The sequence below is a fragment of the Mustela erminea genome, chromosome 4 (assembly GCF_009829155.1).
Source record: "Mustela erminea isolate mMusErm1 chromosome 4, mMusErm1.Pri, whole genome shotgun sequence".
Taxonomy (NCBI): domain Eukaryota; kingdom Metazoa; phylum Chordata; class Mammalia; order Carnivora; family Mustelidae; genus Mustela; species Mustela erminea.
In genome coordinates, this window is record NC_045617.1 from 140,839,621 (window position 1) to 140,947,615 (window position 107,995).

The window sequence follows — 107,995 nt, forward strand, 5'->3', positions numbered from 1 at the left end:
AATTTGCATTTCTAGCACATTCCCAGGTGCTGCTTCTATTTCTGGTCCAGGAACCAGACCTTGTAAATCACGGCAATGGATTCGGCTTCCGCGGCTCCATGGTCCCGTCCTCTCACGGTCAGCCATGTCCTCTTCAGTTCGGTGCCCTTTCTCCATCTGTCTTCCTTGGCTCTTGTTCTATTTCAGACATTTTCTTTCCTAACCTTCTGCTCTTGTTTGATTCTATAAAAGTTCTTTCCCACTACTATTGTCTTCTTTCGCTGACTCTCCTGTCCCTTGACTGATGTGCACACAACTTGTGTTAGCACTTTTCACCCACAGAAAGTGTACAGCTGCCGCTACATACTACATACTAGGAATATGGAATGTGAAGGCGGAAGACTTTTTTTTTTTTTTTTACTCTAACAACAGAGTGTGCTTTGCTGACACGGAAGCCAGATCCCGGGGATATTATTTGAACCTTCTCTTTTGAATCATGAAGTCAGCCCCCTGCCTTCTTTCTTCTTTTCTTTCTCGTCCACCCTTCCTTCCTTGCCATCAGAGTAATATAGTTGTTTTTTTTTTTTTTTTAATCAAACAGTAGAAGAAAAACAGCAAAATTCTGCCCCACCTTTCCCCACTCTGGGCACCCTGTCCTGCTCCCTGGAAGCAAGCTCACTGGAGTATAGGGTGTGCACTGCACAAACTCACAGATGTGTTCATAACACAGATAGTGTTTATTTTCTTGCAGCGGTTTTTTTTTTTTTTTTTTTTTTTTGCTTTTACAAAATCAGAATATTACATTAACTTCCTAACAGGTTTATGTGTCTTGAAAAAAGGGAGCCTCCACTTAATTTCCATGAAGGTAACCGTGAGTACTTCCAATGCTTTCAGCTGTTTCGTCCGACATTTGCTTCCGTATTTCTAAATACGTTTACTTCAACTTCTTTATAGCTCAGCTTTAGAGGTCATGTCATTTAGGAGTCTGTCAGCTCTTCCGTATAGGAGATCCATGTTTAGCTTCCTCATGCCCTCCCCCACCTCCTCTTTTTCCCCTCCTCTCAAAGTAACATGCCACAGTTTGGGCTAAAACAACAGTACTGCTTTTAGGACTCTTGTAAATATTCCTCAAAGATGAGCCAAGTTGCAATTATGACTGTGTTTCCTTTCCTTTCTTGAGTTTTTTTTTTTTTTTCCTGGTATTTTTTTTTTTAACTGTTCATTTTCCATCACCCTTATTTCCATTTCCTGCTTGGAAGTCTGTAAAAGAACAGCTGGAGACTACTCAGCGATCATTTCTACACATCCGGTAGTGTGCGTAGTGGGAGCCCAGACCAGCATTGCCTGGCAAGCTGAGCGTGCCAGGCCTCAGTAGGGAACAGGTGCGTGGGCAGAGAGGGCCTCCTTGCTCGCCTCTGACCTCAGGCAGAGTGGCAGTAAACTTGGGACATGCAGCAGTCCACTTACGCTGGAATTCCTCCCAGGCCGCAGTCTTCCTGGCAGCAGTGTGACTTTCAAGCTCTCGATCTCTTCAGGATCTCTGGAGTAGAGATGAGGCGTGATCTGCCATGGGAGTTCACAGGAGATGTTACCGTGTGTGCGCAGAACCTCCAGGACCAGCGTCTGCATCAGACCCGCTCAGGGAGCTCCTTGTTGGTGCTGGGATGGCGGCGTCCACACGGCACAGAGAGTCTGTGTTTCACAGAACAATGGAGACAGGTTCCCTGAAGACAGTTCTCTGAGAGGCTCGTGGTCAGCCCTGGGATCAGTATCTTCCAGAAGGAATGACTCCCAGACAGTGACCCAGATCTAGCTGGGGAGGGTTCCAGGAGGGAAGCAGCCAGGAACAGGAGTGGTCCCTGTGGCAGCAGCACCCTTCTGCCCAGCTCGCCGGCCAGGATTCCTAGAGGGTATGACATGACATCAGCTGGGTTTTCAATGGAAACAATGGCCAGAACTGCCGAGCAGAAGCTTCTATCTTGTTCTCTTCAGAATCGTGATGTAATCTCATTTTCTTCTGTAGATGTACTGCTCCATTTGGAAATCAAGGTCAGTGCCATCCAAGTTGTACTTCCACAAGGAATTGAGGACATCTCCTTTTTCTGTAGGTCAGCAAGAGCTCCAGACACTGTAAACATTTCTCTTTAACTTACGACTGGAACTCAGAACACCAGCATACAGACCTCGTTCTGGGTAGCAAGGAGAGGCTTGCTTTTCCTGGTAGTTAAGGTGGCCTTTCTTTTTTAAAACATTTGGTTTTAGGGGCGCCTGGGTGGGTCAATGGGTTAAAATGTTTTGTTTTATAGTATCCAGCTATTTTTTTTAACTGCCAAGTGTTCATCAATATTATTCTCCACAACTCTAACATATTAATAGATTTGTTTTTGGAAAGCTCTTTCCCTAATCTTCTACTTTTATTTTGATCTTCTGGTAGGCTTCAGGATAAAGTAATAAGCTGGCAAACCAAACTTCTTGTTCTTGGACCCGTGAATGGCAACAGAGAGGCTTTCTCTGGGACCATGTCGTTTCTCGAAAGAATATTGCTATATCTAGCTTGGGAGGCATAGGTTTAGCTGACGGGAATTTCAAAAATGGGATGGGGGAAAAACTGGGAATGAGGAGTCACTGATAGACTTTTACTTAATCTCCCTCCTGTCAGCGCTGTGTTCACTTCCACTATGCAAAGTACCTTGTACCTCCTGTTCCAAGCCTTCCTCCTCAAGTCAGTGACCTTTTGCAAAACTACCTCTATCTTGTCAGTTTATAACTTTATTCCTTTGTTTCATTTCAACAGGTGTTCTGGAAAAGAGATGAGTACGTGGGGTTCACCATGCTTAAGATGATTTTTCTCAATCTCATTTAACTCAGCAGAACTGTGCGAGGATCTAAGGTTTTTTTTTTTTTTAAGATTTTATTTATTTATTTGACAGAGAGAGATCACAAGTTGGCAGAGAGGCAGGCAGAGAGAGAGAGAGAGAGGGAAGCAGGCACCCTGCTGAGCAAAGAGCCCAATGCGGGACTCGATCTCAGGACCCGAGATCATGACCTGAGCCGAAGGCAGCGGCTTAACCCACTGAGCCCCCCAGGCGCCCCGGATCTAAGGTTTTTAAAGCCATTTCTTTTTTGCGCTGCCTTCCTTGTTTCTGTGTTACATTTCCTTTTTGCTGAAGTATACCCTTCGGCGTTTAGGTGTGAACGAAAAACATTCCATTTCTACGTGATGGTTTATTAGAAGGGGAACATCCCTGTAATCCCTTCCCAAATCAAGAAACAGAATTTTGAAGCCTGTCTGTGAGCCCCATCCCAATTACCAGCCCCTCCCTCTCCTTTGACTTTGATCACTTTTTCAGTATTTCTTTCAGTGAATCCCCCTAGACATTATATTTTAGTCTTGCTCTTTTCTTTTTTTTTTAAGATTTTATTTATTTATTTGACAGACAGAGACCACAAGTAGGCAGAGAGGCAGGCAGAGAGAGAGATAGGAGGAAGCAGGCTCCCTGCAGAGCAGAGAGCCTGATGCGGGGCTCGATCCCAGGACCCCTGGGATCATGGCCTGAGCCAAAGGCAGAGGCTTAACCCACTGAGCCACCCAGGCGCCCTAGTCTTGCTCTTTTCTTTAATCAGGTGCCTTTTCAGTCTCCTTTAATCTAATGGTTCTTCCCATCCCTTTCTTTTCCTACAATGTATCTCTTGCCGAACTCAGCGGTTTGACTTGTACAGTTCCTCAGTCTGGATTCTGCAGATTGCATACCAAGGGTGTACTTCAACATGCTTTTTTGTCTTTTGATTCCTATAAATTGGCAGTTAGATCCAGACACTTGATCAGACTCTAGTTTAGTTTCTGTATTTAGTTTCTGTATTTAGACATATGTGACGTGTTACTGTTCATTCTAATTATTACCTTTATTGAAACTCAAATTATCCCATCTTTGGCCAAAGGGAACCTCTTCAAGTTGGCTTCTGGGTCCGTTGGACATGACCTTAGAAGACTTTAATAGTTCCTCTGCTCTCTGGTATTACAAGACATATCATGTTCATTCTATGCATTTCCTGCCCCCGATATCGAATCACCCAACCCTCCAATAAGCCCGTTTCTTTTAGTGGAACATGACACTTGAAGACCACCATGCAGGTGATAAGGACAATGACTTCCTGAAAAGAATCAGAAAATCAGACAAGAGATAGGTAAGAGTTCAGACGAATGATAATTACTCATTTTATGCAACATTACACACACATTCTCAAAATACAAACATTACCACCATCATTATACTGAAAAGTTTAAAATTTTTTGCCTGTGTTCTTCCCATACTCCCCTCCAGTTTTATAGAAATTTCGTATCAATATTTCAGAATACATATCCATCTCAGATGACACTCTCTCAACCCTGTATTAGATGTCTGTTTTTGGACTCTGGGCTCCAAATCTTTACTTGCTCTGCAGTAATGGGGCTGAACTCTGTAAATACTCCTTCCATGCCAGTTGGTCAGATGTTAGGTTTGGTTAGTAGAAGGCACTGGAGAGCCACGGGGGAGGAAGAGGCTTCCCCTTCTGGTTTTCATGTGCTAACCTCCCTGGGCTCCCACAGAAGGCAGGGTTCCTTCCGGTACTGCTGGGGGGCCAACACGCAGCAGCTGCCCAGGCCACCCCCTCTCTTGGATGGCTTCAGAGTGGCAAGCTGCTGGCCAAGTGCCTTCCAGAGAAACCACTTACAGGAAGGCGCTCTCTCTGGACCGTGGGAGATTTCTAATAAGTCCCACTGAGGCCACACTTCTGTGAGCTTGTGTCCAGCAGTGAGCCCCAGTCATGCCCTCCCCAACAAGGTCCAGACCTCAGCCCCGGGGTCGGGGTGAGGAGCCCTTCCTCGGGCATTTAGTTTCAGTGCTGGGAGTGGTGGCCGCTCCCCAGATCTACTGCTCCTACGTGGTAGGACTTCTCTTCCTCCAACTTCCCTTCACTCCAATTCCGTTAATAATGCTTTGTAGCAAACATTCTCCATTCCAATTACTCTGCGGTTTCTGTCACTTGAACGCACCCTGACTGAAACGCACCCTCATTTAGTCTTAGAGCTACACGTAATTAAAGATTTAATGTTCATCACTGTCCTTCTGCCTTTGTTTTTATTGCCTGTTTTTATACTTGAAAATCAGTTTTGTTGAATATAAAGTCCTCAGTTCTTGTTTTCTTTCTTTGAATATTTTAAATGCTTTACCATTTTCTCCTCTTATGAAGTGGTAATGTTGAAGTCCTATGATAATCCAGTTTTCTTTCTCTTTCTCTAATAAATGTTGGCCTTAGAGGCACCTGGGTAGCTCAGTTGGTTAAGCGCCTGCCTTCGGGTCAAGTCATGATCCCAGCGTCCTGCGTTGGAATCCCACTTTGGGCTCCCTGCTCAGTGGGGAGCCTGTTCTTCCTCTCCCTCTGCCTGCTGCTCCCCCTGCTTATTCTCTGTCAAATAAATAAATAAAATCTTTAAAAAAATAATGTTGCCCCAAATGACCAAAATGTGAGGTGCGGTCATTTTTACTAGAATACACCTTGCTATTCATTGTTTTCACAGTATGCTTTTTCAGTATGAGGTTTTAGAAAGATGTGTGAATATACATATGAATATATATTACAGGGCATGTGTGAATATATATACATACAAAAATATATTTGTATTTCAGGAAAAGTTCTCTTAAATTACCATGTGTTGTATTTGTTCTGTTAACTGGCTCTGGTGTTCTTTATGGGGGTGGGGGGGGGACTACTTTATCCATATACTGGATCCTCTTTGCCAATCTTCAGTGTCCATCATTTCTTTCTCTATACTTCTTTTGGACTTAAAAAAATCTCATTTTCAAATTCTAGTTCTCTTTGGACACTATCCGTTGTGTTTGTTTACTCCTGTGTTCCTCCTAGTTTAGTACTCTTTTCAGATCTTTTCTCCTTTCAAATTTCTAATTCTTTCCTAAGTTCTATTACTTCATTTCTGAGTTCTTCTTACTCTGATTTATTTTTGCTTTTTATTTCTTTTATCATTTTAACATCTTTACAATTTTGATCTGATTTTTTTGGCATTGACCACTGTGCCTGTTTTGCATTTGTGGTCTGACCTCATCCTCTTACATTCTGGGGCTTGTGGTGTTATCTGTTAGTTAGTTTTGCTGTAAACGTTTCATGCATTTTTTGTTTCACTACCTAGTCTGTTTCTCTGTAGGGGCCTATGGAGATTCAAAACTCATGTACTACCAGTTTTCCAGAAGCCATTTATATTTTTGAGTCATAAATACTTCTCTCTCTACATCCCTGGGATTTCAATCCTTAGCTGAATGACATGGGAAGGGGATAGGGTTGATCAGTATGTTATTTGGATTGGCACAGTGCATTACATCACATCTCCATTCTTGAGCGTTGTTTACTTGGTTCTAACATTCTAGGTTGTCAGTAATTTCTCTTCAGTACTACATATATTCATTCTACTCTCTTCAGCACCTATTTTTACTTTTGAAAACTTGGCTTCCAGTCTAAATGTCATTTTTTGTCAGTAGTTTATGTTTTGATTACTATTGTTAAACTTTTCCCTTTGCTTAAATTCATCATGATGTATGTGTTATTTTCTTAAGACTTGATCTTTCATTCTAAAGCATAATCTTTCTTCAATTCTAGGAAATTTGGGGCTATTACTGCTTTGAATTTTGCCTTTCTTCTCTCTTTTGGGATGCCTATTGGATGTCCTGTTGAATGTTCTCATATTATGTAGAACCCCCCAAACTTGTTGATTTACATAAGCCAAAAATTTCTTTCATTCAAGCTAGTTAGAATTCTGGTTTTGTTTTGTTTTGTTTTAATCACTGAAACAGAAACACTCTTACTTTACTCAAAAGGCAAGTCAGAAAATAAACCAAAAAAATAAGTGATTCCTGAAGTAATCACCTGTAGCCAGATATCCGTGAAACCTGAACTACTCCTGAACTTTTTAGTTATGCAAGTCATGAATTCACTTAGTTTTTCTCTTAAATCAGTTACAAGCCAATTGCAAGCAAGAGTCCTGATTACTATAAATGTCTACTATGCAGGTGGCACTCTGCCATGTGCTCATCAATGATATTGAAAACAAAGTCCATGCCCCTAATAACTGCAATATTTCCCACTCATTCCACATCACCGTCATTTCTTCTTGCTTCTCCTGCCACCCCTAGTCCCAGAACCCTCCAGAGTTGGAATGCTTATTTGCATAAATGCTCCAACTTCCTCACAATTCTTAAAACCAAACATGTTAAGAGTAACCTTGCTAGCTATAGACCACCATGATCCCTCCCTTACTTTGGATTCTTATTATACTTATACTGTCTTAAATAGGTCTTCGAGTGTTTCATGAAAGGTCCTTCCCTTTAATCATATGAGCTATTGAACCTTTTAAGGGCAAAAGTCAACCCTTTTACTATTCTAGTTCCCAGGGCAGTCAAGAATGTTTCTGGACATCACTAGCAACAAGTGTAACCACAGTACTTAGCCCCTAAAGGTCTTCAGAATGGTACCGCGATACAAAAACATTCTCCTATCACTTAGTCAACTTCATGACATTTGGAAGTATATTAAAATATAAAAATATAAGGTGCTATATACAGTTCAGAGGAAGGGGAAATCATGCCTGGGCCCGAGTATTCAGAGAAGGCTCCAAAGCCCTGGGATACGAACGGGTCTTGCCGTAAGAGTATAAAGGAATAGATACACTAAAGGCCGAGACGATGGCTTGAGGAAAGGCAGTGTTGCTAGGCTACAGCAGTGGAAAGTAAGATTTTAGCGACACAGGTTAGCTCCAGCATAAGGACGAGTTTCGATCTTAAATCAACATAATCCCTATAATCCCACTTCCCGTCCTCTGCACTGAAAATCCCTGCAGCCGAGCCATACTGTAGTTTGGTGATTAATTTCTTAACCCTTAACCCCGGGGACAGGTCTTGCGTCACCGTCTTGAGTACACACGGCCAGGGCTGATTCCTGGAAAGAACGCAGGCGGAGTAAGCAACAAGCCCCGTGCCTGGAGACCCGCAGCCGCGGCTCGTCACCGAAACCTGGGACCCCGGACCTCCCTCGGAAATCCTCCTCCTCCCTCCGCAATTTCTCCTGGGACAGCCTGAGTCCACCTCCCAGGGGATGATGTGGGGAAGCCACGGGCCTTAGACTTCATGAAGACCGTGAGAGTTGGCGAGGGAGCGGGCAATCTGGTCCGAACAACCGAGGAGCCAGGAGCTCCGGTCAGCTGAGACGCCCGACGCCGGCCGCCCGCGCTGCTGCACGCTGCCCCTCCTCCACGCCCTCCCTCCCCGGCTCCGCCCAGCGGCCTGCGACGCCGGGGAGAGGCGGGGTTTCCGCTTCCGGTGGCGGATTGTTGACGCCTGCGGCTGCTGCGGTGGCGACCCGGCCGTTGGGGAGGGGCTAGTGGGGGAGGGAGACGGCGCAGTGACAGGACCGCCGAGGGTGCTGCTGAGGCGACGATGGCAGAGGGGCCGGAGGAAGCCCGAGGCCGCCCTCCTGGGCAGGACGACGGCGGAGGAGACCCGGAGCCCGTCTCTTCCCTGAGAGGCTCTCCTGCCGCCGCCGCCCCACGGCCCCGGGACGGGCCGCAGGCCGAACCCCAGGCCCCGGGCAGGCCCCCCGTCCCGGGCCCCGCGCCCGCCGCGGGCACCACTGAGGAGTCGGAGCCGCTGCGCGAGCCCGGGAAGTGCGGGGAGGCGGCCCCGGGCCCTCGCGCGGGGCTGCAGGAGCCGGCTGGCCGCGAGGCTCCCGAGGCCGCCGCGCCGCGAGAGAGGCCGGCGCGGCTGAGCGCCCGCGAGTATTCCCGGCAGGTGCACGAGTGGCTGTGGCAGTCCTACTGCGGTTACCTCACCTGGCACAGCGGCCTGGCCGCCTTCCCCGCCTACTGCAGCCCCCAGCCGCCCCCGCCGAGCTACCCCTCGGGCGGTGGCGCCGCCGCCCCCCAGGCCGCGGCGCTGCCGCCCCTCCAGCTGGGCTATTACAACCCCTTCTACTTCCTGAGCGCCGCGGCCGCCGGGCCTGACCCGAGAGCGGCTACCGGCATCACCGCCGCTGCTCCGGTCGCGGGCCTGGGAGCCCGGGCTCCGCACGGGCAGGGACCCGTCCGGACAGCCCCAGTGACCAGAGTGGGATCCGGCGCCCCTTCGCGAAGCCCGAGCGAGACGGGGCGGCAGGCAGGTGAGAAGCGCGACGGAGAGGCGGGGCGGGGCGGAGCGGGAGGGTCTTAGGGGAGCTCTGCGGGGGGTAGAGCGGCCGCGCTTTCGACTTCCGTAACCGCTGCAGCCGCGCGGGTTGGTGTTTCTCGGCGTCCTGCGGCGGTCGTTCGCCCAGGCTGGAAGTTCCTGAAGTGTGCGGCGAGGCTGTACGGGTTCCTTTTCCTTTAGACCTGGTCCTCCGACCTGATTCCCTTATTCCTGGGACTAGTCGTCTCCACGTGTAAGGAGATGTTTGCTCAGGAGACTAGCCGCTTGATCTCTGTGCTGTGGAGACCGAGCTCAGAGCTTCATTCTCGGGTGGCAAACCCACTCTGAGGGCAGGGGCGGGGTCGGGGTCGGGGGTGCGGGTCGTGCTGGGAATAATCCAGACGTGGACTTATTATGTATGATGCGGTCTGTGATGATAAATGGTAGTATCGGTATCATTGATAGGGGAATTAATGAAGCTGACGGATATGAACGGAGATTGGCATGAATGCAGACGGAGTTACGAACCTTTGAGCCCTACCTGATGTTCTTTGTAATATTGTCTGTTTACTTCTGTATGGGAATTAGAACACTAGTTACACTTTTTAGTTTATTAGACTTTGTTTACTTTGTTCAGCCATATATGAGACAAGATCTAGTTTTCCTGAATTTGATCCCACTCAGAACTTGCGTTGTCAGATTGATAATCATTGGATTTATTACACAGAAAAGCAAGACAGTCTTAATGAAGAGGGGGTAGTATGAGGAACGCAGGTGTTTACTTTGTAATTGTCTATACTTAACCTGGGTTCTTACTAAAAAATGTTTTATTTTGTGTCACAGGCTTGGTGATCACCAGGGTATGCTTTTGAGTCCCTAGTGAAATGTACTGAGTGCCTTAAATAACTTAGTATCTGTGAAATCGTTTTTAAACCGTAAGGTGGTGAAAGCAAACTTTAAGCTGTTCAGTAAATAGTGGAATAAATAGCATGTGGTACTGATAGAGATAGAGTCAATACCATTAACTGTTGTGAGGTTTGAGGTTTTAACTTGTTTTTTTATTAGCTGGTTATACCTTGACTTTGTGTTCTCCATTTATTACCTAGCTTGGGTTCTAAGGCCTTTGTGAAATAATTAGTTTTCCTCTTTTTTTTTTTTTTCCTTTAAATTTACAGGCAGAGAGTATGTTATTCCATCCTTGGCCCACAGATTTATGGCAGAGATGGTGGATTTCTTTATTCTCTTCTTTATAAAAGCAACCATTGTCTTAAGCATTATGCACCTCAGTGGAATAAAGTAAGTTAAGGTTATTTGCAGAAAGGTTTTAATGTCTACTGCATAGAAGTCTTGTTTTCTGTAGTTCTGGTTATGGCCACAGGTGACTGTGTGGACAGTCAGTGTGCCAGTGTCATGATTTCTCCTACAGGGAGCTCCTCCAAGGAGCTTGGTCATATTTGTTTTCTTGCTTTTAAGAAATAAGTACAAAAAAGAAAAAACAATGAGTTCTGAAAGATCCGTGGGAATCTCACTTATCAAAAGAGGGTAAACATTTGATTTTTTTTTTATTCAACCATTTTATTAGACTAGGCATTAATTTCCCTCTTACTATCCCATTCAGAGTAAAAACAAAAACATAAAGAGCTTTGGGTAGATGAAGTGTTGGTAATCAGTTAGACGGCTTTTCCAAATGGGATAGCTTATATATCGGGGGAAGTCCCAAGAGAACTGCAAAGTGAGCCGTTTATTTGAATGATCCTCCTTTCACATTAATAATTACAGAACAGTGACCACTTGCTCAGCCCTTTCTATATATGCTAAGCGCTGAGCTCATTTCATACGAAGTCTTCAGTTGTATCACCAACATGAGATGCAGAGCTTCATACTTCCTTTTTGTAGACTGAAGTTTGGGTTTACTTCAAGAAGTGAAGCCTAGAACTTAAATACAAAGGTAGTAAGTGTGTCAAGATACAAACCCTTTGGTGAAATTTCAGGGTCCTTGCCAGGAACCTGAGTGTTACTTTGATTCCGCTGACTCTTCTCTCCCACCTCCCACACAGCCAACCAGGTACCAGCTCCTTTCTTTTCAGGCTCCCATTCCGCAGCCTCTGGCTCAGACCATTGTCCCTGTACTGTTTCATTGTCACTGCTTCTCCCCAGTCCAGTGGTTGTCATCTCTTATCTGGATCACAGCAAAAACCTCCTGACTGGTATCTCGGTCTGCCATCTCCTGCTCTATCTCAGTCCAGTCTCTGATAGTAAAACCAAGGAGATCGTAAATTCGGATTCTGCCCCTCTCCCACCTTAAAACTCTTCAGCGATTTCTTACTGCCATTAGGATAAAGGCTTGTCTTCCAATCACTTAACAGATGCTCTTATTTCTTAATTGCTGTGACCTGCTGTACTTAATATTTGAGCCACACCGTCCTGCTTACAGCCTCCATCACAGCCTTGTTCTGTTCCTAGGCGCGCTCTCTCCCTAGTCTCTCCCTCCTGAAACTCCCCCCGCCCCCTTCTTCGTCTGGCTAACTTCTCTTCCTACGCAAGATCTCAGCTCAAACTCAAATGTCCTTTCTGGGAAGCCTTCACTCCCTAAGTGAAATGTACCTGGAACATGTCTCCCTACTACCCTGTGGTTCTCCGTCATCACCCCCATCCCACTTCATTGGTACTTTGTTGTGCTTTGTCTGGTAGGTAAGAGTCTCTGTGAGAGCAGAGATCAGGTTGAGTCCCTGAGGCTAGTTCGATGCTGCTTGTTTGTTGAACAAGCTAATGAATGTTTTGTGAAGCTAAAATGTGTGGAAACCTAAAGATTAATTTAGAATTTCAGTTTTAGTTTGTGACACTGCTGGAAAAAATACCAATGCAAATTGCTCTGGTAAATAATTCTTTATAACCCCAAACTATTGTTTTGTGTAGGGATATCTCTAAGTTTGCTATGCATTATATAATAGAAGAAATAGATGAAGACACATCAATGGAAGACTTGCAGAAAATGATGATTGTGGCTCTTATATACAGATTGTTAGTTTGTTTCTATGAGGTAAGCTACTGACTCAACAAATATTCACATTTAACAAGTTATTTTATTTATTTATTTTTTAACAATCTAATTTTAGATGATCAGCCCAACATAAAAAGTAATGGAAATTTATAATTATGCATGTTTCTGTCAAATATCTCTTTAATTTTTTCCACATGTTCTTTAACGTAGTATTCTTCAAGTCAAAAAGCAGAACTTTTGAGTGGAGACAATTTCTTTATAACATATTTGAGCCTTGTGGTCCAAAAATATACTTGTAAGTTGGTTGTGGAACTTGAAATGTATTTTCCATAGAAACAAATTGCTAAACAAAAAAAGAAAATGGGTCACAGAGAAATCTTACAGTAGACCTCTTGTGGTACTGAGGGTATAAAAGACTTGCGGAGAAGCCTTACAGCGTTGACCTCCCAATATTCTGAGATTCTTTCAACTTAAAATTTTAAAACATGAATAACATGGCAAAAAAACTTATCTTTAAAATTGGTGGAGTTGAGCTAGTAAATTATTTTTAAACTCTCCTTCTCTCGGGGTACTTGGGGGTCTCAGCGGGTTAAGCCTCTGCCATAGGCTCAGGTCATGATCCCAGGGTCCTGGGATCAAGCCCCGCATCTGCATCGGGCTCTCTGCTCATCGGGGAGCCTTCTTCCCCCCCGCAACCCCCTGTCTGCCTCCCTGCCTACTTCTGACTTCTCCCTCTGTCAAATAAATAAATAATCTTTAAACTCTCCTTCTTTCCTTAGATAATTTGCATTTGGGGAGCAGGTGGAGCTACCCCAGGGAAGTTCCTGCTCGGCCTTCGCGTGGTGACATGTGACACATCAGTGCTTATTGCACCGAGTCGGGTTTTAGTGATTCCTTCCTCAAATGTTAGCATTACAACGTAAGTTCTTTTCTTGGCTTAATTTCCTACATACATACGAAAATAATTAAGTGTAGAATTCAATGTTAGTCCTAAGTTATACCATTTGATAAGTATTTTTAGGATGTTGGTATTTTTTTCCCATGGCATGTAATGGTATTAACCTGTGTTAAGTTTAAAACGGGAAAGGTGGAGGTTTTCAACTGTTGTGGAATTGTAGACCCCTCTTCAGTGTACAATTTCAAGATAATCATTTTATGGAATAAAAGTTGCGAGGGGGTTTGGGTGGTGGCAGTGTCTGATCAGTGCTCCGTACCTAGTTCAGTTTTTCTCTAAATCAGTGGCTGTTGGGCCAGTTACTAATCTGCCTCGCGCGTTGTGCTCGCTTCGGCAGCACATATACTAATCTGCCTCGCGCCTCCAGTTTCCACATGGTAGTAATCCGTGTCCTCATCCCATCGTGAATGGGCAACAAGGGTTCGGGCAGAAATGCCTGCACACACCCAGCTCCGGCTCTCAAACCACACGAGCACGCTTGTCCCGCTGGCAGGACACAGGGCTAGCTGGCGGCGTCTGGCTCTGTGGGGAGAGGTACACATTGTGCTCATGGGAGTTGTAGAGACTTAAGTAGGTGGCAGTCAGCTGAGCAAAAAACAAGATACAGGCTGGAATTGCTGCCAGAATGATTCAGAGCTGGGGTGTTATGTAAAGGAATAGGAGAGACTCTGGAAGCCTCGATTTTGCAGATATCCTCAAGTTTCCTTACAGTTTTGTGATTATTATAATCCTGGTTGCTACTTTTAATGAGAGTCAGTAATGGCTGTTTATTGAGCACCTCTTACGTAACGGGCCTTGTTTAAAACAATACGTATTAATAAGCCAGGTACCATCCGTAGCGTTATCCCCTTTTTACAGATGTGGAGCGCGAGTGAGTGGTTGAAAATGGATCTGACAGCAGCCAGTCTGTGTTCAGAGCCGCACTCAGCCACGCACTCTCTATAGCCTTGCCGTGCACGGAGAGGCAGAAATCTAACACGGATAGGAGAATTCTCCACTCTGAGCCACACTTGGAAGCTTTGTAAAGCTTTCTTTAATCACAGCATCCCCCAAAGAAAGAATACATAGTAATTTAAGCTGTCAGAGCCTCACAGAAGGTAGAAGAGGGGACTGCAGGAGGCATGAGTATAGAAGGTACTAAACCCACACGAGTGAATATTCAAAAGGTAAGTAAAGGGAACAGCTATTCTTCTAGCCAAATATCCGAGAAAATACTCTAAACCTTTAGTTCGCATTCTGAGAGTACTCATCAGTGCTCTTCATGTGGAAGTTCTGAAGTCTTAGTCTTACTCTTCTGTTGATGTTGTCTTTAGAGCCCAGGTGGTTTGATCAGAATATAATGCTATTTCAAAGTAACTCCGATATCGAAGGTAAAAACGCTCAATACTTTGAATGTATATTTTAAATATATATATTTTAAACTTGGTGTAGGATAGTATTAACCTCTAAGTGGTTGGTATGTAATTTATCTGGTATTCTTTACCTTAATTTTTTAGGTCTACTATACGAGCTTTGATCAAGAATTTTTCTATTGCTTCTTTTTTTCCTGCTTTCATCACACTGCTGTTTTTTCAGCATAATCGAACAGCCTATGACATTGTGGCAGGAACCATTGTGGTAAAAAGAAATGGGGTCAGATGATGCCTCCAAAAGCCCTGAATTCCATACTCTCTGGAGTAACAAGACTAAATTATGTGTCAAGGTCATCGGTATCCCTGAGTTACACTAATTGATGATTTAGAAATTAAAGCAGTCGCTCCAGTGTGATGCAGGTGACTATTCTGAAAGTATTGATTTTACTTGAATGCCAAAGAACTTTTCCAGAAGAAAAACCTGTTAAATTCAAGTGTTAAAAATTTTCAGATCGAAAAGGCGGCAAGTGGTTTTATAATCAACAATGGACAGTATATACTTTCTTAAGATCTAAGGCTTAGAATTTGCTGAAAGCATTTTCAGCTGTGAAATCGCCAGATGAAACTTTCAAAAATTTATTTTGGTTTATCCCAAAATGATGGAAAAAGTCCAGTTGTGTTTTGTAAACACATTAACTCATCTTTAGTTAACAACACTTCTTGGGGTAATTGTGTTTGCTTTTGGGGAGACGGAGTGGAGACACAAATCTGGTAATGCACTTGGCCCCCGGCCTAGGAGGAAGTGAGTTAGCTGCAAGACAAAGGGGCGGACGGGGCAGGCCTAGCAGTTCCCGCACCTGAAGTTTGCAGATCTGGACTGCAGTGTATTGTGGGAATGATGTCACTTTACAAGTACTGTTCCTGTTCAACACGTGTTTGGGGCAAGTTTTGCATGACGATGAAAAGTATTCAGCCCTACTGCTCTATTATCATTGATTATTTTTAAAGAAAAGGTAAGTTAGTGATTGCTTTTAAAGGGGGAGGGGAGGGTCACCTAAATTTTCACCGTAAATTTAAGTTGAAATTCATGTGCAAGTGTTTTTAGTGCCCTAAATCAAACGAGAAGTATGTGGGGGGAAGGACTTCATCAAATTGTTGCATATTTACTGTAAAACAATATTCCCAGTATGTGTGCGGCATGAAGCAGGTGTTAGTGCTGTTCAGTGTCCTGAATGTACCTTCTATTTCTACACCAGGTAGTCACATACTAGCTAGTTTCTTTTTATTATATTTTATATAGTTCCATGACTTCTGAAACATCAAGGAGTTAAATATTAATCTTAGTATTTCATGATAAAATACTAGTAGCCTGTGAAATATTAGCAGTTTTCCCATTATGAACTGTTCTTTCTACAACAAAGACAATTACCATTTCCATACATTTTTCTAAGTTTTGGGGGCCTGCCAGGGATGATGTTTTGAGGGAATTGTTAAGTAACACTTTGTGTATTACATTTTAATTTATTCTTCTACTGAAGCAAAGCTTAGTGTTTTAAATGTGTGTGCATGCTTTTGTTAAATGGCCCAGTTAACAGTGTTGAGATATATCTGAGAAATTTTATTTCTTTGGCATTTTTTCCAATCCTGACATTGTTTTCCCCAAAAACACTAGCCTGTCTTGGATACTTCATAATTAGATTGCTTAAAAGATCAATCTGGACTTTATTTTTGGTCTCAAATAGCAAACACATGACATGTGGGTTTTTTCTTTGACTTTAAAACTGAAAATATTCACATTTGATGTCTATAGAAACCTGAACAGCACCCTTATTAATCTTTATTGTAAAATTTCATAAACCATGTTTTTCAAAATTTTTTATTAAATCAACATCACAGAAAGCCTATTAAGTGTGTCAAAGTACTCAACAGATCACTCACTTGTAGCCCCTGAGAAGATGTTTAAAGTGTTTTGCCCTTCACAGTAGAAAGACACAGTAGGAAAAGTTAAGTAAACTCACTCAGTAGTGTATACGTTAGCATCAGTGGATACCGCTCTCTTGGCCACTGATGGAGAATTCAACTTGAAGTGTCCTTCAGCCATGTAGCTCTGGAATAGATCTTTAATGTAGAATTTCCTCTCAGATAATTAGAAGGTTCACCATCTAGGCTATTTTTGTTTCTATTGCCAAACAAAAGCAAGTAGCCCAGTTTAATTCTTACAATATTGCACATTTGCTATATATGAGTTATTTAGAATCCTAGCTGGATGTAGGTTCATTTAGATCCATCTTGGGATCCAAGTTATATACCCTGATAAAATAAATACAAGTTCTGTTACTGCTGTTCTACCTTTCTAACAAAATGAAGTGTGTTTGTATTTTGAATTCGGCACACAGGAAAAGAGATTTTGATTTCCAAATCATTGGGGGGAAAATGACAAAATAGTGGGGAAGAAGGGAGAGTCACTTTTTTTCTCTTAGGGTTGTGAGGGGTTGAGCCTCTGTCTTTTCAAAAACACTTTATTTTTTTCATTTCTAGAAATGCTGATTTTCTGTGTCCAAGTATAATTCTCAGGCTGAAACTCTAGCCTAAAAAGGCAAAAAGAGTTGTTTTCATAGTACAAACATTATTCATCACTTTTACAAGATAAGTCATAAGGGAACAAATATTGGAAGTCAAGCCAAGTAAGACCACTTGCAGTGAATATGGCCTGAATAAAACCGCAGAACAGGCAGTTAGCGTGGGCATCTAGAAAATCTCCATACCCAGGACTCCGGGTGGCTGGTGCACCTTGAGAAAAGTCTGACGCACTAAGTCCATGCTGGGTTTAGGGAAGTAAATGGGAGGATAGTAAGCCTTGATTTTTAGACCAAGCTACGACTATAAAAATAAAGCCAACAACTTTTTGGACAGTAACGCGTTATAAAGTATTACCCAGCTGCTGCTTGTATCGCACTGGTGCAGAAGTCACTTGTTTCCACCTAAACACTTACTTTCCAGTTTTCCCCCACTATTTAGGATTGGGAAAAAAATATGTATTTGAGGGCCCTCTTATTTAAATAACACTACTAGGTCTTTAGTGATTATTGCTTTACATGACAAGTATAAGTTGTTTTAACTCTGCTTTAAAAGGACTTGTTCCCTTAAGTGACTTGTGTGGGGGTTTTACTCATGCATCAGTATTTCCAGCAACAAGAAGGGAGAAAGGAGTTGAAAATACTTGCGAGTACTGGGCTTTGTGAGAGAGACAGGGATATTAAATATTTTCAGTCCACATTTAGCCCTATTAAAACAGGCTGTTGTTTCTTTTGAAAAATATGCCCAAATAATACCAGTATTCCTAAAATCTGACAAGTACCGTTTCAGGTACTTGCCATTCCCCGTCCCCTGTATCAAAGGCCAAAATCTTCACACTATGTGCTTGCCTGGGTGAAGTTCCTCATTCCAAACTATGTTATTATGTATATATCCTCACAGTTCATTAGAGTAGGGCTTGACCCACAAACAGTATCTGATGGCCTGCCTATAAAAAAAATTCAGCATTCTATTTTTAATAATTTGTATGCCACCTTTGTATTCTTTATCTCAATAAATACTTGATCACCAATGCTTTTGTTTTTTGACTGTTAATTGAAGTTTGCTCTAGAATCTCCTGCTTAAGGGAACCCTTGCTTCCAAATACAAATTTCTAGCATTCGCGGCCTTTAGGAGAATGGCAGTCAGCTAGAGTGCTTTCAGAAATAAGAGGTCTACCCCCCCCCAAAAAGAGTCTACCTTTTGGGGTATATTCTTTAGGCAAGTCACTCAGAAGTTACCCACAGATGACTATGCTTAATGTTCAACTAATTCTGTCCTTAAAATGGTTAACCCCCCCAACTACTAAGCAAGATACTAAGGACCCATGTTACACATGGGGAACCGGAAGTTCAAAGGCTCATAGCTGGTAAATGACTGAGCTGGGCAGTTTAAACCTCATTCTGATCTTACAAGCACTTCCTATTCTAACACATCTAGAGGAGGAGGACAGGATACAAAACAGGTTCCTCAAGAAGAACGCAGATAAACTCCATGTAGCTAAACAATGGCCGGGTCTGAGTTCTACAGACAATGTGCTTTTCGGAGCTGAGGCACAACCTACATTTCTGGAACTACGAACGACAGGGGACGTCGAGGTAAGCTTGTAAGAGTTGCCCCACAGCGCTAGTCCATTCAGTTGCCATGTGTCACTAGACCCAATACACGTATTTTCCCAGTTTTACCACATCAAGTGTCAGTTTCCATTCAACACACAGGCTAACCTTTGTAAACATTTTCATTGAGTTTCAAACTTTAAATAGACCCAGGAAACAAATGAAGTCATGGAGATGAAAGGACAGCACAGGAAGGAGTCAGTAATTCTATAATCACGTATGGTGACCACACTTACGGTGGGGAGCACTAAGTAACGTATAGAACTGCCGAATCCCGCTGTATGCCTGAAACGACTGTAACGTGAGTTACATGAATGAGTACTTGAATAATAAAAATTTTAAAATTTGGATTTTATTATTTGAAATTAAAGTGGTGGACTAATTTATAGCCTGGTTACAAACTTAAAATTAGTCCACCACTTTAATTTCAAATAAAATCCCAAATACACGAACAATTTCGGGAGAGAATTTGTTAACAACTATTAATAAGCAGCTAGCTTGAAGACATTTTTCAATGGTCTAAATTACACTTCTTCTTAATGCCCCAAATCATAAATTACTTGAAACAACCTGGTACCTGAAGTGCCATCCTCAGGCCTGGACCTCAGGCATTCGAAGTCTTCCAGCACTAGAAGTAGCTTCTTTCCATGGTATTTCCCCCCTTCTTCTACGAACTGCCCTCAGTTTTCACTTGTGTAGGGAAGGTAGGACCGAGGCCTATCCAAGACCGCTGTTAGAGTCACAGAGAGTGGCTGCGAAGTACGTCTGCCGGCGGAGCCAGTCCAGGAAGGAGATTCCCTCTGCTGGACCGAGTTGGGAGGGGCAGGGTTGCCGCTGGAGCTGCGTTCACGAATGTCGTCTGGAGCCACATTCGCAGCCTGGGAATAACGACAATGGAGACAGAAAATCCAAGTCCCAAGCCCTGATTACAGCTCTGTAGACTACAGATTTGGTGCCAGATTTCATTTTTAAGCCACCTTGATTTTCAGTCAACTTGTTTTAAAGAATACTAAATAACTATTTCTAGCACACTTCTTATGAAAATTTTTCCCAGAGCAGAAAGCCTAATACTCCCATTCATTATGGGCCCAGAGGATGGCAGATAATGAACAAACCTGCCCCTTAGTTAGGCATTAACATCTCCACATTAAAACCAGGTTTCCGGTATTCACCATCATTTGCCCCCAAACAGGCCTGTGTCAAATGTATATTATTAATAAAGTGAGAATTATAAAATTTCTCTCCCCAAACCAGCACCAGATAATGACCTAAGATGTTTTCAAAACAAAAAATATCTTTGCAAAATTGGAAACACAAAACAGCTCGTAAACATTTTAAAGTTCTGAATTTGGATTTCAACCAGAAGTTAAGCAAAATAAAAGTCCGCACAAAATCACCGTGTGCTCAAATTAAGTCTAAAACCAAGCAAATGCTGTCCCAACAGGTCTTTTATGGACCACGGACGAGATCTAGTTGGGGGGAAAAATTAGTAAAAGAATCTGTAAGAAGGACCACGTAATTTCTTAGGCTGCTTTCAGCATGTGTCTCCAAGGCCTGATCAGTAAACACTGTCTAGTCGCCTCTCAAGGAAGATACAGATACAAGCAAATGGTTACGTGTGTTTATTTTCAACTTTTAAAAAGATATGTCATTTTATATGCAAGGTAGGCGTGATTCCTAGCACCAGAAGAAAAGCAGGGTACCTTCTCTGTGTTTTACCTCCAGACACTTCCCCTTCACGTAGGAGTTGTCCAAATCACTTAAATGTATTCTTTGGAATTTCTCTGACCATGGCGAACCTTTACAAAAAAAGGTTCCCTTCCATTAACACTGGTACCTTCATTATAAGTTAACACTAGAACAAAAAATATTTCATAATTTTTTATTGATGGCATTTATCCCATGGTTTAACATGTTAATTATACTGTAATAAACATGGCTTTAATATTAAACTTTTCCTTATTATCCAAAGTCACCACAGTCCATTTCAGTAAATATAAAAATATATGCTTAATACTTTGTACAATACTGGTTTTTGGTCCAAACAAAACTGGATCAGAAAAGCCAATAAATTCACTTTAAGAATCCCCAATTTTTTTTTTAAAGATTTCTAAATGGATTTAGGCAACTTTGAATAATGGGATTTACATAATAAAATCTGAGACAAGACTAAACAAAGAACAAACAAATTTTCTAACACAAAATTAAAATTTCAAGTTCACAGATTTATGTTATGCCAAAAAAGTACAGAAACAAAATTGTATTTACACCAGTTTCATAATAAAATAATGAAAAAGGCAAGACAGGTGATAGGAGAATGAAAATATAGAAATAGCATATAATTATTAAATGGAGAACGCACTAGATCTAATAAGTCCTTAGCATGGACCATTCTTTAATCAGGCTTCCTCTATCAGAAAATTTTAGTGCACAATACACCCAACTCACTCACTTCACACATACACCAGCACAAACTCAGCATAGAAATCATTCACTTCCACATTCTCTAATCTATACAGAATTCCTCCCATATAATTACAACGTCGACGCGTCCCCCGGCGCGCACCCGCGAGCGCAGCGCAGCGCGGCGCGCATGGAGGCTCCCTACAAAGCCACCCGCCCGGGCGTGCGCGGCGGCGCCCAATCAGGGGTCATGTGCTGGATCCTATTTCTGGGGCAGAATCAGCCGCCGATCTAGCGATTATTGTTTCTTGAACGGGGGAGGAGGAGGGGAGGGCGGGGCTGGGGGGGGCGAACTCAGGAACTCGTCAGGCAGGTCTGACCACAGCCAGCCCCACGCACAGTACGGCCGGGATCTGAGAAGCAGGGCACCAGCAGTTGCCAACGCGGTGTGGGACACACCGCGACCTTTATTTCCTGCGCCTGACAGCAGTCTTTATCTTGCGACCAGGAACCGAAGTTCCGGAAGAAGAGAACATATTTTTCCCGTTTGACCTGTGAAAAAGAGGGACTGCGTTACGTCACCCGGTGCTCCGGGACACTTCAGCATCCAAACAAGGTGACCTGCGACTGGGGGCGGGGGGGGGGGGGGTCACTGAAGGAAACGCGCTCTCTGTCCCCGTCTGTCCCCGCGCACAGCACAGCGGCCGACACTCGTGTCTCGCCGGAACGCAGCGCCCGCCCCGGGGCCGCGCCGAGCACCCCAGCCCCGCTCCGCGCAGGCGCGCACCCGCCACGCCGCAGCCCCGCCCCGCCCCCGCCGCGCGGCCTTACCCCACAGTGAACGCGGCCGAAGACTGGCCGAAGGCGAAGGCCGCGGAGCCGGAGGGCTGCGCCGAGGCGGCGGGGGTGCCGGGGTTCGCCCCGAACGTGAACACGCCCGACGGGTTGTTGTTGGCGAAGTTGAAATTGGTGGTGCTGCTGCTGCCGAACTGGAAAACTGAAGAACCTGCGGCGGTTAAAGCAGAAACACTTCACTAAGGTCAAAATGCTAGTTTTCTGGTAAGGACTCGGACCTTTACATATAACCACACGGGAAGGACTAAGCGGTCTTACCGTCACTCAACAGAAAGTTAAAGTGAGCCGTTCGCTCCACCGACACACCGAACATACTCCGACACCCTCAGACGAGGGACCCAACTTAGCCGTGACCAAGGAGAACAGGGTAGAAGAGACTTCCGGTGAAGGACAGCCGAATCCACACCCACATTTAGCGCTAACTTCTTCAAAAATTATGTTAAAATAAGAGTAAATGTTGTTTTACGAAGATGGGGGACAGAGAGGAGACAACAGCGACAAAATGGAGACACCGGAGGGCTGACTGGAGCCAAGTACTAAGCTGGCAGCTGGGAAAGCACAGGCGCAATTCATTTACTCTAGACATACCCAAAGGCTTGGGTGCCTGGGGCCTCTGGAAGGGAGAATGAGGTGTGACTATAAAAAAAGAAAAAGAAGGAGTTGGAGGAGGATGGGAGAATATCTGTGTGAGAAGCAGGAACCCAGGTCACTCCTCCCCAATACCAAACGAGACTTTTCTCCTCTACCCCAACAGGACAGAACTTCAGTCTCTGGACTAGGCGGCCACACACAAAGGCCAGAACATCCTACTGAACACAGAAGGATCAAAAGTAAGCTGAAGTTAGGACTACGGAGAGCTGCAGCCTTCCTCCCTGACTCGGCTCCCAGAGCACGGGCCATGGGGAGTTTTTGCACACTGGCAGGACACTGGGAGTAACCTCCGGGGAGTCTGACCTTCTGAAGGAAAGACCTACTGATACCAAGATCCAGGTCTTCCTAAGGAAGCAGGCCCATCAGATGAACCTACAGTGAGATTCAAGATCTATGAGCTTCTCCATGCATGAAGAATTATCAAGTGGTACTGAGGTATCCCACACTCCTAAAATTAAGAGTTGGACAGGAAAAGATGTTTGCAAACCATGTATCTGATGAAGAGCTGATATCCAAAATACATAACTTCTACAACTTGGTAGTCAAAAAGCCCAAATAACCGGATTTTAAAAATGGACCAAGGATGTGAGCAGACATTTCTCCAAAGATGACACAAACAGCCAAGAGACACGTGCAAAGATGCTCAACATCACTCATCATCAGGGACGTGCGCATCAGAACCACAGTGAGGTGCCACCTCACACCTGTCAGAAGGGCTAAAATCAGCAACACAAGAAACAACAGGTGCTGGTGAGCGCGTGAAGGAAAACAACCCCGTGCTCTGCTGGTGGGGATGCAAACTGGGGCAGCCACCGTGGAGAACAGTGCGGAGGCGCCTCAGAAAATAACTAAAAACAGAAATTACCCTATGATCCAGCAACCCTGTTCTGGGTATTTCTCCCAAACATTTAAAATCAGGGCCTCAAGGAGACATCCAAACTCCCAAGTTCACCGCACCATTATTTACTAGAGCCAAGATGTGGACGCAACCTAAATGTCCGGCAACCGAGGAGATGAAATAGGCGGTTCGTACGCAGGAACACTGTTCAGCCTTTAAACAATATGCAAGCGCCTGGCTGAAGCGGGAGGAAGTCATGCTAAGTGGAATAAGCCGGACCCACGACGGGTACTGCATGACTTCTCTTACATGAGGAATCCAAACTGCCAAACCACAGAAGCAGAGAGAAGGGTGGTTGCGGGGTGGAGGGTGGTTGAGGGGTGGGGGGTGGGGGGGTGGGTTTGGGGTATGTGAGAGAGAGAGAGAGAGAGGAACTGAAGGAATGGAGAGGGGCTCGCCAACGGGTACGGAGCGCAGTTACACCAGAGGCGGGGTGCAGCCGTTAGCAGTACGACAGGGGCCTGTAGTTAACAACACTGCATCGTGCACTTAATTTGCTGAAACGATGGATCTCATGTTAATTATTCCTACTACCATTTAAAAAAACAACTGTTGAGTGGATAGCTAAGAAGCCCCAGACAGTTGAGGAAAGTATTTCCTAAGAAACACCAAGAGCCAAAGAATAAGAGAAAAACAATTTGTAGAAAATGGATTGAACCACAATGTAAAGGGGAGAAAAGAAAACCCCACATCTCATCATTAATATCCTAAAGAGATAACAGGTAACAATTCTGAAATAAGAACATTAAGAATATAAAAAGGACACACCCACAGAACAAAAAAGAACATCTGAAATTAGCAAAAGTAAAATCCTGACCAAAGGGGAAATAAAAGATAAATGGAAGAAATCTATCCAGAAAGGACAGAAGGGACAAAAAGGAAAAAAGAACAGAAGTAAAAGAATGAGGCACAAAAATCTTCAAAGAAGTAATTCCAGAAAGTTCCCAACAATGGACATTCACAAAAAGACAAACTAAATTCTTCACACAGTCAACGGATAAAAATGGATCCAGATTAAGGAACATCCTCCTGGTTAAGTCAGAACACCGGAGCCAAAGAAAAGATCCAGTGAGATTCAGAAAGAAGAAATGGGTCCAAAAGCAAAGATCAAGTGCTTACTTCAGCAGCACACATACAAAAGCAAACATCAAGAAAGACTTCCATAGCAACTCTGAGAGATCCAGAAAGTCCAGCATGGAGAAATCCTTTCACAACTATGAAAATTATTTCCAAATGAAACCTGCATTCAACCAAAATCTTACCAAACACAGGCAAAGAATAAAGATACTTCCAGAAATGTAAGGTCTCAAAATTCTCTTCCCTGAGGACTTAAGAAATCACTGGAAGATCTGCTCTCTCAAAACAGAGGAATAAGAAAGAACAAGACACTGACATCCTCCAGCAAAGAGAGGAAGCGAAGGGCCATCTCCAGAACAGTGAACAGCAAGCCTAGAAAGCCTGGTAGAAGGAACGGGTGAGAAGATTCTGTGAAAAATTTCCTTCCAATACTTTAGTATTGTTATTTATAACAAGCAGCCAACGTATAAGGAAAGATTGAGAAGCAATCTGTATGACTGGGAGAAGAGCTAAAGTTATAACTAATGACAGGTACAAAGAAATTCCTAACACAGACCGGCATCACTGGTGCTGGAGAAAACAAAATTTTGTATAGAAAAGCAAAGCGCACTGTACCATACGGCACCTGCATACTCAGAACTGATCTAAGCACACCGCGGTCCCTGGCGGAGGAGGACTGCGGGGAAGGGCGCCTGCGTGGAGGGAGGCTGCACTGCGCCACCCCATGTGCTGAGAAGAACCCATACGTCCTGATTAAAATGGCTAACACAGGGGCGCCTGGGTGGCTCAGTGGGTTAAGCCACTGCCTTTGGCTCAGGTCATGATCTCAGGGTCCTGGGATCCAGCCTCGCATGGGGCTCTCTGCTCAGCAGGGAGCCTGCTTCCTCCTCTCTCTGCCTGCCTCTCTGCCTACTTGTGATCTCTTTCTGTCAAATAAATAAATAAAATCTTTTAAAAAAAAAAAAAAATGGCTAACACAGGTCCCAGTGGAAATTCTGCTACCTGTACTAACTGGCCAAGTACTAATATCCAAGATACATAAAAAAATTCCTGCAAATCACTAAGCAAAAGTGAAACCTCCCCCCCTCCAAAAAAAAAATGGCCAAAAAAATCCTTAAAAAACAATTCACAGAGGCACATGGGTGGCTCAGTGGGTTAAGCCTCTGCCTTCGGCTCGGGTCATGGTCTCAAGGTCCTGGGATAGAGCCCCGCGTGGGGCTCTCTGCTCAGCAGGGAGCCTGCTTCCCCCTTTCTCTCTGCCTGCCTCTCTGCCTACTTGCGATTTTTCTGTCAAATAAATAAACAAAATTAAAAAAAAAAAATTTCACAGAAAATGAAATCCGGTAGACTCAAAATATGAGAATCTTCACACAACGTAGTAGGATGCGAATGGGCACACTCCGTCAGGATATGCCTGCATTATTTTCTGAAGTCTAAGATATGCACGCATACCTTTTAGTTTGGCAATCCCTCTCCCAGGTATGTACCCTCGAAAAGTATGCACGTGTGCCTCCAGGCACATATACAAGAATGAGCAGAGGTGCATTTCCCGACTGGTAATAGAAACAACTCGGACACACTCAGCAGCAGCGTATGGATGAACTGTGCCACGTTCACAACCTGACGGACAGTGTGGCAGTGACTGAGCACAGCACACGCGCCAGCACGGGTGAGCTCTGCCAGAGTGAAAGCCACGCGAATCCGGAGACTGAACACAGTGTGGATTCCATTTACACAGAGTTAAAAATAAGGCAAAATGATATTCTGTAGAGCTTCACAGGTCAGCAGTTAGCTTTAAATAAAACCCCAGTAAAGGGATCGCCACGAAAGCCCAGACACGTCAGAGCAAAGGAAAGAGGCGCGTGAAGGAGCAGCTCCCTGGGGAGGGGGCTGCTGGTGGAGGGCGAGCTGCTCGTTTCTGCTCATTTCTGTCCCAGGCTTTTCTGTATGAAGTCGTATTCCACGGTCAGAAAACCACACATCCTACAGTTTTGAGGAAATATATCCTCAGAGTACAATGTGATTAGCCGTATTAAGCAGATGTGTGCATGCATACACGCGCGCGCGCACACACACACACACACACACACACACACACACACACACACGGGAATGTTCGTTTAAATATGCAAGTCAAGGATCATCAAGCAGTGTCCTGGGCACCTGGGGGGGTTCTGTTCCAGGAGAGAGCTGCAGCGGCGGGGAGGACCTCCCGAAGGAAATCCAATCACAACGAGGACTAGAAAATGCGGCTGAAATCTAGGCTGGGGTGCCCCTAAGCTCAGATGGGAGAAATGGGACAGAACCGATACCGCACCTCAAAGAATAAGAAATCACTACATTTTAACTGCATGGTTAATGCCTTAAAGTGCTTCACTGTATGAAAGTTGGGAATGTTGTTTCTAGGGAAGTCCCAACACATACTTTTCTATTCTGCCAAGTACAAGAGACATTTAAAGAAATACGACAGGGGTGCCTGGTAGCTCAGTCGCTGAAGTGTCTGCCCTCAGCCCGGGCCACGATCCGAGTCCTGAGATCGAGCCGCGTAATGGGCTCCCTCTGCTCCCCCTCTCCCTGCCCCTCCCCCCGTTTATGCACATTATCTCTCTCTCAACTAAAATCCTTAAAAAAGAAAAAGACATAAAAATAAAAATAAAAAAAGAAAGAAAGAAGACACAGGCACAGTTTCAGAATTGAGAAACCATTCTGTCTTAAGACAGGCAGAGCCCAGGGGCAGAGCAGACAAAGGCCCCATGAGCGGGGCGCACTCACCGGAACTTGGAGCTGCTGCGGAGCCAAAGGCGGACTGACTCGGCTGCTGTCCGAACACCGGAGGCTGGCTGCTGCTGGACACGGTCCCAAAAGTAGGCGGTGTGGGCTGAGGGGCAGCAGAAAACAATGCCGCCGACGAGGACAGAGCTCCAAAGCCTGGGGGAGTGGGCTGGCTGGCACCTTGACTCTGTCCGAATGTCGGGGTTTGGTTAACACCAAATGCTGGACTGGCAGATGGCGCCGAAGGCCCCGTGCCAAATACAAAGGAGGATCCTAGAAGCCCAGAGAAACACCAATGTCACCTGAAAGCCACCACGAGATAATCCTCAAGAAACTGCTAGCAAGTCAGCAGCAAACCTGAAGCTTCCTTTCAGACACTTGTCTTGGAGCAAACCCCAGCAAGGCCAGTTTCAATAACCACGAAGAGCACAGTCCTCGCCCATTACTCAGTGAGACCATATAGAATTCGCATCAGCAAAGTGGCTGACGAGCCAGCATCCCCACCTTTGCAGCCACATTTTTTGCCAGGCAGAGAGAGCGATCGAGGACAAGCAATCTCTCGCCCGACTACCTAACCCGCAGCAGAGGCCACCAGCGCTGTCCCACGTACGTGCTACCAACCGCGGGCTCACGCCGAATGAGAGTCCCCAGTTTCTGGTTACTCAACCACCCAACGTTTCAAAAAGAACACCTGGAAAATCTAAAGCGGACACTGAAACTAGAAAGCTCCCCGCCACAAGTTCATGATATTAAACCGAACCACCAAATGGACGTGATTCCAGGCAGCGAACGTGTGACAGCACGCTGGGGGCAGCCGGCCTAGTGGCACCTGTCACTTCTCAGGTCCCCGCTAGTTACCTGCTGGGAGAGGACAGTCCCAGCCCGTTCAGCTGCAACACGTCCGTTTTCCTCGCGTCTCCGTACCTGCAGAGCTGGATGTGGTCGTGGCTCCGAAACTGAAGCCGGAGCTGGCGGTGCTGTGGCTGCTGGCTCCCGGCCCAAAGACGAACGGGGTGACGGCCGCGGCCGCGCTCGATGTGGTTGCTGGTTTGCTCTCTTGAGAAAACAGCAGCGACTGAGACGCGCCCGACTCGGCCGAGCTCCCGAAGGCAGGGCCGCTCCCAGGGTTGCCGGCCTGTCCGAACACAAAGGCAGTCCCGGGCGCGCTGGAGGCGGCGGCGGAGCTCCCGAACATGCCCCCCGCGGCGGCCGGGGCCGGCGCACTGGACGTGGGGGCGCTGCTGTTCAAGAAGGTGAACGCCGGCTTCGCGGCCCCCGGATCTGCAGACACGGGTGACGGGACACACAAAACTCTGAGGACACGGAACCACAGAAAGGCACTTCTTCCTACCGTGCAGTCTAACCAGTCACTGGAACACAGAACCACTAAAGTTTTTTTTATATGAATTCATCAAATGGACGTGCTATATTGAATTTTGATGTAAGCAAGTATGTCCATCTTTTCTTTTATGGCTTTTGGACTGCGTCTCAGATCAGATAACTTTCAGCATTCAGATTAGTAAGAATAAAAAATATCCCTTCAATCCCACACCCCGAACTGGAGGCTACATCTGGACACCTGTTCAGACGGCGGGAGACGGCTCTCCTCTTGATTTTGCAAGAAATGTTAGCAAGACCCTCATCTGTCCCACTGCATCACTTACTGACCAGGTCGTCCTCACTCACTCGTTTATAACTCCCCCCTTAGGACACACTAAATTTCCAAGTACGTGTGCATTTATTCCCTCTGCAGTTACCTCTCCTAGACTGTTTTAATTCCTGTGGCTTCACAGTATGGTCTGATACGAGCGGAGCAAACCTGCTGCGTGCCTGCCCTTTTCTCCAAAATCTCTCGTGCATTCTCCCTTCCAGGTGAATTTTAAAATGAGCTTAGCTTGTCACACTCCATCGAAATTCCTCTCAGAACTGAAACGAAGGCTTCCAGCTCTGGAAGGAATCCGTCACAGCTGACACGGCCCAGCACCAGAAGACAGTCTACAGTGCTGTCCCGGCACCGTGTGGGGACAGATGGCGCGGTGCTGGGCACGGACTACCACACACAGCCGCCCGATCGCTATGCTGCATACCTGAAACTCAGGTGACAGGTGTGTCAACCACAGTCAACTACACACAGAGCGAGAAGACACAGAGGACCCTGGGAAGGACAGTGCTCTCACTCAGGAACAGGTCTGAAATAGGTCATTTGTGCAGCTATTTCTTGCTGATTTAGAGGAAAGCTACTGGTTGCATATGAGCCTGAAATCACCCACCTTCCTGAAGATTTTTTTTTTTTTTTAAACTCTCCCAATGAGGTCTCAGTTCCAATACTGTCTCTGTACAGGCCAGCCGCGATATGGTATGGGTGTTACTGTGATTTACAGAAAGTGGAGCACACTGGCTCACTTTCAAGTTCATTAATGGGAGACTGAGTGTCTGTTTCAGTGGAAAAAGTACAGTGATACCACGATTACATCTAATTAGACCTAATCGTGTTTTTACTCCTTTCCAAATTGTATATAATGGAGTATTTACTTTCTTTTTTGGAGGGTGTTTTGAATGTCCAGACAATGGACTAAAAAAAAAACACTGATTTCCATTTTTTTTTCCAAAGTAAATTTTTCATTTCGTGTTTCCAGTGTATGTTCATAAGTGTTCACAGGCATTCTATTTTTTTGCCTGTCTGAAAACATCTCTTTTTTGCCCTTCAGCTGGATATAAAATTGTAAGATCAAGACCATTTTCACTTTTAGGACGCTGCTCTACTGTTTCAAGCACATGGTCTTACAAATTCAAAGTCTGATGGCAAAGAGCTTTCCTCTCTCTGAAAGCATTCAAAATTTTGGCTTTAGTGTCCTACAACCTCACTGGTCCTGGCTAATGAGTGGGCCGTTTTCATTTTTAAGGAGAGGTTTTCTCTGCACAAAGGAAATGTTCTTCTGTCACTGCTTTCATACTTCTTCCGTCCTATTCTCATCTGCTAAGCACCCCTTCTGCAACAGCACTTGTGGGCTGGCTGGACCCAGTCTCTCTGCACATCTGTGAAACTGAGTTCTGTGAAATCCTAGTTCACTAATCCATCATCTAAGGTTTTTCTGCTGCTCAGCCCACAGAAGGATTTCATTTCACCAAGCACGTTTTCTGAAAGTTTTTAAAATACTCTTTCATTTTTCCTTCAGGATACTAGTTTTCATAATCCCCTGTTTAGAGACAAATTATATTTGTTGTCTATGCTCCTTAAATGCCTGATGACTCGTTAACTGTATTTGTGAATGAAGGCCTGTACATAAAGAGTGAGTTAGAAATATTTCATGAGCTTATGAAGGCAGGCCTAGGCTCCTGAACAGGAGGCCAATCCCAACTGTCAAAGCTCAAACAGAAGGGAGGAGCGTGGACAGACGTGCAACCCTGCAGGCTTGCCATCACGGCTGTAGATAACCTCTTCACCTCTTGGGGTATGGAGCAGTGAAAACTGAAAATCCTATGCTCCTTTCCAGAGAGCTGTTCCTGGTCTCGCTCAGCTCTGTTCAGTGTAAACAATTCCCTGACCTGCTGCATTTGTCCAGAGATCAGAGACGCCTCATTATTTAAAAAAAAAAAAAAGTTTAATACTTACCAGCCGTAGTATTGGTTGGCGTTCCAAATGTGAAAGCGGCCTTTGTTGGCTGTTCCGATTCCTTCTCAGCTGGTTTCGCCACGCTGAAACTAAAGGTGGACTTTGAAGAACTCTCCTCTTTGGTCTGCTCTGAATTTCCAAAGGAAAACACTGATGGACACTTTGGCTCTTCACTGTCAGCTTTCTTCCCAAACACCAGAGAAGTGGAAGTGACCTGTTCCTGCTGCTTCTCTTCTGTCCTTCCCGGCACGAACAACGAGGCAGACGGCGGAGGGGCGGGCTCTATGCTGCCAAACGTGAACCCTCCTTTGGCGGCAGGCGTTTCTTCTTTTTTGGCTTCTGACGTCTTACACGTGAAAGGAGCCACGGAAACACTCTTGGTTTCTAGGGTTCCAAAGCTGAAGCTGCTCTTGCTCTCAGCGGTCACTGCGGTGTTGGCAGCAGCAGGGGTGGGGTTAATAACACCGGGACCAAAGCTGAAGCCCGCAGACGAAGACTTAGGTAGTTCCTCTTTCTTCTCCTGCTGCCCGAGATTAGACACGCCAAACTGAAATGGAGCTAACGAAGCCGTGTTACTTACGCCCGAAGGAAGTCCAAACTTAAAATCGTTCTCACTCTTACTGTCTTTTTTAGCTTCCTCAGGTTTAGTTTCAGATGAAACTCCAAATTTAAAATCTCCTAATGGTTTAGGAAATTTAAAGCCTTCACTCACGGAGTTTGGAGACTCAGAATCTGAGGACACTCCGATTTTGAAGCCTCCCTGATCTCCAAACTTAAAATTTCCAGTGCTTGTTAAGGTCTGAGAAGGTCCAGAAGAGGATGATGGGATACCAAATTTGAAGGATGAGGCTGCTGGGTTTGAAGATGAGGAAGATGTGCCAAAGCCTTCAAAATATAAAACACAAGTCACTGAGTTAACGCTATCCACGCAAACAAAATGTCCCCCTGAAAAACAAACGAATACCTCTGGAGGGGCACCGGGGTGGCTTCAGTTGGTTAAGCGTCTGCCTTCAGCTCAGGTCATGATCCCAGGGTCCTGGGATTGAGCCCTGCATTGGGCTCCCTGCTCAGAGGAGGTTTGTCTCTCCTTCTCCCTCTGCTCGTGCGTGCCCACTATCTAATACATAAATAAAATCTTTAAAAAAAAAAAAAGGACTAACTCTGGAAAGGCCTCCTTTGAAGAGTGAAAGGCAGTGAACACGACGCAGCAGCCCCATGTTCGGCAAGAGAATTCCATCTCGCTCCTCCCAACTACACGGACACGCCACCTTTCATCCGTGACACCGGCAGGGATCCAACAAACCTGGTAAGGCAGTGTTGGTGAGGAGTCGAGGAGGAACAGACACTTTCTACAGGACAGGTGGATGGGTAAATTAGCACACAATCCATGGAAGGCAACTGTATTTACTAGAAATTACAAACACATGTATCCTTTGACCCAACAATTCTACAGCTAAGTATTTATTTATTCTGTAAAGAAAGGCAGACTGATGCATGCAGCACGTCACTTGGATACATCTGGAGTCTTGAAGCTTCACTACCCTACACGCTCCTAAGAATGGACCTTGAGAGCTTGCCTGGAGGTTCTAACAGGGGAGCGCAGCTGCTCTATATACAAGCTTGAGTTGAGAAGGGCCCTCCTCTATCTGGGAAGGTCGTCCTCTTTGACCAGAGCACGCAACTTTGGGACGGATGTACGTGGAGCCGTAGGGAGGAAGGGAGCGCCAGCCAGCCAGATCAGGGGAAGCCACCCCGGTGATCAATGGGGTGACAGCACAGCCAGATCACCTTCACATCCTAGGTCTTTATTTTACTTTCTTTTTTTCCCCCTAAGTCTTTATTTTTAAAGATAAACTCACAGACATGCAAAATGTCATATGCAATCCCAGGCAGTTGTGAACGAAGAGCAAAGATGTGTCCAAGCTAATCCAGGATAAAATCAAGGGGGCAGAAAGACAGTATGGTACACAACATTTTCTAACAAAATAGAGGAAATAAGAACACACAGAATAAGAGTATATTTGCTTATCATGTGTTATGAAGAAACTCTGGAAGAATTCTGAGGAACTAACCACCAGTTATTTCCTCTGGTGGGTGAGGAAGGATGGAAAATGAACCAACGGGGACAAAAGACAGACTTTTCACTAGGAATCCTGTTATAGCCAGAGTTTGACATCTTGTGAATAAATTCGTTATCAATCAAACATTAAAAAGAAGTTCAACCTCAGAACACCAGAAGACCTGCATAAGCAGAAGCAAACTATTTGTTTGCTTACAAACAAATAGTACCATGTTGACAAGATCAAAGTCTTGGTTTCATAATGCTTTTCTGTAGCTTAGAAACTAGAAATGAACAGGAATCACTGGCGTGCCAAGATATTTATCCATCAACCCGGCTTACCCACGTATAGAGACAAAGCCCTCTTATCTTCAAATCTCCCTTTAATGATGACCCATTTCTTTCTTTCGCTAAGAAACTTACCTTAAAAATTACCAAAATCTGACAAGCAAGCAGCATTCCACATGGTCTGTAAATACCTCAAGTGATATTAGATGGAAAGCTAAAACTTGAGGTGCTAAAGACAATAATTAACTCGTTCTCACTTCTGCCTCAAAGGCACAGACTTGAAGGTTTGATGATTATAGCACAACAGGGAGAGGGCACGGAAAGAGGACCACAAGGTTCACAGCTACACAACAACCTCAAGTGGACTGGAAAATAGTGACCTAAAACACCCAAATGCAGAGTCTGGGATTTTATTTATTTGATCTATTTGAGAGATAGCGAGTAGGGGTGGGGCAGACAAAGAGAAAGAAAGAAAGAGGGAGAGAGACTCAGTTTCAAGCAAACTCCACACTGACTGTGGAGCCCAACACTGGGCTCGATCTCACGACCCTGAGCGAAACCAAGAGTCAGATCAACTGAGCCACCCAGGCGCCCCCCAAAGGCAGTGTTTTTCAAACCAGCTGCGTCCCTTTAGCCATGTAATTAATTTGGTGGGTTGAAACCAGCATTTTTCTTCTAAAATGAAAAAGAATGGAAATAGGGTAACAAACAAACTAAGAGTAAGTATTAGTTTGTGACACTTTTCAATCAATCATACAAATATGCTATACATGTGGTGGGTCACAATGTAAAAGCTTCCTGCTTGGTTTCCAGTCAAGAGTCTGGAAGTCATTAGTCCAAGACACGGGTACAAGCTGATTAAACTTGGAATTCTTTCTTTAATGCCCTCATGGTCTCGCCTTTGAGGCCCTCTCCCATACTGGTAACAATTTTTCTCAACTCTCCCTGACTGCTATTTCAGATCTAAAATTTCTGCTCTTTCCCAGCTTTATCAACCTTTTTACTGAAATGTATCTCATATGAAATATTAAGTCACAAAGGATAATAAAGACTTGAAAATGTGGCCTTCGGCGACAGTTCAGCATAAATTGTTTTTAGAAGTTCTTCCTTTGTATTTACAAAACAAAATTATTAAGAGACTCCTTTCTCTGGAACATTCTCTGGGAAACCAAAGCCCAAGTCCAGATTACTTGGTTCTCAGGGTGTAAATCCCCAGAATCAGTAAACTCATCTAAATCCCAAAGGGCTGTTAACAGTTAGAAACAAGTATCTGCAATTCTCTCAGACTCAACACAAGATAGAATAGTCAGTCCCTTAACAGTTGCAGGGAAAAAATAAATAAATAAATAAAGCGAAACAAAAAAACAAACAAACCAAAACAAACCCTCACTGCTGACCAGGCAGTCACCCAGCTTTACAGTAACTCAGATGTGAGACTGAAGTTATCTGCAAATATTTCACTTTAAAATGGCAGTACAAGGAGGCGCTGCACCGATGCCTTACCTTTAAACTCAGATTTTGTGCCTGGCTTTGCACTTTCGCACGCCACACATTTAGTAGCATCTGCTTTATTCTGTACCAGGCACACTTCACAGTCCCAGCTGCCCTCGGGTTTCTTGAACTTGTCTAACCCCAAGCAGCTTCCAGAAGACAGAGAGGTGGGGACAGTGCTGCTACTTGAAGCAGGTACCGAACTTCCTAAAAAACAGTAAGGAAACAAATTCTAATTCACATTATGTCAGTATCTTAAGATACCACTAAGTCTAAATGTTCAATTAGTGTAAAGTGCCAGAAATATAGACTTTACACTGTTAAAAACAATATAGACATATCAGAATTCTTTTAATCTTACAAACAAGCAGCTCACACTCACCTTGCCAGTGATGAGCTCTCTTAACCCGAGTTTTGAATAATCATGGTTTAAAAAAAAAAAACACGTGCTCAGTAATCAGAGACTGAAAGACTAAAATGTCCTTAAGAATCTTTATCAAATCTCTTCGAACAGCATAGCATTTTGAAATCTAAGATATAAATTGTAGGCAATAGTCTAACACATAAAATACATAGCCACAGACCGCATCAACTGCACGATTTCAAAACCCAGGTCTCTGCCTTTGAAATTTTTACACAGAAGTTCATGGCATTGGTTAGAACCTAGCTATTTAACAGACATTTATTAAGTACCATAATATACCACAGTTCTAAGGACATGGGGATGAATGAAATGCCGCTTAACTTCTCAAAGTGCTAGCGGTCTACAAGGGGAAGAGTACAACATAATGCGTAGTAGCACCATCGCCAAGATGGAAAGTGATGCATGAAGAAAGAGCTGACTAAGGAGCAGGAGAAGAACGGATTCGCAGAGGGGTCATTTAAATCTTCAGCAGAACTGGCAAGTCCGTGGGGAGCAGAGGGGGCACGGGAAGGATGGCCCCGCGAAGCCGTCGTGAAGCAAGTGTGTGATGAGGGGAGTCATTGACTCCGGCGTCTCCAGCTGCTGTCCTGTCGCCTCTCCCAGGCACCTGGTGTCTGTTCTACCATTAGGTTCTCCTCCATCTTGCCACGAAAACTGCTCCCCGAGGTTGCATCGTCGGTCCACCGTCCTCAAAAGTCTCATGAGCAACCAAGCAGTACCTGCAGTCGCAGCTCTGTGGTCTCCTTCCCGGGGGCAGTGCCCCCGGCCAGCTGGGCAGCGCGGCTAGAAGCGTCTTCCTGTTTCTCCTGTTTCCTTCACCTTTTCTGAGCCTCCTACTGCTCCCCCGAGTCAAGCAGCCCTCAGCTCTTGCTTGAGTAACGGTCTTCTTACTGCAACCTCTGCTCTTGTTCCCCAAGGTTCATTCTTCTAAGAAGCAACCAGTGCCATGTAGTTTTGGGATTTCCTCCTCTCTGGTTCCTCCTCTAGAAGATTAACTGTTCCAGGGGCACCTGAGTAGCTCAGTGGGTTAAGCCTCTGCCTTCAGCTCAGGTCATGATCCCAGGGTCCTGGGATCGAGCCCCGCATCGGGCTCTCTGCTTGGCAGGGAGCCAGAACCCCCACCCCCTTCCCCGCCTGCCTCTCTGCCTACTTCTGCTCTCTGTGTCAAATAAATAAAATCTTAATAAATAAATAAAGATTAACTGTTCCAAAATTTCGTTCCTGCCACTCCCTTAAGTTAAGAGTTCAGTTTCGGGCCATCTTCTCTATTCCCACCAACCCCTCAGTTTATGTAGCCTCTACTCCCATGCCTTCTTGGAAAACTATAACCTAATGACTCCCAAATCTGTATTTCCAGCCTGGAGCGCCCATTCTAGGATAGATATCCAAAGTCCTCACATTATTTGTCAACTTCACAGCTTCAACTTCACAACTTCAAAACCCACAGGGCTTCAACTGTACATTATTTGACATCCTGGTTTGACTCCATTAGTATCCGTCACCGTTACCTTTGCCCACACGTACTACTGATACAACAACCTCATCTGTCCTCCGGTATCCCTCCAACTTTTGTTGTCTTCAGATCTACCCTCCAAAAAGCCACCAAGAAATCTGTCAAACACACAACTTTATCACTCCTCTGCTTAAAATGATGGCTCATCATTTACAGGATGAAGCTGGGATTTCTTTAATAAATGTACGAGCTTCCATTATCCATAGCTGACATTACTTTTACTTCCTAACATTACTTTACTTCCTAACTCAGTTTTATTCTCCTAATCAACTCAGAATTAATTCTGGTTTCTTGTTTGATCAAAGACTTGCCCTTTTTTTCTTTTTCCCCTTTAGGGGAGGAGGAGGAATGACAGATGGAAAAGGAAAGTTATTTCAGAAGGAAGACTCTGAAATCTTATTCTTGTGGAGATGTGCAGTAAGAATGAGAAATTATGGCTCACTCCTTATGTTCAGACATAGGGTAGAGGCTAACAAATAAAGAACTTCCCGTTGCAGACCTAAAACTTCATATCCATGAATAATGCAATAAAAAGGAAAGCATAATTCCCAGGGCATCCATAAAAGGTTTTACTTAGTATCCAGGTTGCCATATACCTAGACCAAACAATTCTATAACGTTATTACAAAAACAGCAAGAAGTCATTTCCAGTTGTGAATCTCAGTAACTTCTTCAAATTTGAACAGAGACACAGGAAAAACTCAAACCTGACTCCTTTTTTCTCACTGCCAGGTTAGAATTTTTTTCATTCATGATTCAGTAATTTGCTCTCACTGCAATCTCTCTGGCAGAGAACAGAGGTACAGGTATCACCATTAACAGTCAGCCTCTCATAAAGTGATACTGACTACCTTCTGTGAAAACTTCTCTGGAAATGACCAACTGCCATCCTCACTTCTAAGAGGGAAAGAGATGAAGTGCTATTTCGTTCTGGAGAACAGTCTGAGAAAGGCTGAAGGCTGCCCCTTCTAAGATCTTTCAGCATCTGTACTAGTCAACTTCGAAAATGACCGTGACGAGCAGGAAGGTTCTGATACAAACGGATGCAAAGAAAGCATCTAAGCACGTACTGGGCTGGTTAACGCACCGCCCCGGAAAGACGCAGATCCAGCCCCAGGCAAGTCACTGTACCTCAGGACGGCTCAGAGAAATGAAGGTGCACGAGGAAAGGCTCAACCAGCCGCATTACACGGAGGTGGCTGTTAGCACACAATGAATTTAAATGTCCTACTCAAACAATGAATAAAATTTTCCCAAAGAGCCACACACGTACCTGGTTTCTCAGACACACAGGACACACATTTACTGTCTTCGCCATTATTAAAAACACAGCATACTGGACACTCCCAAGAGCCCACGGGCCTTTTAAACTGCTCAGCAAACCCTAAGGCGGCAGTGGTCACAGTGCACGTGGCAGAGGCGGCAGCCGCAGTCGCAGTCACCGCGCTCTCCGGAGCCGTGGGCAGCGTAAGGACTCGCTTCACACCGGTCCCGGGCTTCGGGGTTTCACAGGCCACGCATTTTATTGCCTCAGGTTTATTCTGCACTAGGCAGGTATCACAATCCCAAGTGCCTGCTGCCGGTTTAAATTTGTCTCCGAACCCCGTCCCTGAGGAGGGAAGAGCTGATCTGTCACTTTTATTCGGTGTTCCAATTCCAGTTTGTTTCGCAGTCTCTTTGGGCGGCAGCTTTGCAGCCTGACAGGCGATGCACTTGCTGTCTGTAAGTTTGTTCTGGAGTAGACAAGTATCGCACTGCCACGACGGTCCAGATTTTAAACTTTCCCCAAACCCGATGCCACTAGAAGAAAAGCTACTTATTGCTGGTCTTGTATAAACAACTGGGCTTGTGGTAGGAGGCTGAGCAGCAAGAGAATCTGTCTTCGGTGATGCGAAACCTATAATGAGGGAAAGAGGAAAGTGTAAGCAAAAAAAAAACCAAAACAAAACCAATGAACAAAAAACCAAACCATCTGGTAAGGTCTAGAACTACAGAAAGGAAGACCCAGTCTACCCTCGTGGAGGATGAGCTCATGCTACTCAAAGACGCCCGTGGAACGTTACCAAATCCTAATTCAAATAAATTGCCTCTCATAGTTCTCCAATATAATCACAGAACCTTTCCCATTGTAAGTATACCTTTTCCGTAACCAATGAATGTACTCAGACAATTAAGTTATTCACACAGAACCATGGAGTAACAGGAGTTGAGAAAGTCTTGGTACTACCAAAACTGCTGTCATTGAATTGAATCGATTCATTCCAGCTTTACTCATGGGAATGACCTTCCAATCCTTTACTTTGGACCAATTACCCTTTGTTGTACATGTACCAACAAACCCAGTGACCTGTTTTTCCAGCTTTTAACACAAAAGGAAAATAAAATTGGAGGGTAAGAGGATACAGAAGACTGTTTAGAGATTTTCTAAGGCTACGATTAATCCAACCTCGAGCTAGTTTTAGCAAAAAGGCAAACATACTTTAGTTACTCCCAGTGGTCTAAAATGTACCATCTTGTTAATGATTAATCTGAGTCACTAAGTTTGGTGTGATTTTAACAGTAACCATCTTAAGGTGTTATAGATTTCCTTTCCTTCCTCTTTCTCAGGTTTTCCTAATTTCCCTCACAGAACATAGGACTCCTCCAAATCTTGCTAAAGAAAACTGAAAGGGAGGAGGGCTGGGCACCCTGAATGCAGAGCAGAAGCTACGTGAGGACGGACCGTAGGAATGCGCCGCCGCTCTACCACCCCTCAGCTGCTGCTAGCCCAGGCGCTCTGCAGCTCTCCCCAACTGTGCCACATCGTCTAAGTCACCAGGACTCCTGAAGGCAGTACCCTCATCTCTAAAAATGACAAAGCCAGACCAAAAAAACCTAATCCTCCTAAATCTTGCTGTGGAAGCCAACCTTATCTGCAAATTCTTATTCAATTAGACATGTCTATCTGCTCAGTAAATCCAAATTCTCTCTGAGCAACCACATCATGTTATAAACATGTTTACATCTCTATAGCAGACATCATAATCCCAGTCGTAGCTGTCCTGATTCCCAAACTGAAAACTTAGTGAGGACTTCTAGTCACTGCCTTCAAGTTATTTCTATGAGCTCTCGAATTTCAAGTGAGCACAGTCCCTTACATATACCTATGTTGGGATCAGCAAATGTTTCCTTTCTTTCATTGCCCAGAAAGAACTAGGCAATGATCTGAGAACGAGGCAATTCAACATTACCATCAGAGAAAGATATGCCCAGGTGTATAATCAGGTTTATTTACTCTTTTTCCCCTCATATTGGTCTATCGCTACTAAAAGGCAATTCATTTTCTCCTTCTACACTTCCCTCTTCTTCTCCTGCTATACTTGCCTCTTAAGAGATCTGAATTCTAGGGCTCCTGGGTATCTCAGTGGGTTAAAGCCTCTGCCTTCGGCTCAGGTCATGATCCCAGGTATCTGGGATCGAGCCCCGCATCAGGTTCTCTGCTCAGCAGGGAGCCTGCTTCCTCCTTTCTCTCTGCCTGCCTCTCTGCCTACTTGTGATCTCTCTCTCTGTCAAATAAATAAATAAAATTAAAAAAAAAAAAAAAAAAAAGATCTGAATTCTAAAGGAGAGTTTCTAAGATACTTACTTTAAAAGACTTACATCTGGGGCGCCTGGGTGGCTCAGTTGGTTAAGCAACTGCCTTCAGCTCAGGTCATGATCCCAAAGTACCGGGATCAAGTCCCGCATTGGGCTCCCAGCTTCTCCCTCTGACTTCTCCCCTCTCATGCTCTGTCTCCCTCTCTCAAATAAATAAATAAATCTTTAAAAATAAAAATAAATAAAAGACTTACATCTGACCATGACTACTTTCAAGTCAATCTCCTATCAAACTAGCCATAATTTTTTAAACACCTAAAGCATACCATAGACGGCATTAAAATAAGACCACAAATTTGTACTTAAGATTTTAGAGTATTTTCAAAGGCAGCTGTTAACTTACCGGGGCTTTTGAGAACATCTAGGACACTTCCCTCTTTCAGGGTTTTTGCAGGTCTAAAAGGGCCCTCACAATCTTCATCTGGCTTCTTCTTACAGCTTGTACTATTCACTGTACTGATATCTTGAGCTGCAATTTTTTTAAATGTAAAAGACATTATGCCAAGAAAAAGCACTGGATTGAGTTAAATGTATTAAAAAGATCCTTCAAAGCCAATTTGGACCAACTGCTAAAGTATCATGAAAAAGTCACTGCAACTCAAAGGTAATGAATAAATTTACTTAAAATTTAAGGGTTAACCATTATAAGACAGTAGAGACAGTATATCCCATTCTATACTCTGGGTATTTTTCTCCCGAAAAGGGCAGAAAGTATAAACTGTACATAAGATCATTCCTCACCCAGGGAACTAAAAGGTAATCAAGAAAACCGCACTGACACGCTGAAAAAGAGACGGCAGCGGGAGCAAGCTCAGAAACTGCATGAGATGTGTTTCTGATTACACAACAATTTACAAGATTAATCAAAAAACCTTAACAATAAATTCCCAAACTGAGCCAGTTCTTTCATCTCTAGAAATTCATCCTATGATTCAAAGTATCCTTCAGTTTTCCGGCGCCCGGGGGGCTCAGTCAGTTAAGCATCTGCCTTCAGCTCAGGTCATGATCTCAGGGTCCCAGGATCCAGTCCTATACTGGCCTCCCCGCTCAACAGGGAGTCTGCTTCTCCCTCTGCTCCTGCTCACTCTCGCAAATAAATAAATAAATAAAATCTTTAAAAAGAAAAAAAGAAAGGATCCTTCAGTTTTCATATTGAAAACCTGGATAACAGATGCTAACTGTCTGAGAACATCAATCACAGAACAGTGATCACAGAGCAGGAGGGTGCCATGCTGTGTGGCCACAAAAATCATTCTTAAATGCAGTTATAGGTAAAGACTATAAAGTCCAAAAGACTTTGAATGATACATCAAAAGACTAATAGTGGCTGATAGTGATGACTGACTTTTATTGCTGATTCTTTTTAGGTTTCCTAAAATTTCCAAAATAAACATATTCTTATACTTAAAATAAGAAATCTGTGACGATACTGGCTTTGTGGTTCTATTTCTAAGGAAGAAAGTTTTACAAATGAAGTATGTGTGGGATTGTTTCAGTACAACTAATAGGTGTGTTTCCAGGCAGGAGAGGGAGGAATGAGAGAAAAGAGAAACAAGACGGTTATAAAATGCTAGGTGCCAAAGCTGCGTAAAGAGTACATGGGAATTCAGTCTACTACTTCTGAAAATGTTTGAAATTTTTCGTAAAACAATATAAATAACCAGGTTTTTCATAAGCATTTGCCAATTTAAAAGGAGTGGATCAAGTAGTTTCAAAAAATCCTACCACATGTCATAAAACAAAAATTAACCCAAAATGGATCAATGATCTAAATGTGAGAACTAAAACAATAAAACTCTTAAGATGAAAACCAAGAAGGTATTTTCAGGACAATGGATTTGGCAATGAATTCTTAGATGCGCCATAAAAAGCATAAGCAAAGAAAAAAACTGACCACCACCACATTAAAACCTTTGTGGAGGACATTATCAAAAAAGTGAAAAGACAATCTACTTAATGGGATAAGTTATTTGCAAATCATGTATCTGATAAGGATCTAGTATCCAGACTATATAAAAATGGTTACATCTTAGCAACAGAAAGGTAAACCAACTTAGAAATGGGGAAAGGACTTGAACAGACATTTCTCCCAAGAGGATAAAGGACCAAGAAGCACATGAAAATATGCTTGACACCATTAGTCATTAGAGAAATGCAAATCAAAACCACAACGGAAGTATCACTTCAAATTCGCTAAGGATGGGTATAATGAAAAAGCAGCACAGTGAGAATGTGGAGAAATCCGAAGCCTCATACACTGCTAGGAGGAGTGTAAAAGGAGTCAGAGGCTGAGAAAAACAGCATCGTGGTTCCTCAAAAAATTACACATAGAACTACCATTTGGGTATATATCCCAGAGCACGGAAACCAGCATTCAAACATACAAGTGCGTACGAATATTCACACTAGCGCTATGTACAACAGCCAAAAGCTGCAAATAGCCCAAATATCCATCAATGGATGAAGAGAAAAACTATAGTATATACAGACAACGAATATCGTTCAGCCACAAAAGGAGTGAAGTACTGGGGCGCCTGGCTGGCTCAGTCAGGAGAGCATGTGACTCAAACTCAGTATCATGAGTTTAAGCCCCACACTGGGCATGGAACCCACTTAAAGTAAGAAGCAAATAAATAAATAATAAATTCTAAAAATAAATTAAAAAGGAAAAAAAAAGGAGCGAAGTCCTGATACATACTGTCATACACATAAACCCTGAAAACAGTAAGTAAAAGAAGCTAGACACAAAAAGTCGTATTATAGGACTCCAGAATGGGCACATACAACGAAACAAAACAGCGACTGGCAGTGGAGAGATTGGAAGGGCTGTTTAGCAGGTACAGGTCTCTTCTGCGGGAGCAGGGATAAAACTATTTGGAACGAGACAGAATGCAGTGACTCGCTGCACACAGCCAGCGTACTAAACACAACTGAGTCTGTTCCCTTTAAAAGGATTCATTTTACCTTATCTCAATTTCACCTCAGGGACAAAAAAAATATACAACAAAACATTGTGCCTACCTCATAACTGTGTCAAAACAAAACATATGCAGGCACCTGAGTGAAAGCAGTAAGCCGCTGCCTTCAGCTCAAGTTATGATCCCAGGATCCTGGGATCGAGCCCCGCATTGGGCTCCCTGCTCCGCGGGAAGCCTGCTTCTCCCTCTCCACCCTGCTTGTAGTCTCTGCTGCTCTCTCTCTAATAAATAAAATATTTTTAAAAAAGGGGGGGGCGGGGGAGGGCTAAACAAAACATATGCTTGTAGCACTTAGTCACAGTCTACCCTCCTTTAGAATCAAAACTGACATGCTTTTAGTAACTTAAGGCAATTTTAAAGATACCCTGCAGTGTACTCAAATTGATTGGAAAAATCAGCTCCTGCCACAAAGTAATTAATCATGACTTACACATTTTCAATCAGCTTCTTAATGAGAGAAGTGGTGAGAATCACTCTCAATTCTAGGATGCCACTCCTAAAAAATGCCCTAAAAATCTGGATAACTCCCCCAAATGTAATGACACGAAAGTTGTTTTAACAAATTCCTGCTCATCCAGTTACCATTAGTATCGCATTAATAAAAACTGGCATAAAAAATTAACCAGGCAGGATAATGGTAATTTGCAAAAGTTTATTCCTCAATGAATTCTTAGTAACATTAAAGAAAAAAATCTTGTGGTAGAAAGTACACCTGAAATGTGCTTGTTACTTCTTTCTCTTACACAAGGCTGTTTTAATCAATAAAACACAGGACTGCAACATACAAATCCCTATGCTGTGCCACTCTTACTATCTTTACTCTTATCTTCCAGCTCCACCAAAGCTAGAACATCCAGCTTCTATGCCCTAGCTCTTTCGCTTTGTTGATTGTTTTTTACTCTATCCTTTGAGGGAGGATCTAGTTTGTTTTAATTCTAAAACTATGAGATTAAAAAACAAAAACAAAAAACAACTGAGAGAGTCAAATAAACACTTCTGGATAGGGCAAAAGAACTTAACTGGTATTTCAGCCTATAAAACCCCACTCCCAACCATGCCCCCCTGCAATGGGCACTGCTGTCAGTCCATGACACCCAGCTCACCCCATTCATTTATTTATTTTTTTTAAAAGATTTTATTTATTTGACAGAGATCATAAGTAGGCACAGAGCTGAAACAGAGAGGAAGAAGCAGGCTCCCCGCCGAGCAGAGAGCCCGATGCAGGACTCAATCCCAGGACCTTGGGATCATGACCTGAGCTAAAGGCAGAGGCCCAGCCCACTGAGCCACCCAGGTGCCCTGAGCTCACCCCATTTAAAATCACTCAATGTCTTCCTACTACATTCAGATTAAATTCCAATTCCTTAGTGTAAATTCAAGAATTTTTATAGTTTAAAGCTATTTTTTAACTGCATGACAAATTACCTACAGATTTCAAAGACCATCATGTTTTTTTCTCTAATTCCTACACCCTCGCATTTGCTGTCATCTCTTGAGTAAAATGCCCTTGCTTAAAAATTCTTGACCTGAGTATCTTTAGCCCAGATGATTCCCCACTTCCTAAACAGCAAACACTTGCAAGGAAAACCACCACTACCGCAACAAAAGGCTAGGATTTAATTTTCTGATGACTCATTTCTTTCCCTCAATTACACCCATTCCTTGAAATTATGAATCACTATCAGCATAGGCAGGCATAACCCTTAACACATAAAAATGTTTGTGAACTGAACACTAAACCTAGAGATAGAATCTACTGCCAATTATACTTCACCTCAATAACAATGCAGACAACTCTTCAATTTCTTAATACTTCATTTATACTAAACTATCACCTTATTTTAATTAAACAAAGACAATGAATGTATGTGCTGACATAAAAATCCCTGTAACATTTCCATTTAGTGAGCTAAGTATTTCTGAAAATAGAGACTAAAAATATTGTCAAGGTTTGGTATTAGCTCCTGTTTGCTTTTTACAGCTAACTTCATTCAAATTAAACCATTTATAAGAATTGCTAAAGATGAAGCGCCTGGGTGGCTCAGTGGTTAAGGCCTCTGCCTTCAGCTCAGGTCATGATCCCAGGGTCCAGGGATCGAGCCTCACATCGGGCTCTCTGCTCAGCAGGGAGCCTGCCTCCTCCTCTCTCTCTGTCTGCCTCTCTGCCTACTTGTGATCTGTCAAATAAATAAAAATCTAAAAAAAAAAAAAAAATTGCTAAAGATTAAAGAATTTAAAATACTAATGTAATGTAATGCAACTATTTTTACATAAAAACTTAGAAATTCTTACTTACCTGAACTACTACTTGTAATTGATTCTGAAATACTACTAGAGCCAGAAAGTTCTGTTGTTTTTGCAACAGGCACACTGAATATAAATCCAATCTGTAAAGAAGAAAACATATCCTTTAAAAGTCTATTTAGTTTTAAATGAGTATCAAGTAGCTTCTTCTTATCCCAAGTCAAAACAACAACAACAACAACAACAACAACAACACTGATCATGTATTCCAGGTTTTCATATTTTACAATCTCTAAAAATTGAGATGCTTCTTAGGATGAATGGTATGTTCTATCAAACAGCATTTTTCATTTCTTAGACATTTTTTTTTTTCCTTCAAAGCAGTACATAAAATAATTATGTGCTCCTAAAGCTCATTTCTGGATTTCTAAATACCATTTTCTAATAAAAAGCAGGAGACTTTATGAACAATGGAACAGGTCTCAGGCATGCGACAGGCAAATTTACACAATGATCTGGAACATCCAGCTGTGACAGAAAATGAGAGCATAGTGAAAAAGAGAAGTGTAAAAATGATATGCATGCCAAAGATGTATGGGGCAACTCAAACATTAAACTTATTATCTCCCCAAAATATTTAACTACAAAGAAACAAACAAATACATACTCTTGAGACATAAAAACCCAAAACTTCTCCAGATTAAAGGCAATTCAAGAAACAGGTTTACCAAATGCAATCGCAATTTAGTTGATTAGGTCCTGATCTTAATTGGATGTAGGCCCAAGAGAAACAAAATAGTAATTAAAGGACAGTATAGGGCAATGGGGGAAAATCTGAATATGGCCTACGTTGTTGTCATTCTATCATCTTAACTGTAATGGATATGATAACTGTACTACAGGTATGCAGAGGAATGTCCTTTTTCTTAGGGGACATATGGAAGAGCTGTAAGGGTGTCAAGAGGTTCGTATCTTAACCTTCAAATGGTCATGAGAAAACATATATGCTTATGTGTATATATAGGTAGTGGAAAATAAATAGGTGTTCATTCAAGTTCTCTGTGCACTGATTTTTTTTTTTTAAGTTTAAAGAAAAACGGTGTTATTTCTTACCCCAATGGCATCTCGGTTTTGATAAAAAATAAATATGAAACATTCCTTGCTTGCTACTTACAGATGATGGAGGTAGTAGATCTGCCTCAGTAGATTTAACAATTGGAGATGAAAATCGAAACAAGGGGCTGCCAGTGCTGTTTGGAGAGGTCATTTGTACCTGGTTTTCCAAATTATTAAAATACAAAAAGCTTTTTATTTTTTAGAGAAATTGACAACAAAATAACTGTAAATTAATTATTTTAAAGAACCCAAACACAACTTCCTTTTAGATTTAAAAATCACTTGTTAAGGGGTGCCTGGCTGGCTCAGTCAGTAGAGCAAGCAAGTCTTGATCTTGGGGTTCTGAGTTCTAGCCCTATGTTGGCCATAGAGATTACTTTAAAATAAAATCTTCTAAAAAAATGAATAAAAATAAAAATCAATTGTTGGGGCGCCTGGGGGCTCAGTGGGTTAAGCTGCTGCCTTCGGCTCAGGTCATGATCTCAGGGTCCTGGGATCGAGTCCCACATCGGGCTCTCTGCTTAGCAGGGAGCCTGCTTCCCTCTCTCTCTCTCTCTCTGCCTGCCTCTCCATCTACTTGCGATTTCTGTCAAATAAATAAATAAAATCTTAAAAAAAAAAAAATCAATTGTTAAAATTTCTGAAAAATAAACTGTAACTGCTAGAAAATCTGGCATCTCCTTGGGAAAGGAATATACTCTATCTCAGAAATGAGTACCTGCCTAAGGAAAAAAAAAAAACATCTATAAGAATACTTTCAGAAAAAAAAGCCAAGGCAAAAGCATGAAACATTTCAGGAGCAATTAATCCTACCAGAGAAATAAAAACAATAACCTCATTCTTACCCCCAAAAATAGCATCTTAATTGAAAACAGTGTTTGGAAACAAACTTAAAATCATCAGTCTCTAAGGCATGAAATCAGAATTTAAAAACACTCCATTATAATGTATCCTTTTATAACATACATTTAAAAAAGCAAAGCATCGTTTCCATTTTTCTCTTCTTAGTCTGAGTTATTAATTTCCAGAGTGGGAACTTAACATTGCTTTTAACAGAATATTAAATTTTTTTAAAGAACAAAAATCACCTCTACTTGTATAATGGTTCTGTACCTTGTTTGTTAATGATTGTGAAGGACTAATGGGTGATGGAGAGGACGTTGTGATCACAGAGGAACTAAAATTGAAGGTAGGCAGTGAAGAACTGGTGATGGGTAAAGAGATTTTCGGCAATACTGGTACTTCCATTTCCTAAAACACAACAGATTTCATAATGATAGATTTCAACTTTCATGTCACTGTTCTATCCCTACTTATTTTCAGGAAGAACTGCTATAGTTACAGGTAAACTGGGAATGGGGTGAAGGTAGAACCATATATGGTTACCAGTGTGGGCTCCTGAATCAAAAGAATTGAAAAGATCTGAATCCCAGCTGTGCTACCAGATATGGTGGCTTTGTAAACCTAACTGCCCTCAGTACCAATTTCCTGATGGCTCAAACTGAGAAAAAAAGCAAAACAAAAACCACACACATACACAAAAAACCACATAGTTGTAGTATTAATTTAAAACATAAAGTTATATATGGGCTCAGCAGAGAGAATAAACATTTAATAAACATCAGTACTGGTGAGTTTGGTGAAATGCCTTGGGTTTTTTACTCCAATATAATAAAGACCACCCCAAATCTCAAACAACCCAGGTTACGGGCAAACAAAGAGAGCTCTGCTTTTGCTAATGGTGGAATAGTTTGTTATCTGACCAATGACCTGACATTTTAAATGACCTGACAATTTTAAAATCTGAACAGAATAAAAAGAAACAACCATGTGGAAACACTGGAGGGCAACCAGAAGCAGCAGGAACTATAGAGATAAAAAAAACACTTGGAAGAAGAGGGGGGCACTGAGTGAGTTTCCTGCACTGTGAATTGGTGCCACTGCATAGTTGAAATTCTGAGAGAAAAGCAAATCTGTTCATGGAGGAATTAGAGGATGGAGTAAGTGACCATAGATAGAGAAAATGAGGGAGAAATGCAGCAATGAGGAGCAGATAAATCTGCATGTAAACTGTCCAAATTTCTAGCAGACGTGTAAGTTGCTCGCATGTAAGGCACACACCAAGCAGCCAACTGAGACTGAAGAGTTCCAGCTGCCACCCACCACAACTGGGAGAGAGTGTGACTTGAAGAAAGTTCCTGCTGGCTAAAACGATCTGAATATTTCAAATGGATGTCTTTTACAGTAATATCAATCACACCTCTGTAAAGTCAAGCCCTCCTCTCCCCAAAGGAATAATAAACATGCTTTCAGATAAAAGAAAACTAAGATAATCTATTGCCATAAAACCTGTTCTACAAGTTCTCCAGGGTGAAGGGATAGGATACCAAATAGATCTCAAGTTTCTGGAAGAAATGAACGGTATGTGAGCAAACACAAAAAAACTTGTATTCCTCTTAATTTCTTGAAAATACATACAACCAAAGAAAGTGAAAATTAGATGCTGTGAGTTTATAGCCTATCTAATTTTAATACAGATGACAAGTATAATCTAAAATACCAAAGAAGAGGGGAGGCAAATCAAACTATGTAAAGTTGCAATATTCCTAAATATGAAAGGAAGTGGTACAGTATGAACACAAAGCAGAATGTGAAAGTTAAGGACATAATATAATCTCAAAAGGAACCACTAAGTAACATGAAGAAGTAAAGATCAAAGTAATTAAAATATAATTCTAACAAATAGTCAACTAACCAAAAGGACAGCTTTCAAAAGGAACAAAAGACAAATGGGAAAACCAGAGAAAAATGGGAGACATAATCCAACCATATAACTAATGACATTATAAATATTCCAAGGTGCCTGGGTGGCTCAGTGGGTTGGGGCCTCTGCCTTCGGCTCGGGTCTTGATCCCGGGTTCCTGGGATCGAGCCCCGCATCGGGCTCTCTGCTCAGCAGGGAGCCTGCCCCCCCCCGCCCCCTCTCTCTCTGCCTCCTTGTGATCTCTGTCTGTTAAAAAAAAAAAAAAGGCAAAAAAAATACATAAAAGGCAAGATACCCGTATATCATTTTCAAGAAACTCACTTAAAAAGATATAGGTTAAAAGCAAATGGATGGAAAAAGATAACAACCTACAATTCATAAGCTTAAGAAGTCTTATTCTACTAACAGAGTGGCTGGCTATAGTAATACCAGATATAGGAGATTTTCTAGACAAAGAATACTTGCACAGTCTTTTCTTTCTTTTTTTTTTTAAAGAACATTTAGTAATATTAAGAGGAAACTGTGGAACCACAACACGTAAGGCACACACTTTAACGAGGGCTTCAAAACATGTAAAGTAAAAATGGACATAACAGGAAAAGACAAGTTCACCAAATGGAAGTGGACAATTTTAACTCCTATCTCTCAACAACTTGATAGACTAAAACAACACACCCCACACGCTGAAAAAACCTTCAGCAAAGACAAAGAAGATCTAAGAAATACCATCAGTCATCGGACACCTTATAAAACACTGTACCCGAAAACCTAAAATACAGGCTTCAAGGTTCATCAAGCAGACCATATGCTGGGCTACAAAACAAGTGTCAATACATTTGAAAACATTAATATCACAGCTAAACCCAGTTCTAAACCCACAGATCATATAAGAAATCAAAAAGGAAATCAGAAAGATGCATAAAAACACTACTATAAGTCCTTTAGAAGAAAACATAGAATTACTTTGCGGCCTGGAGATAGACAAAGGTTTCTTAGGACAGAAAGAACAGTAAAAATAACGCGGCACGTGGCTGGCTCAGCGGGAGAACATGGAACTCTTATTCTCAGGGTTGTGAGTTTGAGCCCCACATTGGAGGCAGAGATAACTTAAAAATAAAATCTTTAAAAAATGATTTTTTTAAAAAAGGATAAATTCAGAACACCTGCTAATCAAAAGATACTGTTAAAAAAATGAATATGCAAGCCAGACTGAGAGAAAATATAAGACATGTATCTGACAAAGTATTTGGATCCAAATTTATAAAGAACCCCCACAACTCAGTAAGAAAACCCAATTTTTAAAAGGGCAAAAGACCTGAAGACACCTAAGAAAGTATTGGTAATAAGCACACAGCCCATAAGCACATAAACTAGAATACAACATTATTGCATCAGGGAAATGCAAATTAAAATTACAACTAAACAGCACCATATACAAAGCAAAATGGATAATATTAAAAAGATGACAACTTAATAAGGATGACAAGTGAAAGAAATGTTCACACATTGTTGGGGAGAGTGTAAAATATTATTCATCTTGGAAAATAGTTTGGCAGTTTCAAGTTAAACACATATTGGGGGGAGCTGGCTGGCTCAGCTGAAAAAGGATGCAACTCTTGATCTTGGGGTTCTGAGTTCAAGCTCCACGTTGGGCTTGGGGATTACTTAAACAAATAAATAAACCTTTTTATAAAAAAGTGGGGCGCCTGGGTGGCTCAGTCGGTTAAAGCCTCTGTCTTCGGCTCAGGTCATGATCTCAGGGTCCTAGGATCGAGCCCCGCATCGGGCTCTCTGCTCAGAGCAGGGAGCCTGCTTCCTCCTCTCTCTCTCTGCCTGCCTCTCTGTCTATTTGTGATCTCTGTCTGTCAAATAAATAAATAAAATATTAAAAAAAAAAAAAAAAAAAAACCTTTTTATAAAAAAGTGAAACACGTATCATACAACCTAGCACCTCCACTTTTAGGTTATTTACCCCAAGAAAAATACACACATGTCTAAAAAACCCTGTAAGAATGTTCACAGCAGCTTTATTCATAACAGCCAGGCACAAAAGCACACACACACTGGACAACTGTATTGATACGAAGTTCCAGAACAAGCAACACCAACACAGGACAGAAAAAATGAGAGGAGTGATTGCCTCTGGAGTAGGAGATGAGTACTGACTGGGAAGGAGCACGAGTGAAGTGTGACACTTTGAAAAGGGTTAGTTACACAGGCATAACCATTTGTAAAATTCATTAAATGGTATACCTAAGAATTTACCATTTTACTACATAGAAATTTTTGCTAAATTACAAAACAACAGATATTTGACTGTAGTCTGTGCTGAAGTATTTGGGGTATATATCAAAATTGGGAGAGGGGAGCAGAAGCAAACAACGACACATTTGGCTCTTTCCATAGGGAAGTTTCATCTGATCTTCCTTTTAGACCCATACAACACCTGGGCACATCAACTGAATAACCTGTGTCTTACTTATGCCAACTCATTAAGTCACAGACTTGGCTATACTGGTTCTTTATATCACCGACCTAGAACAAATTCTAAATTTGATTCCTATTCACCAAAATTTTGACTCAGTTGATCAGAAGTGGGGCCCCCAAGTCTACAAGACAGTTAAAAATTATAATTAGATGCTTCCAGGTACTTCAAGTTGAACACAACAATCACCAAATATGTGACTTACTATGTATTACCTTTGAAGTATCTTTACACGGGTTATCTCCCATAAGGAAGTTTCTACTGGGAGATGTATGGTCTAAGCTCATATAGCATTAAATGGCACACATCCCATAGACAGAAACTCAATCTACTTATTTTTCTTATCCCCATTTTACAGATAAGCTGATGTACAAAAGAATTAATCTGACCAACATCATTCACAGTCAGTCAGTAGCAGGCCTGTACCTGACATGACGATATTAAGCAATTAAATCTCCGCTCAGCAGTATTACATACTCATTGCTCTGTATCAATAAGCTTTTTCATTATAAAAATCAAACCGGTATCACAGTAGAGGCAAAATGCCAAAATGTTCAGTGACTAACACACAACCCTTACACATTTTGAGATCTAACAAGAAATGAGAGCAAAACCATACTTCTACTATCTCATAATGCAAAATGGGTTATTTACAATATAAAGTTCTGTTTAACCTGGTTGTTGAAGTGAATCAAAATGTACCAGCACTCTCTGTTACATACCAACAGTACCTAAAATTAGCATAGTTTGTTTACACTCCACTAAAAATAAAATTTCTTTCATTTGACCTATCCCAAAAGCCCATTAAAATAGCCATAAAAAATGAGTGTTCCATCCTTAATCAAAAGTTCCTATTAACTCTGAATTAAGAACAACTAGTGATCTAAACATATTCGTTATCTGAAACAAAACCAGCACTGAAAACAAAGTAAAAAGCATCCACCCCAAACCCCTTCTACCTAGATTAAAAAAACACAGGGTGGGCAGAAATTTGGGGCAGCCACCCATTGGTACCTCTTTCCTCAGAAACATGGAGACTCTAACTCCAGTGTAAAACAGAACCAGAACTAGGGACAGGAGTTGGGTGAGGCATCCTGGGATGCAAAGTTGGCAGTTGGCAGTTGGCCGGAATGGAGAGGGGGCAGAGAAGGGAGGAAGTGATAAAGGTCTGCAGGGTTAGACTTTCATAAAGCTCCTCACAGTATACCAAGTAACAAGAGTAAAAGTAAATCAATAAATTTTCATCCCCCTCCCAACATCTTGATATAGCAAAGTCACATAAACACGCACCTGTAAGACAGCCAAAACCGAACTACAGATAGCAACCTGAACTTCAGCTAAAGATCGTGGGAATATATTCTTAAAAAGTTGAAACTGAACAGAAATAAGCAAAATTCACAAAATCTGTTATCTGGCAAACACCAAACCAAGATGTTTTCCTCATCAAGGGATAAACTTTAGAAAGCTAGAAACACAAATTCTACTGAGAAATACAAAAGCTCATGTAAAGAACAGGATATATAATGAGCTATATTATCCTCGGATACTAATTTCCTTATGTACATAAAGCAAGACAACCCATTTCTTAAAGGTAAGTTTACATAAAGAGCTTCAATTAAAAGAAAATCGGTTAAGAAAGCTACAAATTTTGTTATACTGTGTCATTAATGGCCTTCAATACTTTTGCTCTCAAAATAAGAGAATACATTAATACATTCCTTCCCTTCACAACACTCCAGCAGGAGAGCAACACGTAGAACCCCTAGACCAGTCCAGGAGCCGAGCCCCCAGCATAATGCCATATACTGTGAGACAGCCCAGGGGGCAGAAAGTCCAAGTGACCAAAGCAGTCACGGTTCTGGTACCTTCAGAGAGGCACAACTACCAAACTGCCCACTGGGAAAAGGGATGATGAAGGAAATGAAAACAAAATAGACTGCCTACTCTAAATAACCTTGGAAAACACACCAAGAGACAAGAAGGAAAGCAATACTGACTTGTACAGTTTCAACCAAAACATGACTTTAGAGTCAACAGAAACTGTTATAGAAGATCTCCTGTTTAAAAATTCCTTAAAAACTCATGAGTCAATGAAGAAGTTACAAATGAAATTTTAATTAGAAACAAACAAAAAATAAAGCATTATGTATCAAAACTTAAATGATCCAGTTAGGCTGAAATTCACTTGTAAAAAGATTGAAAGAAGGCCTGCATTCAACTCCAAGTAGTTAGAAAATATAGCCTGTAGAAAGATTAATTTACCCAATCTTCAACTAGTCCTTATCTTTTTCTAACTTTCATTTGCAGTATACAGAAATCTTTCCCAAAAAATCTTCCCAATAAATAATAAATAAATAAATAAATGATCCAATAAAAAGTGAATAAAGAGAAACCCCAAATGACCAAGAGACTCACAAGAGGGTTCCCTCCCTTGTAAACAGGAAATGCAAGATGAAAGTCCAATGGCATAACACTTCAAACCCATCACCTTGGCAAAGACTTTGGGGAAAAAAAAAAAAGTACCCATAAGATAGAAGAAAAAGCATATCCACCAACTGTCATGTGCAAGGAAGTATTTAAACTACCTTCAGGAGCAACAGGGCAACATCTAACACATGTGAAGATGTGTACCATCCCCTAGAACCCAACGAGGCCAATCTAGAAAAAGCCTAGAGAATACACTACACGTGCCGAAGCAGAAGTGCATACACATTCATCTCAGCACATATCAGGAATCAACCCACAGGCACCCTGCGGAACAGGGTGGGGTAAATTTTCAGATTGGATAAATCTGTAACAATGAAATTACACAACTTGAATTACCTTTCACAACACTGATAAGCTTCACAAATAATATGAAGAAAATGACAAGAGAGCAGAGCACAGTTAATCCATTTATGAAACAGGCAAAACCTACCTAATGATACAATAATATTCCCAAGGTCAAATAATTTCAATTGTAATTCTCTTATATGGCTTTTTAGCGGCATCCATGGGGTTTAAGGTCCTAGGTTAGGTTTTCTGTGTCGTCACAGTAAAGGGGGTACTGAACACACATATGTGCATGCACACTCACACTGGCAAGGGACTGCTCCAATGGCAGAGTAGTCGTTCTTGTGCTGGGTCTCCCCCTAGCCCCACCCCTTAGGGTCTCCCCACACCACCACACCAGAGTTTCCCATATACTTCAAGAATATGAAGGACAGAACCTTACCTCCTCCTCCGGAGGCTTAGATGCAACAAAGCGCGTTCTCTCTCGTCTCATCTTGCCGCCTCCACTACCTACTCCAGAAGATAAACCATTGGCTGCAGACATACTGAAATTTGGATAAGAAAAGCCACTAGGCAAAGAAAAAGAAAATTAAAACAAATGATATATTACTCTGGTTCATAACTTATTAACTAATTGAATACCTAAAAATTAGAACTGCTAACAAGAAAAGAAATATACAGCTGAATGTGATTTTAGAAGGTGACAGATTTCTGTGCATGAAGTTTGTTTTTTAACCTTCTTAAATGTCAAAAAAGAAAAACACATAAAAACAGGCCTTACAAATGAAATATAAAGAAGCTTTAGCTAAAAGACGACATTACCTTTCTCGCTGTTCTCTAGTTTGTCCTGGCGTCACAGGTTTTTCATACCCGGTCTAGAACAAAATGAGCACACCAAATTTATATGCCTGCTTCTTCATTTTAATTTTATGAATACTTCCCTTTTGTCCGTCCATTTTAATATTTGCAATCAGGAATTTGATGGGTTTTTAGTTAGTGAATCCTAAAACTTGTGACCTATACTCTGCTTTCTGAATGGTAACTGAATTACAACAGGATTACACACATAAAAGGTCACTGCCCTTTCACCAAAAAGGTAGTAAGTGTACAAAGTTAATATACTTAGAAATCACAGAAATACTTTTGCTTCCCATCTCTCATGATGGCCTATTAAAGGTATAAGCAAGTTTATAAGGATATTCTCTATGAAATGATTCTCTACAATTTAAGTTCCTCCATTGAAAGGATATCATGGCTCTTTGGAGAAACAGCAAAATACAAGGCAGGGACCTGAAACTTATAAGATGAATTTGAATTTTTTCTTCAACATTTTTTATTTGAGAGCAAGAGAGAGAGAGAGAGGAGGGGGAGGGGTAGAGGGAAAGAACCTCAGGCAGACCCCCTGCTGATTGCAGAGCCCCACTATTGGCTCAATCCCACGAGGCCGAGGATCACGACTTGAGCCGAAACCAAGAGTTGGACACTTAATTGACGGAACCACTCAGATACCTGGAGCCTTGATTCTTTGATTCTTTTATATCAAAAGCAACTAAGTGTTCAAAAACTTAAGGGAAATACAAAAAGGACATAGGAGCCAGTTCAAAGGCCAAATGGCACAATATGAACATCATAATAATACCAATAAAGAACTATAATCTATAGAATGTGAGAAATAAGGCTGACTTAAACACATACACAGATAGGCACACAAATGAGAAAAAAGAAAAACTTCTTCTCCAGGAGGATGTCAACTAATAAATGTAGAAAGAATGGGGGAGTTAGAAAACCACCCTTTGGCAATCTATAAACAATAGATTTAGGCAAAAATCACCAATAATATTAACTACTAAAAGGATATTTATCCTTTCAAAGTTATCTACCCACAATATACCTATTAATTACAAAAGATTAAAAAAAAAGTAACTCTACACTGGAGAAATCCTACTACCACCACCTTAATAACACTACTGCTAGTACTGAGATCAACTGGTAGCATGTGCTTTTTGAGAGGACAGGCTGAGAAGAGCTCAGCATCTGATCTTTGATATTATTACCAAAGTACATAACTGGGGGACCTCTGGGCGGCTCAGCTTGTTAAGCACCTGACTCTTGGTTTCAGCTCATGTCATGCTCTCAGGGTCATTGAGATCAATCCCCACGTCAAGCTCCGCACTCCGTGTGTAGTCTGCTTGAGATTCTCTCCCTCTCCCTCGGCCCCTCCCCATGCTTGCACACCCTCTAAAATAAAAAATAAAATAAAAAGGATGTAACTGGAATCTAATTATGAGGAAACATTACACATTCTGCAGGACATTCTACACAGTAACTTATTTGTACTTTAGAAATACCAATGTTACAAAATACAAAAAACAAACTAAAAACCCTAAGGAACTATTTTAGACTAAAGGAGATGAAGAGATATGAAAACTAAATGCAGGGGTACCTCGGGGGCTCAGTGGGTTATGCATCTGCCTTTATCTCAGGTCATGATCCCAGAGTCCTGGGATCAAGCCCCACGACAGGCTCCCTGCTCATCTCCGAGTCTGCTTGTCCCTCTCCCTCTGCCCTGCTCCCCATCTCTCACTCTCTCTGTCTCTCAAATTTAAAAAAAAAAAAAAAAAAGTTTATTTTCTAAGAAATGAAAGACGGAAGGAGAGAAAAAGAAAAAAGAAAGGAAGAAAGAAAACTAAATGCATACATAATCTTGAATTTTTTTCCTCTGGGACACTAGCAACATCTAAATAAAATCTGTACATTAGATAATAGTATCGTAAAATATTAAGTTCCTGGTTTTGATAATTATTCTATATTTATTACATTAAGGGAATTTCCTATCTATAAGAAATACACAGTAAAGGAAGAACAAATATAGTAAACCGTGAAGCCTTATAATTGTTCTTACAGAGTCTGTAAGTTCAAAATTATATTCAAAACATTTTTAAAATTTTAATACAGCAAATATGACAAAGTGTTAATGACTGGTGAATGCAGGAGTAATCGGTAAACACTGTACTATTCTCTCAACTTCAGTTTGAAAATTTTTAATGAATTAGGTTATGAAGACCAAATGAAACTAAAGTAAAGGCATAAACATAAGATACTATATAAATACAATAAATATAAAAAATACACTCTAGCTAAACAGCCCAAGAAAACAAACCCAAACACAGGACATTTTAGGTAACTGTCCTGGTCTCTTCAAAAACCAATTTTGCCTAGCAATTCCACTCTTAGGTATGAACCACAGAAAAATGACAACATAGGACTACAGAATACCTGCAGACAAACATTCACAGCAGTATTATTCATTACAATCAAAAAATAAAAAGAACCCAAGGTCCCTCAACTGAAGTAAGGATAAACAAAATCTAGTCTATCCAAACAAGGAAGTATTATTCAGCCACATAAAAAGGAATAAAGTTCTGATGACATGGATGAACCTTTGAAACATTATGCTGAGTGCAATCCGTCAGTCACAAAGGACCACATATTTTAAAACTCCACTTATACGAAATGTCCGGAAGAAGCAAATCCAGAGAGACACATCAGTGGTTGCTTGGGGCTGGCGAGGAGGGGGTGGGGAGTGACTACAAACAGGTGTAGATTTGGAGAGGGGAGGGGGAACAGGGAGGACAAGGGTCTAAAATCGACTGTGCTGATGACTGAACAACTCTGAATATGCTAAAAACCACTGCACCACAGTACTCTTCGAACAGGTGAAGGGTACAGTATGTGAATCGCATCTAAATAAAGCAGTTACTTTAAAACAAAAACAATGTGGTGAGGGTCAAGGCCTGAGATCTAGAAAGACAAAACCAGAGCAATGTGTGAAATCTGCTTAGCTTCTGATTCAAAAAACTACAAACAACACTGGAGTGTGGTCTACATATTATATAATATTAGGAAGGAACAGACATCAATTTCTTCAGATATGATAAATACAGAAAAAAGTACTTGGGAAATACACATCAAAGTACTTTTAGAGATGAACAGATATATGACATTTTATTTTCAAACAGTTCAACAATAATCCAAACAAAACACACAGATAAAGCAATTCTGAGCAAAATTATTTAATCTAAATCGTAAGTACATAAAATGGTGTTACTAGTAAATACTAACTTCGGATTTGATCAAGGTGCTAGCCATCTGAAAGGCATACCAATTTGTAATCACTAACACACAGACTTTATGCATTATCTAGTTGTTACATTGCAATGGTAGAGTACTTGTATCTTATTCTTACTCATTTTAATCAATATTCAAAGACGAGTGAAAATAAACACATACTCACACTGTGCTTTTTATCTATTCTTTGATTAGTCTTCCTTAATTCACCAGACGGAGTCAGAGATGGTTTAAAATAAACAGTTCGATTTGCTATGGAAACTGGCTTTGGGGTCAAGAGTCTCTGAACAGGAGGATACGGAGAGTCCACCTAATAGGTAATCAGAAATCAAAGACAAACCTTTACTTTCAAATATGTATCCGCACATATCTAAAACTTATCTGGCAATAGCTAATGTCACCTAGAGACTACGAGCACTTCTTAGAGAAATACCCAGAGAATGCAAACAAACACTAAAAGGAAAAACTGACAGTAACAGAACCAAAGGTATATATATTTATAAACCTATATAAAAAATTCCAAATGGGTTTCACAGACCATTTTTTTCTAGACTGAATGACTTTTCATATATATGTGCACATTCACAAAATGGAAACTATATTCAAAACTATTCTACAAATCTAAGATTTTACAAGTTGAATTTTGAATACAGAAACTAAAACTGATTTTGCCATGTTTTCCCCAAATTACTTTTTAGATATCCTTCAACTGGAAATAAGATTATTTTTAAACTAGCTATGAAAATAGTTGCCCAAAAAATGAGAAACCTCTCTCCAAGTTTATTTTCCTCTATTATTAGCAAAAAACAGAGTATAAAACTCTGTTAAGAATTTCAAATCCTAAAATAAACTGGCATTATTATCTAAGCACACAAGTGTTTTGTCAACAGTCCTTTGCAAAAAGGAAACACAGTAAAAGTCCTATTGGTGTAAGATGACTATAAAGCCAAGAACTTCTACTCTGTCCAAACACTGTGATGCTATGAATACAGTCCTTTCACTCTGAAGCAGCTGTGAGCAACATTGGTTTCCAAGGCAAAGCCTCTGTATTTTAGCTCTTCCCTAAATCCTCATCACAACTGTGATCTTACAACTCAATGAGAGAGTCTATTCTGCAGACTGCTCTGATCACATCTGTGAAACATGAACTACGATATTATATTCTGGCCTTTATATATCCTAACACCCATTAATAAAATTCTATTGCTACGATACTCAACCTTTAATATAACTTTAATCAATGAGAACTTGTATTACAGCACAGTTTTTTTACATTTACTTCTTTTTAGACAATCTGATATAAACCAGGAGTTTGAGAAAAGCAGCTAATACCATAAATTAATCCTATCACAATGGCTAATAATGGATTCCCTCTTGCTTGATTACAGACATCTAAAACCTGTAAAGCAACACTATTCACCCAATACCCCTCAATTTTACCCCTTCTCTGCAAAGTTTCAGTGAAAATAATTATAATTTACCAATATCTTATACACAGTTCCCACAGTTAAGTCAGAAAACTATGATTCTTGCTATCAGTTACTTCTGGGGGAAACTGGTGTTGCAATAAATGCTTTCACAAATAAGATCTGGGAATCTGCTTTCTTGAAGGATACTTAACTAGCCACAAGTATAACTAACAAAAAATACACCTCTTTAACTCTATTAAGCATTTCATTTTCCCCCAGAGTAACCTCCAAAGCTAATTTTTACCAAATAGAACACAAGAAGTGTTATTAAGATACTAACTTACAGTTTGTAGTAGTTCCCATACCTTGAAACAGTATTTTGGGCTGACTAATGAAAGATCTAGCAATCTGAAATTCTATTACACACCACAGATTTGATTTATTTGTTAATGAGGAAAGTTTACAAAGCTAACTATGCTCAATGTGGGTTTTAGTTCACTGAACTTCTATGATTACTAAACACTTCATGCACTGTTTACTCCTACTTTTATTTATCGGAAGGTAGACTACCAAGATGCTGAAAACGGAAATGCCAATTAACCAAAAAATTATGACTGAGCATTTACTGCACTTACAGATCTGTACTAAGGCAGGCCCTCATAAGAAGCTACAATGTCCAAGCAAAACAGTCTTATCTTTCAAACATGTTCCCTAATGACTATCAAATTCAATTTGGATATTTACTAACTTAAATATAACAAAACTGCTGAAACTTTAATAAATGCAGAAAAAGATTTACCCTTTCCCTTTTGGCCTGAAAGTCTGCAGTGGTATCTATTCCACTCCTATCCAGAGGCTGAAAAAGTAAAAATACTATTAGAATAAATTGGAAATTTGAAAAGTATGACTTTCATCACCAATATATAAAAATAGATCTCTAAAAGAGGTTTAAAAGTCAACTTACAGAATTCAGGGGAGAAGAAACAACAGATGGAATTCTTTTTGCATCCTGTTAATATTGAAACAGTAACAAAATTTAAGATTTTTCACGAAACTCAAATTGTCACACACCCGCGTTTAATTGTGATTTTAAAAATTTACCGCTAGAGGGCTTGACATCTTCTCTAAAGACTGCAATATTCGCCGAGCGGTTGAACTGGTCACACCATAGGATTGTGCATTGAGCTGCTTAGCTTTCATCTGTCTTCTGACTGGCGCCTATAAAGTGAACACTGTATTATTTTTCTGGACCCTTAACTCTAAAGCCCATATTTCAGGAGATGAAAATATTTACAAAACAGAATGGATATTCAAAGAGAAACGGAATTAATGTGGTAAAAGCAATTTATCTCTGGGTGGTGTCATCAAGCATGAAGTTCAACTTTTTTTCTTTATACCTTTACTGAAAAGCCAATTACTTTTACAATCAGAAACAAATAAGCACGCACCACACCTACAGATCTGCAGCTATGTTAATTTAAGTAAGAAAAGTGAGATCATTGTTATAAAGTTTTACCATTACCTTGAGCCATTTATCCCTGATATTTACATCAAAGAACACTTCCTGTTCAATCACTATGCCGTACACCTAAAACTAACACAACATTGTGGCAACTGTAATTCAATAAAAAATACATAAATAAGTGAAAGAGAGAACTAAATTAACGAGAACTGTATTGAAATATTACTCTAGGTATTAGTTAATTAAATTCCAAGATAACTAAACGAGGTTACGGTATCTATTGTAAAGGAAATTTACTTTTTTTTTTTTTTTAAAGATTTTATTTATTTATTTGACAGACAGAGATCACAAGTAGGCAGAGAGGCAGGCAGAGAGAGAGAGAGAGAAAGAAGGAAGCAGGCTTCCTGCGGAGCAGAGAGCCCGATGCGGGGCTCGATACCAGGACCCTGAGATTTTTTAAACTAACTTTTTCAAATTTTGACATAAGAAAAATTTTAAACACTCGGGCTATTTCTTCATGATCTTTAACCTTCTTAAAATTGGAGTTAAAGGGAAGCCTGGGTGGCTCAGTGGGTTAAGCCTCTGCCTTTGCTCAGGTCATGATCTCAGCTCTCTGCTGGGCGGGGAGCCTGCTTCCCTCTCTCTCTCTCTCTGCTTGCCTGTCTGCCTGCTTGTGATCTCTCTCTCTGTCAAATAAATAATTAAAATCTTAAAAAAAAAAAATTGGAGTTAAGGAAAACCCCTTATAAAGAACAGATAAGTATCCTTTAATGTACAAGCAATGTTTACAAATTCCAATTAAAATAGTTTCTTTGCTCAAGAATCATTACAACAATCCAATAACCAAGTGACTGCCACAAAACAATTTGGCAATGCTTGATATAAAGATATTATCACAATCGAAACATAACATAGTTTCTACAAATACCTATAACATCCGAAAAATTGAGTCATAATAATTATTTATAAATAACGTTTCTCTGATACCAAACATTTAATGACATTTTCAGAGTAGCCTCAAGTATTCTTTAACAGTTTTATTAAGAACTGGATGCCCATTAAAGACTGCTGTTCAGGCCAAAATCTTTGGCAAACACGAGGTCAACATTAAAATCCTCTAGGAAGGGCGCCTGGGTGGCTCAGTGGGTTAAGCCGCTGCCTTCGGCTCAGGTCATGATCTCAGGTCCTGGGATCGAGTCCCACATCGGGCTCTCTGCTCTGCAGGGAGCCTGCTTCCTCCTCTCTCTCTGCCTGCCTCTCTGCCTACTTGTGATCTCTCTCTCTGTCAAATAAATAAATAAAATATTTAAAAAAAAAAAAAAAAAAAAAAAAAATCCTCTAGGAAATTATGATAGTCTGTCCTGTCACTGGATTCTACTTGCCACGGGCCACTCAAGGCCTCGATTCGCTAATCAATAAAACAGAACTGAGTTAGAGAATCTTTAATGTATCTCCCAGCTCTAACACTCTAGGGAAAGGAGTAATAGACTCATCCCAAATATCAATGATAGAACATTTGGAAGCCTGTGCTGAGAAGGATTTTAAAGGTACATCACAACTTAGCATTAAAAAGTGTTAAGATTCAATGTAAGAAAGGAAGAAATAGCAAGAGGACACTCTGACTTGGACTATTCTATGAATCATAGGCTTGCATCATCCTATCTTCTAAGACACTTAATTATTCTTTTAACTTAAAAAAAAAAAATGTTTAAAGGAGTACTATCTATGATCCAGTTAAGCTCTAGAAAAAGCTCCCCATGTAACTCTAACATTCAGTTAACACTTCCTAAAATAACAAAATATTGCCCTTCATGAACACTTTCAGATATAAATCTCCTAATTACTGTTAACTATATACATGAAATCATCCTCCAATTAGGAAAGCAAGAAACTAAAGACAAAAAAAATCTTGGAGGGCACGTATTGCGTGGAGCACTGCGTGTTGTGCATAAACAATGAATCTTGGAACACTGAAAAAATTAAATTAAATTTAAATATATACATATATATATATATATATACACTTGTTTCTATCCCATTGCTGTATTTGTTATGGACTGTCAGCTTCACATAGACTCCCTTCTCGAAAAGCCTACACACTGCAAGTATAATTATTTCTCCATCTTTAAAATGTCAAAATCTGTAAAAGCAAGCACAGTAATATACACAACAAAACCATTTTTATGAGCTTCAAAAAACTCTTAAGGGCAACACAGAATCAAGGAATTCACCTTGAATTTATTTTTTTAAAAGTTATCAATTTCCACTTGTTCTTTGCTAATACTTATGTAAATACAAGTGATTTTGTATATTGACCTTGTCTTCTGTGATCTTGCTAAACTCAATTATAAGTTCTGATAATTGTTTTTTTATTTCTTGGGCTTGTCTATGTAGATAAGCACAATGTCTATGCCTTGCATTTCTTCTTCCTGCGTTGGCTAGACCTGCAGCGTGGCATTAAATATCCTCGTTCTCTTCCTGACCTGATGAGAAGAGTACTCAGTCTTTCACCACTAGTATCATGCTAACTGAAGATTTTCTATAGATACACCCTTTAACAGGTTGAGGAGATCTCCATTTACTCCCCAGGCTACAGAAAATTTTTATCATGTCTGGACACTGAATTTTGTCAAATGTGTTTTATGCATCTGTGGAGATGTTCATGGTTTTTATTCTTCAGTTTGTTTCAGTATCAGAGTAATGCTGCTCTCACAAATACAATGGGAAGGGTGCCCTATTATATGAAAAAGTTTGTGTAGAACTGGTATTCTTTCTTTCTTGAAGTATTTGGTAGAATTCACCAAGGAAGTTATCTGAGCCTGAAGTTTTCTTTGCTGGAAGATATCTTTACATATTCAATTTACTAAATAGACTATTTGGGCTATTATATCTCAACTAGTATCAAACAACATGAAAACTTAAGTATAAATCTAACAAAATATGTGCAAGTTCTGTATGATGAATACTATAAAACACTGATCAAAGAAATTTCAAAAAGACAAGTAAATGGAGAGCCATGTTGTGTTCAAGGATTGGGAGATTCAAGTTTATTAAGATGTATATTCTCCCTTAAATTCACCTTTAGATTCAACGCAATCCTAATCAATATTCCAGTAGATTGCAGAAACCAGTAATGTGATTCTAAAATTATGAAAAAGCAAAAGATCTAGGAAACCCAAAAAAACTTGTAAAAGAATAAAGCTGGAGGACTCACATTAGTGATTTCAAGATTACTGTAAGGCTACAGTAGTCAAGAGAATTTCGAGTTGGCCAAAGGATACATGAAATGAAAATAATAGAAAGTCAAGAAACAGAGCCACATATATGGTCAACTGATTTTCAAATAAAGAGGCCAAGCCAAGGGAAGCCTGGGTGGCGCAGTTGTTAAGCATCTGCCTTCGGCTCAGGTTGTGATCCCAGAATCCTGGGATCGAGTCCCACATCAGGTTCCCTGCTTATTGGGAAGCCTGCTTCTCCCTCTCCCACTCCCCCTGCTTCTATCTCTCTTCTTCTCTCTCTCGCTGTGTCTCTCTCTGCCAAATAAATAAAAAATTAAAAAAAAAAAAAAAGGAGGCCAAGGCAAAGCAACATAGACTGTATAAACTTTTTAGCAAACAGTATTAGAAAAACTGGACATCCCTTATGTCAAAAAAAAAAATCTTGATCCCTGACATGATACATACCACAGAAAAAAATTAACTCAAAACAGATCAGAAGTCTAAATTAAAACCTCAAACTATAAAGCCTCTAGAAAACAAAGAAAATCTGTGACCCTAGCTTAGACAAAAATGTCTTACATACTACACCAAAAGCATGAACCATATAAGAAAATTAAAAATATATATATATACTAAATGCCATCAAAAGTAAAAACCTTCTCTTCAAAAGACTTAAGCCAGGTTTCTACAACATATATCTAACAAAGGACTTAATAAAGGAATAACATACTCTCAAAACTCATTAATAAGAAAACAACCCTATTAAATAACAGGCAAGGGGAGCATGGGTTATTCAGCTGGTTGAGTGTCTGACTCTTGATGTCGGCTCAGGACATGATCTCCGGGTCATGAGATGGAAGCTCACTTGGGCTCCCAGCTCAGCTGGCAGTCTGCTTGAGAATCCCTCTCCCTGCCCCTCCCCCGTTTCACATGTGTGCACACACACTCTAAAAATCAATAAATAAATCTTTAAAACAAAAAACGGGCAAAAGATCTGAACAGATGTTTCACCAAAGATGATACATTTATGGCAATTAAGCACACAAAATGATGCTCAGTTTCATAAATAAAAACCAGAGCAATGTGGAGTTACCACCACATGCCTATCAGAATGACTAAAATTAAAAAAAAAGAAAAGGAAAGAAAAGAAAAACCAAAGAAACTAGATGAACTGAATGCAAAGTGGTGCCAGTCATTCTGGAAAACAGTCTGGCAATTTATTATAAAGTTTAATGTATACTTAACATAAGACCCAGCAGCCAACTTCTAGGTATTTACTCAAGAGAAATGAAAATTAATGTTCACACAAAATGTTCATAACCACTTTAATCAGAAATGCCCCAAATCAGAAGCAACCCAAGTGTCCTTTCACTAGGGAACGGATAAACAAATTACACCTCAGCAATAAAAGAACTACTGATACAGGCAAAAATATATATTAATCTCAGATGCATTACACTGAGTAGAATGAGCCATATTCAAAAGGCTAGAAATTACAGATCAAATTTAAATGACATTCTGGAAATATCAAAACTACAGGGAAAGAAAACAGATCAGTGGTTGCCAAAGGGTAGAAAGCAGAAAGAGGGGTCAACTATAGACAGGCATAAGGTAACATTTGGGGTGATGGAAGTGTTTATTCAATACTTCGCAGAGTGGGCACACGACTGTAAATATTCTGTTAAAATTCAATTACTCTAATAAGGGTAAGTTTCACTAAACATAATTTACACCTCAATTTTTTTAAGAGGAATATTAACTCCCAAATTAATTTCTAAAGCACAGATGCATAAAACACACTCACAAATGTAATGAATAAATATTCACTTGGGTCAAAATAATGTTCAGATAGTCCCTAAATAAAAAGAATGTTTCTAACCCACAGCTCTATCACTTTACCAAAACAAATAGCCAAACCACAACTCCACTTGAGGTCCATGAGTTACTTGTCAATTATTATTACTATTTTTAAGTTTTCAGTCCTTCTATTCAAACCAACCTGATACGCTGTGTTTCGTAGTTTAGGCTGTCTTACAGCAGCTGCTGCCCCACCATACACTGTTTTTCCAGGATAAAACGGAGAATCTCCAAGTTGACTTGTTTTAAGGACTGAAGAATTCCCAAGTGACTGCACAGAAACACAACAATAAATTATGAGCAATGAACACTGAAAACTAATGTGATTAAATCAAATCCTATTAGTACACTCACAGGGGAAAGTGTTCCAAAGGCAGCCAAGTTGAATGCTGGTTTTTTCGAGCTGGTGGCAGTGTGCTGTGAGAGAGAAGGAGTACGTTCAGCCTCTGGGGACCACAGAGGTGGCACTGAAGTGTTCTTCGTAACAGCTATATCTGAAACAAAAATATGCACTGCATAGTAAGAGCACTAATTATAAGAAAATGGAAATTACAAGTCAGAAGAAAACCTATCCCACGAAATTTAACTTTACTACCAAATGCCAAGAATACCTTTATCAGAAGCTCTTGAAGAAAAACCACTGGTAGTTGAGATGTTATCATCATCATGCTGAGAGGTAGAATCTTTAATTTCCTTTACAAGGGAAAATCCAGAACTGCCAATTGGGAATGCCGAGGATGTGGAGGGCTGACAGTGTAACGTAGGAGATTCCAACATGGAGAAATTCATATGGCTCCGATGAAGAGAAGGCCTTGTTAATACATCTGGGTAATTTGAAGAAGTACTAGTTGTTGAGGGTTCTTTAAAAAATATATATATATATGTTATGAATACACAGCTTAGAAAAAGCAATACAGTATCACAACAAATAGAGTCTAAAAAGAAAAAAAAATACTATATAATAAATATATGTTCAATGCAAGTCACTGAAGCCTCCCATGATAAGCCCAATTTAGGCAATTATTTAGCCAAACAAGATTTCATCTCACTGCAATGAATTTACTTAACTGAGTATCAAACCATGTTTCAGGGTTCACATACAACTTCTAAAAGTGCGTGGTCCTTTTCTTTTCCTTGAATTGCTATTGTAAAACTTGCTTGTAAAAAATAAAATCAAAGAAGCTATTAAGAAAGCCATGAAACAAAAAGGATGTCTTCCTCCGGGCACAACCACTATTAAATTTGTGTATCCCTCCCAGATATTTTATATGCACACATAAATGCTGTCCCTAATTACATGATCACACGATGCATCCAGTTCTAGGACTTGTTTTTCTGTTTACCAATATAACTATCTCTATATACAAAGCATTCGCTTTAAAGACCACGTTGTATTTTATCACAGGCATTGATTATATTTATGTGATTATTTCCCCAATGCTCCATCAAACATATGCACTGATATCTGCATACTTTTCAGAATATTCTTTTGGATTAATCCACAGTTCTCTAAAACTATAACAAAAACATGAAATTATTAAACAAATACTCTTAAGCTACTCAAAAGAAATATCTGATTCTGTAAGCCTAGGTTGAGCCCCTAGAGCTGCCTGAGGAACCAAGGTATGAGATTCCATGGGATAAACAGTTACATTGGTACTGCTCTGGGGACTGATCAGAGTGTGAGCTCGTTTCTGCTTATGAGACATACTGTGATCTTGTCAAGCTAAACTCCCACAAAGAGCAAATGACAAAGTACATTTCCGCCATCCTAACCCTGGGTATTAACCTTTTTTGATTTCCGTCAATCTACTACGTCAAATGGCATCATTATCTTACTTACATTTACTTAAATGAGAGGGCTACTGAGCATCCTTCTCTATATTCATTGGTCATTTACATTTCTTCTATTAATTGCTTACTGATATAGTCCCTCTTACTAATAAAATAAGTTAAAATCTAATTTTTAATCAGTAAGATCCTGTGATATGATCTGAAATAATTTTTCACCATTGGTTGAACCTATTCATTTTGTTGATGGGTGTCTTTTACAGTACAGAAAATAACCTGCACCTTATTTACAAAGACTTTTACCATTCCAAGACTGTAAGAAATTAAAAATTTTACTCATTTTTTTTTTTGGTACTGCACTGTCACTTTTATTTCAATATAATCTTTAATCTTGAGTCCATCTGGAATCAGTTATGATGTAGTAGTGAAAGAATGATTCAGGCTTCATTGTTTTCCAAACGGTTAGCCTGTTCATATTCTAAAATAACCGTCTTAAACAAGCTATCTTTTAATCACTGATTGAAAAGCCACCACTACCACAATACTAAGTTCCAAAAGGCTTTTCACTCCTTTCCCCAGTGATGTATCTGCACTAGCAGGATAATGCTTTACTTACTCTAACTTTAGAACACATTTAGTAACTGTAGAAGTTACTCCAACCACCCTGCACATTCCCCTTATTCTTTTTCAGAATCTCTCTATTCATCTTCAGGTCTATTTTCAAGAACTTTAAGATCACTTTTCAAGGGGTGCCTGGGTGGCTCAGTGGGTTAAAGCCTCTGCCTTCGGCTCAGGTCATGATCCCAGGGTCCTGGGATCAAGCCCCACATCGGGCTCTCTGCTCAGCAGGGAGCCTGCTTTCTCCTCTCTCTCTCTGCCTGCCTCTCTGCCTACTTGTGATCTCTGTCAAATAAATAAATAAAATCTTTAAAAAAATTTTTTTTAAAAATCGTTTTTCAAGTTTACAAAAAGACAGGCTAGAATAACTAGGCCTCCAGACTAGCCCTTCTATTTATTTTAAGTAATAATTAAACTAGACAAAATGGACGTCTTTCAGACAATAAAAAACATCACTCAAAAACATAAAAACTCAAAATAAATAGAAAACTCAAAAAGTGAGCCCTATCGCTATCCCGCTCTCTACCTAGGCACATTTCTGGACCTGGAAGAGAAAACTGGAGTCCAAGCAGAACATGCAGGCAGAAACCAGAATTAAGGGCACTTGACAGTAGAAAGTAAGTAAGAGTTATTGGGTTTTTTTCCTGTATTAATTTTGTGATTAATTTCTCTTCTACAATTCTCTTAGTCTAACAAGTTTTGTTTTGTTGTGTTTAATCAATTGGCTTAGGTTTTCTGGCTATTACTGGCAGGCAAGGATCATTTTGCCTCCTTCTTCCCAATACTTACACATATACAGACATCCTCTATAATTATATCTTTAATATCTAGAAGTAGTAACAATGGGCTTCCATTTTATATCTGATTTTAATGGGAATGTTTCTAATGTTTCACATTACATATGATTGTGGCCTTTGGACGACTGACTAACATGTTATAGAAGTGGTGGAATCCAACTTCTAAATGAAATAAAGAAGAATGGATTTTAAGTTTTAGTAAATGCCTATTAAATATCTACCAGAAAGAAAAAAACTGTAAGATCACTTCACCTATAAATATGCTGATTATAGGGGCACCTGGGTGGCTCAGTGGGGTAAGCCGCTGCCTTCGGCTCGGGTCATGATCTCGGGGTCCTGGGATCGAGTCCCGCATCGGGCTCTCTGCTCAGTGGGAAGCCTGCTTCCTCCTCTCTCTCTGCCTGCCTCTCTGCCTACTTGTGATCTCTCTCTGTCAAATAAATAAATAAAATCTTTAAAAAAAAAAATTAAATATGCTGATTATATTAAAACCCTCACGATGAATGATTCCTAACATCCCAAGATTAACTCTTCCCAGTAAGAAGATTCTACTATTCTTTAATGTACTGCTGAACCGTATTTGCTATGCTGTAATTTTCTTCCCAAAGTAGGTCTTCAAAAATACTTAACAGCATAGGCAATACAAAACAATTCTGGATTAGTTTCAGAATACTATTATGCAAAAAATAAGATGCAGATAAAAACACTTAACTAGGACTAGAAAGAAACATCAACTTAATAAAAGCCATATATGAAAAACTCACAGCTAATATCAAACCCAGTGGTAAAAGAGATTTTCCTCTAAAATCAGGAACAAGACAAGGACACCTGCTCTACCGACTTCTATTGAACCAGTACTTGAAGCTCTGGACAGAGTTGTAAGGCAAGCAGAAGAAAGATATCCAAACTGGAAAAGAAGTAGTAAAATATCTCTATTCACAAATGATACAGCTTATATGCAGAAACTCCTAAATATTGCACACATACATAAACACACACACACCCTGCTGGAATAAACAAATTCAGCAAAATAGCAGATTACACAAAAGTGACCTGTTTCTACACACTAACAATGCACATTCTGAAAAGAAAATAAGAAAACAATTCCAGAGGTGCCTGGGTGGCCCAGTGGGTTAAACGTCTGCCGTTGGCTCAGGTCATGATCCCGGAGACCCAGAATCAAGCCCTGCATTAAACTCCCTGCTCAGTCGGGAGTCTGCTTCTCCCTCACCCCGACTCTCCTGCTCTCTCTCAAATAAATAACTAAAATCAAAAAAAAAAAAAAAAAAAAAAAAAAGGAAAAAGAAAGAAAAAAGAAAAGTAAAGAAAACAAAAAACTCAATTAACAATGGCATCAGAAAGAATAAAACACTTAGAATTTAACCAAAAGAGGGACGTCTGGGTGGCTCAGTCAGTTAAGCATTTGCCTTCGGCTCTGGTCATGATCCCAGGGTCCTGGGATCGAAACCCATGTTGGGCTCCTTGCTCAAAGGAGAGCCTGCTTTTCCCTCTCCCTCCACTGCTCCCCCTGCTTGTGCTGTCTCACTCGCTCTCTTTCTCTGTCAAATAAATAAATAAAATCTTTTTAAAAAGTCACTATTCACAAAAAGCCATATTTTAAAAATCCAATAGAACATTTAAATTGTTTTATATGTAATAATTTCTTATCAAGTTCACTCAAGATAGATACTGGCTCGAGTCTGAAAATCTACTGGTACTGACAGTTAAACCTTTTGGCATTTACACATTATTTCAATTTTTCTGCAGTCAGGATGCACATACATAAAGGCTGAAATGTTTCTTGGGGTATTTAGTATTCTCATTTTGTAGTATACTATACCATGAAACTGTTTTTTACTTATCTCATTCTCTCATCCCTGCAGCAGTTTATCCTATAGGAGAAAAGCAAGGGGACAATTTTCTAGCTATGGGCAGACATCTGCTAAATCTAGTCTACACAGAAACTATAAAGAAAAAAGAAATCTACTATGACCTATGTCTACTTGAAGGCATGATGCTAAAAGCAGTGTTACTTTTTAATACTTACAGGACTACTTTACCCCAAAACCAAGCCCAAAGACAGTCTGGGATAATGTGAGTAAATAAGGCAATGTCATCTATAGATTTCTATCAGCCACAAATGCTCAGTTTCTAAGAATATACCTATAATCACATGGTATCAATTAGAGAAAGCAGTCCACAACTTCAATCTACTGCTGACTAGTGTACTAGATATGCCATTGTGGAGTCTTTCGGAGGCCTGAACTCATAACTAACTCAATGAAACCTGTACATTATTTCAGATTCCACTAACCTAGCAGAAGAAATCCAGACACCCAAAGGCTCACCATCATTAAGATAGTCAACACAACAAAGTACACAGGCAGAAAGCTGCAGAGAACAGATTTTAAATGGGCCACAGATTCTATAACTGTTCGTACTGCCCTGTACTATTTGAAGAATGCACAATCCCCTCCAGCTCCAGTTACTATTAATACAAAAGTTACACTGGCAAAATTAATATTGAGTAAACAACATTCAGGACTGCTTTAAGCTTTCCATTATTTTAAGCTTCGAATAATCTGACACCACTTTAAGAGCAGAGAGGTCTAAGTTGTTTTTTGAGAATGCACTGTCAAATTTAAATGTAGTGTTTCAGAGTAAACAGTTCTTTCTCTAGTAAGAGCTATATTCATCAGACTGGGGAGTTATCAATGGTATTTTAAATTACATATTATGTGATTACAACTACTGAATAATCCAATACCCAGAAAAGAACTATCTGGGACTAAAAGTTTTTGTTTTTTTTTTTTAAAGATTTTATTTATTTATTTGACAGACAGAGATCACAAGTAGGCAGAGAGGCAGGCTGAAAGAGAGAGAAGAAGAAGCAGGCTCCCTGCGAGCAAAGAGCCCGATGGGGGACTCGATCCCAGGATCCTGGGATCATGACCTGAGCGGAAGGCAGAGGCTTAACCCACTGAGCCACCCAGGCATCCCTGGGACTAAAACTTAAGATAAGAGCAGGATTGGGGCAGATGGGTGGCTCCGTTGGTTAAGCGTCTGCGTTTGGCTCAGGTCATGATCCAACAACCTCTCATTGGGCTCCCTGCTCAGTGGGGAGACTGCTTTCCCCTCACCCTCTGCCCCTCCCAACACTCATGCTCACTCTCAAATAAATACATAAAATCTTAAAAAAAAAAGAAAGAAAGAAAGAAAGAAAGACAAAGATAGGAGCAGGATTCAGATTTAAGGTAAGAATGAGGTGGGAAATGCTATCAAGTTCCTGAAATTACTATAAAGAAGCAGCTCACAATTTGCTTCTACATAATTAGAGAAGTTAGGGTGAGTAAGTGTGCAAACAGAGAAAACAAGATCAGCCATCAGTGGGTTGTCTTTGAAGCCGGGTAATGGGTACGTGGGAGTTTCACTGCACTATCCTCCTTACCTGCGCAGTTTGAAATCTTCCATGGTAATTTTAGACACTAAATCACAAAGGTAAGTATACTATACGTGTAACAGAAAAGCTATGATATAACCTTAGTGACATAATGCATAAAATCCAAGTTGGAAATGACCTCGGCAAACCACCGAATTAATTCCATTATTTTACTGAAAATACAAACACACACAAAAAAGAACTTTACAGATGTGAAATAAGGAACACTCCATTTATCTCACCGCTGAACTAAATTAAATCTTCAAGATAGTTAATCCTCAAAAAGCATGCTCATTAAGATGGAAAATAGTGTCAGTCACTGTGGATATTGGCCGGGGAACACTGGAAGTCTCTAACGGAAAGGAGAAGCCAGGGTCCCCCTTAAGTGCCCAGGGAAAAAAATGACATGAAGTCAGTCAGCATAGACCTACTAGATAAAGCCTCAAGGCGGTTGTTGGTAATGTATCTGAAAGAAATCTGTCCAAAGTATAGATAATAGAACTTCCCAAGTTATTCTAACAAAAAATAAGCAAACATTTAAAGACTAAGCCAAACTGAGAATTACTAAGAAAACTTAGGGAAGCCATTTGTCCACACTGGGAATCATTTTTTCAAGCCCACTTCATTCTCACTGGGTTTCATGACAAGCAAATCAGGCAAGAAAAGATGTTACTATATCCAACAAAATTAACAGGCCATACACCCACCTCAATTATTTAGGCAAGACAAGACTTCAACACATAGTCAGAAAACTTTTATAAGCTAAAACATATAGTGAAAGAAAATAAATATAAAGAAACATATGGAGAGATAAACAGGACTTCATCAAAATTAAAAACTTTTAGGGCGTGTGCATGGCTTGGTGGGTTAAGCCTTTGCCTTTGGCTCAGGTCATGGTCTTAGGGTCCTGGGACTTAGTCCTGCATTGCATCCGGCTCTCTGCTCAGCGGGGGGCCTGCTCCCCTCCCCACCCGCTTCTCTGCCTACTTGCGATCTCTCTGTCAAATAAATAAATAAAATCTTTAAAAAATTTAAGAACTTTTGTGCTTCAAAGAACACTATCAAGAAAGTAAAAAAGAGGGTGCCTGGGTGGCTCAGTGGGTTAGGCCGCTGCATTCGGCTCAGGTCATGATCTCGGGGTCCTGGGATCGAGTCCCGCATCGGGCTCTCTGCTCAGCAGGGAGCCTGCTTCCCGCTCTCTCTCTCTCTGCCTGCCTCTCTGCCTACTTATGATCTCTCTCTGTCAAATAGATAAATAAAATCTTAAAAAAAAACAAAAAAAAAAGAAAGTAAAAAAGACAATCCATAGAAGAGGGAAAATATCTGTAAATCCTACACTGATAAGGGACTTACATCCAGAATATACAAAGACCTCATCCAATTCAACAACAGAAAGACAAATAATCCAATTAAAAATGGAAAAAGGAGATGCGAATAGTTATTTCTCCAAAGATATACAAACAGCCAATGAGCATATGGTAAGATGCTCAGTATTACTCGTCATCATGGAAATGCAAATCAAAACCACAAGATGCCACTTTGACCCACTAAAAGAGCTATAAAAAAAAAAATTAAAGGGATGCCTGGCTGGGTCAGCCCGGGCTCTTGATCTCACGGTCATAAGTTCAAGCCCCATGCTGGGTGTAGAGATTACAAAAAAAAAACACAAAAAATTAACTTTAAAAAAAACATTTAGAGATGGAAAAGGCTGGTGAGGATTAAAGAAATTGTAATCTTCATACGCTGTGGGTGAGAAGGCAAGATGATATATCCGCTTTGGAAAACATCTATTCCTCAAAATGTCAGAATTACTATGTGCTCTAGCAATTCTACTCCTAGGTATACACACAAGAAAAAACATAGCCACACAAAACTTTGCACACATGAATATTCAGGGAGGCAGTATTCATAATGTTCAAGAAGTGGAAAAACCCAAATGTCTAGTAACTAATGAATGGATAAACAGAATGGGAGTTTTATCCCTACCATGGAATACTGCCTGGCAATAAAAAGAAGCTCTGATGCATGCCACGACCTGGATGAACCTTGAAAACATGCTAAGTGAAGTAAGCCAGTCAACAAAGGACCATATATTCTGTGACTCCATTTATATGAAATGTCCAGTCTAGGAAAATCTACAGAGAGACAAAGACAAATCAGTGGTTGCCTGGGATGGGGAATGACTACTAATGGGTCTAGGGTTTGGGGGTGGTGACAGGGATGGTAATGAAAATGCCCTAAAACGGACTGTGGTGACAGTTTAACAACACTGCGAATATATTTAAAACCACTGAATTGGATACTTTATCTTTTTAAATTTGGGAGTACAGGTTCACACACAACATGACATTAGTTTCAGGTGTACAACATATGATTCAACAAGTTTATACATTAAGGGATGCTCTCAAGTGCAGCTTCCATCTGTTGCCACACAACACTACGACAACAACACTGTCTCTATGCTATGCCTTTCACGCCCCTGACTTCTTTTCTCCCTAATTAGAAGCCTGTATCTCCGGCCCACCTTCACCTATTTGCCCACCTCCATACACCCTCCCCTCTGGCAACCATCAGTTTGTTCACTCTAGTTATCATTCTGACTCTGCTTTCTGTTTATTTATTCATCTGGTTTTTTTAGATTCCACATGACTGAAATCATATGGCTTTGTCTTCACTTCTCTGACTTATTTAGCTTAGCACAATACCTTCTAGGTCCATGCATGTTGTCGCAAATGGCACGATCTCATCTTTTCTTATGGTCACATACTATTCCTGTGTGTGTGTGTGTGTGTGTGTGTGTGTGTGTGTGTGTGTGTTCGTTCCACATCTTCCGCACCCATTCTCTATCGATGGACAATTGTATTGCTTCCGTAACTTGGCTGTTATAAACAGTGCTATAATAAACACAGCAGTGCATTTATCTTTTTAGATTAGTGTTTTCTTTTTCTTTAAATACCCAGTAGTGGACCTGCTGGATCCTGTGGTAATTCTACTTTTAATTTTCTGAGGAACTTCCACCCCCACAATGTTTTCCACAGTGGCTGCACCAATTTACACTCCCACCAACAGTATACAAGAATTCCTTTATCTCCAAATTCTTGCCAACACTTATTATTTGTCTTTTTGATTTTAGTCATTCTGACAGGTGTGAGGTGGTATCTCATAGTGGTTTTGATTTTCATTTTTCTGGTGATGACTGATAATGAGAATCTTTTCATATGTCTGTTGGCTACCTTTACGTCTTCTTTGGAAAAGTGTCTACTCAGGTCCTACGTCCATGTTTTAGGCGGAATGTTTGTGGAGTTTTTTGGTGTTGAGTTGCTAAAGTTTTTTACATATTTTGGACATTAACCCCTTATTGGATATATCATTTGCAAATACTTTCTCCCATTCAAGTAGGTTACCTTTTTGTTTTGTTAAGGTTTCCTTTGCTGTGCAAAGGCTTTTTATTTTGATGTAGCCCTAACAGCTTATTTTTGCTTTTGTTTCCCCTGCCTAAGGGGACATAGCTAGAAAAATGTAGCTATGGCCAATGTCAGAGACATTATTGCCTATGCTCTCTTCTATGATTTTTATGGTTGTAAATCTCACATCTCAATCTTTAATCGACTTTGAGTTTATTTTTGTGTATGGTGTAAGTGGTCTGGTTTCATTCTTTTGCGTTGAACTGTACACTTTAAATGGGTATGTGAAACAGTATATCTCAATAAAGCTGTAAAAACTATATACAGTGAAATAACAGAAAAATATTTCCAAATACGCCATGTTCATGGATTATCTGAAGCTACTGAATATTTGTAAACCCCATCAAAATGCTGTAAGAGGATCCAAAAACGTTCAAGCCATTAAAATGCAGGCTCACTTAATTCTAAGACTAATGAAATGACCCAGCTGAGCGTGCTGCGGAAAGGACAGGCGCCAACTGTGGTTATACTACACCTAAATTCTAGTGTTGGGGAAGGCATTATCACAGTTTCACTCTAAGAGTTCACACTTATATAGTGTTGCCTTAGTGCCACGACCTATACAAAACAATTATGAGGACACTGAGGGGGAAACACAATCTCCTGTCCAAAAAGCCACATGACAGTTGATGGTCTGAAAATTCAAAACCCAAGTCTAATCCCAGAGCTTGCATTCCTAACTGATATATCAACTTACTAAACAAAAAGCTGATAAAGAACTCATTTGAACCTGATCACCCTCCTCCTATACAGCTTATGTACTACCCAATGAGATTTAACTACAGCAAGGGAATGTGAAAAGATTTATGAAAACCTATCACACCTAACAAAATATTCACATTCTACATACCTTCTGTATTACTAACTGTTGGCTCAGGAGTGATTCTCCCATCATGAATATTAGAGTTCTCCTCATCAGCATAGACCAGATGATCATCTTCTCTATTTTCTGGCCATTGTGGAACCTCTCTTGTGTCTGATGAGCAGCCACATACATCTTCATTCTTGTTAAAGTATCTTTGTAACCATCCTGGCACAATATTCTTAACAGATTCTGTAACTCTGCTAAGAATGCCCTATTGGAGGAAGAAACACATAAGACAGTTTTAGAAATTTATCTCTTTAAATATGTACCCAATTACAGAAATCATATCAAGCAAATCATGACTACTTGCAACAAAGTTTCCTAAAGTTCAGTTATTTGAGTTAATGCTGACATGCTGGTATTTTACAAATTCTGTAGACATTATGAAATACCTACTTTCTTTCTTCCATATGCATACATCCATGAGTCAGTAACTGCCCCAAATGGCCTATGTTCTAACCCTTAAAAACTCCAACAGACCATCCAATAAGCCATATACTTTTTTGATTGAATAATAAAATAATGCACTAAAATACTATAATATCAAAGAAAAGGCGTCTCTATTTTGATTCTAGAATATTAAAAGAAGCAACATTTTCTTTCCAACCAGGACCCAGCAGAATGGCTCCTACAAAGAAGGGTGGCAAGAAGAAGGGCCTTTCTGCCATCAACAAGACAGTGACTGGAGAATACGTTACCCACATTCACAAGCCCAACCATGGAGTGGGTTTCAGGAAGCATGTGTGCCCCTCAAGCACTCCAAGAGATCCAGAAATTTCCCATAAAGGAGATGGGAACTCCAGATGTACACACTGACACCAGGCTCAAAAAAGCTGTCTGGACCAAAGGAATAAGGAATGTTCCGTTCCATACCCATGCACCATTGCCCAGAAAGCTGTAATGGGGATAAAGATTCACCAGACATGCTCTACACTTTGGTTTCCTATGTACCCGTCGCCACTTTCAAAAAAATCTACTTAATATGGATGAGAACCAATCGCTGATTGTCAAATAAAGGCATAGAACTGCAAAAAAAAAAAAAAAAAAAAAAAAAAGCAATATAAATAATACCTTCAACAGCTTCCTTAAACAATTATTTTACTGTACACTAATAAAGAAAAAACCTGGACAATTAAAAAGAGGTTTTTTTTTTTAAAGATTTTATTTATTTATTTGACAGACAGAGAACACAAGTAGACAGAGGCAGTCAGATAGAGAGGAAGGGAGGCAGGCCCCCTGCTGAGCAGAGAGCCCGATGTGGGACTCGATCCCAGGAACCTGAGATCATGACCTGAGCCGAAGGCAGCGGCTTAACCCACTGAGCCACCCAGGCGCCCTAAAAATGAGGTTTTTTAAGACAGATAACAATCCAACATAATAAACTCAATAAATAACCTAAGTTTTTTTGATGGGAAAATTTTGTTACATCACATGCTGTCTGAAAATCCAAGGAATTAATTTTATTATGACAACTGTTAAGGGGAGGAAAAAAATGTGTTACAACTATCAGTGCTCTTAACATTTATTGTAGCTTTGCTATGTGCCAGGCACTGTTCTAAGTAGTTTATACATATTAAATTGAATCCTCACAATAATTTTAATAAAATTGATATTAATAATGTCACTTTATGGATGAAGAGAGACAGTGAAGTTTTAAGTAATTTGTCTAAGGTACAAACACAACTACTGTGGTTTACCTAGGGACAGAGTTAAGGGAAGGGCTTTGGGATTGGTAGGATCTAGGAAAAGTTTGAGTACCTCCCTGTACTTTGATTTACTCTAGGTAAAACAGTAACATCCACTCCAACCTGAGAGAACCATAATGAAGACCAAATGAAATAAGGTGAAAGCACCTCACAATTTCCAAAATATAACAGAACCATACCGATAATTTTATTACTAATGAGGAGAAAAAAAATTAGCAGAAACAAGCTGGGGTGAGATAACCAAGTTTAGGGAATGATTTCCTTCATCAAGTAGCATTAGTAATATTTCAAAGAAAGAATCATAGGAGGAAAAACATGAATTGACAGGTACAAAAAACAACAGATAAAAATCAAGACACTGGGGCGCCTGGGTGGCTCAGTCGGTTAAGCGTCTGCCTTCGGATCAGGTCATGATCCCAGGGTCCTGGGATGGAGCCCCACATCGGGCTCCCTGCTCAGCAAGAAGCCTGCTTCTCTCTCTCCCACGCCCCCTGCTTGTGTTCCCCTCTTTCAATATCTCTCTTTGTCAAATAAACAGATAGAATATTAAAAAAAAAAAAAATCAAGGCAGAATATATAAATATACTCCAAAAGCTAACCCAAGACAAAGAGGCCCTTGAAATACCCTGTGAACAGAAAAGATAGAACACACTTCTGATACTGGCACTTGAATAGTATTTTTCTCCACTATTTGAAAGGTGTAGGTATCAATTGGGAAATATGTAGTTATTTTTCCACCTATTCTCCAAACAGAAACTTTGAACCAAACTATAACGATGTGAGCTCTCCAGCAACACAGGAAGCCAGCAGGCCTATAAAAAAGACTCCCTACTGAAAAGCACAAATTCACTGTTCCCCTCCTCAATGCTAATGTTACACAGTATTAGTTCCTCTGGAAAGAAAGATTATATAACTATATCCATAATTTAGTATTTATAAAATATAATATTCATTACTTTTACTTATTTTTTATACTTAAAGATTTATTTACCCCTTCCTACATATTTCAAAAAAGATTGGAAAGTGCTTATAAGATATAACATTATTTAAATAAGACTTGAAAAAAAGTAACTTGCTAGGAAGCAGTAAGTTAGCTAAAGCACGACAGCAAGAATTTAAGGTAAAATAAATTCTTTGGTGAACTTCTAAGGTGTTAGGCTATGAAAAGTATCAGAGATTCCCTGTGATCCCTACTCACTTAAGGGGGCAAGTCCAGGGCACCTGGGTGGCTCAGATCATGATCCCAGGGTTCTGGGATTGAGCCCCACATGGGGTAGGGGCTGCTCAGCAGGGAGTCTGCTTCTCCCTCTCTGTTTGCCTCTTCCCCTTGCTTTCACTTGCTTGCTCTCTCTCAAACGAATAAATAAAAAATCTCTAGGGACGCCTAGGTAGCTCAGTCAGTTAAGCGTCTGCCTTTGGCTCAAGTCATGATCCCAGGACCCTAGGACTGAACCCTGCACCGGGCTCCCTGCTCAGAGGGGAGCCAGCTTCTCCCTCTGCTCCCCTCATGGCTTATACTTTCTCTCTCTAATAAATAAATCTTAAAAAAAAAAAAAAAAAAACTTAAAAAAAAAAAAAAAGGAGAGGTCTGGGGGAAATTAGAGGGGGAGACGAACCATGAGAGAGTATGGACTCTGAAAAACAATCTGAGGGTTTTGGAGAAGCGGGGGTCGGGGGGAGGTTGGGTGAGCCTGGTGGTGGGTATTAGGGAGGGCACATATTGCATGGAGCACTGGGTGTGGTACATAAACAATGAATTCTGGAATACTGAAAAGAAATTTAAAAAATAAATAAAAATTATTTAAAAAAAAAAGAAAGGAGGAGGCAAGTACAGAACAACTTAAAAGTAATACCATACTTCACCAAAAGTCACTTATGGGGCAGCATTAGGAATTATGGAGAATAATCAGTGAACAAAACTGAACAGTCAAAATGGATAAAATAAAGCTCACTCTAGTTCTAAAGTTCATGAACTTTGCTTGGATCCTTCTCTTTTCTCAACTAAAATTTAACCAATGTACCTGATCATGGCCCACAGCTGCTCCAGCACAAGAAAAGGACAGCGAGAGAGGAGTTGCTGGGGCACATGGAAGGGCAGCATGAAGATCTTGACAGTAAAAAGAAACACAGGTGTTTAAACTGACCTGTAACCATTATAAAAAACGAACATCCTTGGGGCGCCTGGGTGGCTCAGTGGGTTAAGCCGCTGCCTTCGGCTCAGGTCATGATCTCAGGGTCCTGGGATCGAGTCCCGCATCGGGCTCTCTGCTCAGAAGGGAGCCTGCTTCCCTCTCTCTCTCTGCCTGCCTCTCCATCTACTTGTGATTTCTCTCTGTCAAATAAATAAAAAAAAACTTTAAAAAAAAAAAAAAAAAAAAAAAAAAACGAACATCCTTAACTTCAGGATACCTCTGGACCACAAAAATTAAGCTCAGTGGACTCTCATGTAATGGTTCCCAAAGTGTGATCCCTTTACTGGTAATGTCAGCTTCCCCTCAAGCCCTCTCCCAGCCCTACCAGACTCAGAAAAACAGGGCTCACCTGTTTTAACAAACCTCATGTGAGTCCTATGTAAGCTAAAGTTTGAGAATGACCATTCTAGTAAAAGATATTAGGAAATTAGATACATTTCAGGAAATTACAATACATTTCAGGGAAAAGGTCCCTCTGAAAGAGGCAAATAAAAATTATACTTAAGTTCTAAGAGTTTTCTGGAAAACATATGTATGTGGAACATTAGTCAGACAGTAATTAAAATATATGTAAGATACTCTAAAATTAATCAGAAAAACAAATCTTACAGTGGACTGTGCTGAATATAATACAGCTTACAGAAACATCTTCCCATGATCCCACACTTTAGCCATGGTTTTTACCTGTACTATTATTAATGGTTTTCTTTTATTCATTTCTCTCAATGAATTTAGCTCTTCCTACAGAATGAAATCTACGAAATCACAGATTTGATGCCGTCTTGGTCTTCACTTGCTCTTCCCTCATTCCATCCTTGACAGGCCATCCCACCAAACTGGATTCTTACCAGAAGGTAGGACTGGCCCATAAGATACCAGGGGATACTAGAGATCATGGAAGGGAGGAAAGAGAAGTTGTTCTTGGGCTTCCTCTCTGATCAAGGATCCCACCTCTAAAACCCTGCTCCAGCCAGGCGGCCATTCCTCCACTCCAGCTAGACCATTTCTTCCTTATCCTTCCAGTCCTAGAAGAATAGCAGCTTCCCACTACTACTAATTTCTGGGCATCCAGTATTTACTATCCAGTATTTATTTACTCCTTTAACCACCAGCATATTTCTATGTAGACTCTTTCTTATAGATAATTTCAGATGAACCATCTCAAGTGAACACGTTTCTTGCAGGGTCCCTAGCTGATAAAGCAGTGCTGCATGTTAGTTTTTTTTTCTAATGAACATGAAAATTAAAGAGTCAGTCCGTAGCTTTATCAACAAAGGAAAACACATACAACAGGTGGGGAAGCACTCATGTTACTCAGAAGCTACACCCAATCTTTATCTCTGTAAAATATTTTAGAATCTTGTCTAACTTATAAAGGTAAACACAGACAGGGCGCCTGGGTGGCTCAGTGGGTTAAGTCGCCGCCTTCGGCTCGGGTCACAATCTCGGGGTCCTGGGATCGAGTCCCGCATCGGGCTCTCTGCTCAGCGGGGGGCCTGCTTCCTCCTCTCTCTCTGCCTGCCTCTCTGCCTACTTGTAATCTCTGTCTGTCAAATAAATAAATAAAATCTTTTAAAAAAAAAAAAAGGTAAACACAGACATTATTTTGTCCATTCAAGTCATTCAATCAACACTTATTGATCACACACATGTAAGGCAAGGAACAGTGGGAGACAGCAGAAACAAGTTCCTGCTCTCTGGGAGCAAACACACCAGTAAATATAATAGGAACACATAATATGGTGATTCAATGCTATGAACAAAAATAAAGCAGCAGAGCAAAATGGGATAGTTATTTTATATAAGCAAAGACCTAGCCATGCAAATTTCTACTGAACTATTATAGACTGAAGGAACAAAAAGTGCAAAGTCTTAAATATAGGACTGTCCTTGGCACATGCTGTCTAAGGTTCTGTAACCTAATTAATAAATACAAAATCTAATAAGCTTTAAATAACTACTTATAGCTTTCAAAATTCATCTTTAATCATATGTGTGCATGTGTGTGAATCTGTGTGTAATCTTTTGTTCTATACCTATCTCATCTCTATTATGGGACTAAACCGGTGATCTCAAAATTAAAGTCTTCAAATCAGCAGCATTGATGTCACCTTTGAGCAAGTGAGAAATGCAAATTTGTTTTAACAAGAGCTCATGAGGTGATTCTCATGCAAATTAAAGTTTGAGAACCAGTGCACTAAAATCATCTAAAACTCAAGAGACCCATTTCCCAATTAAGGCCATGGTAAACGTTAACTGTCGTACAAGTTTAACTACAATATAAACTTTTGCCTAAAAAACTACCCTATTTCCATGATTATCTTATTATCGAATACATCATACCATTTTATCAATTTCGTAAATACCTACTTTATAATATCAACTCTGAAAATGAAACGAGCAGTAAACATAAAAGCCTACTTTTGAACGTATTTCCAGTGTAAAAAGACTTAGTTAACACACTTCATTACAGCAAATAACTACCAGATGTTAGAGGGTTTTTTTTTTAATTTATTTATTAGACAGAGATCACAAGTAGGCAGAGAGGCAGGCAGAGAGAGGAAGGGAAGCAGGCTCCTTGCTGAGCAGAGAGCCTGATAACAGGGCTCAATCCCAGGACCGTGGGATCATGACCCGAGCCGAAGGCAGAGGCTTTAACCCACTGAGCCGCCCAGGCGCCCCAGATGTTAGAATTTTTAAAAATTGCTAGGGAAAATAGAAATCTGATTATGCACAGAACTGGGCAGACTATAACCAGGGAAGGGACTCTGTCTATCTAGTATACTTAGGAGAGTTACTTGTTACCAAAGGATACTTCAGCCACTAAATGGAAAAGTGAGAGTGAGGAAACTAGAAAAGGGGGAAAGCAGTTTTCTTACGAAAGAGAAAGCTCTTCTGACGCTAACACTAAAGAAGGTCTACGTTTTCAGTTCTTTAGAGACAAATGTTTCAGGTCTTTATGGGAATGAGACAAACCAGCCTCCTATATGGACCTGAAGGAAAACCACTTTATGATATTAAGTGAGGGTGGGGGGGAATACCTCTGACAGGGAAAGAGAGGTACATGGAGTAAAGGTCTACTACGGTGTGAATACTGAAGTCCTACTTTATACAAGACTAACTTCTCTACTTTCAGAGACTTCTGTGGTAAGCCAAACTGCCACCATTGTAACTTGATGTCAGTTTTCCACAGAAGACATTCTCTGATCCTCCAGTCTGGGACAGGCACCCCCTGTACTTCCCACACGATGGCACACTGTCAAGCAGGATGACAGGCAACCTGTCCATCAGCTCCACTAGGGCATCACCTCTGTGAGGACAGGCACCGAACTGCACTGTGCACAGATGAATAGACGCACTCTTTTAATTTATCTACAACTGCAATAAAAGAAAAAAAATGTATCCACAACAGCGCTGCTCAACCACTCTCTTATGTCCACATAAAAATATTCTGTGACAAACTGCTAAAAAGGACTTCAACAAATCTAGAATTCAAAAATAAACCATATATTTTCTTGATGTAATACTTTCGCCTTAAGAAAAAATAATTTTTGTTGTCACACTAATACCCCTTCCTCCAAAAAAAACAACTTGTGAAAGCAGTCCAAGAATATGGGAAAACGGAACCATCCTCTGGAATGACAAATATAGCCAAGTAAATGAAGAAAGGTGGCCAAAGAAAGCAAATTAATGAAGGGCTTAGAAAAATCAACAAAACAAATGCGGCATTAAAATTTTTTAACCCTAAAGCAAAATCTACACTAGGTAATCATAAACAACGATGTTAATTTTAAGGATTAAGAGTGAATCTTTAGGGCACCTGGGTGGCTCAGTGGGTTAGAGCCTCTTCCCGTGGCTCGGGTCGTGATCCCAGGGTCCTGGGATCCAGTCCCACATCGGGCTCTCTGCTCAGCAGGGAGCCTGCTTTCCCTCCTCTCTCTCTGCCTGCCTCTCTGCCTACTTGTGATCTCTCTCTGTCAAATAAATAAATAAATAAAAATCTTTAAAAAAAAAAAAAAAAAAAGAGTGAATCTTTAAATGGATGAGTTAAACTGCGTCTTTTCTTTCTTTCCAAGAACTCAGGGTTCTTCATTTGGCCAAACATGGCAAAGTATCAGAAATACCCCTGATATTTACAATAAATAATCTGGGACCGGAAGTAAATGCAATTCAACACTAAATAGATATTAAGCACAATCAGTGTGTAAGACACTGTGACTATATTAGCTTTTCAAATTACTTTTAATCAGAATTCAATGATTAATGAAAGAGGGTGGAGGAGGGGCAAGGCTTTTCCACAATCCTAACTCAGAACTCTTTTGTAATGAAAAAGACATTCTTTTCTTGTGTATCTTTTCACCAATTCGTAATCTCAGAATTACCAAAGACATCTCTCCCACATGGCCAACACCTTACCAAGGGTATATGGTCTTCCCTCTCCTTATGTAACTATTTCTATTAGTTTTTAGTTTTCTTGACTTCTGTTCAACTCTCTTTTCTCCACATTATCCTCTATTAAATAGTAGTATTCAGATTATAAAATCTCCTCTCTCAAATAACTTCACTGGATCTCTAAATAAATATCAAATATAATCTGTCTTCAGTTCTTTTTTTAGTTCTTTTTTTAAAGATTTTCTTATTTAAGAGAGAGCAAGTGAGCACACGCAGCAGCCAGAGAGCACAAGCGAAAACAAGGGGCAGAGGGAGAGGGAGAAGCGGTCTCCACACTGGGCAGGGAGCCCGAAAGGGGGCTTGATCCCAGGACCCTGAAATCATGACCTGAATCAAAGGCAGATGCTTAACCGACTGAGCCACCCAGGCATCCCAATTCATCTTCTGTTTTGACTTCTATCTGCTCTTTGGATGCCTTTATTTTGTTGAGACCTGTCACTTCCTTTTCTTCCAATGTTCTGTGCAACACTCTCCTTAGCCACTGAACTCCTGTGTTGCTAGGTTCTCCTTTCCAAACTTTTTTTGAAAGTCTTTTTTTTTTTTTAAGATTTTTATTTATTTATTTGACAGACAGAGATCATGAGTAGGCAGAGAGGCAGGCAGAGAGGAAGGGAAGCAGGCTCCCGGCCGAGCAGAGAGCCCGAGAGCCCGAGAGCGGGGCTCGATCCCAGGACCCTGAGATCGTGACCTGAGCTGAAGGCAGAGGCTTATTAACCCACTGAGCCACCCAGGCGCCCCTTTTTCTGAAAGTCTTACTTCAGAGTTTCCCTAATGAGTTTTCCTCCTGGCTCCCTCCAAGCCCAAGCGAAGAATAAGGGCTAAGAACCCAAGACTTCACATGAGACTTAAAGAATATCCAATTATAAAAAATCTTAAATGCTAAATAATAAAAATCAAGATACCATCATAACCTTTCAGTTATTGCCAGTTTTAAAATATATCTATTCTACCATCGATTTTAATAGTGCATCTCTATTATAACTTTAACTCCCAGCTATTTCCATGAGCGAAAAAAGTAATGAAGTATTCAAATTCTAATGTGGTCATACTGAATCTGTTTTCAATCATCTGAATTTAACTTCCAAACCAAAGCTACTCTGTCTTATTTTACAACCTACCAATAGTCATTCAGCAGCCAAGGTTCCCCTATCCACATTCCAAATCCTGCTAGCCACTTAAAATCCGTAATTTTTATTGCTCTGCTCCACCTCAAAGAGATGGAAAAAAAAAAAAAACACCTCATACAAATTATGCTGGCTAAAAAAATTTTAAACTACAACTGGCCACAAATTTCAACATCCCTCAAAATTCTGCCCTAATGCAATAAGGAGAAACATGACCTGACTTAGTCTCTTATTTTTAGTTATCCGTATTATACAGCCAGTATTAATAGACAATTAGAAGTAATCAAACAAGAACAAGAAATCCCTAAATCCTTTCAAACTAGCCATAGGGACCAAATAAAGCCGAAAGCAGTTTTTAACCTACTAAAAGTTAACTGCAAGATATTGTCACTTTTCTTAAATAATCTATTTGAAAACTTGATTTAAGAGTTTATTTTTCGGGGCGCCTGGGTGGCTCAGTGGGTTAAAGCCTCTGCCTTGGGCTCGTGTCATCATCTCAGGGTCCTGGGATCGAGCCCCACATCGGGCTCTCTGCTCAGCGGGGAGCCTGCTTTCTCCTCTCTCTCTGCCTGCCTCTCTGCCTACTTGTGATCTCTGTCTGTCCAACAAATAAATAAATAAAATCTTAAAGTTTATTTTTCAAATCACACTATGAAGAAAAGCAGCAAAAGCAAGCAAACTGAAACATGTATACACAGGAAAGGCATTCTACCATCCTGTTTCTGATAGCAAACAAAGTAAATTGTATCTTGTGGCAAGATTTTATATCAGGGTTCCTAATATGAAGAATCTTAAAAATAAATATATTACATCAGGACAAGCTAAGTAGCTACAAAACATTTCTAAAAACACGAGGTCATTACATTGTCCTAATAATATTCTGTGCCTAAAGAAAACGATTTTAATTAATGACCTCAGACCAAAGTCTTGATTTTATTTCAAACTAATATATACTGGCCTCACCAGGGGGACTTTCTGGGATATGGAGACAATCCCTGGGCTTTGTTGTCATTTATTTTATTAAAAACATTGGTAAGGGAATTGCTAAAATATCACACACAAGGGCCTCTCATCACAAACAAAAAAAACTACTATGCACTGAACTTAAAATTTGATTTATTTTCCTCGATACACTCAATAACTGACATTTCTATGAAGACAATATATTTGAAAATAAGTACTTAAGAGGGTAACAGTTTAAAGTCCCACCTTATCACCCAGTTAAACAAGTCCCTAAATCCAATAGAGGCCTATAAAAGATTGAGCTTGAGTACATAAAGGGAAATAAATCTCTAAGAGGCAGCAAAACTCAGAGACAAACATGTAAATCAAAAGGCTGTATTTAGGGCACCTGGGTAGCTCAGATAGTTAAGCAACTGCCTTCCACTCAGATTGTGATCCCAGCATCCTCGGATCGAGTCCCACAATGGACTCCCCCTGCTCTGCAGGAAGCCTGCTTCTCCCTCTCCTTCAGCATGCTGCTCTCCCCTGCTTGTCCGTGTTCTCTCTCTCTCTCTCTCTCTTTCAAATAAATAAATAAATAACATCTTGGAACACCTGGATGGCTCAGTGGGTTAAAGCCTCTGCCTTCAGCTCAGGTCATGATCCCAGGGTCCTGGGATGGAGCCCCGCATAGGGCTCTCTGCTCAGCAGGGAGCCTGCTTCCCTTCCTATCTCTGCCTGCCTCTCTGCCTACTTGTGATCTCAGTCAAATAAATAAATAAAATCTTTTTTTTTTAATTTTTAAATAAATAAATAAAATCTTTAAAAACAAACAGGGGTGCCTGGGTGGCTCAGTCAGTTAAGCCTCTGCTTAGGCTCAGGTCATGATTCCAGGGTCCTGGCATGGAGCCCTGCACAGGGGCAAGGAGCCTACTTCTCCCTTCTCCCTCTCCCACTCCCTCTGCTTGTTCTCCCCCTCTCGCTGTGTCTGTCAAATAAATAAAATCTTTAAAAAAAAATCAAAAATATAAAACATAAAAATAAATAAAAACAAACAAAAGGTTGTATTTAATCCAACAATTTCAAATGAGTTCTTACTATACATATGCCAGGTCCTGTTGTAAGAGATTTACTCATCTCATTTAACCCTCCCAACCATTCCCATTTCACAGATGCATAAATTAAGCAGAGAGAATTTAAATAGCTTCCCTAAGTGCTGGCAGAACAGGATTCAAACCTGGATGCTCTAACTGCATTATAGTACATTTTTTCCCTACCAACTATTTCCAGTTCTGTTTCCACTGATAGTATTTAACATCTAAAATAAAACAAATAGCGACCCTGCATGGCTAGGTCAATTGAGTACCTGACTTTTGGTTTCAGCTCAGGTCCTGATCTCAGGGTCAGCAGATCAAGCCACAAGTTGGGCTCCTTGCACAGCACAGAACCTGCTTGACATTCGCTCTCTCCCTCTCCATGTGTCCCTCCTGCCCGTGCTCACTTGCTCTCTAAAATAAATAAACCTTTTAAAAATAATAAAATAAGATAAAATAAAGCAAAAAAAAAGTTAAAAATAAAGACAAAACTACTTAGTGACCTCTGGAATGACTTAAATATTCCATGTCTGAATATCATTACTTTACAAAACTGAGAATAGTTTTTCCCCATCAGATCCCAAGTGGGGCATATTGGGAGACAGTATCATATAGAAACTACCAAAGCAAAAAAAAAAAAAAAAAAATCCTAAACTAACATATAAACCAGGGTTAGGCAAACCATGGCCTATGGGCCAATTTTAGCCCTCAGCCTGTTTTTATAAAAGCCTCAGGCTAAAAATGATTTTTACATTTTTTAAAGGGTTGTAAAAACAAAACAACAAACTTGCAGCAACAAAGCCTAAAATATTTCTTATCCGGCCATCTACAAAAAAAGTGTGCTGATTCCTGATCTAATATGGCTACTCAAAAAAGGGGTTCCCTCCTTTTTCTAAAATAGCTAAATGCAAAAACTCACCTGGGTAAAATAAACTACAACCAGGCAGATAAAATGAGTGGATTCCCTCAGCTCCAAGCCAGAAGACAAAAACCTCTTAAACACACCCCCCCAAAAAAGGGCAAAAATGAGTAATTCCCTTTCACCAGGAGGTGGCAGTAGACTCTTTCCCAGGCAAGGTTTTGGTTTCCCCACGGACTCAAGTTTTTTGTGGTGACTATTAAGAAAAGCTTAAGAGCCAGAGCTGACTTCCTGGACCTGACAATTTGCGTAAGAAATGGGAAAGGAAACTGAAACAGTGAAAAAAAACCACATCTTCTTTAGTGTCCTGTTCACTACCAGCTAGGAAAACGATACCATTCCCTAAAGGCATCTGGGCTGAGTTAGGGGGTAGTACAGAAGGCAAGGGAAAATGATCAACTTACATTATTCAGGGCTGTTCTTCATTTTTGCTTCTACAATTCTTTAAGTTACTACCCCCTTCAGTTAGTTGAATAAGACAATGGATTTGTCTCCAAACTTCCAAGCAAGATGACATTTTAAAGATCAGAAGTTAAAAGAAAAAATGTAATCTTTAGATGTATCTCAGCAGAGCTAAACCAGAAGTCAAAACAGGAAATTACAAGTCAGAGGAACACATGCAAAAATTGCAGGTACTGCATGACTGCCCAAGCTAACTGGCCTGACAGGCAATGGCAAACACCCATGAACAGTGCCAGACCGCTCATTCTTATTCCAACCCTCTACCACACAACCAAAAAATTTCATTTTTGCCCAGAAACCCTTGGAAACGTAATCAAATAACATTAGTCTAAAACATGCTATGTCATGAAGCTCCTTGCTATTCATGATGACTCAGCAGCTGCTGCAAAACATAGAGGTGACAGCATAAGACAGTAGACAGCAAGCAGGTAGTCTACAAGTCCACAAAAGTTCCAGCCAGGACGAAAGACAGTCTTTATTTTAAGATTTTAAAAATTGAACATTTTTTTGGTATACTCCTGGACACTTTAGTAGCTTCTGCCAATATTAAGTAACACTAGCAGTGTTGATCAAGAAACCCCAAACCCCTTTAATCACAGTCCAAAAGCTAAAATGTATTTTCTTCTTCAGTTAAATGCCTAGGACAAGAAGCTAAAACTATTTTAAATAGGGAGAAATGATAAATTATCAAACTCTAAAACAAAACTAAACAGCCCCAAATCTTATCAGCTCTAAGACAACTTGATCGTAGGTACTATAATGTTAAAGCATCATCTCCCTAAAATTAGATTTTTAGGTAAGTACATTTAAAAATAAGCTGTGATTGTACCTTTTGTCACCTGGAATATATTAGGTGTTTTCTAAACTCTGTCCAGACCATCCAATACATGTATTTAAAACATTTCACTTTTTATATAGTAACTTTCTTTTAAGATCTAAGAAAGCACTCAAAGACATTTATTCTTCAGGGGAAACAGAAAGCATGTGTGTCTAACTTCCCCTCTACAAAAGGATTAGGTTAAATGGCCAGGCGTGTGACCTGAATTCTAATCTTAAACTAGCCTGCAAGTACCCCTGGTTCCTCACAAAGAAACCTGAAAAACAATCATTTTCTGTTTATATCTGGGGGAAAACTAGGGAGAGGTGAAAGTAATGTCAAGACTTCCAACCATTAGCAGAGAGCTACTTAAAACTATAAATCACCATTTTTACTATTAAAAAAAAATCCCCCCAAATTTTCACTTTAGAAGTTTTGTTTTTAATGATACAATTTAACACCATCACCAAACATGTTATTCAAAAACCATCACCATCCAGAATAAAGTAATCTAGGAATTCTACCTTTAACAGGATGCAACAAGTTATCAGACCCTTTTGCTATACTTTTGTTTTTCTAACAAGTTTAAGACACACACATACCTGCACCTTAGTCTCACTGAGAAGTTTTGTAAGTGACTTTATTAAAATAAATTTTTAACAGTTTCCTACTCAATTCCCATAACAAAAGAGGCTTTTTTAAAATCGGATTTTCTCAAAATGTCTCATTTACAGTCAGGATAAACTCCTTTTCATAATTTTAAACACCCCTAAGTACGCAAGGTGGTTCATTATTTAAGACCTCCTCTCCAGGGGCGCCTGGGTGGCTCAGTGGGTTGGGGCCTCTGCCTTCGGCTCAGGTCATGATCTCAGGGTCCTGGGATGGAGCCTCGCATCGGGCTCTCTGCTCAGCGGGGAGCCTGCTTCCCTTGCTCTCACTCTCTGCCTGCCTCTCTGCCTGCTTGTGATCTCCGTCTGTCAAATAAATAAATAAAATCTTTAAAACAAACAAACAAAAAAAGACCTCCTCTCCAACATTCCTGGGTGTCAAAAGTACCTAAACGTCTAGAATACGTCCCGTAAAATTAAAATATTTCGTGCATGAGATCAGGACTGGAGTCCCGGTCAACTGTACTGAATAGCCAATTCTAGCCTCTAAAATAAGATGGGGGTGGGGGGAGGATAGAGGAAGGGAGGAAAGAGTCTCGCAGCGGAGAAAAGACGTAAGGGTGGAGAGGGACTTTCAAAATGCCCCAGGGCCTAGGTAACTACAACCAGGTTACGGGGGTTTCGGGGGGAAAAAAAAATCAAAGCAGATGCTCTCAGATCGAAAGACACCGGCGGGGGAGACGCGAAACGAACAGGATGAAAACAAAGTTATTCCACTTTCTGTTTAACAGCGCCCCATCCCCACCCCCGGGCGCCTCGGAAGCAGACTGCCTAGGACAGCCCCCTCCCCACACAAACTGAAACGCGGGAGAGTAGAAAACAGCGAGCATACGAACCTCCAGCCACATCTTCTCCTTTCTCCCTCGAGAGAAGGTTGAGTAATACGCTCCAACCTCCCAGGCCCCGCCAAAAACGAAAGAAATACGCATCGTAGGCCTAGAATTTCCGTTCCCGCCCTACGCCAGTCTGGGGAAGCCCCTGGCCCAGAGGCGGGGGGGCTGGGGGGGAGGGAGGCGGCCTGAACCACACGTGTGTGCCGCAAAGATGGGCCTGTCTCAGCCCACTTCCCGTCGCCACCCCAGCGGCCTGAGATCCCGCCGCCTGGCTCGGGCCTTTCCTCAGGCCCTACCGTCCGCTCCACGTGGGGCGCCAGGGCCCCTCACCGCCTGTTCCCTCCCGCTGAGTTCCCGACCCGCTGAGACGCCACCGCGTCGGGGTCCCATACCTGGTGCTGTTGTCGCCCCTGCTGGTAAGGCTTAATTGGCCCCTGGTGGCAACGCCGCGTCCGGATCTTGCCGCCACCGCCCCCTCCTATTCCTCCGGCTCCCGAGGCCATGGCGGAGCCTCCGCGGCTTCCCGCTTCGGGGCGGGTAAGGGGGCGGGAGAGGCAGAGGTGGAGGCCTTAGAGCCCCCCCCGCCCGGCCCCGGCCCAAAAGTCCGCCTTCGCTGCCCACACACGGGAGCACGGCCACACCAGGAGGCGCGAGGTTTCGAGCAGGACTGAAGAGAAAATGCGCGCTGGCACCAGGGACGGCGGTGGCGGCGACAGAGGCCGAGGAGCTGGCTCCGGTCCGGCAGCCTCCCGCGGACCCCCGCCTCTGTGTATGTCACGGTCTCTATGGAGATCCCCCGCAGAGGACAGAGCGAGCTGCTCCAGGCGCTGCTTAGGCCTAACTCGACCGCCGGCTGATGGGGATTCTTCCGTCGCCCTAGCCGTAGCTGCCGCAGTTGAAGCCGCCGGCGCCGCCCGCCTACCCCTCCCCTCTGCGCACAGCGCCCGCCCCGCCGTCGTCGTCGTCCCTGCAGTCACCGCCGCTATTGCGCCTATTGCCGCTGCTAAGGCCGCCGCCGCGGTCGCGAGCCAGAACGCCGTCACTCGTCAGCGCCCGACGCGCTTGCATCATCATACTGCGACCGAGAGATAGGCCAAGAGGAAGGGAGGGCCGGTCGAGCCCGCGCTCTCGGCGCGCGGCACGCTGGGAAGAGTAGTTCAGCGGAAGAACGCGAGTTCTCGGAAAGGAGGACGCGGAAGGAGATCCACGCACCCGCGCAGAGGCACAAAGCCAGGAGCTCCATTCTTTTCGCGGCGCTTAGCGGTAAACTTAGACTTTGAAAGAGGCGTTCAACGTAAAAACTAACCTCCGTTCGCTCTGCTTCGCCATCGGTTGGTAAAACGGATAGATACTGAAATCAAAAACAGAAGCTGATATAGAACCGTTTTGGGGGTTTTTTAATGGTTAAAAAACAACGTCCGAGATCTTGAAGCCCAAAGCGGAATTAGAAAATGCATACAGTTTCATTAACGTCCCACTAACATGTAAGGGCTTTGCTGTCCAACACGAGGGGATGGGATTCTGGTTCCACCCCTCTCTAGCTTGACCTTGGACAAGTCAAAACTTTCTGAGCCTTGGCTTCTTCCTCTCTCAAATGGGAACCATAAAATCCATGGGACAGAGCTGTTGTGCTCATTTCGGTAGAGTACTTAGTGCATTTCTTGTCTACCAGGACAGGTACTAAGTGGCTACAATTATTACCCACGCAGTCAGCTCCCATTAGAGGTAAGTGGTAGGTTGCCAGTCATTAAAGTGTAAATATATTTGCTCAGAATAGAAAACATTATATTTAGGAAAGTAAGTAAGCTGGGATCAAACACTGAACCCACAAAGTACAGAGGTTGTAGGCATTGACCGTTAGAAAGGGCTTGGTGGTCTCACGGTCCTGCCTTTCCATTCAACGGACCGGAGAGGGGTTCAGAGAATTCAGGTGGCGCCTTCACGCCAGGCAGTCAAAGCCACGGCTACAACCCAATTTTTCTTTAAGAGTGGAAACAAGTGCCCAAATGAGTAGGGGGGGGAAGCCTGCTGGAAAAAAACAAAAACAAAAAACAAAAAACACTACACATGGGCTAGTGTTCCATTTGAGACAATTGATTTTAAAGCTTAATAGTATCTTTGCACTCAGACTTAATTTCAGATCACTTACTAGCTGTGTGGCCTTGGGGAAGTTACTGATCCTCTTTCTAAGCTTCAGCTTCCTCATCTGCAAATAGAATAAATATTTACCTCAACAGAGTGTTGGTTCCAACCAAAGCATGAATAAATGTATAGCTCATAAGAACTGCTCAGAGGGGAAGCATGTAATATCCAGCTATCAGATACAAATGAACTCTTAAGACATTCATACCGTCTCTGCCACCAAACTGCACCATTCAAAGCAAACCAAACGTACAGTACCTGGGATTTTGTAATGCTTTTCAGCACCTAAGGAAACATGCTGTATCAGGCATTGGTTTACAAAGCAAAGGGCTTTCCGTGGTGCCTCTGACAATAACCACCAAGATTATAAGGAGTTGCCAACTGTGACAGACAAAATTAATCTACTTCCTCCTCTGTTTTCCTGGTCTTCTACCTCCATGCCCAGGCTCTACCAGCAATGCCCCACTAGACCTCCTCAGGTGTACATACTTTCCCTCATCCTTTTTAAATACAACTGTTTCTCTTTCACAGCTCTTAGCTAGGTCTTTGACAAGCAGAGCAAAGTAGTTCCTAATAAGCTAACACATGGGGAAGATCTGTACCTGAATCTTTCATTGGGCTGCATATATGGAAGATGGAACCGTAGCCCTATCTCATTTTCCCTTTTCACCCTACCAGATTCAGAATTTCCGGCACAGGAGAGTGAACTGGCTGGGACTCAAAAAGTCATCCCTTTCTTGGTGATTTATTATTTGATGTGTATGGAGGACAACCTTCATATCCAGGCTTTGAAATGAACATGTTAAAAAAAAAAAAAACTGTTTGAAATGAACATGTAAAAAAGAGCTAAGCCAACCTAAGACAAAATTTCAGAACAGAAAACTGGTAAGAACTGGGGCACCTGGGTGGCTCAGCCAGTTAAGCATCTGCATTTGGCTCAGGTCATGATCCCAGGGTCCTGGGATGGAGCCCCATGTCAGGCTCCCTGCCTGCGTCTGCATCCCTGAGTCTTCGTCTCCCTCTGCCACTCGCTCGTGCTATTGCTCTCTCGCTCTCAAATAAATAAAATCTTTTTTTTTTTAAGTGGTAGGAATTGAGGAAGTATGAAAAAATCCACATCCCCTTTAGCCTTGATCTCAATTATTTACCCCTTTTTTCAGCTATTTCTTTGAAGTGAAACAGTATTTGCGAGAAGAATAATACATTAGTCCCACATTCATGTTACTGAGTTATTGGAAATGTTACCAGGCTTAACAGCAGAGAAGAAATAAAAGGCAAGAAGAAATTCGCATTCAAAACTTCCTACAGCCTAATTTTACCCTGAAATAGTATCAGCCTTACTGTGGGATGAAATTACTTCTTGTGCATAGTTTGGGATTCAAAAATAACATTGTTTCTATGCTGAAATTCAGTTTGGAGTTACAAATCACCAAACCTAGAGTTCCTCATACATTTTTGGTACAGGACTCGTTCTTCAGTTAGGAATTACTAGTAATAGAATGAATTTTAACCAAGTTATTCTGATTATAAAATTTAAAGAATCTGCCTACATTCAAACACAATGAACATTTCTCTAACAGATACCATATATAAATTAGAAAAAAAAGTATCAAATGACATGGAGCGATAATAGGGATTCTTGAAATCATCCCCACCGTATTAGGAATTAACAGGTTCTTGAGGAAGGGAATAATTATTATTTAGTGCTTATAATTAGCCAATTCCTATAGATGATTAATTTAATCCCTTAAAAACTAGTAAGATTCTGTAGTTCACAGAATTGGAGGATATCCCTTAGAAATTTAGTGTTATGAACTAGCTACCTTTTTTATTCATTCTTTTCCTTATTATTAATTTCTCTTCCCATCAATCTTTAGACCTCTAAGAAGTTATCTTAAGTTTTGGGTTGTTTCATTGAGTGTATTTTAATAGAAACTCATTTCTCCCTTACTCCATGAAGACAGGATTTTTCCCCCTCACTTCCATATCCTGAACACACAGAAAAGCGTTACATAGCAATCACTTTGTATATACTACAGCTAATCACTACCAATTTTGGCTGTTTCTATTTTATTATAATAAGTAATACACTCATGAATACAGCTAAACTGCTTTATATAAGCTTTCTGAGTCTGCGCATTTGTTTTCTATATTGTGTAACAAGTTATTTCTCAAATTCATTTATTTATTCGATGATGAAGCATTCCGGAGTACCATGAACAAATCCCTATGATAATATACTAGAGAGACTCTTGTGTAATCCTAACAATCCTTAGAGAAACTATTATCATTTTACAAATAAGTAAACTGGGTATTAAGGGGATAAAAAAATCTTTAAAAAATATTTTTAGGGGCGCCTGGGTGGCTCAGTGGGTTAAAGGCTCTGCCTTCGGCTCAGGTCATGATCCCAGGGTCCTGGGATGGAGCCCCGCATCGGGCTCTATGCTCAGCAGGGAGCCTGCTTCCTCCTCTCTCTCTGCCTGCCTCTCTGCCTCCTTGTGATCTCTGTCAAATAAATTAATTAAAAATCTTTAAAAAAAATTTTTTTTAAATAATGGCAGAGCCAATATTTGAGTGATTTCTCCTCCTCCTAACTGCAAAGCCCATGCTGTTGCCCTCACTTTTTTTAGCCAATTTAGAGACTCATCTACCATTTAAAACATTTTTCTTTGAAAAGATGATTTTCCACTTTAATGGAGACTAGCATACCTTAGAAACCTCTCCCTTTCTCTTGCTCTCTCTCTCTCTCTCTCTGTCCAATGGCCTCTACACCAACTAAAATGTTTAGATATTTGTTCTGTCTTACCGCGTAGGGAGAATGGATGTTTGCCAACTTTAAGGTATGATAGCACTGGAAAGACCAGACTCAAATATCTGGCTTAGGATCACATGGGAATGCACTGATCCTCACCATGGCATGGGGACATGAGGATATGGAGTAGGATGGAAGCATATTATATCAGCTGGGCCGTTTGGGTGGAAGGGATGTCATATATCAGGCTTCCAAATTCAGAGAGAAGCCACATAAACAAGATCAACAGAATTCAAAATATATTATAAAAACAAAAGATTACCGTGAAGGATGAGTAGAAAAACTAAAAGTTATTTATATTCAGACCAAATAGCAGAACCTCAGAAAAAACACAGGAATTCCTTCCCAATGACCAAGTTTCCAACAAAGATTAGCCCAACTTCACTTTTCTTAAAAACTGGACCCAGTTTTATCAGCCAGAATGGTTGCTTATATTGGGAGAGATGGCAATTTATGAAAAGCCTGTTCCTACCAGGGCCCCTGCCCCACCCCCAAAAAAACTTATCTCCCCCCCCCCCATATGATATGGTAACTGTCTGCCCATTACAAGAACACACAGGGAGGCTGCTGACCCTGCTCTAAGAGATAAGAAATACCCACTCATTTCAAATGAAATACAATTTAGTCTAAGCCCAATCTGGATTGAAAACAGTCTTTGTATATTCTTCAAAAGGTAGTCAATTCTGGCCAAGGGAGTATTTAGAGATGACAATTATAGGAAGTTAGAAAACTATGTGTTTATTTTATCTTAACATAAAATGAAGTATCCACTGTGATGTCTATTGAAACAAATTATTATTTTTTGAGAATTTTGGATAGATCTCCACACACATTTTCATGTGCTAATTATTATCAAGCATTTCATTGTGTAGGAAAATAAGGTGAAATTCATTTCTTTTGTTTAATTCATTATACACTTCAGTCTTAACTGGAGAAAATCCAACGTGGGGCTGAGATTCTAGAAAGTTAACTGGGTTTTTTTTTTTTTTGTTTATATTTAAGGAAGAAGGGCAGTAACATTGGGAGACTATTTCAAGATGCATCTCATTATTGCTCTCATTAACTTACTGTGTTCTCTCTCTTTGGGGAATAAAGTTATACTTAAGACTAAATGAACCAAAAAAAAAAAAAAAAGACCAAATGAACCAACTAATATCAAATTTTGATTAACTACATATATACTTAATTCTAACATCTCATATAAAATTTTTTTTCCTCTTCCTACTTATGTCAATGTAGTCTAGCCTTTGGCATATATGTGTTTACATATATCCTTTTACAGTTTAAGGCATGTTTTAAACTTAGCAATTCTAAATAGAAGTTCAGTTCTATTGGATGGAATAAGAACCAAATTCAGGAAGACTAGTTCCATCCTAACAAGACAGTTAATGAATCAACTAGGATTAAACATTTTTGTCTAATATTCAAATATACACTCGTATTAAGTATAAACAATTGAGACCAGGGCTAAAGGAAGATGTGGATAGCTATAAGCCATTTATAAACATAATCTAAATATTAAAAAACATTTATTGAGGACATACTATATGGTAGTTTCTAGTATATGTCAGTATGCCAAATAACAAAACAACCTCTGTTCATAGAGGGCATTACACTTGACTATTTTCCTGAGTTCTCTTAAAGTTTAGTGCATTATGATCTATTAACCACTAGAACTTCACACTAATAACTCACCCCCAAAATTCTACATTCTAAATTCTAAACACATGCTACTAAATTCATTTACTGAATATAAATCTACTGGCTTAGTTTCATTTTTAAAATATAATTAACCAGTTACATTAAAAAAACTAAACTCATCATTAAGGTTGCAAGCTGTGTACAACTATAATGTCTGCAAAAATCAGTTTGCTTGGACTAAACTTTTTCATTTTTTGTCTTTTTTAAAGCATTTGTAGAGAATTCTTGGATTTATCAGATCCTGATTCATGATGATGTTTCTTTTCAAGAGCATTCTGTGAATTGACATGTTAACAGCTCTAATGTGCACATCATCTCACCACCACCACAAGAAAGGCATAACCTAGGGGCACCTGGGTGGCTCAGTGGGTTAAGCCTCTGCCTTCAGCTCAGGTCATGATCTCAGGGTCCTGGGATCGAGTCCCATATCGGGCTCTCTGCTCAGCAGGGAGCCTGCTTCCCCCCTTCTCTCTCTCTGCCTCTCTGCCTACTTGTGATTTCTCTCTCTGTCAAATGAATAAATAAAATCTTTAAAAAAAAAAAAAAGAAAGAAAGGCATAACCTACCGGGTTGAAATGTGTCTTTGGGCCCCTTGCTACTCATGGACTAGCAGCACTAGGCCCTGGAAGCTGGTAAAGGATTTCTGCCCATCCCAGGCCTACTCAGTCAGAATCTGCATTTTAACAAGGTACCAGGTGACTTGTATGCACTGGAATTTATAAAGCACATCTGAAATGTTAAGTGTCTGAAACTAAACCTTAGTTAGGAAATATACTTGTGCATAGATATTTAAAGAACATTTTGCTAATTCCCAAATATCCTTATCTGTACAAGTTTTCTTTCTAGAGTTAACTCATGAGAAACAAAGAATGTGGATGTAGAATAAATCCACTCATAATCCAAGAAGCTAGGAGCCAAGAAAAGAAATACCAGACTACTTCCCTTAGAGTTGCTGACTTTCCTCTTCCCAAAGCACTCACAAAATCACTGTTAAGGTAGAAAAGCAAGCAGGAATAAACCCTAAGAGCAAAGATTCACAGTACTGCATTGGCATCCAGTATCTAAAATGCAGGCAAAGAAGTCAGGCAACTTAGAGTAAAATGTATAGCTTTCACCATTCCTAAACTGTAGCAGAAATAACAGCTTTCCACTTGACCAATCACAAAAACAATTCAGTAGATTACCTACTTCTAATAGCTCGAGCCCTTATGTAAGTGCTATGAAATCAATACAATATTCAGATGCAGGAATTTCTCCAAAAATTACTTCTGGAAAAAAATTAATCATAACAGATCCTTTAGTCTAAAGATTTTCTGCAGCTGGTCATCAAAAATTCTCTCCTCCTCCCCCACACCTAGAGTTATTTCCTCCTACAATAAGGAAGGCATAAAACATGAAATACAAGAAATAAATCATTTTTAAAAGACTCACATACACCTTCCGTCCTGGAAGCCAAACATGAACACATTTGCTCCTTTGAACATTTATGGATCAAGGCATCAAGGCAATGAGCTATCCAAGGTTTCTTTAAGGAGCAGGCTTAGGAATTCCCCTTCGTCTTTAGTCTACAACAACCAACAATTTTAAGAGTTGATGAACCAGCAGCTTATAGATCTTTCCCCCCCTTATTTAATATTTGGTACGTTTCACCTTACTCCACAGCAAAACAGAATTACACATTTTTTTTCTTTTTATTTTCATTGGCTTCTTTTTCCAAAGGAATCTAGATGCTACCTGAAATGATGTTCTAGATTTAATACATCCTTATTCTCCAGTATCCTGGGTAGCCGAGTTGATCTAACAGACAGAATGCTTGGTTAACAAGATGAATTGGTTAACAAGATGTGTAACCCATGGCCTCTGTCCTCAACGTATCTCACCTTGTCTGGATCCATTACAGAGACCATAGAATATCGTGGGCTACCAAACATACAGTCCTCCAAATCCAAAAGCCAAAAAAGAACTTTTCAAATATTCTCCAGTGCAAATGCAAGTGATGTTCACTATGCTACTACATTCAATACTAAGTAGGCAGTATTATCATACAAACAAAAACCAACCCCGCAGACATGGAGCAAAGTCTGCTTAAACACGCCACCCCCGGGGAAGGAAAACCACCTCACACCGGAAGGTTTAAGTTCAGCACGTATACCGTGCACAGAATTAAAACATCAAAGCAGAACCTAGGTCTCTACACGGCCCGGAACCAAGCAACAAACAGCTTCTGCCAGCCACAATTAAATCCAAGCCCTAACTTAGATGCTTTAAATTAGTAACAGTTAAACCAGCTCTCTTTCACTTGTTTGCTCATAAAATCTTGCCCCCGCTGTGAGTCAGCGGTGACTCATAATCACTTCCTACAAGAAGCACCTGTTTTTAGGCCCATCCCTTGCAACCGAAGTGCTGAGATCTTAGCTTAATGCTTGCTAACAAGGGAGTATAATCCCTCGTCTCTCTGCAACCAGACCGGGCCAGGCAGAGCTGCAGGGACTGCCAACAGGTAAGGTTTGCAGCTGGGTGGTAAGGAGACGAATCTATAAAGGGGCACTGGGAGTTGATGAGATCGGGAAGGAAAAACCCTTTTTCTGTTTTTACTCTTGGCCATTATGAGTATGCCTCTCCCTGAATTCCTCATCCCACGGGCTGACCCTTCTGGACCTAGGCATCCTTGGGGACCAGCATCTTCCTTCTCTTAAGGACTGGGTTGGGTTTACAAACAAAAGGGAGCAGACTTCTCCCCTTCGTTTGTTCCATCACTAACTTTAGAACTGGATCCTTTGAAAAGTATTAAAAACGGAGATGGAAAAAGGAAATCCAATAGTTCTTAGAAGCTCTCTTGTCCTCTTTTCAAGCGAAGGAAAAGAAACGCCCCGTGGCCGTTTCCATGTCGTCTGAACAAGACCGGTCAGATCGTTTGTTTGGATTTTTCAGCAACCTTTACTAAACACTTCTATCCACGTGAGCAATAAGAAAAAGGGGAGCTGTTTAATGAGTGTGTAAGAGAGAAGGGGGCGCTGAGAGGAGGAAGGGGAGAGAAAGTGCTCAATTCTGACAAATAGTCACAACTAGCCATTTCGGAGAAGTCGGTCGAAATTTCCGCCGGGTCCACAGCTGACCTGGACTCACCTTTGGTGTGTTCACTCTCCATAGGTCAGTCTTCTCAGTCCGGATTGGCTCCTTGTTGACTGAACTTAAAAAGCTGTGAAAATAAACGAAGGGAAGATGACAGGATACCTTGCAGGAATCGCGGTGCAGAAGGGACGAGTATCACTTACTAATGCCCTAAATAATGAATGACGGATGAATAATACATTCGAAAGAAAAGACCCTCCTTATGGCCACTTCATGGTATCCTAACCTCTCCTATCCGGGCACAAATTGGAGAAGTGTTTTACTGATTGGATGAGGGCATATTCATAGGTTTTGCGTTTTGTTATTCCTCTCAACAACTTTTATGTTATGGAATTTTTTTTTTCTGTGTGTTTCAAAAATACTTTAAAATGAATGTTTTGTTTTGTTTTGTTAAATACTCTTATATGGTTAAACCACCTTTAATCTCCCTCTTTCCTTTTACATAAAACTCACCACAGACCGTGGACGAATTAAAGTGTCGGAGGGAAACAGAAAAAAATCGCATTTCCACAATTTCCACAATCTGATGCAAATGGTGTCTCTCCCGAGGGGTTATACCAAAACAGGAAGTGTGAACCAAAGGGACAAAGATATATACCCTAAACTTCGGGATGCTATTCGACACATATTTATTTTATCCTGGGGCACACATTCGGCAGATAGGAACGTGGTGATGATTTATGTCCGGCCATTAGGGATGATGGCTGTACTGTTACTTATTTTTAAGTATTTTGAATATGTACTGATGTGGATAAATTTCCTTTGGAAAATGTACACTACCTAAATCGTTTTAAGTTTATGTCCTACATTTTTTTATGTTTTGTTGTACTTTTATTTTTTTAATTTTTATTCTTTTTTCAGTGTTCCAAGATTTCCTTGTTTATGCACCACACCCAGGGCTCCGTGCAATCCGTGCCCTCCTTAATACCCACCACCAGGCTCCCCCAACCCCCCACCCCCCTCCCCTCCAAAACCCTCCGTTTGTTTCTCAGAGTCCGCAGTCTCTCATGGTTTGTCTCCCCCTCCGATTTTAAACACCTTGCCAGGCAGATGAAAATTGAACATTGACCAGCCTTGTCCCCCAACCCTGGCTCAGTGGAACATGATCAGGACATTCAACCAGGGGACTGGAATACAACTTGAGGGTGTCATTGCTTTCTTTAGATGTAAATAAATTCTAAAAAGTTTAAATGAAGGTACTGTAGGGGCACCTGGCTGGCTCAGTTAAAGCATGTATGTGACTCTTGATCTTAGGCATGTGAGTTCAAGCCCCACATTGGGTGTAGAGATTACTTAAAGTCTTAAAAAAAAAAAAAATGTATACTCTAGGGACGTCTGGGTGGTTCCTTCAGTTAAGCATCTGCCTCTGGCTCAGGTCATGATCCCAGGGTCCTGGGATCAAGTCGTGTATTGGGCTCCTGACACGGCGGGAAGCCTGCTTCTCCCTCTGCCTGCCACTCCGCCGTTAGTGCACACACACTCTGTCAAAATAGATGGGTAAGGGTGCCTTGGTGGCTCAATGGGTTAAAGCCTCTGCCTTCAGCTCAGGTCATGATCTCAGGGTCCTGAGATCGAGCCCCACATCAGGCTCTCTGCTTGGCAGGGAGCCTGCTTCCCCCCCTCTCTCTCTGCCTGCTGCTCTGCCTACCTGTGATCTCTGTCAAATAAATAAATAAAATTTTTAAAAAATATTTTAAAATTTAAAAAAATAAAAGAATAGATGGGTAAAATCTCTAAAAAAATAAACAAAATTAAAATTTTTAAATAGGGGCGCCTGGGTGGCTCAGTGGGTTAAAGCCTCTGCCTTCAGCTCAGGTCATGATCCCAGGGTCCTGGGATCGAGCCCTGCGTCGGGCTCTCTGCTCCATGAGGAGCCTGCTTCCTCCTCTCTCTCTGCCTGCCTCCTTGTGATGTCTGTCAAATAAATAAATATTTTTAATTTAAAATTAAATTGTTTTAATTAAATTATTATTAATTAAATTAGTTAAATAATTAAATTATTTAAAATTAAAAATTTTTTAAATTTAAAATTTAAAAATGAATGGCTCAGTGGGTTAGGCCTCTGCCTTCAGCTCAGGTCATGATCTCAGGGTCCTGAGATCGAGCCCTACATCGGGCTCTCTGCTTGGCAGGGAGCCTGCTTCCCCCTCTCTCTCTCTGCCTGCTGCTCTGCCTACTTGTGATCTCTCTCTCGGTCAAATAAATAAATAAAATTTTTAAAAAACTATTTTAAAATTTTAAATAAAAAAATAGATGGGTAAAATCTCTTAAAAAATAAATAAAATTAAAAATTTAAAAATAGGGGCGCCTGGGAGGCTCAGTGGGTTAAAGCCTTCAGCTCAGGTCATGATCTCAGGGTCCTGGGATCGAGCCCAGCATCGGACTCCCTGCTCAGCGGGGAGCCTGCTTCCTCCTCTCTCTCTGCCTGCCGCTATGCCTACTTGTGATGTCTGTCAAATGAATAAATAAAATATTTTTAAATTTTTAAAATAAAATTATTTTAATTAAATTATTATTAAATAAATTAAATAGTTAATTAAATAATTAATTATTTAATTAAAATTTAAAAATGAGTGGCTCAGTGGGTTAAGCCTCTGCCTTCAGCTCAAGTCATGATCTCAGGGCCCTGAGATCGAGCCCCACATCGGGCTCTCTGCTCAGCAGGGAGCCTGCTTCCCCCTCTCTCTGCCTGCTGCTCTGCCTACTTGTGATCTCTCTCTCTCTCTGTCAAATGAATAAATAAAATCTTAAAAAAAATTTTTAAATGTATACTTTAGACAGAGATACATAGACTGAAGTTTGCTATAGGACCAACAGTGTCCCCAAGTAACTGCAGTATCAAAGTGGGGCCTTCTGGAAGCAAGGAAGACCGCCAGGAAGAGGATTTCAAGTCTCCTACACTCGTATTTATGACTCAGTGCACGACATGATAGCGCTCTGGGGTGCCCACGGCCCTCGCAGGCCGCATTACCTTTCATCCTCCTAAGTCTTCTAGGGGCGTAGTCTGAAAGAGAAAGGTTAAGTGATTCCGTCAAAGTCGTGCACCAGGGACAAGATCTGAACACAGGTCCTACTGATTTCCAAATCTGTGCCTTTTTCATTAAGCCAAGAGGCGTTCTAGAACTTCCCACAGGCAGGGCAAACGGAAGGAGTGGGGCGCGAGATGTTTCCGGAAGCTACTGAGCCCACTGACATCCTGTCTCTTCTCACAAAGCTACGTCTAGCTGCTTCTCAGCAAGGCCTTGGCAAGATTTCCATGGTAGCCTGGGACTCTGCTAACCAGATCGGGGTACTTGGGCCGATGTCGTAGTGGGCCCCGGACTCCAGTAAGTGAATTCCCTTCTTTGCAGCGTTGCTGGAGAACATATAAGACACCCAGTTCAATTTGGATTTCAGATAAACAATGAATGATTTTTTAATACAAGTATGTCCCCAATGCTGCATATATTGCATGGGATAACTAATTTGCTAAATCTGGTCACCCTATTTCTTTGCCCTATTTTGAGATGTCTTAAATTAGAACCAGAGATAGTACGTGTATCCTGGAGTGACTTACAACTCTACACAAGATCTTCAGCCTGGAATGAAGATACCCCAGCCGTTGGCTGCATCTCAGAACCTCAGCTGCAAGCACGTCACACCTCCCCCCTCCAGTACACACACCTACTCCAAGCTGTTAAATGGTTTATCATGGGATGCCCCCATAATTCCCTTGATGAGTAACATCTAGGGCAGCCGACTTGAATCTTGTGTCCACACCTCAGGGATACAAAAAAAATGTAAATTTATACTTAATTCAACAGAATTTGTTTCAAAATCACATTCTTCAGAGAGAGCAAACACAAACCCAGTCAAGTCAGGTCTTACCATGCCCCCCATCCTTTCCCCAGAGCTGTTTCTAGGGCTCCATGATGCTGTGGGGAGTGGTGGGGGCAACTATTTCTTGATGTTGTCCACCCACGCAAATTCTGGCCCCTTCGATTCATGTGCTTTCTTCCCTGTTCTCCTCAGGTGCAGCGTCTGTATCATCCGAAGGCTTCAGACACTTTCTGCAGCCCTCGAAGGCCTCGCCTGCCTCGGTACCCAGTGTAGCCTTTCCTCTCTGTGTCCTTCTACGCCGCTGGACTTCTGACTTTGGAGAGTGAAACGCGATACACTTTGCCATTGAATCTTATGGACTGGCTCCGGCTTTGCTGTCTCCCCAGGGCCCCTCCCCCTAGGGGATGCAAAGGCACCTGTGTCCTCTGGTCTCTGTGCCCCATATCCTCTCTGCCTAGACAGTCTTTCTCAAATTTTTTTCTAGGGAAGGTCCACCCTCCTCAGCAGCCCCATCTTCCAGCTCTCCAACCTTTCTCCTGTGCATATCTAATCCCCTTAAGGATTTTAGGTTTTTGGAAGATTCTGGAAGGTTGCTTCCTTTTCACCCCGGCTTATTTTTCCCCCGAGGCACTGAATACAAGAGATTAGGTGCTTGAAGAGGAGAGAGGGTAGGAGAACATAGATTAATTAATTTAATTAATTTAAAACATCCCTGGGACTTTTTTTTTTTTTCCTCCAAAGCCAGGCTAACAAATTGGATCCTGATTTGTTCAGGTGTAAGCTTTGCCTTGCCACAGTAGTCCACAAATTCTGACCATCAGCGTCAGATGGGAAACATGTAAAACAAGGATTGTCAAGGCCCTACCCCAGACCTACAGAATCTCTGGGGTGGAACTAGGAACACGTATTTGAACAAACTCTTGTCACTTTTCTTACATACTCAGTCGCGCTGGTTCTCTGACCGCTGCTTTCCTACACCTTCTGCCTTCTTTCCTTTTCGTCCTTACCCCTAGAATGCGGTAGCTGGTTAAAGATTCCCTGCACAGAACCAAAATCTAGTGCAGGGTTCTGGATCTATCTTTCAAAGGGGAAGTCACTTGGGGGCCAAGAGGATGCTCATGTGTCCTGTCATCTCTCCTCGAGCCTTTATCTTACTTTTCTCCGACATTGGTGTCAAGTCCAGGTTCCAAGAAAACCTGAGTCTAACACACCAAATGGGCCGGTGCCAAAAGTGTATCTCCATCCTGTGTCAAATGCAAAGCTGTTTCCTGAGACCTCAATGCTGCCTGGCTCTTATAAAGATCATCTAGTTTTTCATAGCTTGGGGATACTTCCAGAAGAATTACCCAAGTGATTAAGATAATAGTCCCAAAGCAGATATATTATGAAGTAAGATTTTTTTTTTTTTAA

General features: G+C 41.0%; 2 protein-coding genes, 1 long non-coding RNA gene and 1 pseudogene across 7 annotated transcripts; 3 read left to right on the forward strand and 1 right to left on the reverse strand.

Moving 5' to 3' along the window:
* The first annotated feature begins 8,318 nt into the window (after positions 1–8,318).
* FAM8A1 (family with sequence similarity 8 member A1) lies at positions 8,319–17,794 on the forward strand. The gene is made up of 5 exons (XM_032341193.1): positions 8,319–9,180; positions 10,361–10,481; positions 12,102–12,225; positions 12,966–13,105; positions 14,638–17,794. Exons 1-5 carry the CDS (start codon positions 8,463–8,465, stop codon positions 14,780–14,782), a joined length of 1,248 nt encoding a protein of 415 aa, XP_032197084.1. The 5' UTR covers positions 8,319–8,462; the 3' UTR covers positions 14,783–17,794.
* Positions 17,795–20,292: 2,498 nt separating this feature from the next.
* NUP153 (nucleoporin 153) lies at positions 20,293–105,759 on the reverse strand. Of its 5 annotated transcripts, none has more exons than XM_032341187.1 (24): positions 105,539–105,759; positions 102,761–102,833; positions 95,129–95,185; positions 94,286–94,330; positions 77,756–77,981; positions 67,408–67,656; positions 67,151–67,290; positions 66,939–67,067; positions 61,361–61,477; positions 61,224–61,268; positions 59,017–59,160; positions 55,545–55,597; positions 55,165–55,291; positions 47,815–47,952; positions 46,760–46,858; positions 45,638–45,728; positions 40,707–40,832; positions 38,001–38,624; positions 34,803–34,997; positions 30,953–31,837; positions 28,264–28,620; positions 27,340–27,612; positions 21,918–22,092; positions 20,293–21,638 (listed from the first exon to the last, which is right to left on the reverse strand). In XM_032341187.1, the coding sequence occupies exons 1-24, from the start codon at positions 105,742–105,744 to the stop codon at positions 21,554–21,556; spliced, it is 4,659 nt and encodes a 1,552-aa protein (XP_032197078.1). In that variant the 5' UTR covers positions 105,745–105,759; the 3' UTR covers positions 20,293–21,553. The 5 variants fall into 5 exon arrangements, with proteins under 5 accessions (XP_032197078.1, XP_032197081.1, XP_032197080.1 ...); XM_032341190.1 differs by lacking the exons at positions 102,761–102,833; positions 105,539–105,759 and adding exons at positions 61,059–61,115; positions 101,070–101,117; XM_032341189.1 differs by lacking the exons at positions 94,286–94,330; positions 95,129–95,185 and adding an exon at positions 61,059–61,115.
* Positions 78,392–78,774, forward strand: LOC116587907 (annotated as a pseudogene).
* LOC116589198 lies at positions 101,191–103,556 on the forward strand. The gene is made up of 2 exons (XR_004285236.1): positions 101,191–102,134; positions 102,401–103,556. It is a non-coding gene; the product is annotated as an uncharacterized LOC116589198 (long non-coding RNA).
* Positions 105,760–107,995: the final 2,236 nt, after the last annotated feature.

Coding starts and splice junctions, on each gene's coding strand:
- FAM8A1 (XM_032341193.1), top strand. CDS start 8,463: ATGGCAGAGGGGCCGGAGGAAGCCCGAGGCCGCCCTCCTGGGCAGGAC. Junction 9,181..10,360: donor CGAGACGGGGCGGCAGGCAG/GTGAGAAGCGCG, acceptor TTAAATTTACAG/GCAGAGAGTATGTTATTCCA. Junction 10,482..12,101: donor ATGCACCTCAGTGGAATAAA/GTAAGTTAAGGT, acceptor TGTTTTGTGTAG/GGATATCTCTAAGTTTGCTA.
- NUP153 (XM_032341187.1), bottom strand. CDS start 105,744: ATGAAAGGTAATGCGGCCTGCGAGGGCCGTGGGCACCCCAGAGCGCTA. Junction 67,657..77,755: donor AACAGTTAGTAATACAGAAG/GTATGTAGAATG, acceptor TATTTTTTAAAG/AACCCTCAACAACTAGTACT. Junction 46,859..47,814: donor CACAATCATTAACAAACAAG/GTACAGAACCAT, acceptor TTGGAAAACCAG/GTACAAATGACCTCTCCAAA.